Raw genomic sequence first — 144179 nt, 5'->3', positions numbered from 1 at the left:
AAATACACTGTTGTGCAAAATAGTTAAAAATAAATAAATAAATAAAGATTGTTTATAACACTTCTGATTAAAAACAAAAAAGGAAATACAAAGTAAAGGACCTGAACTTTTAACACACGCATCAGATTTCAATTTCTCATTATGATAATCAATAAAAATAACCAAATATAATTTCATTTGTACTTATGGTTGTTCAGTTTTGTTAAATAACATGTTGTGTTCCAAGCAAAGCAAATCATTTTATTTAATCTCACAAATCCTTACTAATTTAATTACCGTTTGACTGGTGCAGGAGTGTTGGTGGTAGCTGCTAGCTTGTTGTCTTCAGAGGGTTCATCAACAGTTTTCTGCTGTTTAGACAAATTAGAACGACCAAAACAAATAGCTAATTTTTAAATTATTTTTTCCTTTCCCCTACAGCTGTCAGGCCATACTTCACGTCCCTCGCTCAGTGTTCCGTCACATTGCGCGTCCGTTTGGAATGTAAAGTGTAAAAGTTCTGTGAACTGTCCAATCAGAAGAGTTCAAGGTTGAACCTCTCACGAATGACAGTAAATAGCCCAATCACAAACAGAAATTTGAAACGCGCGCTTTGGCAGACAGCAAGCATGTCACTGGTCAGTTGTGAGTGGCGGTTCATGTGTATACTAATTGAAAGTGTTATTGTTTGAAGCATATTGAGGCCACCAAAAAAACCACCTTCTTGAGCAGTTTTTTTTTTTCGTATAACGCAGTGGCTAAGCTACTGCCTGGCAGAAATCTGGGGGGGCACGTGACCAGGCGTGCCCCCCCCTCCCCCAACGCATCACCACAGCTGTAAGTTAAATATCAGTATTTTTTTTTCCTCAAAGTGATTCTGTGACATATTAAAACCTGAAATGAAGGATTACAGTTTAACATAAATAAGTCTGGAATGTATTGAGAATTCTATTTTTACTTAAATAGAAATATAGATATAAATTTAATTGGAAGTCAAAAGTGAATGTTTATTATAAATCACTACTTAAAGATTCCTTATGGGTATCAGAATTAGCAGAAAGTAATTGTAAGAACAAATTATAACGGGAGAGGTGGCTTCCCAAATGAATGGGGGATTAGCAAGCGGATATAGAAACATTTTCCCATGGGATCACTATTACAACAGCAAACTGATCTCCCATAATAACCAGGAAGGTGGGAGATACAGATCTATAGCAAGCTACAGATGTTTAATTTTCCACTGTATTACAGTACCAAATGGCATATACAAACTATAAAGCCCAAAGCACACAAACATGACATTTCAATGGTTCATTTATATGAACCACATGTCTGGGTGTTTGATTCATTCAAAATATTGAGTTATGCCATACAGATAAAACTGAAGTGGGAAGTCCAGAAGACAAACTTTGGTTAATGCTTTCATCAGGAAAAGGACAACATTGAAAGTTATACCACTATCAAAATATCTGTAAATGCAACACTACTACTGCACCCCACCAAACAGTGCTACCAGGACATTAATGAATCATCTTAGCTTTGGCAAGGTCTGACAAGCAAATCGTAGAGGGTTCAAAATTCCCCTTCCTTGATTATTTTCTAATAATGTATTATTAAAATAGGTTTCTCATGATCTCATCCTAGACTGGTTCCATTCTATTTCAACTTAGAAAGCATACTTTTCTCTTTGAAGATTAAATGGCAGGGTTCGTTCCAGTGTCGCTCTGTTTGGCATACCACAAATCCCAAGACTGTTGCTTTCCAAAATATACAGGAATTAAAACAAAAAAGCATGACTTAACAATAGAAATAAACAAATAAAACTATTATTCCCAGAATTTTGAAAATATTCCTGGGAATGCTGGGGGAAAGGAGTAATGAAATATTATAAGGACACTTTCTCATGAAAATGATTACAATTAAAAAAAAAAAAAAAAACAGAATATATTCTTAATATGTACATATAAATGGAAGCTAAGATGTATTTTTCACCTTACAATGAAAGCACATTAAAACTACTGTATTGAAACAGTCTAGTTTCTTCAACAATTGAAAGTGTAATTTCTCAGTTTGAAAAAAATAAATAAGGATAGATTTTTTTATGAAAAGACTTTATAAATACATGAATATAACAATGTTTTCCAGCATCAACATCAAGCATGATCTTTTGATACTGTTCCGCAAAAACTTTATTTGACTTAACTTTTGAGTCAGCAGCAGCAGCAGAAATAAATCTTACCTCCTAATATTTCATTGTCACTCTCTGCTGAGGAGGTGTCTTCCCTTAATGTCTGTGTCTCTGAAGACACCTCTTCACTGGTTTCTTTTGAGATTTTAACTGCATAAATAATAAAAAAAACAAAAAAAAAACAATATTAATATTATTAGAAATGTATAATACCGATTCAATATAGTACACATACAGTGGCAACAATGTGCTCTTTTAAGTTACTGAAGTAATTTGAAGTTTTGCAGGTACTATAGGATTACAATTCCTACATGAATTGAAACTGTTCTTAAATTAAAGACAAGTAAACATGCCATTATAACCAATGATTTGATCACATTGTTACACTTCTATTGGATGTTAGGTATTCAATTCACCATGTTTCACAAACAGGGGGAACTGAATACTAAACAAAGAGACAAATTCCTTTAGAGTCTAATTTTGTGTTAATCAAGAAGTCCACACACACGGCTTTTGTGCATTTCAAATTACTTTCTAAGACAAACAAGGTGCTGTTAGTGTTAGTTCCTAAACAAATTAAAAATAACTTTCATGCTTGCAGTGGGTTCATAATAGTGAGAGAAAAAAAAGCTCAGCCATTCATTTATGGCTTTTCCCATTAGTTGTATGACTTAGGGGGATTTAAACTTTTAGGCCTGAAGTACTTAAAAAATAAGTTGTTTTAGTAAGGGGAAAAGAAGTAAGAAAAAGGCACAAGAGTCCTTTTCTTCAGTCAGTTGCCAGGTTTATTGAAATATGCAGGGAGTCTGGTCCCAGGTACAGGACATACAGAACTCAAAATTACAATGCTTGCGTGACATTAAATACCCTTCTGTATAGATGGTCCACCTCCCCTTTCTCTGACATTAACCAATGGTCAAGGTAATTTAATTTATTGTGTGAGTGTTAATGTGTGTGTGTCTGTGTGTGTGGTCTAGTGTGACAACCTGAACTCAGTGAGGAGACAAAAATAATCTGCCTTTTGTTATCTCCTTGCGACCCCCATTGATGCCATGGGATCTCTTTTGATTCTATGAGCTGTTCCCTTCTAGTCCATTGTTATCTCGTTAGCTTGCAGTGTTGGGCACTTCTCTATCAGGGTTAGCAGACATTTTGAAAAACAGTCTGCTATCTTATTAGTCTCACAGAAAAGGACACCAGTATAGCTTGCTAGTCCACATGCGTAGCAAACTAAGGCTCATGAATGACCAGCTTTTGCCTGTCTTTAACATAGAGCAGTAAACAACTGCAAACAATCATTTATTTCATTAAAATTGTATAGGAAAAAAATAATTCTATTTCCGAGAACATATTTTTGCAGAGCAGCTGTATTAACATGGCCTCTGAGTTTAAAACAGACAATGTTGGGAAGCTAGGGAAGTGAATCCAGGACAACTGAAAAATAACCTTGCTTTCCACTGGCAAATGCTTTGATATTTTTACTCTTCATGGATTTTAAAAAATATTTCAAATCCCTCTCCAATAAACTAAATATACTTACTTGTGAATTTCCCTTGTGCAGGTTCACTTTCTTGGTTTCGGCTTATTGCAATAACATTTACTGAGTATTCCAGGTCTGCAATGAGACCCTGAATAATTGCAGTGTTATCACCTTTTTGGAGGTGTAATTCTTGTGTTGTTCCACCTGTAATTAAAGGAAAAGACAAAACTTAACAAAGAATCCTGCATTTTTGTCTTTAATAACTGGGGCCTCTTTATTTATTTTTACTGTGGTTTTCTTCCCAATTTGGAATGCCCAATTGTTACTTTTATCCTGGTTCACTGCTGCAACCCCCTAGCGACTTGGGGAACAGAGGCTGAAACATGCATCCTGTGAAATGTGCTCCTGCCAATCCAGAATTTTTCACACTGTGAATCCACAGTGAAGCCACTAGAACTATAGTGCTGGAGGACAACACAGATTTGAATGGCTCCACTGCAGACCTGCAGGTGCCCTATCAGCCACAGGGGTCGCTGATGTGCAGTGAGCCATGGATTGCTCTGCCGACCTAAGCCCTCCTTATCCGGGTGGTGCTTGGCCAGCTGTGCGTTGCAACCTAGGATTCGAACCTGTGATCTCCAGGCTATATGGTGCATCCTGCACTCCACATGGAGCGCCTTTACTGGATGTGCCACTCGGGAGCCCCTTTGGGCCTCTTTTATGGTGGATCTAAATTTAAAGATTTTTAACCCCCACATCTAATGGCGAACAATTTTCAAAGCCCTACAAGTTAAAAGGACAAGTTACATACATATCCACTGGCATATGGTACTGTAGATCACAATAAACTTGAGAATGAAGGTTTTTTGCAGAGTTGGGCTATACTACAGTGGCATACACAAACTGATGGCTACTGTTTTACTCACTTCATGTTTTTGGCATACTAGAACAACTTGCAGGATCAAGTTGCGTACATAATGTTGTATACTTATGTCTAAGGACTATGTATTTACATTTCTGCATTGATACTGGTGTACTTTAAACAAATTTCACAAGGCAGGTGCGAATGAACAGATTTAAGCAGGAGAATGGAAAAGGAAATGTAGTTAGAAAAGTTTTGGCCAGGGGTCCCCTCTGACCAGCGGGAACCTTCCTTTCGGAGGGACGAAACGACAACGCCTCTAAGGCTGGGAAGTGAGCTTCACTTGCCCCCAGAGGGGACCGCTGCAGAGGAGATGCAGCAAAGTGGAGGAGGAAGGGAGGATGGAGGAAACTGAAAAGCAAGACAAGAATTAGGGAGCTGGCTAAAGTTTAAATAGGATGTCTGACAGGTATTTTAGCGGGATGACACAAGGGAGGAGCCCCAGCTCCAGCCCCCCAAAATACACAAAGGTTTTACAAATAAGCTGCCTATTACAAATGGAGCCCCAAATGATAGCTTTTGATGGTCCTTTGTCTACGTCTGTATTGCAAACATAGGATTCCCAGGGATGATTGTTATAGCTTGAAAAGTGCCAGTAATAATGCCAAATATATACATTACACAGAACATTGTGTATTTTTGTGATTAAAAGTAGTTTTTTAATATTATAAATGACAAAATATCACATTACAAATATCATAAAAATGAATCACGTTTTTAATTAAAGGAGAGGTGTTTATTTCCAGACGAGTTTAGACTGTAAAGGATTATAATCAGTTTCAGGCTAATCGTAGTAATTAAGCAAATATAACTGCATAGAAAGGCAGAAGTGCAATATTCATCAGGAACAAAGATTCACTGCGTTCTCCAAAAGTTACTGGCAAGCATAATGGCAGCTAAGAAAAACCAAGTAAGAGCCAAATAGCTGAAAAAAGACTTAAAGATATCAGAAACATAATCACTGAAACTAATTATGAGAACAGATCTACCAGTACAGCTCCAATTCTTAAAGGGGTGATTTATATATTATATATTCAGAAACATCTAGACCACATCTAAATCTTTGTAAATCTCAAAAACCATAAGAAGTCTTAAATCAGACTGTGCCCAATTCACAAAACTTGAATTGTTTTATACTGCTGTTGAAGTATTTTAAAAACAAATGAACAAATCTAATGAATATCAACCATTACTTTAAGTGTGGTGCCATGTGGGTAATATATTGTTAACATGACGTGTAATGGTATGGTTTCTCTTTAACATATAACATGCAAATTGTTAACAAAAATGCAAACCTTTTTAAAATGTAATCAAGGTATTGGGCTAAATGTTCCACTGCCTTTTGTGGTCCAGATTTGTAATAAAATCTATTCGGGTGGTTGTGCTTCTGGCTACCTCTAATGACAATAGGAAATAATCCTTTCCGTGTGTGGCTCACCATGGGCACACATTTAAGTTTTCGACAGCCAGGTCCAGTCTACTTACTTAAAGGCACAGAAAGAATTAAAGGAATAAAGAATGTGAACATGTCAAAAGTAAAATTTAGCATATAGATTCTAACACAGTTGTGTACATGGGGTTGGACAGCAGAAACATCAGAAGGAAAAAAAATATATGTATATTGTGAAGGTACAGTACTGTACAAGCAATGGCATGAACCAAGATTCTTCAAGTGGTTAAGCCCTGACTGCAAGGCTAGATTATTTATGACATCAAAGCTTTTTTCAGAGTTGTGTCTTGAGTTTAGCCTTGTCTAAACAATTTAGCCCAAATAAACCAGACAGATTAGTCTTAAATCATGTGATGGATTTTTTCTCAAAAACCCAGGTGAGAAAAAATGTGAAGCCAACTGTATTTACTAATCACAAAGGCCTAGATTCCAGAACCATATAAATCCATTGAAATGGGGAATGAATTACAAATTTCCACTGACATAACCCTTATAGAACAACAGCTATATTTTTACAGAAGTTGAAATAAAATAGATCTAATTCCTGATCTTTTCTAGTTTTCATGTTATAAACATGAAAAACATGCCTGATTAAAAAAAAAAAACAAGACATGGTGGTGTTTTATTACTGCTTTAAAATGAAACACAGTGAGTAAAGCAATTTCCTTACTATTCTTGGGTGAAAATCTATTATTCTTTTTACTGCATAGTCATCACTATTCTAATACACACACAGTAGCCAAACCACTGGATACAGTTTCCTTATTTAAAACATATGGGTATGTATAGGCTGTAATCCAATAACGAGATAGTCAGGAACTTTAAATGTGGGTTTTCACCAAGTTTCGGATGTCATTATTATTGTGGGTTAACTGACACGCAGAATGTAAACATTCCTGTGTCTACTATAGTTACAGCCTCCTTTTCTCTTCCCCTCTTATCAATTACTATTATTTTGCTGGCAGCTAGTAAAGCAGGTTGAAATCGGGCATCTTATCATGACACACATTGCTAAATGGTTTAGTTGTGTTTTTTGAAAGTTAGAGAAAGCACTACTGACAGCCCTTTGTCTGCCTGCTTGTTATAAATCTTAGGAATGCACGCCTAGACCCTTTGGATAAGCAACTGAAAAGATGAGCATTATGTTCAAATTAAATAAATACAAAACCAATACTTGGCTGTAACACAAGGAGCATTATGTATAGTGTAAGGGTAGCAAGATGTATCTATGAGTATCACACTGACATAATACTGTACTAAAGTGGTACAGCTATAAAGACATTATGGAACATTAATTAATACACTGCCCAAGAGATAAACAGCAATATGTTAATAAAGTACATATGTGCATGACATTTGATCAGCCTGATACATTATTCCATGAAGGTTAATGTCGTTCTATTACAGTGTGCACTGTGACTTGTGCATAGGAATGTGGGGCTTAATATGGCAATGATAACTGTTTCATGAAGCCTTGACGAAGACTTCCTTTTGAATGCATATTAGTGCAGTACATTGACTTTCAAATACAAACTGTGTATAGCTGTATTTAGTAACTGTTACGGAATGAAGGTCCCTTTTCAAAGAAAGAGTTTTTTCAGAGGCCAGTTACTGCAAGCAACTGTTGCAAGAAATGTTATTGAGTGTAAGCCAAGTTAAAGCAATGCTAAATCACTCTGACAATAAGACAGGGGGACAAAGGAATGTCTCCCTTGTAAATAAGTTTAATGACAGCCTGACTAACCCAAAAATGCTTGAATAGAGAACATTTGTGTACATGGTTAAAGCAACTGAGGCAAAAGAGAGACAAACTATCTAGGTTTAGCCAGATTTTTGTAATTAGTTGGGCATAGTGTCTCAATGGAGATATTGTAACTTGCCACCGTGTCTCTGGTTCAGTGCAAAACATAATAGCTATTTAAGTAAACATGCTTATAGTATTAGTAAGGTTCACATCTAAAAACACTATTGTTTTGAAAATAACTGGCACCTTGATGGATAGCAAGGACTGGGTGAGCACTTAGATGACGATAACCGTGTGTACATTGGACCTTGACTTGGGGGGGGGGGGAAGGGACCTGGAAAATGTGGGACAGACACGTCTGTGCAGTATTTTGGGGTTTTAGTGCTGCCAATACAACAGCCATAAAAACTTTGAAATAATTTTAATATACTTTATGAACGACAGAACTTTCATCCACCAATCAGAAAGCTTCACTTGCAGGCACCACCGTGCAGCACTCTAGAATATCTAGCAATAAAAACAAAAAACTACTTCTGAGTTGCAGTACTCCAATATTGAGATAGTATAGAATGGTGTAGCAGGTGGGACTCATGCCTACAAATGCAAAAATGCCTATTGATAACTGATTTGCCAAAAAAACATCACTGTGAATGTATTGAAAATACCCTTACCTTTAACCGGGGTTACACTTAATTTATATCCTTGAACTTTCCCTCTTGGGGCTTTCCATCTAATCTGAACACTGTCTTCAGACAGTATATTAAATTGTAGTCTTGTTGGAGAAGCAACTGTGAAAAAAAGAGGCGAGGCATTAATAAGTTAATCAGTCACATAAAAAGGGGTCATAAACTGAAACAATAGAAATACAAAATGTTAGACAAACCATCAGACACCACTGGAATTAATAGATTACTAATCCCATTTATTTATTTTTTTGCAAGAAAAGATACCATCTAAACTATATAGGATAAAGACAAAGTCAAGAATGTTACATGACAGGCAAAGGCATGTTCTCTTTCTTTGGTGATTATTAGTTGTTAATTTAGTTGTTTCAACATTTGTATTAAGGATTCAAGATTTAATGTAATCTCATTTTAATATAGTCTTGTGTTAAATTATTAGAAGAATGGCTGACAGAAGAACATAGTTTTAAAAACATCAGTCATTTACTGAAACTAAAGCCCAGATATTTGTTTTGGACAGTAGCAAAACCCTGTTTGAAATTTTTTTTTTCATTCCATCCCTTTAAACTTAAAACATATATACGTCTACTCTGGGTACTAATAAAGCATTTACTGTGAATAAGGATTATGAGAAAAAGAGAATATGACTTTTATGGAAGACTACAAGAAGCTATTCCAATGAAAACTCTACAACTTGCATTCCACTTTCACCATTCCTCTCCTTTTGAACCATCACCTGTGTTCCCATGTACCATCAAGCAAACCCCTCACCTATCACCAATCCAACAAACGAAACCTGGAAAATGTGTGCCAAAGCAGTTTTTACATAACTACACATGTTTATTATCTACTATAAATAAAGATATATATATATGGTGTATAAAAAGAAAACAAGGCATCCTACAACTATAGAGTGATTGGAAAGTAAGTTTACCACATCAATGCTATTATGTGTTAATGTGGTAAACTTACTTTCTAAACACCCTGTATATACTGTAGATACAAATGACAGTCTAGTAATGTAAGTATCTACAATGTGGCACACATATACAAGTTGACAGTAGGACACATACAAGGGTATATTGTAATAACAAGTGTATGATTCTAAGCTCACTAACCTGAGGTAGGGGATCTTTATTCTGCAGCATGTTATTCTCTGTGGAGTAAAAAATCTCACTTCTTGCATAAATTATGAGTTCAGCCAGGTAACCCAAAAATGTGCGTTGTGCAATCTGCTGATCAGCTGCATGGTTTTAAATACCAGTACAGCTGAATGACTTGCTGCAGCTGCAGCAGCTAAAGGAGTGCTGAAGCAGCCATTCAATATAACATCCCAGGGGGAAAAAAGTGATGGCTTGCCTGGCACAGTATAATGACTTTACTGAGATATGCAGCCCTGAGGCAAGGTAATGAGCATCCATAACCCTTTTAACTACTTTAATACTTGAGTCTTTTATTTTATGAATACCTAAAAGTGCGTAATGCTCATTTGCAAAGTATACAGTGTTATATTATGTTGAATATATTAAAGGTAAGAGTAATGATATAACAGCTGCTGTAAAACTTGGTTCCCTAGGAAGGCATGAGTCTCGTGGTCCAAATAGCTTCTTCTCATTGAGTTTTTTAAAGTGATATTTTCCTGCAGGTGTTATGAATACTATATTGTAGCAACCTTGTTTTAAATTATACAAACATGTAATACTAATGTTTATTATGAAAACACATAGTCAGACCTTAGCAAATCAATCACGTGGTTATCTTTTCAAGGCACCTTCCATATTAGGTCTCTATACAGGTACTCCAGTTTTCATCGTTACTTGTTTGGCACTTTGTCAGTGGTTTGAGTTGAGATCTTTTAAACACTTTACTCATGCTAGTTTAATAGAGGTTGTTTGTGGGTTTTAAAATATGAAATGCACACAGAGACCTTTTAAACTGTGTGTTCATCACAACTACATAAAAAACATGTGCGAAATACAAAGTATAGTCCTGCACCATAGATTTAAAAAAAAAAAACATATTTCATAGAGCATTATACAAAAGGCATTCATACAGTATATATGTAAATACTTTTTAATGCATGTGTTTTTATAATAATAATAACAACAACAACAACAACACAATTCCAATGGATCCCTCTTCCTCCTTTTATCAGTGAATTAAAAAAAATGCAAACAGGTGTGGTCATATCTGCACATCAGAGGGACTTCTAACCTTTAATTTGTAATTTGTATTCCTATTAATTACCTTGACCCTGCGCCTGGCTGGCAAAGTGGGCTGTCACTGCTAAGAAAGTCAAAGGAAGCCAGGTCCTTATCCTGAGCCCAAAGACCTGCATTCTTATCACTGTGTGTGGGTGCGGTGCTCAGCAGACCTGAAAAGATACAGCATGTACTGTTTAAACCACATTTCAACCCATATCTACCTCCTATTAATACAACAGGGTCATTGAGGAAGACAACTGAACAGCTATTTAATTCTTGCAAAGTGTCTGCCGTTCTGTAAAATGTCTAGATAGAGTTAGTGGTGATTAGATAGTGAAATGTTCGAATACTGTGGTTAGCTGGTCTTGATACCGAGCTGGGCTGTCATTGATTGAAGACCCAGTTTTGGGACACTTCGGGACAGATGCATCTAGTAACCCAGAGATTGTTTGAAAAGTTCGGTGATGTTGCACAATTTATAATATTAGGTTTTTTTTTTTTTTTCTCTCACAAAAAATGTTGCAACTTGCATTGTGATAAACCTGGCTATAACTGTAAACAGGCTTGTTTAATGGAATACTTTCCTTAGACCACTGAACCACTGGGGTTTCGTTTTAAACAGTTTTAATCGATATCAACTTGCTCCTGTCCTTTTAATAATAATAATAATAATAATAATAATAATAATAATAATAATAAATAATAATATGGGTGGTTGTATCCAAGTTACAGAAAATAAATTAACTTTTATAATTTTGTTATTTCTGTTTTCTAAACATTTGATTTCTTTGCACTTGAACAAAATCATATAAAGTGTAGCATATGAACCATGATTTTGTTCTTTAGTGGATAATTTTTTTCACATTGTCTTCAATTTGACATCAAATTGTTAAAGCATAATTTTAAGAAAAAGAAATGGTGCAATCTTTGAGCTCAGTACTTTTACTACGAGTTACAATGAATGCATTAACACGTTTAACTTCAAAGACAACATAATACTTAAAATGTATTTCGATGATGATAAAGAAAGTTAATTCCTTACGATAAAACTCATTGTCGGGCTTTAATCTGACAATTTTTTAAAAAGGTTTACTTTCAAAGCATTTTCATTTGAAGACAAAACAAATATATCCCCACCTGTTGGTCGCTTAGTGTTGCCTTTTAAATATGTGCAGGGCCCTCCAGAGAGATATACTTATAATATATTACTGCAAAATGTCTTCTTGAAAGAACAGCTTCGTGTGTAAAACCCTGAAACATACAACTGCATAGCCACGTTCGGATACGGGTAGTCTTAATAGTAGACTATGGTACATGTACAACATAGGAACTCTTTTAAGACAGTGATTTGAATCCCTAAAACGGAACAATAAGGATCAACAGATCAAATAAAGCATTCATCTATATCCTTACATCAACAGAAAATGTTCACAGCATAAGTACAGGTAAAACAATAATTTAAATCAAGCTATCTGTCTTTATAGTAATAAATGTATGTATTTCTACATATTGTTAATTAAAATGCGCACGTGCGATAATTAATATATTGAATCATATTTACATTTTCGATACGTTGTTTATTCACTTTATAGGTTTCTTTTAATTATTAAGTGCTTAATAAATACTTTATACACATTCTGTTCTACATTCTTGTTATTGCGGCTTGACTTTGAATGAGAAACAATTCCTGTAGTTTAAAGCCAAATCTCCGTAATTACTAGCCTGAAACCTAAAATGTTTTAAAAGATTTCATTGGGCTACTGCCACAAGTGGGGGTTATTACTCAACCAAAACGATTATTCTGCACTCAAAGTTTTTAAGTTATTGAAACAATTGTTCTTTGAAGGTGGGAACCCTTATTATATATATTATATATATATATATCTATATATATATATATATATATATATATGCCAAAAAATATATATTTTTAGGATGTCCCACAATCTTACTCTGAAGTTGCACTCTTCAGCCAAATGGAAGAAAAACTGATCCGAACAATCGTTAGCTGTAACTCATCCATTGCCTTTCTTTTTCCTAACTAATAACCACAAATAACATAATCATACCTTCCGTAACAAGTGTATTGTTTTCTATTTTCTCCAGAGAATCCCGAGAGAGACTGCCAGTGCCTTTGTGATCCTTCTCACACTCTCCCTTGCCTCCCTCTCGCTCGATCCAAACTTCAGCTGAATGCTGAATGCTGAATGCTGAATGTGGGTGTTTCTCTACCCGTCCCTCCAGCTACTCATTCCCTTACCTCGTTTAATCTGAGGAGCAATGAGTAAAAAAAAACCAGGCAGCCAATAACCGATCAAGATTTTAACACGGAATACCCTGGAGACATCCAGCCAAAGGTTACATTTTCCACAACTACTGTAGAGTTCTTTATGGACACCCTCAGCAGTTGGTCATGAACATTTTTAGTGTTTTTTCTCTTCAAGAGATAACTTGGTTTTCTTCACATTTGTATGATCAATGTAAAATAGATAATTATTTGAGCTTTACAGTTGTATTGCATTCCTAATTCAGTAACCCTTTAACAATATTTAGCAATACAACCATAACAGTTTTGTTTTGGGATTTTTTATTTTTTTTGCAGTAAATGGCTAAATTAACATAACAAATCCTGTAAATTAGCAAATTCATTAATCATGCATTTTAAGGCGTGTCAAGCCTTAATTATATGTATGGGCAAATTGTAGGTGGGGCTCATTTGTAAATCAAGTCTGTGATATTAAAATGAGATTTATGAAGCGACCACAAATAAGTCTGATTTCAAATTTGTACCAGCTGATAGGAAAGAGCATTATGGCACCAGTCATAATGTATTTCTTAGAGTGCAGGCTCCTAACCTTCCTGAACAACCCAGGAACAGAAGGAGAACACTGGGAAGAAAGGAGAGTATTTAATGTCTGCATTACCCTTTCTGATCTCCCACAGGATTAAATTATAGCTCAATACCGGCTGTTTCATTATATCCAATTGTTTGTATTCGTTGTATAATAAACTAGGTTCATTAAGTTATCCTTTTCATTATGTATATTATAATAATAATATAATATATTCTCTCCCAATCGTCCTTGTGGCAGAGCAAAGCTCTGCCCTTTTTAAATATGACAGGGATGGGGTTAATTTCCCCTACCTGCCTGGGTTTTATGTTCAGGTGGCTGGGGTTGATTAGTTGATTAGATGGTTAGTTTAATTAACGATCAATCAGCGCCCAGCCACCTGAGGAACTGAGGAAGCAGGTAGGTGTTGGTAGGTGTTGGTAGGTGTTGGGAAGGTATTGCCCAGCCTGGAAATCTTTATTTTTGGGAGTTTTGTTTTTGCTTTATTTGTGTTTGAATATCTGTTATTTTGCCATTGTGCACTTTCATTTTTGTGTTTATTTATAATAAGTTATTTTTTGAACTGCAGTCTGTCTCTGGGCCTCTATCCACTTGCTAGCCTGCCACATTTGGTGGCAGAGGTGAGATATAGCGCCTCCAGGAGGCTTGGAGCAGTATTGCAGTGTTTTTTTTTTTTTTTTTTTTGGGATAATTTTTTTTTTTTTTTAAATGGGAAAGAGCAGACAGTGGCAAAGGCAGGAAAAGCAGCAGCAGCAGCTGAAGAAATGTAAGCTGCTGCAGCCACCGCTGGAGAGCCCAGCCAGCCTCTTTCCCTGGTGTTCCTGGTGCAGGAAGGAGGACCATCGTTGGTGGTCCTGCCCAGATGTGCCACCGGCAAACTGATGTGGCCAGTGTGAGGAGGATGGCCACAACTGGGCAGGATGCCCCTACAACCAGGCCCAGGAAGAGATGCAATATTCACCCTGGGCATCAGGGGCCACCCCACTACCACCAGCACCATCACCTTCACCACCGTCCCAGGAGATCTGGGACTGATTGATGCACCCTGAGGCAGACCTCGTCCACGATCTCCCCATAGTTATCAACACACTGTGGCATTGAGGTGGGGAGAGGTGGGAACAGTGGGAGGAATAACACCACCCGGCATCCTTCCCAGAGGTTGCCCTCATGGTGGTTAATTACCTGGCAGTAGACATGGGAGATGCCCCAGTCACTCCAATAAAGGTGGAGCTGCCGTCCCCAGAGCCAGAGAGGGAGGAGGAGCCGCCGTCCCCAGAACCCAGAGGGGAAGAGCTATGGCCCAAGGATGCCTGCCTTGCACAGCCCAGGGATGACGCATTTGCATCGCCTGGGGTTGCCTGCTGCTCTGCATCGCCTGGGGTTGCATGCTGTTTCGCATCGCCTGGGACTGCTGGTGTCTCCTTTTTGTTTTCTAGGGTTCCCGATGGTTCGCTGCCTCTCCCACCAGAGGGAGCCGGGCCGCCGTCGCTGCCTCTCCCACCAGAGGGAGCCAGGCCGCCGTCGCTGCCTCTCCCACCAGAGGGAGCCGGGCCGCCGTCGCTGCCTCTCCCACCAGAGGGCGCCGGGCTGTCGTCACCATACTTCCTTGGAGATCTGGGGCCCCCTCAACCAAAGAAGGCTTGGGGGCTCTGACATCAACCCCGCCCACCACCACCCACCATAACAGCCCACCCAAGGGACATAATTGGACTCTTGGGGGGAGGGAAGGGGGGAGTTGGCAGATTGCGTCCGGTGTACTTTGTACATGGGGGGAGGTGTGTGGCAGAGCAAAGCTCTGCCCTTTTTAAATTGGCAGAGATGGGGTTAATTTCCTTTACCTGCCTGGGTTTTATGTTCAGGTGGCTGGGGTTGATTAGATGGTTAGTTTAACGATCAATCAGCGCCCAGCCACCTGACATAAAAGAAGGCCTCTGCGTCTCATTGAGGAGGAGGGAACTGAGGAAGCAGGTTGGTGTTTGGAGTTGTTTGTATTTTTGAAATTTTGCTAAATCCAGTGAAGGCATTGCCCAGCCTGGAAACCTTTATTTTTGGGAGTTTTGTTTTTGCTTTATTTGTGTTTGAATATCTGTTATTTTGCCATTGTGCACTTTCATTTTTGTGTTTATTTATAAGTTATTTTTTGAACTGCAGTCTATCTCTGGGCCTCTGTCCGCTCCCCAGCCTACCACAGTCCTATACCTGCCTGTACTTATATCCAGCAGTGAACTTAAAACCTCTCTTAATGTAACAATTAAGTACTGATAACATTTTCACATGCAGGCAGTATTAATGCCTTTAGCAAATCATTTCAAATCCTGTGTTAATGAACCATTGCAAAAATATATCAAATGATCAAACTCAGTTTTCCTGGATCGTAAACCAAGGCATCATACTTTGTTAAAAAGCCAGCAGAGCATATGGACATGAATGTTAGATTCCTTTTCATTCCATCAACTACCAGAGAGAGGTCATTACAAATCATATTGAAACTTTTTTTTTTTTTTTTTTTTTTTTTCTGTTTGGCATTTTAGTTACTTATGCACAGGAATGACATTCTAAAGCCCACCAGAATATATAGCCTTCTTATTGGAAGGTGTGCATGGTTCGATCGGAATATTTAAATTAGGAGCACTTGCCTATAGGTAAAAAGAATGGGCTTTGCCATGCAGTTGTTTTGGTTTTACAGTTTTGTAACTAAATAACACTGATCAAAATTGACTTTTTATATAAAAAAAATTGGTTTTGGAATTAGTAAAGTATTTGCTCTGAATGTCCTCAATAACCACATAATGTGTCTAATCTGCTGCTATGGCAAATTGTGCTTGGCAATAATAATTTGCAGCAGAGACTCAATATTTGATGGGTGCATTCTTGTAGCTCTGATATCTTTATCTGCGTTTTATCTTTCGTAAAACTGTAATTCAAGTAGACAAATGTTTTGACACTTGCCCTAATCAGTTATAACACTGATGGAAGGTATTACCTGAAAAGTGTGTTGACCTGAGTTATAGTTTTACCTCAGTGGTTCAGTGTTTAGACTTATGGGGGGCTTTTTTATTACCTGTGCGCTTCTCTCCAGTCACAAGCTGTCGCACCAAAATCTGAATGAAACAGAAATGTGTTTGATGCCTCTTTCATACAACAATATTCACTCTGGTTTGCATTTGTTTACCTGTAAAACCTGTGTGGTTATTTAAACCATGCAGGGGTATGAACAGTTAACACACTTGTGGCTAAATTGGCTGCCAATTATAAGTAAATGATGCATGGCCCAGTTTCTGATTATAACTTGTCTTTTGCTTTTGTATTCAAGGCTTCACACGTTATCAGTGTATTGCCTGGAGCAGTCTCAAAAGTGATGACTCTGTGGACACTTCTGGAGAAAAATCTTTGCTGAAGACTTCCAACCCTAACTTCCCAGAAGGAATTAGAGGCAGTCATCATTTGAGGAATGATCACATATCCTTCCAGAACACAGTCTGCCCTTTGCAGACCTGCCAGGTCGATAAGGTGCTGTCCTTGCTGTCCATTCTGGCCATCCACATTATTGGACAGTATTTTGTACAACTGCCTGTGTGGTTGTTATCCGTTTCCTCCAGCACAAACGTCTAAATGGATTTGCCTCTTATCAAATTAAATACATTTCATAAACAAAATGAACATAAATCACACTAAATACACCAAGCATGTGACTTGTTTCATAGTCAGCATATGTTTTAATTAAACTCACAGCCTCTACCTACATTATCCTGTGATACTTCATCCATATCTTCAAAAGTTTCTTCTACCATTACTATAGCTTGTGATACCACATATCTTGCTGCTGCCATTGTACATTAATTCTGGTGGTTTGTCTACAGAAAATGATAACTCGCAGCAAGCAACCATGTGCCGTATCTATTTTCCCCAATCACTCAGATTACAAAATCTTAAAATGTTGTGAAGAACAGCTAAACATTCAAATAATTGAGCTCAACAACTGGCTAGCCTGGACAGGCAATGTTAAAATCTGGATGTCTTTAGTGCCAACCCCAGGGAACCTCAACGAAGTGCCATGTCAGAAATAATAATCTACGAAATGAATTATTTCTTTCATTATTTACAGCATGAGTTACGGTATATCTATGAAAGGCAATTGAATTAATTGAACTGACAAATGTCCACTGTGTATGACAAAATGAGTGAATACAATCTTGTTAAGATTTATAAAGCAATAACCTATTATGTACTTAACACAAATTTAAATAAGAATCACTTTCTGGCAGCATTTGTTAGAATGTGCCCATAATAAGGTTTTAAAGGTGTGCTTGTCTTGGCCTGCCTCAAAGAAAGTGTCAGCCCATTCCATGAAAAAATAACGGCGCTTAATAGATGCTTCTTAATAGATGTTAGACCATTAATTAAAATTGATCTGTGTTTTAGTTTAGTATCTGCGTTTAGTTTTCAATTATTACATGTCTTTGAGAGAAGGTTTATTTAATTTAATTAAATATGTTGTCCAAAATTATTTTGTTAATTCTGCGTCAGGTTATTAAAGGTGGCTGAATATTGTGCCACGATGGTTATGGCTTTTATGTCAAGAAAATTACATTACGAGTTTCTGTAACTAAAACAAGAATATGAACTCTTAGTAAAATAGACAATGCACAGTTGTTAAAAGTTTTTCACCCAGATGAACCATTTCATTTTTGAGTCTTTCCTTACTCAAACACAATACCACATAATCCTCTTCAAATATATACAACAACTTACCCTACTTTTGAGTTTGTCCACAATAGCAGTATTTTTGCAAGACCTTACTTCTAAATGTTATCAGATACAAATTTCAACTGGAACAAACCCTAAACGTTAAAGTTAATTAGACCCAAATTAGACTTGTAGTTGGAACATTTTAAACCCTCTACTCTGAAAATCAGTTTAAAGATGGTCATATCCACATTTTAACCTAAATCCAAACATTGTAATAATTAATAGTTTATTTATAGTCAACTATCGCTGTGTAGCTTTCACAGTATATTTTTTTTCTCTAATTTTTGAAGATTTATTATCCAAAACTAGGTGTGCAATTACACATTTTTAAAAGGGAACACACTCTTTTCTTTAGCATTGCCTGAATACGTGTGTTGAAGGCATAAGTCACACCATTTATTGGAGGCTTGATAGTCCACCAGTGGTTCAATCTCAGCTCAGCCACTGACTCACTGTGTGTGAGGAGGAGACATAAAACCAAGGTCCTATTGTAAGTGACCCTGCATAGTTCACCCCCCAAGTCTTTGTAAGCCACTTTAGATTATAGCACATTTCAATAATATTCCCCCTACTAACATGCAATAAATTTGTGATTTTGATTAAACTTGGGAGTGGAAAAAGGTTTCTAGTCCATAGTTCTCTAGTTCTTTCGAGCATTGTTGGATCTATAGTGGTTAAAGAGGTTGGTGGGGGAAAAAAAAGTCAAAAGTATTGAACTGTTAAAAAGTATCTACTGAGATGAGTGGCAATGGTAACCCCAGTAATCCTTCATACTTGTAGACAACTAGTCTAGAAGCTGAGATAAATCGATGTTCAAAATTTTAATATACTGAATACACTGAATGGGGGTCTAAAAATGACTCCAAATCATCATTAGCACATTTGTTTTAGAAAGGAAAAACAAATGTACTAAACAACATTTAATTTAAGGGATTGAAAACAGTCCCAGGTTAATTCTTATTCATTTGAGAATTGTATTTGGCATCTTGTTCCATACAGAAAATGGAGATTTAGCGTTAATGGCTTATGCAAATCGAATGCAATGTGTTTCAAGAGAAATAAGGAGCAGAGAGATTTGAGGAATCGGATCAGCCAAAACTGTGCTGGCTTCTTAGTCCTAACAGCGTTTGCCTGTTCTGAAACTGTACCATGGTCTTAAATCCTTATTGGATGTCTTGGTGAACCCCATGCATGGTCTGACCCTATAATACACCTTGTGACCCAGAGGTAAGTTTTCTTTTGATACATGTCACCAACCCAAAAATGAGAACTCCTAGTTATGAAAATGATGAAGTCTTTTGTTCCATAATTAGTGTCTGACATCCCATTTAAGATCTAACTTTAAAGATATCAGCGTAAAAAGTCTGTATTTGTAAAGTGCTTCCCTTCAGATCTTCCATTGTGATGGACAATCTACATATCATTGTAATATGTTACATGCGTAGGTCATCACTGAATAATAATGCGTCAGACACAGAGCAGTGGGTGGTAACACGTGGCACAGGCGCGCAGATTTAATAACACATGTGCTGCCACTTGGGTACCAGCAATGGTAGCCCTAGTGTCAGATTTAATAAAGAAAACAAATCAACAAAACTAAAAATAAAAGTTTGCCACACAAGGCGAGCACTAGTGTCACTAAAATAGATGTACCGCTCCAGGAACTTACTACACTACGAAAACCCTCTATACTGGTTGGGATCAACATCACCTAAACTAACTTACTGCTGTTGCTTCCGAAATCACGTCCTACCAACTACTTCCGGTCTTTATGACAGTCCTGGCTGGGGTGAGCTTTGCAGGCACTGTCTTGCAGTTGAAGGGTTTCGTAGTAGTTAAATAAAACGCCCGTCTGTGTAGTCCAGCGGTGCAGTCGCTTCGAGCTGCACGCAGGCTCCCAAGACACGCCGCCCAGCCAAACCAGCCGGGCGAGCAGACCTGCTCAATTGGTTGCCTAGCAACGCATCTCACGCATCCCAGCTGCACGCATCCACGCAAGAGCGACAGGGTCCTTCCTGTCACAATCATTAATGTCCATTATTCGTCATTATATGCAAACTAACCTGTATATACAACCAAAATAGGATAGTAGTCTGGGCTAAATCTATAGACCCTGACCACATTCCAGCTACTGAAAATCCAGATGGGTGACATTCTGGGTGACATAACATTCTCCCTGTAGTTATTCAACACCCCAGTCGCATATCATATCAACAATATTAAAAAAAAAAAAAAAAAAAAAAAAAAAGGTTATTTTGCTGAAAACAGAAAATGACAACTGAAAAGAAAGCAAAAAGACAAAACACGTAATACACTTTTGTCAATTACAGAACTATTGAGCTAATAATCTGTTTTCTTTTGGATTTTGGCATACAGATAAATAAAAGTGTCTTTAGTCAGTCTAAATATTTGTACAGTAAAAGAGCACACCCTAGTGGTCAACTAGTGGAACATTTCTGAAAGATCTTACTGATTTTTATGGTGCAGTGTGAGATAAGATGAAATAAGTTTATGGATATTGGTAATCTTTGCAAATAAAATACATATTAGATTGCCACTTCTCCGTTATAAATTGTTTATTTTCAAATAAAAATAAAATGTATTCCTATGGAAATCACTCTTTAAATATTTTGTGAAAAATTAAATAATTACATTTTGAATACCATTTTATCATGTTTGTGCTGTGAAAATTTGCATGTAGTAAATGGCATATAAAGAATAAAAGTTAGCATCTATGGAATGACATTTAACCACATCAACTCTTGGCAAATGGGGCCTTGACCTTATAATATGGCAAGATGGCCTCTAAAAATCATATTTTGAGAATACTGTATTTCCAAAACCATGTTCTATGCTCTCTACTCCAAATTGTCACGAGATTTTCAGAAATAAAAATGCACCAAACCAGCACTAAACAACCTAAACATTTCAGTTACGTATTTGTAAACAGTCTCAGGTTGATTTTTTAAAATGTGTTTTAAAATTGTAATTTGAACTTTTTTTCTTTCTGTGAAAATTGCGCTTGTGACGATCTGGAGTAGATAGCTTTTGTGTATTAAATAAAAAGCAAAATGTGTTTACTAGTATAACAATCTACCTAAAAAGCTAACAAAAATGACTTAGGCAGCCTAAAATAACATACAAACGCAAGTTTAGCAGACAAACAGGCTCTAGTTTTTAGATGCTTTACAGCAGATTTAGCTGGTATACTGGCTTGTGAACTGCCTTCTTTCCACTGCAGGAGTCTCATCCCTGGCACACTGCAGTTTAAGACTTCAAACATTTGGAAAAACTTTGGTTGATTATTGTATGTACTTAACTGCTGTGGATCATTTCCCCCATAGAGGTTGCTAAAGGACTGCATTAAAATACTATGCTGTACACACTATGTAATTGTATGTGTGTTCAGAATGACACTATGCTTATGATTTGTTTTGTGTGTGGCAGTATAGTAATCCAATTTGTACCATTTCAGCAGCTTAACATGATACAATGAAAAAGCTGATCCTTATCAGTTTATACATACTGCACTATACAATTCCCCCCCCAAAAACACACCCATTCTAGATGTGTTCAGTTTTCAGTGCAGTATTCACTATATAAGGTGGTGATTGTATTATTCTTCAGAATTGAATCACGCATTTGTCAAAGTATTTACTTTCAAGTTATGGGAGTTGGCAATAATTACTATAGTTTATTGTACTGTAGTATTTGTAAAAAATGCATCACTATGTTATATATATATATATATATATATATATATATATATATATATATATATATATATATATATATATATATATATATATATATATAGTTACCATAGTAAATTACGACTGTTTTGATGGATATGACATATACAAGTGTCATTTTTAACCGTTTAACACTGTAACAAACAGCTGTAGTTTATAATAATGAAGTATGACAAGGTGTAAAGAGATGTAAAACATTTATTCATTTTTATTGTACATGTTATTTCATCAAATTATTTGATTAGAAATGACTCATTAACTAATTATCAGTCTGGCTTTATACTAAAATTGACAAAGAACATATAATTGGCAGCAAAGCTTTTGCTTTAATTGATAACAATATTCTTTTTCTTAAGTTTTCAAAGCTTGGAATTAATGGTACTGCATCGTTGTGGTTTAAATCACATTTATCACAAAGCTCACAAGTCATTGTCTTCCAAAGAATAAAATCTATTTGTTTTTTGCCAATATCAATGGTCCATTCTTAGCCCTCTTTTGTTTTCTGTTTATATTAATGACATACCAGGTGCTTGCAAAAAACTCTGTACATATGTATGCAGACAACACTGTGCTTTATTATACCTGTGATAAATAACATTGATGATTTAGTTAAGAACTTCAAAACTGGTTTGACAAAAATGGTTTGATTTTGAATGAAGAAAAGACTAAAACCATGTTGTTTGGTTCAGAGAAAAGGGTGCAAAATATCAGTTCACATAACTTGCAATACAATTCCCTTTAAACACTGTGTGTATATTGATACATCTCTTAAATATGAAAAGCACATTCAAGCTGTACGTAGCAAAATCAGAGCAAAACTTGGATTACCGGTATTGTACGGTCAACGTTACTGTTCAAGTGTTAAAACAAGACTTTGACTATCTAAACAAATCCTGTTTCCAACTCTGGATTATGGTGATATACAGGGCAGCAAGTAAAGTGATGTTAACAGGATTTGTAGATTTTTTTTTTTCAGTGTGCTCCATTAGAACATTGTTGCACTTTGCACACTAAGGTATTACTTCTTGTCATCTGAGAATAGAAGGAGTTTTGACTGGAACCAAATCCTTTTTAAAGATGCGAATGATTTCCATTACATGAGAGTAGATGTTAAAGCTTCATGCTGATTTGAACCCGGCTCTCGCCAAGATAAGCACCAGCTAAGACTTAGCTTTACAGTAAAATAATGTGATCCATCTGCATCTCCATCCATTTGTGTTTCTTTCCATCTGATGATGTACTTTCTGCCTGGTGTTGATGGCTCTGGGGATCATCTTATTTTGCCTCCCCAGCGCATCAGCACACACAATGGCTGCGATGCTGGCTTGGGGGATCATCCACAGTGCGGTGTCCCCAGAGCACCAGCATGACAACTGTCTGGATTGAGCTAAGTAGAGTACGTCTCTGGGGTCTTCAAATAGGCCCCTTCCGTCCTCTGTGTTTTGTTGAGTAAACTGCCTGTTTATTTAAGTAGGCTTTTCCAGGAGTTTAATCATGTTTATTCCTTAACAAATGGTGACACTAAATATTTCGAAATACCAAGTGAGAACTATTATTGGAAGGAAAGCTTTTGCTTTCGGATTGGAATAAACTGCCCACAGAACTTAGATCCGCAGTGTCACTTTCCGATTTTAAAAGATTGCTGTTTGATCACTTGAACCAGCTTTGTGATTGCACGTGAAGTGAAGTGACTACAATAATACGTGGATTGTAAAGCTGTGTGCTTACTGTATGCTTGTATGTAACTGTAACTGTAACCTCCTGCTTTTAGCTCATACAGCTTTTCCACTGAATACAATTTTCAATATATGTTTCAATTATCAAGACAACCCTGTTGTTGCTGCCCATATTCACATATTACACAATCTATTATTTTTCAAGCATGCTGCTCTGTAACAGCGTATAGCATGTTTTTTTTGGTTTGTTTTTTTTTGTACCCGGCGTTTTTAGATAGCATTGGTGTTATCTGAATGTACTTCAAATGGCCTTGGAACTGGAAAAGGGTTAGTACAGTTTTATATTTTGTCAATACATTATTTTTAACAATTCTTCACACATCCTGCAAACGTGAAACAAAAAACATTACGATTTGTAGTTTTAGAATCATTTTTCTTGTAACTGTAAAATATGTTTCTTGTGTTAGCTGTTACATAATGTATTATTTTCCTGGTGCTTAAACTTTTAAAATAATAAAAAATGCAATGTACAATACACAAAACCTCATACACGGGTAGTGCCAAAGATTTCATTTTCTTCCCAGCATATCAGCACTGAAGGACATTTAAGGTGGACTCTATGGCATTCCTGCAAGACTGGTAACAAAAGAACCACAAATCTGGTTCTCCTATTAATTGCAAGCTGTTAAGGGATATGCTACTGTATGTGGGAACCGGAGATTGAATAAGAGAACACATTCTTATGTTATCATAGCATCCAGAGTTGAAGTCAAAACATCCATGCTCTCCATGTTCAACACAAAAGAGTCTGGTCAAACGAAACATTGTTTACATACCGGACACACTTCCTGGTGGCATTTCATGGTGTTCATGTGCTTGACAAAAGGCTGTTGCTAATTCCAGTGTTTGAAAATGGTCACATTTTTACAAGCACATTTCTCCATTGGCGGATTAAGAATACCACTGAAATTCTGAAATGACTAGAATAAGTTATCTACTGAAAACATGGGCAGCTAGACTTGGATGATGACCCCTGATTTGGGAGACTTCAGGTAGCTATCGTCTTCTTTGTCCCACCCCTCCTCAGCCACTTAGAAGCTAGAACCCTTAGGGCTAAAGAGTAAGTAGAGGGGTTCCGAAAAATATAATGGTATATGTTCCAACATGTAGCTGCAACTGTTTAAATAATGTACCAGAATTTTTTCTTTTCATTGTTAACATCCTGACAGCATTTTACACTTTAAAGTCTGTTTCAAAGTTATTGTCAAAATGGCCGCTCTAGTTCACTGGAGTTTGAGATCTGTCCTCTAAATCACTACAGAAAGAGCAATTAAAAAAAAAATAAATAAAAAAAAAAATTTAAAAAAACGTAAGTGCTCTGGCTTTTCTGTTTAGTAAAATCATGGATCTTTATTGCTGTGTTACCTATTTGACAATGTGGGCAGTAACCCTTACACTATTAGTGCACGGACATTTTGAAAAGAGCTTTGAAACAGACTTTAAAGTTATAAAGTTGTCAGGATGTTAAAATAAAAAGAAAAATTACAATTAAATAATAAAAAAAAATAATTAAACAGTTGTGGTAACACGTGGTGTAATGCTGTATTTTTTGGAGCCCCACTACTTACTCTATAAGATTAGGTTCATTTCAATTAAGAATCAGAAATCTTATTATCTTTTCACAACACACTGTGGTGAAGAATGCCAGAAGAGAGGTTAAGTCTTGTACTGCCCTAGACAGTTCAGAAAGTCACAAGACTTTCAGTTCACTGTTTGCCTTGGAGCAGTGTAATCATGCCACTGTCAGGGATCTTAGATTGTAACAACCTTTACACTAAATATTACTCACCTTACTTGACCTACAGTGACTAATGGATACTTCTGAGTATAAAGAATCTTCTGTAAGGAAAGAACAGGTTAATTAGATCAGCTTTAATATCTGCCATACCTCAGAACATTAAACCACATGAAAAGATCGACCAGTGAGAAGGCTGACCCCCCCTTTTGTACATTACATCTTTCCCATATGTGTATCCTGGGTTGATTCAATGCTATCGCTATTTTCTTGGCATGAAACAGGCATCTGTGGATTGTTGCACAACTGTTCACTTTACAGATAGGACTACTGAAGTAACTTGAACTACCCAGAGTAAATATTGTCCAGGTGCAAATATTAAATCTCAGTGAATTCATTTCAGATAACCTTCACATATTTCACCATATGGTAGATAGTGTCAGGCCAACACAAGAGCTGTTATGTTCTGTCAGATGAAAACCAGAATTATGAAATACGCAGTACTTAAATATGGCGCATCTTATTCGACACAAACTGTACTGTAATTGCACTGTATATGTTAGGATAAATAAATAAACATCATTAACACTAACAGTTAGTATAGTACTGGTCTCAGTGAAAACAGTATGCTTTATGAGAAACAGATGATAAATTGCATTAAGGGATTATGGCAAGTGATCTTGGCAGAGATTCAATCATCTAGCTGTGCAGAATATAGAGTGGATGGTATTTCAGTGGGTGAGCTATAATTGGGTTTGAACACTGTCTAGAGCAGGGGTGGCCAACCTTGGTCCTGGAGACACAATCCAGCAGGTTTTATAGGTAATCCTTAATCATCAATTTATTCAATTTCTGAAGAATGTAAGTTGTTGATCAATTTAAAAAGATGTTCAATTATATCAGGGTGTTCATGGTTTTGTTCCAAATTATCTCAAAATGACTTAATTGAGCATATCACTACTTAAATTGAAACAATTACTGCTTAACTAGTCAAAATTAAATAGTTCTAAGTCTTTAGAAATTGATGATTAAGGGTTATATAAAGCCTGCTGGATTGCGACTCCAGGTCACGGGGTTGGCTCCCCCCTGGTCCAGAGTGCCTTGCTCAGTGGGATGACATTAGATTCCCACTTCCATAGTCAGGTTTCATTTCTTAATTGAAGAAGCAGTAGCAGGAAGATTACTACGTTAATGCAACAGCCTTTTAGTAAAGAGGCAGAACCAAGCTTGTGCTCGTTAATGAATGCAGCTGGATAATCTTTATCCCAGAGGCCAGCCTATATGCTGTTTCACCTGGGTGTGCCTGAGACTTCCACACATTTAGTATCTCCCCCTCTTACTGTACTTTAATAAAAAAAAAGTATTTATTAAAAACTTTAAGCCAATATAGAATATAGTCATTTTGATAGTCTAAAATGTTTTAAATAAAAGGTCTTTTTTCAAGCAAGTGAAAATGAAAATGAAATCAAAGTACAGCTTCAGATAGACTTTTTATATCCCCTTCGTTCGTGATTTTACAAATACACAGATAGGAAACTTAACATGGTGCAATTATACACACAGTGACTGAAGGGGATATTAGGGTTATTTAGAAATGATTCAGATTTTGGAAGTGCAGAAAGTGTAGATCCTTTGAAGTACAGGTTGGTGTTAGTTTCATTCAGTGGAGGCTGGAGGCTCAGTTGTGCTGAGATATAAAAAAGCTGGCTTTATGATGCTGGGTTTATCGCAATTCTGCTTTAAGTCAGTATATCGTATAATAAACTTGGAATCCCTGTAGACGTAAGCAGTGAAGTGAATTCCACTGCTGTATAAAAGGTACCACACAATGACAGCGCTAGCGTTGTACATCAGAAAATTACAAGAAACACGTATACATTTGAACTATGAAGCACTGTATAGGAGGCTGTGTGGTCTGGTGGTTAAAGGAAGGGACTTAAAAACAGGAGGACCCTCGTTCAAATCCAGGCTCACTCACTGACTCACTCTGTGATCTTGGGCAAGTCACTTAACCTCCTTGTGCTCCCTCTTTCAGGTGAGATGTTGTTGTAAATGACTGCAGCTTGTGCACAGTTTACACACCCTATAGCATAAAGACATTTATTGTAATACGATTTTCAGTGAATACAATATATGATTATAGGAAAACAATTAGGACATAAATGAACAACGTGCATTACACAAATGTGATATACTGTACAATAATGTTAACATTTTCAATAAAGTAATGGCACATTTTTTTTAATTAACATGACCAACGGTTGCTTTTGTAAGTTTAAAAATCAGCTGCAGCTTATTAAGTACCTCCTTGAAGTTTTTTTTAATAAAAAAAATAAAAAAAATATATATATATATATATATATATATATATATATATATATATATATATATATATAATATATCTAACAATAATTACAAGTGATTGTCTATTTTGAGCTCTCAGTTCACAAACGACATTTCATTACAAACGTAATGTAACCATTATAATTATTATACCTCAACAATACCAGTTAAACCATTTTAATATTATCTTTAAACAAAAATACCTTGTTGATTAAATTATTGATAAGAACAAACTATATATATATATTATATAATATATATTATATATATATATATATATATATATATATATAATGTTAGTGAGAAAAAGCTAGTTTTGTTATTTTAACAGTGAACTTGCAAATTCCAGCAACCTTATTCTAAGCAGTTTAGACCTTTTATAACACAATCCTCTCTTATCTCTCCTATTTTATTTAAATACACGTAACATACATGTAGAAAGACCTCACCGATGCTTTATTTTACAAGGAAGAAAATAATGGTGCATCTATGTTACACGACTGAAAATAGTGAAACATCAGTATGAAATAGAAGAGGTGGTACCAATATTTCAACGTGGCCTAGCTCAATGCTCCCTTTATTGAGCTGAAGGGTATACTGCGTTCTGTTAGTATTTTTTGCAATTGTGTCAAGTCCCTTTTATGGATAGCTAGGAAGTGGAAAATCCTCTGAAAAGTGATACTCATCTTACAGTCTTAAATTCTCAGGTTCTCTCAGGCTTTACTTTTTTTCACTAATCTTAACTATAAGCGTACCCTAGACACAAGGTCAGAGAGGAGTATCTTTAGTATGATGTACCCTGCCATACTCAAAACAGTCAAGCTGTTTGCATGATAAATGTGTTTAAATACAATCTTTATGAGACCAACTTCTGCACATACACTAAACAACAAAGGCTTGATTCACAATGAATGAACTGTGGCTTATTGTAGAATGTTTAGCTTGTCTTCACAATAGGACAAAATATGCATGCTGCTCTTTCATCTACTTACTTAGTTTTGACCTGCGCAAACTTCATCTGAAGATTAGTTAAATGATAACTTTGTATATTAAAATAATGCACTATAATCCATTTTACAAGTGCTTTAAAAAAAAAAAAAAAACTGGTACAGGTATGTGCTTAAAACAAAGTTGTTACTCTGTCAGCTCATTATATAAGAACCTGATTAGCTCTAATCTTGTACCTAAAGTTATCTTAGGTAAGGCAGTCCAAGAATGGTGCTAACCAGGTCTGTGAAACCCATGCTGTAAGTAAAAATAATCAAGCATAACAAAACTACATGGCAGACTTTATACTTTCCTTTTCTAAAAAAAAAAAAATAGGATGCAGTAACAATTCAAAACAGTCCCTTAAGTTATTTCACACTTCTACAGTAAACTTGATATTGTATTCAATGATTTTATTACTCAGAGTGGCTCAAGAACTTTAGAATCTGGAACAGATCTGGTCATACCTTTAACAAGAGTTTGAACCAATGACTTGATGAACTACAACATAGCACTCACAGTACTGAATTTTCATCAGCCTAGTTGTACACATGTTCTGAGAAAAAATAAAATAACACTGAAATGCCTCTTATGTGAAATTAAAGTATAAACAATAAAAGAACAGTGTGTTCTTCTTTGTCCTACTTCAGCAAAGAGAAAATTGAGTGAATAAAGGAGGGAATCAGTTCACAGAATATGAAATACCCATCTGCCCATTAAAACAATTAGCAGTAATGTACTTCTTAAGTAGAACCAACTTAATCTGTTCCGTTGAACAAATAAGAAAGAACAGCCACAGTATTTTCACTCCTCTGTCATATAATTTGTATTTTTATTTACAATTTTAATAAGTGCTGTGTTACAAGGGGCAACAAAAAAAAGTACACAACAAAATATCTCCTATTTAAATTATTTTATCAGAAGGCAGCTGTGAGTAACTGTCTTTGCACACAGCTCTATAAAATGGTCAAAATGGCAGCTTGTTTAAGTTTTTCTAACCTGACAAAAAACAGAAAGGTTCAAAGATTCTGATAATTGGTTGAATCTTCATTCGAAACTTCCTATTCATGACCTGCCCTTCAGTGCATCACACAAAGCCTGGCTCCCTTATCTGTGGTATATAGAAGGCAAACTGTATGGTAGACTTTATATATAGGATACACACTATCATCTTGTTGAATGTTGTTCAAAGAAAAAAATAACTTGGAAGTGTGAGTTGCTTGAGATTTTCTGAGAGGAGATGGTCATTTTAGTTGTCTGTGTTTCTTTGGTTCTTCAGATATGTCCTGGTAGGTAGGGTGCAGCTCCATTGCTTCCTGTTTCAGCATTCAATTTCCTCCATGACTTCCATGACAATGGTGCGTGGGCCTGTCAGAATCAGGTTGCTGACTGTTCGATAGTCCAGGTGAAGAACATTTAGTCCGTTCACAGAAACAACAAACTGACAGACCTTAAAGGAAAAAAAACAATGTAAAAAAATTAATAAAATAATTAAAAACACAACATAAACATTATTTAGTTTTCTGTCTTGAATTGTTTTAAGCTAATCCATTATATTTCATGTCTTTAGAATGTCTGGACTACATTTTAGGAATGGTATTTAGAGGATTCTAGACTATTGGAGCTCCAGCACATGTAGTGTAGACCAACAGCAACATCTAATCTATTATGTATCTAAAAACAAATCTGCATCTGTAAATTAATACAGTTTTATGGATATTTTACATTGAAAAAATTAAGCTGACAAATGGTTTTTGATTCAAAAACACTTTATATACAAGAAAGGTACACCTCCAATACAATCATATAAGCACTAGATTTAAACTGCCTTTGGTCAAGGCCTCACTACAACTCAGTGCATACGTTTGTATCAGAAAGCATGGATATTCATGGAGTCAATTCGAAAGAGATGAAAAGACTTTACAAGATTTGATATTCATACTTTTGTAAACAATTGTTGACTCCACTACCATTTCTCTTACTTCTGTCTAATGATAGGGGTTTCCACTATATCATTGCACACTCCCTCTGCGGGGAAAAGGGGAGGGGGTGCTTACAACATTGTACCTAGCAGAGCACATCCATCTTGTCTTTCAGTTCCTTTCCCCCATCTCGCACTATCTCTGCTAATCTCCTGCCTTTTGGCGTTTAGCTCAGACAGCTATCTGTGACTTTGAGTCGTGTTAGGCTATGCAAAACTGCACGCAGCTGGTTTTGCCCTAGGGAAATGAAAGAACTCGAAACTTACACAATATTGTATAGAAACTTAACATGAAAGCATATTAAAGTAACTGAATTAGTAAGCACATTAAAATGACTACAAGCAACACACAATTTAAACAATGATTAAAAACAACTTAACTATAGAAGACACACACATACACATAATGTAAAACTTATAATTAATAACATAATTAATACGTCATGCAGAAAGCCATTACTACAATTTGGCATAGGAAGGGAGTGTTGCTCTTACAAGCAAGTGGTAAGAAAATGCATAGTAAGTAAATAATAGAGAGGTCTTTAGGGTAAGAAAAAAACCACAGCAAATTAAGATTGCAAGGCCGTTCTTTCTCAATTTCTCTTACAAATAGTTTTTAGCAAGTGAGTCGAATCACATCTTCCAGACTACAAAAAATCTGGCATATCAACATTGGCACTACATTTCAAAATAACGTCCGACTCTTGGCAGTTGTGAATGAGGAATAAAACATGGAAATATTTAAATAAATCGCACACGTTTCAAAGGCCCTATGTTTTGAGTTTTGAGATTAGCTACAAATTAACAAATTAGGAAGGAATTACTGTTTATAATTTCCTGTAGACACTACAAGAAAAAAAGAAACTGACAAAAGATTTATTTCCAAATATGAATTTCAGAATGACTTCGATTTCAACTGTGTTGCACTGTCTGGCTACACATGTCAACACACAAAGGACACTGTTCACTGTCAAGTGTTTTCTGCTGAAACTATAAAGGATATCACTGTGTAAATACCTAAAGATATGTTAAATATACATTTTTGCAAGTTAATACTATCAATAATTTGTAATAGTTACCATACCTGTATTGGGTACATTAAACCTTCTTGACTTTGCGATTGCCATAATAATCTCACTATGTAACACAATTTTTGTTCCTGGGTAGTAAGTGTTATTTCCTAAATGCTTATGCCTCAAAAGTATAGAAAATGGCTATTATTCCCCACAAACTTTGCTTTTGTGACCAGGACAGGTAAATTTCAAAATATCACTATTTCCAATGAGAAAACGGGCGCTTTTGTGTCTTTTCGTTCACATAAAGTCAGAAAAAAACATATGAATCCAAATTAACATGTATTTATACTAAAGTAATACAAAAATGACTACAAAAGATTTAGAAGTGAGTAGTTTTTCGAGATTTACGATTATACTGTAAATACTTTTTTTCTGACTTTATGTGAACGAAAAGACACACATTTGCCCGTTTTCTCATTGGAAATAGTGATATTTTGAAATATCACTGTCCTGGTCACAAAAGCAAAGTTTGTGGGGAATAATAGCCATTTTCTATACTTTTGAGGCATAAGCAATTAGGAAATAACACTTACTACCCAGGAACAAAAATTGTGTTACATAGTGTAATAATAATAATAGTAATAATAATAATAATAATACATTCCCTATTTAATAATTGCACAGTATTTGTTGTATTAGAGTGGCACATTCTAAAGAGGGTGTAGACTGTTATAAAGGGTACTTGAAATTGTATTTTTTATTACAAACTGCAATTGCCTAATAGAAGAGTTGATTCATGCACTCACTACATAAACATGGCCTTGTTTGAAACCATAACCATAATATCGCATTACAGATAAAAATTCACCTGGGGTTTTCTTTCCATGAAAAGGTATACTGTAGGTCATCCATTACAGCAAATCTTACTTACTATAAATTATTATAGGCACTGAAAAAAGTGTGCTGTAATTCAGTCTTAGAACAAGGGCCTCCTATGGCTATGAAGGTAAAATCCCACAGATTAATACATACAACACCATATTGTTTCTACCAGTAGGGAATTATAACAACACTATTCTATTATGGCAAAAGAAAAAAAAAATACTGCTACCTGTTTGGTCTACTAACCACTGACAGTGGCTACTGAGAGATAGGTGTCTAATGGGCAAGAATCCAGCATGTCTTCAATGTACGTTAATTACTTTTCAATAGAGCTTAGTCGGTCATTCAGTGTGCACATGTACACCACATGCTGTTACCTTGCAGTGTTCTTTAAATCGTGTTATTCATGCCTTGCTGATTCACAAAATAACACCAGATTGACAGGCAACTTATTCAGTGACAGTCAAATAACATTTCACACAATGCATGATTTCCAATGCAACCTGACAATTTCTTTCTAAACATACTGGCACCATGGTATTTCACTGGATGTTTGTTTTTAAATTTAAAAACAGTTTAACTATTATTTTTAATTGATGTGTCATTTGGTGTGAATCAATTCACAACGGATATACTGTATATGTCTACAATTTTTAAATCTGTACCTTGTAGTACACTAATCATGTATGAAATTACTTTAGGGCTTGAACACATAAAGAAAGAGGCATCATGTGGTTAATTTATAACTGCCACATCAGTAGCAGGAAGTTGTTAGGTCCACACCATCATTTTTCAATATTAGCATATTCATATGTTCTTATAATAATGTTTTCTATATATCATATCTACAGCTATGGCCAAATATTTTGCGCCACCCTATAGAATTAACAAATTTTGCTTCAAGTCGAATGAAATCTGCTGAATAATGTTACATTAACATATTGAATTACATACTGCTTTGTAGTTTTTCATATACTGTACTTGAAAAATGTGCCATTCCGAAATCTAACATGAAACACTCTACAGTCAGCCGTCGGATAGCCGTTACCCAGTTACACGTCAGTCGCGTTTTACTCCCCTTGTATTAAGAATAAAATCAATCCCCATTATATTTACAGTTGTAGTCAAAAGTTTACATACCCCAATGGAAATGTTTAATTTCTAGAAACTTCTCAAAAGCAAATAATTGAAATTGAAGATTTAAATTTGCAGTGGTGGGAAGGAAGTCAGCATCTCATTAGTGATTTGTTTGAGGCAGTCTGTGTATTTCAAATGAAATTAAAGCTGTTCACAAACCAGCTCAAGAAAGGGCAGCCGACACACTTTGAAACATGTCAAGAAACCTTTCCATGTGAAGAGACATGCAACTGGAAACACCATGCAAGTGTCCTGAAAGAACTACATGGTGTGTTTACCGGCAGATTTGAGCAATTCAGTAGCAAGCAAGCCTCTTTTAACCTCTTCGCAGATCCCTTCTCTGTTGATGCAGAAAGTGTACCTCCTCAACCCTTTTACACTCTCTTAAGAATGTTCACTTACAATCCAGCATTTTCTAGATTAGGTTCTGCATTATCACACTGAAATTTCTAGCACCTTGTAGACAATACTACCGTAGCATAAATACAGTATAATTGTAAATCTCGAAAAACTACTCACTTCTAAATCTTTTGTAGTCATCTTTGTATTACTTTAGTATAAATACATGTTAATTTGGATTCATATGTTGTTTTTTTCTGACTTTATGTGTATGAAAAGACACACATTTGCCCGTTTTCCCATTGGAAATAGTGATATTTTGAAATATCACTGTCCTGGTCACAAAAGCAAAGTTTGTGGGGAATAATAGAAATGTTCTATAGTTTTGAGGTATAAGCAATTAGGAAATAACACTTACTACCCAGGAACAAACAAAAAAAATTTGTTACACAGTGTTATGTCTCAATCCTAAAATTCTAGGTGATGCAAAACATTTGGCCATAGCTGTACATGTTTACAGTATGTTACAGAAAGAAACAATCTGCATAGAGATGCTACCTTGTTTGTATAACATTATCACAAATTTTCTTTTTCACCAGATGCATATATCTGTTAGTATTTATTTGCAGCAGGTATAGCTCCAGGTTGACGTTTAAAGAAAATGGATTCCACTCCTGCTTTAAAAACCCTCCATCAAGTCTTGCATATAGTGTTCTAATTCTATCTTGCTGCAAAATTTTGTTGATCACGGGGCTGAACATTCCAGCAGGACACAGCTGTTGTATTCTGTATTAAATAATGATCCAGCCATACAAAGTATTATACTTAGCTGTTTGTGGAACATCAGACAAATGTATGTTAAAAAAAAAAAAAAAAAAAAAAAAAAAAAAAAAAAAAAACCAGTCAACATGTCAACGCAGCAGTTAAAGTAGGAACTTTCTGGACTGTGTGCAAAATTAGTGAAGCAAAGAAAAGGGCTGGCCTAGTCTGTAGACATAGATAGTTTGAAGGCTACAGAAGGCTGTGCTTCTATTAACACAGTAAAGTTTATCTGGCTGAATGTGTGGGGGTGTGAAGTAACATTCTGCCAACAACTGCTGCTAGCTCTTTTGGTTAAACTTTAATCCAGTGGCCATAAATAACAATGATGTCTGAATTACACTGTTGTTTTTGTTCCAAGAAACAAGTATTAAGAGAAATTATATATATTATATTATATATATATATATATATATATATATATATTTATATATATATATATATATATATATTAACTTTTTTTTTTTTTTTTAAATAGCACGCAGCATGGGCCTGATTTTCTTGGCAACAGTTCTAGAAATAATAAGGGACATACAATTTAGGCTCAGATTTAAACCTTTGAAATTGATAAAAGTGAATTAGTTTTCTCAAATCCACTTTAAATCAGGGTCCATATTTAAAAGAAGCATTGGCTTACAGCCCTTGTATAATGTTCACCTCTTTTTCATGTGCACTTCTTGCATAATGCACACCTTAGTACCTGCACACTTTCTTCAGTAAAAACACCACAGCATACTATACAGAATGCTATACCCTATTTATATTGTGCGACTTGTATATAACACAAAGCCTCTTACCAAGATTCTCTCCTACTGAATTCTCTCAAAATTTACAAAAGTGTGTACACATTCAAATATATTATATAGAAAACAATATAAAATATATTATTAATGGGGACTATTTTCAAATTACCCCTACAAATAATGCCTGTTTATCACATTTTATATGGCAAAATAAACATCTCACTTGAAATGTAGATTTTCAACATTTGAGGAGACAAAATCATCTTTTATCAAGTTATTAACACAAAAGCAACCGTTTTACAACAACGTTACAAAGCAAGGACACACTTTGACGAAAACTGCACTTTGGAGAGAAGACTTTGATAAGCATGCACAAATTAATTTGATCAGTGCCTAGTTTACAGCTATTCCAGGTACATCAGGGTACTACTTTGCTGAACAAGTCTGTGAATATCATCCAGTACTTTGTTTCCATGGTGAGGATCATCTGATTACTGTTCCCATCATAATGCAACAAATGAGAGTGTTACCCTTATTCTTTATCTTGTCTGAAAACAGTTTACAACTAGTCAGTGATAAATGAATAATTTCACAGCAAGATAACTGCAACACAGCATCACATATATGCCTACACCCATTACTATCTTGTCCCGTACTAATACTGTATGAAATTAGAGTTGGGCTAGAGGTACCCTTTAGTGGACTTCTAAAATGTGCAAGTGACATCATTAGCATGGGGTTATATGAGGTTGTAGGGTGCAAATATGACCCCACTGTACATTTGTAAAAAAAAAAAAGTGAACTATAAATATTTTCTAATGCCAAAATGAGAGCAGAGAAACACTGAGAAATCCTGGATTTCAATATTTAGATCACATATATTTTTTCTCAACCTATTTGATGCCAGGGACCGGCCTGCTGTCTTCCTAAACTATTGTGGACCGCTTAAGGACCTGTTCAGATTTGTTCTTCATCTCGCTTCCATTGGAAAAATTCGACTGGCTTTTCTATTAAGTTCAGGTGTTTGGTTTCCAGGTGATGAATAATTTTTGAAGGTTTCATAGTTTTGTTGTTCAGAACCACAACACACACAACACACAGGTTTTGTGCATTTTTTAGACACACTTGGAATAAACCCATACTTTATATATCTGCCATCGTATTTTCTGTTGAAGGCCAAGCATTTCCTTGTCTTTTCCAACCCTTTCTACACTTCTGTTTCCCTAAACTTTTACTATTCCGAAAAAAAACGATCCAAAGGCACTTGCTTTGACATATCTGATCAAATAAAAAGAAATCTTTCACTTCCCGCTCTCTACTAAAGTACTGTACTCAACTGCTGTTGAAAGCTTGCGCGCCAACATTATGTTAAATAGAAGACCCGGAGCACAGCTAATGGAGCCTCTAGTACAATATCAAGGGTCCATTCGGGTAGGGCGTAATTGCCGAGCACTCTGGAGGAAATGTGTTGCCAAGAAATGCGCACCAACAGCTACAAAATCAACGAGGGCATGGCACGTAGAAATGGCCGCCAAAAACACCTTCAATGTAGAAGATGACCTATCGGCCTCAAGCAGTTCTTGCAGAAACTGCAAGATAACTGATAACAAGATAACTGACCCTTGTTCTGAAAATATTTCCATTTATAGGTGAATAATGATCTAGTGGAGCCTGCCCTTGCTTTCTGCAATGCACCCACAACCACGCCAGATAGCCCTAGGGCTGACCAGCGATCGCGTGCAGGGGCCAGACCCATAATGGGAATCTGCCTGGTTCTGGATACCAGAGATTACCTTTGCCTGACTGAGGACATCCAGGCGAAGCGGGATCTGCCAGGGCTGGCCTTGTAAGAGCTGGCACAGGGTCGAAAACCAGTATTCGTGACCCCTCGAAAGGGAGAAGGCCCCATGTGAAATTGAAGCGTGTAACTGGTGTACACAGTGGCGAGCGCCCAGGTGTCCGAGGTGCAAGTGGGCCAATATTGCAGCTGGTGTGACGTGAAGGGATGGGTCTGAGTCAGCAAGCCTTAAGGTCCACTGCTGGGGCTGCTGAGGTTGGGGCGGAGCACACTGAGGTGGCTGCCTAGGGCAACAGCCCTGGAACTGTCTCCTAGAACTCTTTTGCGTGGACACACCACACCCTGCGTTCCCCCTGCCTTGCGGGACGGCCCGGTTGCCTGCAGGAGGTGCCTCAGGTCACCCTGCAGAGCCGTGAGGACCAGGACCGTTCGGGTAATAATGCATGCCTGGGGAGGTTGCCAACGGCTCAACCTGCTCTGTGCTGAAGCATGGGAGGGAGTAGCGCGGCCACTTGCTGAGATACTTCATGTTCTCGGTGGGAGCACTGTAGAATCTCCTCCACTGCTGGCCCAAAGGTATGCCCCGTGGATATCGGCACATCTAACAGCGCGCAGCATACATCAGGGTCACACACAGGCAAAAGCCGCAGGGGGCAAGTTGAAAAACAAGAGGGCGGAGAACACACTTTTTTTTTTTTTTTTTGAAGGCCTGACACACCGCGGTTCACACCACAACACAGGTAAAGTGGGGTTGTGAGACAGGGTCAACACACAGCTGGACACACAACAACAACAGTACACAGTATGTGCGCACGGCAGCTGGCGGAATCACTCAAAGGCGGGGGTACAGCAAAACCTAGCCCTGGCGGAGGAACTGCGTTCTCAAGTGTGTAGGCTGAAAAGACAACACACACACACACTCCTTCAAATCAATAATGCACAGGCAGTCACACACATACAACAGACAGTGTAAACAGACGGCCTGCAACGCAAGTGAGGCAGGTTGTGAGGAAAGGAGCAGAAAGAAGCTAAAGTTAGAGCCGCTGATTCCACGAAAGCGGTAAGCCAGCTTTCAGAACGAATGCAGGAGAACTGCAGTCGACTCGGAAAGACTCTTTCAAAAACACACTCAGTTCAATAACACAGAAGTCTTACTTTACCGTAAGTGACAGGCAAACAAGAAAATGGCGTCCGTGGGTTGACTGTTTAATCCCTCGGTAGGCGGGACTGAGGATGTCATCCCAGGGAGGGGCCTTTCGGCAGCTCTGATATAAAATGCTCAGTGAATACCCACCTAGGCATATCCCATAAGTATGGAACTCCTTTCCCTTTCAGACTTATATAGAATCCATATCAAAATGGAATGGGACAATACCATGAAACCACCATTTCGAGATGAAGCTTATTTTTGTTTGCACAGTGTGTCCAAAAGGACAGAGCTGATAAGCTAATTGAACAGGGTGATAAATGCTCATCACTGCTGGTACAGTAAATAAGCAGTCCTCACTGCCCACACTATGTTACCTCTGTTGAAATGTCACCCTGCCCTTTAACGAATGCTAAACCATGGTATCAATTACTTAAACATATTGTTAAATAGTACATAAAAAACAAACACCAAATGAAAAATAATAAATAAAAACAACCAGTCCTTCCTTTATATGCAATATGAAATGGATTCAATCACAGTAACAGCAATTTACAAAATATTGTTCTCAAATGCAATAGTACATAAGGTTAGAGTTGAATTACACAGATAATTGTTCCCAGTTTAACTCAAGGCATTTTTAATAACCCAGCTTTTTCTGGACTGTTCTGTATTGCTGTGCTCATTTCCAACCATATGTTAAAATATCAATTAAACCAAATAACACAGTTAAGTCATCCCCCCCCCACAATGCAAATAAATAACTATTGCTAAAAACAGTAGCTGGCAAGCCTGTGAAAATGTTCAACAAGTTTGTCCTGAACATTTATCTTTCAGTACTCATGTTTGGCCCTTTGCACAGTTGTGCAATATACAATATCTAGCTCAGCAGTTCCTTTTAAAAAATTGAGACTTAACAACAGTTTACTGTTGTGTAACAGTTAAAAAAACATTTGAAGTGGTTTCTTTACATCCATATTAGAAGGATGTAGTAAGCCAATCAAAAAAGCACTAGAGCTAACACAGTAATTCCATTACCTCATACCTAATCTGAATTAACATCTTTTTGAACGCCTCATATTATATAAATGCTTTCAAGATATTTCAGTTCGGCCATTTCCACCGTGTCCCCACACGCCACTTCAAGAGGTCACATTAAATGAAAGCAGAGACACTGAAAACATGAGAGCTGTTGAGGGAAAGAAAGCATTTAGTTCCTGAGGAGCCTCTGAGGGTTCCTTCTGGGAGTTTGACAAGAATTCAAACTCCCAGCACTCCATTGTTTTCAGACTCTCTCTGTTCTTTCATACTGAATGATCCCTCGATGTAGTACACGGGCGAGGCAAGGTGTATTGAAATATCTGGAAGGAGCAAATTTAGTTCATTAGTGGCTTTGAAATTAAAACTATTAAATAACTTTAAACTTTTTTTCTGGTGGTATATATGCTTTGATTAGTTGAGCACCCACAATCATTCCACTTTTCAAACACTGATGCATATTTGGTTACATCCATTTTACAGTCAACTTACAGTACCAAACAGCTAACTATTCTTCACAGTAACGTGGTTCAGCTACTTTAACAACGCTTTCCATATTAAAGAAGTGAAGATGAATAGTTTCAAGTGTAGATGAAGATGAATAGTTTTTTACAGACTCCTATTAGCAGTCTAGAAACTAGAGAAAAACAATAATAACTCAAAACCCAAGCAGCAGAACCCAGATGCACTCACAATTATTCCAAACACCACCAAATAGGGAAAAGTAAAGAAGTCATTGGAAATTACATTTAAGCTATTTCTCTTTTAGGGCTAAACTGCTTTTTTTTTCCTGGAATCTAATCACTTGCTACTATATGCTGAAATGCAGTTACTGTAATGGTCCATGGTACATTGCCAAGGATATCGTTTCCTGTAATATTTACCTTGTTAGAGAGAAGGTGATATAGTGGTTATAACACGCCTGTTTTTCCTCTCACAAACAACTGAAGCTCCTTTGAGGTGTGCAAGCAGAAAATGTCCCCTGTATTCACCCTTATATGAGGTTTCTCAAAGGATCTGTTATATAGTATTTGTAAGCACATGTCTTGGAGATCCTGTGTGTGTGTGTGTGTGTGTGTGTGTGTGTGTGTGTGTATATATATATATATATATATATATATATATATATATATATATATATATATATATATATATACACACACACATCTATGTAAGCAATAACCCACGACAGGGTGCATAGTAAGACACGTGTTAGCCAATAAAAACCGGAAAACACTGTAAAAACTGTGGAAATGGTTAATCTATTCACGTTGACTTTACCCCTTTCACATAAAAACAATAAAACCTACTACAAAAATAATAATAAACAAATTTCCCTGTGCTGCTAGGCAATGTCCCGCCTTCCTGACTTGTATTAGTTCTGAATATTTTAAACCCACCCCAACTACTGAGTGACAGCACATTCCTACATTTCTATTGGAGACTCCGCTTGCGAGATTTAAAAAGAGATTACAATCAGGAATGGAGGCTTGTTAGCGGGATGTAAAGCTGTATTACAGTTAAGATACAGAGGACTTAAAATAGAATTGAGGCGAAATGTACAAAAATGCCTACACATAAAAACCTCAGAAGAATGTGCCAGTGACCATAGGGATTTCGTTGTGGAAAACAGCAAAGGAAAGAAGGTACAACTTAAGTGTGCAAGTACTGTCGAATTACTACTGTACATATTTTGACACACACAAAAAAAATGCTCAAGCATTTTGGAAAGTAACCAAAAACACTCATTTCATATATCAAAAACGAAAGCCCTGAAAAAATGATTTACATAAAACTCGAAAATAGCTAAAAATAAGCACCAAAAAATCTAATTAATAAAACCTGAAAAACAGGTTTTACTGCAATCCCTGGAGTGGGTTATTGAGCTTTAATGTATCCTTTAATGCTCCCACCGAGAACGAGAGGTAGGAGGAGAACCAGGCAAGAGTAGTGTTGGAGAGTCCCAGGTCAGCAGAGAGGAGAGGGAGGTGGCATGGGCAGAGAGTAGAGAATTAGTGACAGAGAGAACAGCAGTTTCAGTTGATTGTGCCAGGCGAAAACCTGATTGGAGCGGGGTCAAACAGAGAATGTGTTAACAGGAAGCAGAGAGCTGGCGGTGTACCGCTCGCTCAAGGGTTTTAGAGAGGAATGGGAGAAGGGACACCGGACGGTACTTCTGGAGGGATGAGGGATCCAGGGAGGGTTTTTTTTAAAATGAGGGTGATGCAGGCCTGTTTGAAGGCTGAGGGGGAACAGCCAGAGAGCAGAGAGGTGTAGAGAAGGGAGCCTGAAAGAGGCTATATGTATTCTTTACTCATTAGCTTGAAATATCATAACTAGTTTATCATTTTGCAATGAGTGAAACACAGACACTGTTATTTTTTCACAATGGCTAAATAATTCTGCCTGTATATAAAGTTGGGTTGAGCTGCAGCTCTCGGAGTGCCCAGCCAAGGGAGTGCTTTTTGTATAGGAAGGCAGGCCCTCGCGTTTCAGTTTGCACTGACATTGTAATGATAGGCTTGCTGGTGTTCTTTCCGTGACTGCAAAGGTTTAGCAAAGCAAAATTCTTTCCACACTGCTGTCAAGAACTGGGATGTATTTAAAAAAGTAATACGCAATAAGCTGATCCTAAAAAGGAAGCCACATTGCCACTTTGTCTGTCTTCCCAAACTGTGGGACTTAATATCTTTATAGCATTTACAATTTAGGGTTTAGACAGAAATTGGGCTGGATTGGAGCAGCTTCACTGGAAATGACACAGAAATGGTCAACTTGTCATTTGCTTTTACATCAAACTTACAGTCACACTATATTATTCTGGTCCCTGCATTAAGATAGCCATGTTCCCTAATAGTTAGACAGCTTTTCACACATACACATGCTAGCTGAGTGCTTCTCCATCCAAGGCAATGTTTTCACAGTATTCAGACACAACTGAATTAAAATTAAACTACTACTATAAAACCCACAATTAAAAATTCTATGCACCAAAATTGCCATTTGTATGTGCTGGTCTGTTTCTCGGATTTCAGCTTACTTCTAAGTAAGCAGATACAGCCTTAGCTTATTTTGAGTCTTGTTGTGGTTATTGTGTTTATATAAATTAAGAAGGCCTACGTGCTTAAAAAGAACCGCATTAAAAAAAAACAAAAAACAGCTCTACACATGAATGCAGCTTAAAACTGTAAGAAGCTATTCAGTCAGTTCGAAAGAAGATTTGGCTAATGCCTTCCTCAGCTGAAAGCACAGGCAGAAAGACAAGTGCATTTTTAAATCTAAATATCAAAGCAAGAGAACACATTTGGAATAAATGAAGACATAAACTGGAAGTGAGGGATAAAACAACTTTATAAATGGCAAATGTAGCTCTGTGTCCTTTAAGGTGTAAGTGGTGTCTGTAATGGGCAGGGGAAGAAGCATACCTTCATTCCAGCAGCAGCCGCAGGACCGCTGGGGTCGACTGCCTGGATGTGACATGGTTTACTGCCTCGCACCACAAACCCCCAGCCCACTGCGTCACCAACAATCTGAAAACAACAACCATGTTTTCATCATGACTGGGCAGAATGTAATCAATATCTATACACAGAACAGCGCATTCTCAACATGCGTTAACTAGTATTTACCAAAAAAGTTAAAACCAGCAGGATCCTAAAAAGGGCAAGCTATTTATTTCTCCTGTGGTACATAGGGGGTCAACAGACCTGTCAACTCTACCTTATTTGCCATGACTATCCCTTTTTTTAACTTCTCCCAGACAATTCCTGGGACAAAACTCTTAGCAAAACCTTTCATTTTTGTCCTTGCTAACATTTCAGTTACTAAAACGTGCTGATATCTAATGTGCGATCTGTGGTTACGGCAATCCCCTTCATATTGAGAGGGTTGAGGACCCAGCAAATGTGTAGTGGACATGTTCCCAGATTGTACAGAAAAAATCTGCAAGACTAAAGTCATGAAAATAGTCAAAGGTGAGTGTTCAGTTTCCATTCTTTAGAAATTCTAATTGATTGATAACTTGTGCTTATATAATGGTGTGTCCATGTAAAATAGAAGATAGTTTAGTGAATTAAATGTTATTGAGTGTTATTACATTGGTCCACCACATATGTGCAGTGTAAAAGAATAACGGTTCAATGAATGGTGCCCTATACCACGTTCCGTACTCACTGAGCAGTCTCCCTTATTTTAAAAGCTCAATGTCAACAGACACAGATCAATATGAAATCACATTTTACTTAAATAAAAAAGTTTATGTGTTGTAAACGATAGCCAAGCACAGTACAGAGTTGGCTATCCAGAAGTCGATTAACCGGATTGTCAGTGAACTGGATCACTACCTGAACCGAATGAAAAATACCTTATTTTTAAATACAATTTTTGCATTCATTCATTTAAGTGTTGCTGCCTACAAAAGGTCCATAACTTGCAGTGTTGTGCTTTTAAAGCACACAAGCTAGGCACTTGCAGTAGTTTTCGGTCTTGCTATGCATCCAGTTTTTGAAGTTGAACTGTATACCAAATTCATGTATCGAAAAAGTGCAGAAAAGGCTGAAAAAGCAGGGTGAGTTTCTCACAAATGTACATTACCTTCCTAACCAGCTTGGGTTAGATGAGAATGAACATCATTAAAAATAAGGCCTTTGTTACAAATACTGTGTGTGGTGTTTATTAAAAAATGACAACACCTCATTAAGGACTGTAACTCATGTGACCTGAAACCAATGACCCTTGCAAACCATGTAAATTATAACTAATGGTCATTCCACACACATCTACACTGCCATAAGATGAGCCCTACTTTGTTAGCTATGTTTAGAGGATGTACAGTGATTTGTGTCAGACAGTGTTCAAGCAGCCTTTGTCTCTGTGCTGGACTGAAACAGTGGACCTACTGTGAAAGTCCTCTTCATGTATGGGCCTCCAGGGCTCTGGAGCTGTTCTGAATTCACATGTCTCTTCAAAACTGCAGGCAGAAACAGAATAGTACACTGTTAGCATTCATAGAACTGTCAGAGAGTAAAGATTTTTTTTTTTTTTTAATGGATCGTTTATTGAGCTCATTCATAATACTTATTGAACCAGGGTGTCCCCATTGTATCCTGCAGCTACTGATAACCACATGGGAAATACAATAACAAAACAGAATGCTTGCATTTTAAAAACTGTTAAAGCTTTGTCTGCATTTTAACAATTTGATACTGGGCACAGGAGAAGAAAGAAAATGACAGGCTTTTCAGTGACATACTGAGCTTAAGATTTAAATCAGCCTAACCCTAACCTTAACCCTTACCCTAACCCTAGTCAAAATAATGCAGTACAGTTTTATATTGGCCTGTCTTTCTGCACTAGGTAAAGAGTGTGGTCCGTCTTTCTGCCTCTAGACCTGATACTGTGCACTGCAGGCTAAGAAACCTCTTTAAAAAGGAAGGGATACATTAGGCTGACGTCATGTTACACTGGATATTTGTTGAATACGTAGGAGATTGAACAGATTAGGTATTTACTGTAGAAAGTATTACCAGCTATACCCGTAACAATTATATGGCCCAACATGTAACACAACATATTAACTTGGTACATTTTATATTTGAAAATCTATACTGCATGGTATAATAATAAATAATAACAATTTGTCAAATATTGTGAGATATGAAACAACCAGTACAGCATGCATAGTAGAGTAAATGAGATGTCACACAGAATGATTTATAGTACAGGTAACAGTAACCATTATAGAGCCTACTGTTTTGGACTGGTCCCTCACACAATTTCAGAAAATTGTCTTGAAAGATGTGTGCTTAAATACTATAATTCATGTTACTTATGAGAGCTTTTGGCTCTTGAAGTGCAGAAAGTATATAGAGAGCAGCAGAATTTGTTGAACTTTTAATTGCATGTTTAATTTTTATAAAACTGCATGTGTGTGCATGTATTGCTTCATCTGCAGCTCAATGCTCCATGAACCCCAAACCTTACTTTAAAGTCACTATTGCAAAACTGCTATTTAGCCCCCTGAGGGACTATTGAAATATTATTACCTAGACAACAGATGAACAACATTCAAAGTGTTGGATGTTGTTAACTACAAATCATCAACCTACTCTGCCAGCCATATAGAGCCTCCTTGTTGTGGAAAAGCCTGGCTGATAATAGGCATACTGCAGTACCTAGTATGGGAGGTTAGTTCATACAGCTATTTATTCTAGGAAACCTGCCTCAATCAAAGCATGAAACTGTTATTGGCTAAAATTAAGCAAAACTCCTTTGAATTGCAGTAATAGACTCCCAATAAAAGGATATGTATCAAACAGACCACAACAAAAAGTTGCAAAGACTTCCGATTAAATTCTTCAGGGGGAAACGCATGCTGTTAGCTGTTTTTCAGGTATTTGTGTAGACTGTAAAGCACACATCTAAAATGACAGTTCCTAAGTGTGTCTGTCTTACAAGAAAAACCCAAGGGGGGTATGCCAAAAATTCTGCCAAGCAACCATTCTGTAAAGTGGCCATCAGCGCTCCTGGCATGCCTTTAAACTCAATAAAAAGGTGCAACAGGTGGGACAATCAGTACAGCTTTTTCATCTGTTATTCATGTGGTCCTTCATAAATTCAAATTTGACTACTGACAAGGCCTAATTTCCATGACATGAATCCCCAGGTTCATACTGAAAAGTTCCTCCAGTCAAGAAAGCGGGGCTATGCAATAATTTCTGCACAAGTGAAGGATATTTTCCTGTGTTTCTTCTGCATGACTTAACAGGTCCTACAAGCTCAACTGATTAAAAAAAGGACAGAGTGATTGTCCCTGTAGATGATAAAATACATCTCTGGTGCACCCAAAGGATCTTCACTATCAGCAAAACTACGGTATACTGTCAGTCAATACATTGTACTCTCCTTTGCTTCTCCTTTTCACTGAAAACTGCAGTACAGCACATGGTGCATTAGCCCTCAAGTTTTGCCATGCATTCCTGAGGACCACTGTCATAATTCTCTTTCAAATCGTTCATGTGAAAGACCAATTGCTCACTTGTTTATAGCTCTTTAGCAAGTCACTGGTTTATTATCACAAGGATCTTTATTTCTGGCATCACAAAAAAATTAGTCTTTAGAAAAGATCACAAAAGGGGAAGTCTGCCCTTTGGCAGGGTGTAACATTTTTTCCTGGCACAGATCCTTGCTTTGCTATTGGTTAAGTTAAGCAGCATATACACCCTCCTCTTTCCACTTGCCAGTTGAATGTTGAAATGTGATTCTAATATGTTACCAAAGCATGAGGCTGCTGATGTTGGGGGTCTTTATTAAAGAGTAATTAGTGGGGTTCTAAAAAATATATAGCGTTGTACATTCCCATGAGTTGCTAAACTGTTTAAATAACATACCAGTATTTTTGCACTTATAATTTTAAAAAGTCTTTCATAGCTCTTTTCAAAATGTCCGCTCTAGTGCAGAGGGTTTGAGATCTGTCCTCTAAATCACTGCAGGAAGAGCAAATAAATACAAAAACATAACAAGTGCTCTGGTTTTTCTATTCCGTACCACATCATGGATTGTTACTGCTGGGTTATCTGTTTGATAATGTAGATAATAATCCTGACCCTGTCAGTGCACTGGAGCGGACATTATAAAAAGACCTTTGACACAGACTTTTTCAGAATCTCACTACTTACTCTTTAAAATCTGAAATGTTTTTTTTATTTGGCTACCCCCCCCCCCCCCACACACACACACATACATTCCAAACGCTGGTAGAGAAAAACATTGTTTAAATCGCCTGTCTCCTATTTAGTTCTCAGTGTATTTGCAGCAGTATGAAGTACACAAAGCATAAACCCTTAATGCATTAACATTTTTTTTTTAGTTTCTACTTTTCTTGCAAATTATATAACTCACACACAGTTTAAAACAGGCAAGGGATGGCTAAAAACAATGCTGGCCCTGCTCTTAGTTGCAACTAAGTTGTTCCTTCCTAATTTTTGTCCTTGTAAAAAGGCCAATAATCTTAAACCAGACTTTTGGTACTGTTAAAAAAAAACTGGAATGTCATAAATAGACCCTTGTTTCCATATGTCAATGAAATCCTGTTAGTTTCTGTAGTCTACAGAGCAATATCAGTATGCACAGAACTGGAGGTAGGAGTACGAGAATACAGACTCCTGCCCAGTGACAATGATGGAGGAAGGGATAATGAGGTATGGTTAGACTTGTTGGGATCCAAAACAAAACATCCAGTAGCATATTGAATTATCCCCCTTCAATTGAAACAGGAGTTTGAAAAAGTGGAACAGTATACAAAACAGACACCAAGGAAACACATTTAGATTAAAACTGAGCACCACCAAGGGGCAATGCAGCTTTAAAACCTTCAATGAAAGTCAATAACCTCCAAGTTCATTCTCAAAATGGTAATCTTATTATCAGATGCTAAATCACAGTTGTTTAAGGTCATTGGCCTGTTGTAAAGAATTAGCTAGTTCTCAAATTCTAGGAAAGAACTGTTACTGGATGGCTTCCAACATTTCACAAAATCTGGCTTTTATTTTGCAGCACCAGTGAGTGTTTTTCAATAAGTTGACTGGACTTATTCCAGGTATTCTATTTGAATTAGACAGGCTGCATTCAGACAGTGCCGCATAACCGAATGAAAACACTCAGCCTCTGACTTCAAACTGCTGCTCTTTGCTACTGCTAGCAGCACCCTCCAATTCCTTTTATTTTTCACAATTTGTGTCTTCTAAGCAAATCCAGACCAGGTGCCAGCAGTAAGCAAATCTCCTCTGATCTAATTTGATAAACTGTTTTGCTTCCATGACAATTTGGATATCAAGTATTTCCCCACCATGCTCAGAGAGACTTTGTTTGTCTGGGGAACATACAGTCACATGGTGATCTCTATACAAATTCCGTGCCTGGAACTTATTGGTACCTGGAACTGCAGCTCACACTTTTGCTTATGGGCTGTACTTCTGACTGATTAATTTGTCATGCAAAGTGCATACCTGACATGTATTTTGTATGTATAGATGTATGTATACATTGAGGCTGTATCTCCCTGTTGCAAGTCAGTTTGTGTCAAGACATATAACCTAGACTTCCACATAGGGCTGATAGTAGGTGCTCGGTTGACATGTGTGTACATTTTCAATATATTTCATAAAGAAATAACTATTTATGTATTAATTTTGTTTTAAAATGTGCTGCTTCATCACAGTTCTTATCAATTTGCCACTAATATAAATGTAGCCTGTGTACAGTGCTTTGGGATGCTTGCCATGAACGGTGCTATATAATAAGTTATTTCATATTTTATATCTATTGAATCATTGTATATTTTTTTAGTATTTCAATTCTTAAACCTGCCTCCCATCTTTCACACCCTCCCTCAAATCTAACTCTCCCCATCCTTAGCCACTGAAAAGCCAGAGCTCCCAGGGTTAAGGAAATTGAACTGAACCCTGATTCAGAAGGTTATAGGTTTGCATCCATCATTTTCACAAATACAAATGACATGTTCAGAGATAGTACATTAGTGAAGAACCGTAAATCAGCAAATTGATTCGTACTGCAAAGTTGTGCAGTTTCCCTCGGCACTTCATAAATCTTTCCGAGAGGGCCCCTCAGTCGATTGTTTCTTCTGAGTCTCAGGAGTTGCAGTTGGCTATGAGATTTTACAAACAGAAAAACAATTCTTACCAGACTTGGGATTGCAGAGCACTGGAGGGCTGCTGCTGAGGATAGGGCTGCTACTGTAGTACCCACTGCTGCCACAGCTGCTGCTCATGCTACTTCTCCTCACAGCAGATATGATCTTGATCTCCTTAGTGGGGCTCACTATGAAAAGCGAAAAATGGTTACAATTGCATACTGCTAACCCAGCACCTAACTCCTCCTTGTGACCAGCTTCATATAAATACCTGCTCAGTGATCTGTCTGGTTTAAAACAAAGCACATTTGCCTTAAAAGCTTTTTTTAATCTACTTCAAGCCATGTAAGAGAAACAAAGCCCTAAGCATTTACTTTTAAATAAGTATGAATACATTCCAAAAGCAATGACATTCCTGGCTGGCATCAGAAGCATAATACCAGCCTACGCAGTGATACATTCCATCTAACGGCCTGAAAGTTGGCCAGGGTAAACCTGTGGTAAAAGCTGATCTATTGACGTGAAGCTTGAAAGCCAGAATTTCCATTCTAGTTCAAATAAAAGACAATGACCTTCTTTATGGGCTGGACAGCAGAATAATTATATTCCGGGAGAGAAGTTGCTAGTCTTACAAAAATACAATATTATAGCAGAGTAACACCATACTGCCATATGTTTGAACACATAATGTCCTAAGGCTAATTCAATAGCAACATCTGAAGTTGTTGAAAGAGTTGGGTCTGTGGCAGTTAAATGAATGGCAGAAACGGTAGTGCCTAGATTTAAAAAGCACATTCTACAAGTGAAACAAGTGAAAAACAACAAAGATAACTTAAACTTCCTTTTGATGACACTTTATTTTGACTAGTTTTACAACAGGCAACCAGTGAAAGGTGAAAGGATTCTAGAATTTTTTTTTAAATGTCTATTACTGGGGCTCCCGAGTGGTGTATCCAGTAAAGGCGCTCCGAGTGTAGTGCAGGATGCATCCTATAGCTGCAGTAATTATGTGGTGAAGCATGGGTATGGCAAAATACTGAGATAATCAATATAATGTGGCAGAACCTATCAAATGTTCCTTTCATTTCTATTGGTGCTCTGTTTTACTTTCAAATGCTACCCAATTAAAAATGTCTCATGCATAGTAGCACAATACACATGATTTTTAACTTAGAGCAAAGAATTACATATTTACATCTAAATGCCCAATCCAAACTTCCTTCTAAACCAAACTTCAATTTCTCTAACTTCACTACCTTCAATTAATTTGTGTAAATAATTGTGCAGTTTGAGCAGACACAAACTCTCACCAAAACCACACAGATACAAAATTCAAATTGCATGGATTGGCCTCCAGACATTCCAACTGCGGTCTGAAAAGAACCAGAGGCTAAGTAGTGCAGAGAACACAGCACTTTCACATGTGCAGGGATAGCGATCCCTAGATTGACGCTGGGGTCTAGCTCATCCCTCAGTTCAGAATTACGATAATGCTTTAGCACCGTATCCACTGAAATACCAAACAAAGTGGCCCTGTAATTGAATATGCAGGGTCTTCTTTGTCTTGCCCTTCCCCTCCGAACATGTTCCTGCCTCTTCTCAACAAGAGCCAAGTGTTGCTGCATCAGGAAGTGAACCAGAGCAGCCACCCTGAAATCTAAACTTTTGTCCATATCTTTTATATTGAAAAATAAATATTTGTGTCAAACGGGATTGTTAGTTCATTCAAGTTGTATTTAGTAACTACAAATAAATTGTAAGAAATATGTTTTCTAATCCAATTTCGCTATGAAACCGAGTAGGATTGTGTGACAGAGTATCTGCTGTATTTACTTCTTTGGTGTTGTCTCAGTGCTAAAATGATAGGTAATGCAAAACTTTTGTCCATATCTTTTATATTGAAAAATAAATATTTGTGTCAAACGGGATTGTTAGTTATTTCAAGAAGGAAGCAGGTTGTATTTAGTAACTACAAATAAATTGCCCAGCCTGGAAATATGTGAGTTTTGTTTCTAATCCAATTTCGCTATGAAACCGAGTAGTGCATTGTGTAACAGGCAGTTATTTTTTTTGAACTGCAGTTTTTCAATCTAGCTGTAGTTACGAGCCTGCAACCTGGCCAGCCTCAGGTGGCTGGGGTTGATTAGGTGCGGAAAGGATTAACGATCAATCAGCGCCCAGCCACCTGATATAAAAGGAGGCCTCTGCTTCTCATTTGGGAGGAGGGAGCTGAGGAAGCAGGTTGGTTTTTTGGTTGTTTTGAAAAATCCAGTGAAGGCATTGCCCAGCCTGGAAACTGTTATTTTTGTGAGTTTTGTTTTTGCTTTATTTGTGTTTGAAATGTTTGTTATTTTGCCCGTGTGCACTTTATTTTTGTTTATTTATAATAAAATAGTTAGCCTTTGAACTGGTTAGTTTAAAAGAAGCTTGTTCTGTGGTAAGGTGTACTGTATGAGAAACAGATTTGAGTTGTTATTGTATGTATTGTATTTGAATGAAATGTACAGCACAGGCCAGTTTCCTGCCGTTTAACAATTAATTGTATTTTAATGTAACTGTGCGGTGCTGTCTTTCTGTGCCATTTGTCATTCGAACAAAAGTTTTCAATGTAATATCATGAGAAAAATAGCCGGAGCTTGCTGAAGCTATAGTGCCTTCTATACTTTCTTATGCGCTGCAAAGAAAGTGTGCGCTAACATTAAACAATCCTTTTTTTTTTTTTTGTCAACCAAAATTCAACCATGAACTGTTTCAACCATGAACTGTGACAACACATTACATTTCTGGTGGTTACAGTTATTTTTCAGGAAGGCATGTGCATATAAGCTATATAAAAAGTAATTTCTTTGTATTAAAAAAGCATATACTGCACCTATCCTAACCTCTCACTCACATCCAACACCTGTGTTTGCAGTTACTATTATCTTTAAAACTGACATCTCGATATTTCGGACAACCTGCCTGTCTCCAGACATGTTCCGTAGCCACAACATGAAAGTGTAAACAGACAGTGTATGTCATTGATGTCTTAAGTAGGGGACACAGCTCATAGACTGACTCAATGACTGACTCACTGTGTGACTCTGAGCAAATAAGCTAACCTCCTTGTGCTCCATCCTGCGGATCAGATGTTAAATCAGTGTCCTATTGTAAATGACTCTGCATATTATGCACAGTTCACAGCCTGCCTCTGTAAAGCGCTTTGTGATGGTGGTCCACTATGAAAGGCGCTATATAAAAATAAAGATATTGTTATTATTGTATACATCTGATAATTGGTAATTATCAGATGTGAAGGTTAATCACATCTGTACTCATTACTGGCCAGTAAAATAACCAGGCAGTAGTTTTATAATGGCCGTAAATTACCTTCATCTTGGCCCTGTGTATACAAACTGGTAGCAGTGTCACTTTAAAAATAATCTGAGGAAACTCAATTCTCCCTATTTATTTTAATATCAAGACAGCACACTTCTCAAAAGCACAAGTTGTAACCAGAGAAAAGAAACAGGTTAGATCAGGGGGCTGTGGCAGTATAGATAATTATCTCCCATCACACGGTGTCATGCACATAAACACTACACTGTAATGGTAACACTGCAACAATCCACATTTAATACATGTTTTGTTTTTCTCGCTATATTTTGAAACAAAACTCATGATTCCACCCCCTTGTGCGATTATTAAAGAAACAACAAAAACTTTAATTGCACTGTTTAATTTTACTTTAGATTCGTTATCAAGGTGTGTTAATATTGCTCTTCATTAACTTTGTTTATTGTAGGGATTTATATTTTTTTATTTATTTATTAGCAGCTAAATGTTAATTGAATTGGGCCTTTAACTGAAAACAGATTTCCAGAAATAATTTAAATGCATTGGCTAAAATCCGGCGTTAATTTAGCAATTTTGCTCCTAAATGGGAGGACATTATTGTAGGGCAACCAGGCAAGCTTGTAAAAAGTTTACATTTTATTAAACCCTGCTGCTTTGGGCATTGTCTAATTATAGCTGTGAGCTAAGATGGAACAACAATATCCCTCTGCTTTAAATAATTAAGAACTCCATCCCTGATGTTAGGATTCCGGTGTTGTGTTAAGTACATGAATATCGAAAGATTCCTTCAGAAGCCAGAAAATTAATTAAACTCGGAGTAGGGTCTCATTTTTAAATCTGAAAAGACTTTGGCAACAAGTGTTAAGCCAAAATGGAAAGGACCTGAAAATGGACTCTGACTTTTAAGAAAAGGTTAATGATTTCACTGCTTTCCCATTCTATTTAATTATTATCCATCATAGCACAATCAGCACTCTCATGAACTCAGTTTAGAACCGCTCCAAGTAAAGCAACATTGTAACTTGCCCAGGCTCTGTGTGATGGATATAAATTGCAGCTACACCTGGCTGCAGGCTGCAAAAAAACAACAGTACCTGGCTGCTGTGATTTCAGACATTAGCTCTGGTGAGGATCTAATCAAAGTATAGCTGGGGCACAGTAATCTCTAATCTGTTATTTTGTTATATGATGTATTACAAAACAGGATTTACATCCTATCACAAGCTTCCACCAACAAGAAAGGAAAATGTATCCAGTGAAACAGTAAATAGGTGCTGGTGTCCTGATTTTCTAGGAGCTACATTTCTATATCTATTCTTGCACGTGTCACTCTGTGTCACAGTAAAAAAAAAAAACAGAAAGTTACCATGGTAGCACCACAGATGCGTCATACAGACACATTCAGATATACAGCTTTGTAAGGCTCATCTTGGGAGTTCAGATGGAAAGCCCTTGGCTGGTTTTCCATTAGTTCATAGATGTAAGTAGATGTTTACATAAATGACAAAACTATAATATGATCATAACGTCAGCTAGACGGTGTATATGATGCATTTTGATTCCTGCATTTCATCCAATTAATTATATGTAGTCTATAGATATGCAATAGAGTGTGTATGTGGATAAGCGAATGTTAATGTCCATGATTACTAAAATAACATATTTAAGCTATGAATACAATTCTACAATAATAAAAAGCATGTGTAGCATATTTTTAAAAATATGTTTTAGTTTAAATTAATTTGCTGTGTATGCAGTTATGGAGGATAATTTGTGCCAAATATAAAAAAGATAAGTACATAAATAATAGATGTCATTTATTTCAATTTTTATTTATTTATTTAGTTATTTATTTATATATGTATTTATTTATTTTGTTTGTTATAATGCAATTAGTACATTTTTATATCGTAGTCTTCCTTCGTAGCATGTTTGCGTCTTGTGACAAAAACATGCACTATGATTGGTTTGCATTACGTTGTTGCCTGTGTGGTGCCAGCTTGTCTCCTGTGTGACCACCTCAAACTGCAAGGCAACACACAGGCAACAAATGTGCTTCTCTTGTTGCCGTCGACAAAAGTCCCCGTGTGACCAGGCCTTTAAGTAAGTTGTTGCCACTGTGAGAAGCTCATTTAAAAAAAAAAAATGCTGCCAGTTGCTATTTTGATCAATGATGTGTTGGAACTGATTACAAGGGAATCGGAATTGGAATTTTAATTGACTCCATCTCTGGAGGTGCTTCAGTTTTCTGTGAAGAGGTGGTCTCTCTTATGAATTAATACATTTGTTCTGCAAATGGCATCTGTACTATACATATACTGAATATAATGAATTGCCTTGGGACAATCAACCCCAAACTAATAGGTGTCTTGAGCACCTTCTAGCCACATGCAAAAAGGCATTATGGTACACTCCATCAGCTCGGCACTGTGTGAAGACAATGTAACCTTTTGCTTAGCTGGCATTACCTGACAATCAGTACCAATGTTCACTCAACTGTTTAAAAAAGAAAAGTAAATATTTAAGCAAATAATTCCCAACACACTTCGAATGGAAAAAGAAGCCGACAAATGTTCACCATTCATTTCAAAGTATTTGGCTGACTTTGCAGACTTGATACACCAAGATTAAAACAAATTAAACACACGTCAACGGCTGACATTCAACAGCTACAAGGAATTACAGTCCCAAACAAACTAGGTGATAACAATGAATGGAAATGTTGTGAATATTAATATATAGCTGCTAAGGGGTTTCCTTAGCATTTTACTAGTCAGCCTTTTCTGTTGAACATCACTTGTTTTCATGATATTTCTATACAATAATTCAGTTTATTACAAATCCCTGGAGTCGAGGCATTTTATAAGCACAATAATACACCTCTAGCTATACGGTTATAAGACCATGTTGTGTATTACTGCTTTTTTTAAAAGCCACTACACATATATAGTTACCATTGTTTATTCCACAAGTTAGTCAGATTATAGGTTACAAAAATAGGAACATATCAAGTACTTGCACTGATCAATTCAATCGATAATATTAGGATAGTAAAATATGTCAAAAAACACCTGGAAAATGTAAGTCAAGGAAATAAAACACCTGAGGTTTCTTAACAACATCCTGTCTAACGGCACGTTTACACACTCTGTGGCCCTTTTAACAATAAAGCAGTCTAATTTCTTTAGCACATTAACAACCTAACACGATGTAGGGAGTAAACAAGCTGTGGGGTGTTACCTGAGAGAAAGCTGGTGTTTCCACTGTCCGTGTTCTGTTTGCGCAGGCAGAAAGGGCTGTCGTGGCTCTCAGGCATCGATCGGCATCTCTCACTCAGCAGCTCCAGCAGCCGTCTCCTTCGACGGAAATTCATCCTGAACTGGTACAGGAGGTTGCTGTCCACAAAGTGGTGCTTATTGGAGACTGGGGAAAAAGATCAAGGCTTGGTTCAAATGACAAAATTAAGGGAAGACGGTGGCGTACTTTACAGCAGTATTTATATGAATATTTATACACACACACATATTTATGCTTGTGGCAGAGCAAAGCTCTGCCCTTTAAATTGGCAGGGATGGGGTTAACTTCCCCTACCTGCCTGGGTTTATTATGTTCAGGTGGCTGGGGTTGATTAGATGATTAAGTTGATTAACGATCAATCAGCGCCCAGCCACCTGATATAAAAGGAGGCCTCTGCTTCTCATTTGGGGAGAGAGGGAGCTGAGGAAGCAGGTTGTTTTTTTTTTTGGGTTGTTTGGAAAGTTTGAATCCAGTGAAGGCATTGCCCAGCCTGGAAATTGTTATTTTTGTAAGTTTTGCTTTTTGTCTTTCTTTGTGTTTAAATTGCTTTGTTTTGGCCCTTGTGCCCTTTCATTTTTGTGTTTATTTATAATAAAATAGTTATTTTTTTGAACTGCAGTCTGTCTCTGGGCCTCTATCCACTCGCCAGCCTGCCACAATGCTGTTAATTGAAAGCTTCTTTATTTCCAGCTTTTTGTACCATACATAACTTTTTGTCTAAATAGGCTCATTACTTGTCTATTTTTTTTTGTATAGTACAGTAAATGTATAATATATGCATACTGAGAGTGTATTGGTCAGAAGAAGCTTTCACGATCTCTATTTGAAGATATGCTGTCTACTGAAGCGCTCAGAATGCTGTGATTAAGCCATGAAGATACATGATATTCTTGCATAGAGGTTTATAGTAATTGGATTTTTCACCTTTGAATGTAGTACACTCTTGACTACATCTCCTTCTGCAATAATTTTTCTCTGTGAGAAGTGTGCTCTGCAATTTTCCAGATTGACATGTATAATGCAGAATTAAACAAGTTTCTAATCACCTTAACTTGAACAAAATGCATCCGATAGGTCTTCAATCCATCCTATGAAAACATGATTAAACTAAAACGTCAGGAAAATATAAATGTCCTCACTACAAACTAGGTAATCCAGTTATTAATCTGCATTTAAGCAAACTCCTGTTTCAGCAAAAAAAAAAAAGAACAAAAAAGCTGAAAGCAATGACTCAGTCCACAAGATCTGATTTAACTGACTTCGGTGGGCATCTGTCATTCTTACTATTTATACTGTCAACTGACAGGGGTGATTACAATATGCTTCTGGCAATGACAACCATTTCCAGCTTGTACAGATGCATTAAGAGCAGATCTCAGTCCTTCAAGTTTATGACAATAAATAAATTCATCATTATAATGGGGACCAGCAAGACTGGGGATCAGAAATACTGCTGACAGGGATTCCAAGCCCTGTTCCTATCCCAACAAAAGGCAGGTTGGAACATGTTTCTGTTTTATGTGGAATATATTATACAGTAATATATATGTTTGTGATATTTTGGTGCTAAAATCTTCTAATTAAAAAAAATGATCAACTGGACTGGACTTATTCTGTAAGTAAAAAATCCAATTACTATAAACCTTGATGCAAGAATTTGTGATTAATAATTTGTGAAAATACGATCATTTAATTACACGATTAATTGTTGTAGCACTATAGAACACGATCCAGAATACAGACTCAGCAACAGAGAATATAAAAGGTTTCACCAGGTTTCATTGCTGTTCATTTTGGTAACGATGAACTACTACACATTTTATCCAATTTGTGCATTAAAAATAACCTAAACATAGTTTGTTTTTCTTTTTACTTTCATCTATATGATTTTATTTTCTGTTTCCATATATTGCTTTTCTGTATTGTCTGGTTCAGACTCTTGCAAGAAAAATAATCCCTGAATGTAAAGAAAGAAAGAGCTACATACAGACATCACAATTTCAAAGAGAAGAAAGTATGTACAGGAGTCCCCAGGAGGAAGTGACAAAAAACAATGAACAGAGTGAGAACAGAATTGTATAGAGCACACTGCTGCATTTATTGGCTTGTCTTGAATCAGCATAATCGGTTCTTAAAACTAGTTCTGGATTAATCTTTACTGTTTTCTATTTGCTGAAAGGCTCCCCGCAGGGATATGGTTAAAATCTGTAACTAGCCCTGAAATGGTCTTTCATTCATCCTTGAGCATGGATTGAAAAGAACTTGGACTTTTGCCCATTTACACTGTAAGATAAGAACAGATGCATTATGCTAAGAACATTTGTAGGCAATTTCAGGGTAAAGTAGTGAACCATGCAATGACAATTTGACTAAATTCCCCCCAAAAAAAGCAACAACACTACCTCAAAAGAACTGAACTAACTTGGCTTTGCATGCAACTTAGAATTTAAAAGAATATACACTGTGGTATTTTTAAATGTTTAAATGTAAAGCAAAGTAACTTTTATAGAGGCAAAATGCTTGATGTTGCCATTTATTGGGTGCCAAGGGAGATACATACACAGGACACATTCATAGAATAGGTATAAATTGTTTGACAGCGTGTGATAGAACTAAGAAATGAAGAATGTAAACTACCCTCCAACAGCACTGGGATACAACTAGTGGAAAAGGCAATATGGCAAGGTATCTGGAAAGACCTCTATAAAAAATGGGCACATAGACACATTGGCTCACCTTTTTGGCATGCGCTTTTGGTAGTACCGTTCAGACAATTGACATATTGTTTTCTCTGAGAGAGACAAATTCTACTACACAATTCAAATGAATGTAATTAATATTAAAATATGGGAGGGTATATTTAAATTTTCAGTCAGTGTTCCAACTTGGCCTTCTTAAACTGGGTTTACAATACATTTTTACCTTATTTGGCCATAAAAAAAACACAAAATAAAAAAAGAGGGAGACAAAACAAAAAGCTAGGCATAGCGTGACACAAATACCCCAAAAAATCCAACATTCCATAAGAGAGCACTTTGCATTTAAAATATGAGCTTTTTATTTCCTGGCATCTCACTGGCTAATACCCTCTGCAGGGGGGTACAATAACTTTCAATAGATGACCAGGAAGTAAAAAGTACCAGCACAAGTGCCTTTTCACCTGGACATATATCCTTGAGCCATCTAATGTTCAAGTTTTAAACCACAAAACTTGCTTCTTTCTTTTTTTCGTAACATTAAAAATAACATAAGTATAAAGTATAAAGGATAAAAAATATCTATTTATATGTTTTTCAAAAGGCTTTATTATTTATTTATTTGTTTATCTATTTATTTATTCTTCCAAAGGGTGCTGTTTTTTTTAAAATTTATTTTGTTGTAGTGTTTTTTTTATGTTCTTTTTTTTTTCAGTAGAGGCTAAATTGCCAAAGCTTTTTTTTTTTTTTTTTTTTTTGTTTAGTTTGACATTAAATAAATGCATAAATACAGCTGACTCATTGCTGTGAAGAATACACGTTTAAAATAGGTTTAATCATATGAAAACTTGATTTATTACTTCAAGTTAAAACTTGTTGAGTAATTGTTCCTATTGTGCTTATCTATGTCAGTATCAGGTCATGTCAAGACAAGTACTTTGTACTGAACAATAAAGCAAGCCTTCAATGTAATTGAAATGGTTCTGCTGAAAGGACATGTTAAAAAAATATTCTGACACATTCCCTATGATTTAATATCAATAAATGTATATATAACAGTTCAATCTTATAAACACTGTTCTACCTATTACTCCTTATTGCAATATACTTATTTTTATTGGACACTGCTAATTCTAACATAACTAAGAACTGTCTTATAAATAGCTAGAGTATATCTGATTGCCTCAAATTTGTTTAATTAGAGCAATGTGTCATTTAAAACAGATTATGGCAATGGTATATATCAGATCACGTCAATGGAATTACATTATTAAACACTTCCTGTCATTTGTTATTTTTAATATTATATTGTTTACCTTTAATTGGTTGATTCTGTGTATTTAAAAAAAAAAAACTTCCATACGTACTAGACGTGCATCAATGGCTGTGTTTACAATGACTTTTGGCACCCAGAATGGAACGTTCTTTTTCTAGTTTTTTGATGTCATCATAACATCACCGTATTATATTTTCCTACATTTTGGAAATGGAATGTCTGGAGGGGGTAGGCCAGTGCCAGTTTGGTACAATTAACATTGTTCCACTGGTCAAAGTGTGTCAAAAAGGGCAAATTAAAGAATTGTAAATTTTACTGAGACAGAAATGCACTTCCTTATCTTCTGTTATCTCCAGCAAATCTCAGGTGAAGAAATGCATATTGCACTTCATCAGAATAAATAACGCAAGGGCCAATGAAACTCAGAACAGGGCACAGAGCTACGTCAGTGCTTCTGATAAGTCAAAAGTACATTATTAGTAATTTCACAACAGACATCTCTGTATAATCTAAAACCAAGTTAATCTGTTTATCGTGAAAACACTCATCTAGGACAGCTGGAAGCTGCTAGAGACTGGAAAATGCTGGCAAATACGGCTTATTTTCCCATCGGAGACTGCAACCACTAACCTTCAACCTGATACTGTCTTGTGGTCTGGATCAGCATGCCTTGTTCACCTGTTAGAGTTAACAGTGCCATAGGAGGATGCTGTGGATCAGGCGTATGAAAGGAAGAAGCTACGGTCCGCTCAACTCTCCAACAGCGAGGATGGAGAGTCCGGGTTTACCCAGTGGAGGTGGGTTGTTGAGGATTTGTGGTACACTCCACAATCCAGTTTCTCAGAGACATCGGATTCAGTGGTCAAGAGTTGCGATGCATAGTGAAGAACTTATCTGAAACAGCAGAACGGAGCAGCAACTGGCTCTCTTTGAGACAAAAAGATTGGCTGGGGACCTCAAGCACAGTAGAAAGAAAGCAAAGCTGGGCTTAGTTGTGGGGGTGGAGGGGGGTGATGCTGGAACACCAGAATCACTGTCGAGCCCTCTTAAGGTGTCGTTTGCTAGTCGGCAAAACACCAAGGATGGAAGGTGCACACTTGAAGACCCCAGAGAAGTACCCTACTCAACTCAGTCCAGACAGTTGTCATGCTGATGCGCTAGGGAGGCCGCACTGTGGTTGATCCCTGGAGCCAGCATTGCAGCCATTGTGTGTGCTAACGCACCATGAAGACAAAATAAGCTGATCCCTGGAGCCAGCATTACACTTCAGCCATCAACAGCAGGCAGAAGGATAGCTACATTATCAGATGGAATGAAACGCAGATGGATCACATTAGTTTAGCAGTAAAATAAACTATGTCTTAGTTGGTGCTTATCTTGGCGAGAGTCAAGTCCAATATCAGCATGAAGTTTTAACACCTACTCTCATGTCATGGAAATCACGTATACATACACATTATAAATGCAATATAAAAGTTGATATAAATACCTCCAGAATGTGGCTGATAAATCACTGAAATCGGTAAATCATTATCTTATGGTCCCTAAGATCACACTATTGAATCCCACTGTTGAAAAATATATCACTATAAAAATACTCCTCACAATAATTATAGTACATTTAGTTACGAATTAGACATCTTTTACTAGAGATGTAGTTCATGAAGTTCATGTTAGAGTTCACGTAGAGATTCTGATAGTCGTAATGCTGAGTTACCAAAAAACAAAGCACAAAAAATAAACGTAATTTAAGCAGAAGTCATGGTAGCATGTTGGCACAACTTTAGCATAGCACATTACAGAATCCATTTTGTGCTATGAGGGACTCTTAATAGAAACATTGAACTAATAATTATATTTAACCATCCTTGAAGATATACAAAAAAAAGAAGAGTTTAATTACAGCTGTTGTAACCTGGATGGCCACGATGAAGAGTAAAATTGAAACGTTTCTGTAATATAATTCTAAAATCGTTGTAACCATCCCATTTTAATGTATTGCACATTTCATTACTGGCACGTTCTAATGATGCATGCCAGATTAAATATTAACACTGCCCCTCCTTAAATACAGTACCATACAATGACACCCACTGGCGCGGCACAGAAAGGGAACTGCTGTATTGTCAAGAGATTTTAAATGCAAGTCAAAGCAGGTTGAAAACGCTGAAGAGGAGCATGGCATTAATAGGTCTAGCAGATGGCCCACTTGTGAATATATTTATCAAACACAGCTAGGAGTCTCATAACTGTCATCCATTGCAAACCAAAATTAACTCATTGGTATGTTTAGTAACTTACAAGCACGCTCTAGCTGCAGTAGCTCTGCACATGCATAATCCTATTTCAGCTATGGCCAAAAGTTTAGCATCACCTAGAATTTTAGGATTTAGACATAATTTATATAAACTATAAAGCTACGTCTTAGCTGGTGCTTATCTTGGAGAGAGCCGAGTTCAAATCAGCATGAAGTTTTAACAACTACTTTCATGTAATGGAAATCATGCAATCAAAGAAACTACAAAATCATGTTGCAAGTCAACTAGAAGCCATAATAGTACAGTATTTCATGTTAGATTTTGAAATGTCACCTTTTTCAATTTTTGTCAGTTTTTCATTAAGTATAGGGAAAACTACAAAGCGGTGTGTGATTCAAATGTTAATGTAACATTATTCAGCAGGTTTCACTCGACTTTATGAAGCAAAATGTGTTCATTCTATAGGGTGATAAAAAAAGGCTATAGCTGTAGATTTAAATCCAAATGTTCATAAAGTATGTGTCCAGAAAGAAATGTTATCTTGTGTTATCTGGTCATGCATGGAAGTGTTTTACATAGTAGACATAGCACAAAAGAGTGAGGTGTCAAAAACTCAAGCTCTTCCAATATTTAGAGCAACCCATGTTACAATTACAGAACAGCCTCTTCAGAAATATGGGAGCTATCATATGCTTGAACTAATGGCTTCACAGAATGTGCTTAATGTTAATACATATGATTTCTGTTACAAAACCGGTCCTTAAAGAACAATCATTCAGGTTTAAGAAAACGCCGATTCAGCTTCGTTATTCCTGTTTATCCTTTAACTAATCAAAAATGTTCTAGAAAAGGTTCCACATACTGTATGTACATGTTTATATTGGCAAAATTGTTCTGGGCTGTACTGTATCTGGTAAATGGGGCAGCATTGTAAGTGAGTATTTTAAATCAAAACGTTGTTGCTGTTTGACATCCTATCTCACATGAACAAAGTTGATTTTCACAATTATCCAAATTAATTTGTCCTGAAACTATATGCACACTTAACCTCTGTGCCTCCCTCCAAGTTTACCCAATAAGTCATGTTGATTGTAATACACCCACCCCTCGTTACATCGCCCCTCGCTATACTGTGAATTCAGATATATCACGGTCCTGGAGTTGGCGCCCCATTTTTACAGTCTAACTGCGCATGCCTTAGCTGCACTATATATAGACAATTTCACTTAGAATTACTTTTTGTTTTATTTTGTACTGCACATCACAAACTGAAATATACAGAACAATTAAAAACAAAGCATTAATATCGTACTGTTATCATATACACATGCATTGCACAATAACACAAAGCAAATGTATTGTCCACTTGCTGAAGTGTTTTTTTAAGCAATGCACTAGCAAAAGTCACATGGCAATGACTTCAGCTCCCTAGCAACAAGCCTCCTCTGTTCGGAATGGATTCTTTCAATGCAGCGGTTTGGGCATTTGAAAAAGGAGAGGAAGACTCATGAAATTAATTGGAAACTTAAGTTGATGAGAAGCAATTACCCTTGGCAGTACGAATTAAAACGGTGTGCTGCTTTCTATACGAAAAATGAGAAAAAGTGGGTGGCGTAGAGGATTTATATTGGACCCTGACACCCCTGATAAAACGAGGGAGTGGTTGTACAGTATTTGTTATTAGCCTATTTGTTTTCTATGGGTCTCTCGCTGTATCACGGCCCTCAATATATAGAGGATTTGTATTGGACCCTGACACCCGCGATATATCGAGTGGGTGGTGTATATTAAAGGGCCAGTATCAAAAAAAATGCTGTCCATGCCGAGTTATTTTCTATTTTCTTTATTATTTTGCTTTTTCAATATTATGCATTTTTTTATTTACCCTGGGACCTACAACAAATACATACAGCGCCTTGCAAAAGTATTCAGACCCTCTCACAGTTTTCACATTTTGTTACTTTAAAGCTTGCAGACACATTGAAGTAGGAAATATTATGTGTGATATATACAATCTACTCCACACATTCAAAGCAAAAACAAAAAGAAGTACATAGATAATTAATATGAAATAAAAATGGAAAAGTCATGATTGCATAAGTATTCAAACCCTTTGCTGTGGCAAACAGAAATTAATTCAGGTGCACAAAATGACCTTAATGAGCCACACAGTTAGTTGAATGGCCTCTGTCTGTGTACAATATTTGTGGTTCTCATGATTTCAGAATAAAAACACCTGTCTCTGTGAGGTTCCTTGGTCAGGTAATGAATTTCAAGCAAATACTCAACTATGAAGACCAAGGAGCTTTCAAAGCAAGTCAGGGATAAAGTCATTGAGAAACACAGATCAGAAGGGTACAAAAAATATCGAAGTCTCTGAATATCCCTGTGAGCACAGTCTACTCAATCATCAAGAAATGGAAGGTGCATTGTACCACCCAGACACTGCCTAGATCAGGCCGTCACTCCAAACTGAGCAGCCGGGCAAGGAGGAAACTGGGAAGGGATGCCACTGTGAGGCAAATGAAAACTTTGAAAGATGTAAGAGTTCAGTGGCTGAGATTGGAGAAAATATGCATCAGTCAACAATGTCCAGACCACGTCACAAAAGTAGCCTGTATGGCAGGGTGGCAAGAAGAAAGCCATTACTAAAGATAATCCATCTCAAAGCCTGCATGGAGTTTGCAACAAAGCACCTGAGTGATCTTGCAAAAATGTGGCAAAAGGTGTTGTGGTCAGACAAGACCAAAATGGAACTTTTTGGTCTAAATGCCAAGCGTTACGTTTGGCGCAGACCCAACACAGTACATCTCCCAGTCAACACCATCCCTACAGTCAAGCTTGTTGGTGGCAGCATCATGCAATGGGGATGCTTCTCATCAGCAGGGACTGGAAAGCTTGTTAGGATTGAAGGAAAAATGGATGGAGCAAAGTACAGGCCAATACTAGAGGAAAACCTGTTTCAGTCTGCTAAAGACTTAAAACTGGGGCGAAAAGTCAACTTTCAGCAGGACAATGATCCAAAGCTCAAGACCAAAGCTACACTGGAGTGGATTAAGAATAAGAAAGTGAATGTCCTGGACTGGCCCAGTCAAAGTCCTGACTTGAATCCTATTGAGAATATGTGGAAAGACTTGAAAGCTGCTGTCCATAAGCAATCCCCAAGCAACTTGAGAGAGCTTGAGCAAATCTGCCAAGAAGAATGGGCACAAATTGCACCAAGCCAATGTGCAAAGTTGGTAGAGACTTACCCAAAAAGACTTGCAGCTGTAACTAATGCCAAAGGTGCTTCCACCAAATATTGAGTTGACGGGTCTGAATACTTATGCAATCAACATATTTCAGTTTTTTCTCTAGTTTTTGCTGACATTTACTGTAACTTATCTTACCATTTAGAAGTCTTCAGTTTGAGCATTAAAGTTTTGAATAAAATATTAATAATCATTTTGTAATTTGACAAAATGGGACACCATAGGAAGGGTCTGAATACTTTTGCAAGGCACTGTATCTAGCCCTGTTCTTTTATGATTTACGAAGCAGAATGCTGCATTAGTTTACCATGAATTGTACTGTGTTTCCCACATGTTTATGTTAATAACCATGCTAGCCTACGTTATACCAGGCTTTTATTATCACTTATAACACTTCTTGTTAATGTTGCAGGGCAACCAAGTCTGTTATTGTATGATTTACTAACACATTTTATTTTTTTTTATCACTTTGTTTGATTTGATGAATTATTTGGGCACATTTATTTTTTATATTGTTACTTGCACATTGTGTATATACGTTTGACTGGTTTCATTGTGTGTTTTTATGATTTGCACTAATTAATTTGTGTTGAGCACTTGTTTTTTTTTTTTTTTTTTTTTTTTTATTAAACTGAGCACAAGGACTTGGGCTGTTGATAATTGCCCACAGCTGCGGGACGGACAGTTTATTGGTGTGCAGCTGCTTAAAAGACCACACAGAGGAGGAGAGAGCACAAGACTGGGGGAGGAAGAGAGACGAGAGAGACCGGGGAAGAGAAGAGAGAGTGTACTAGGAAGCAGAAAATACAAGAAGCAGTGGGCTAAGGCAATAGTAACGGAACAAAGACGGCGTATTTAAATACATTGCTTGTCTGAGACGTGTACTGTGTATTTTATTCTACTCTATTCTTATCTTGATTATACCCAGTTTTGGTTGTTTGTAATTTAGAATTTGATTTGCATTACATGAGAGTAGATGTTGAACTTCATGCTGAGTTGAACTTGGCTCTTGCCAAGATAAGCACCAACTAAGATGTAGCTTTGCAGTAAACTAATGTGATCCATCTGCATCTCCATTCATTTGCGTTGTTTTCCATCTGATGATATAGATATCCTTCTGTCTGGTGTTGATTGCTGAAGTGTAATGCTGGCTCCAGGGATCAGCTCATTTTGCCTCCCTCCTCAGCATACACAATGGCTGCGATGCTGGCTCCGGGAATCAACCCAGTGCGGTCTCCCCAGCGCATTAGCATGACAACCATCTGGATTGAGTTAAGTAGGGTACTTCTCTGGGGTCTTCAAGTGGGCACCTTCCATCCTCTGTGTTTCGTTGACTAGCCCATGACACATCAAGAGGGCTCAACAGTGATTCTGGCATCCCAGCATCACCCCCCTCCATCCCCCACTCAGCTCAGCTTACTTACCTGTACATCAGAGATGCTTTCTTTCTATTGTGCTTGAGATCCCCATCCAGAATCTTTCCGTCTCAACCACAGCCAGTTGCTGCTCCTTTCTGCTGCTTCAGATAAGTTCTAACAGGGTTTTAGTGACCATTGTGGGAGATGCTTATTTGTGCAGAGGGATTTTAATTGTGTGGCACTTTTTATTTTATTGCTGTTACTACTAGGTTTTAACTTATCATTTTACAGGTCAACATACTGTCTGACGGGTCCAGCTGCGAGTGTCTGTCTGTCCTACACAAACAAATCAAGACCTCTCTGGACTGAACTTGGGAAGAACTGAATTTGATTATTATTCAAATAGTTTTATTTCTGACCTGTTATTGCTTTTACTTATTTAAATCTGGGTAAGAGCTGTGCTGGGTGTGACCACTTGCGGGCGCCTTCAAGGGGGCTATTGACCATGCTAAATTGGGGGAAGGTGCCAAACACTTGCTACGCCTGGCAACGCCTGTCTTTTAAAACATTGTCTATTGTCTAAAGTACTGTATCTTTGGGCAATCGGTGCAACATTAATATACTTATATTGTATTTGAATTGTGGTGTTGTCCCAGTGCATGTTGGTCCTATTGTTGCTGCTCCCTGTCCAAGTTCCCTTTGCAATTGAGTCCCTATACTCATTAAAATGAGGGTGGCGTAGCATGACTACAGCAGGGTTTTTAAGCATTTCTATCCCTGTTCTTCTACTTCTCAGTGAAAGATTCCCCTGCCTGTTACATTAACACTGTACACAATTTGATAACGCACATATTCAGCTCATTCATGTACCATACTTTCATGCAGAAGAATCCTTGATTTATTCCTATGACCACCACCATCGTAAATTACAAATGACAAATCAACCATTCACCACAAAAGACTCGTCAGATTGTTAGTATATTTCATCTTGTGTATTGACATCGTCCCACGCGTACAACATATGACAGAAACATAATGTTACAGAAATAATTTTGCAGTTTCAGCAGCCAGATCCCAGAATGTACAAGATGACATCTCTAAACACAACAGATTAACTCAAATTATTATTAGTAACCATTTTTAACTGGAACTAATCTCACTGCTATATTATGAATAGTATTACTACTGTATTAATCATTTATTTGGCTGGCACTTATCCAAAGCGACTTCCATTTGTACCCATTTATAAGGCTTGGTGTTTTACTGGAGCAATCTGAGTGCAAGTACCTTGCTCAAGGGTACAACTACAGTACACCACCTGGGATTCGACCCACAACCTTCTAGTAATGAGTCCAGAGCCCTAACCACTACTCCACACTGCTGCCTGACAAAGCTGCAATCAGGCCCTTGGAAACTATTGCTAGTATTACCAGAACTTTCCCTTCCTGTCACAGAAGATGGAAGGTTTAAGCCTGGTGTCAGTTTTCTGGAAGGCTTCACAAAATTGTTCACTAAGTGGTGTGGTGTGGTGTGGTAACACTTGCAGTTTGTGTACCAAAAATCTTACCAAGTGACATGATGGCATTTGAAACATTCTGTTCAAACTATAGCAAATAGCTTACATTTCCAAGAACCCTGGTTGGAGAGTATCTCAAATACTATTGGGGTGTATGCCAACATTATGTGTTGCTTCCTTTGTTTTAGGGCCCCCTCATCCCTTGTGGATAAAACTTTTGGATTCTTAACAAAAATGCTAACAAATCTTTTGTAATCAAAAAGCAGTTCTGCTTAGGGATTAAGTGTTCTGCTTTAATGTTTCTCATGGTTTCTTTATTTTACTTTTATCTGTACTTCACTTATCACTTGCATATGCATAATGCATGTAGAATAGCATATCATAACATATTCAGATATGTACAGTAGTTTAATTCCCATACACATTTTATCAAAATAAGAAGTGGTAGTTACAAGGCATTTTATTTGTACTTATGCAGGAAAACGCATCTATTTTGTCCTCAGAAAATAAAAAAACAAACAGTTCAAGACCCACTGCACTGAAATTAAACAGTTTTTGTTGCAAGGGGAAGTCTAACTCCCCCAGTGCGTCTTGGTTCAAGCCAAGTTCAAACATCATTCACATTTTACAATGGCAGGTCAGGAGTTCTTTAAATGCACAGAAACGAACACTGAAGGTTTCCAGGAAGTCTGCATTGTGAGTGGAACAGGCTTCTGATCCATAAAAAGATATTCATGCGGATCCCAAAAGTTCTTTTACAGTCCCATAGGAAATGTTTAGATTCAGTTTCATCAGTAACACAGGATCTAACACTGAGGAACGCATGAAGTGGTAAAGTTAATTAAATTATTCCATACATTTCATTGGCATTCACCATATATGTTTTTGGGGTTTGTGATTGCTTTCATGGCAAGTGTTCATCTAGTTTTAAAAAGGTCTTAAGTCTCTAGTACCCCCCTCCATCCCCCCAGCAAAGACTCCTTCCTGTATTTAATGATTCTCCACCTTGAGTCAACTAATTTGGAAATAGAAGTTAATTGTTAGGTCATGTGACTTTCTCTGCACTTCCTCTTCATTGGTTACAATGGGTATCTATAGAGAAATGGGCTTGCAATTTAATGTTTTAAGAGCAAAATATTTTTTAAATGTTTATTTAAAGGGTAAGTCTCATGTAGTTTCAATCTATTTTACCTCAATCCTGATCCCGATTAACTGCATTTCTTTCCTATCTTTGTACGCCTGTCGTATTTTCAGCTTAAACATACTTACAGCCCCTAATGAGTCCTTGCCCTTTGCCATGAGTAATAACATCGATTCTCATTCCCAGAATTCCACTAGAAAACGTTGTAGTGATAACAAGAGTTGATCTCTAAATATGTGCACACAATATAGTACACCCTAAAACTTGATCGAGCCACAGACAGATTTCAGAGGCTGTTAAACTCGTCGAAACAAATATGTTTGATTTTAGATCCCTAAAATGTGAAAAAAGCTCAAAGTTCAAGCATCCACGCAGCAACATTTTGTTAAAAGTGCTTTTTAACTTAACATTTATTGAACATGATTAATAGTACGCTTCAGAGCAAAGCCTGGTCCATGCAGTAAGTTTCACTGACTGGTTCCGGTGTCCTGGGGAAAAGGTGGATCGCAATCTAGAATTTAAAGGGGAGGTTCCATTGTTTCTAAGGTTTACACATGGTTCGCTGTACTAGTGCTACATCTGGGGAATTAGTAGCTCGAGCCCAGGGAATAAGTAGATCGGATGTATTAACAAAAACGAAATACTTTTAAATGGATTTTGTAAGTATAACTTTACATAAATAAGTAGATTGGAGATATTTGACAGTATAACGATAGATAAGAGAATGCTGTAATATACATTAATAATAAATACTCTAGTTCTTCTAGTCTTTTATTTTTCTTTAAAACTAGGATGCTAACATTTAGTCTTTGTAAACTGTGATAGTTACCACTAGGCCTACTGACAAAATAATATAAGCAATACTAATAATACTGTATGATTGTATGTCATTACAATATATTACTAAAACATTTTAATTCGATTGAAGATTGACAACATTTTAACGTGTAAAGACTTAATAATATACAGTAAATAAATCTTTGCAATCACACATCAACTACAGCCTACATCTGACTAACAACGACATTTAAAAAATACACACCGGCAGAAAGAATTGACAAACGTTTAACACTTTAGTCCGAGTATAAAGACACAATAGAAAACTAAATAAATAAATAAATAAAACCAAGAAAGAGGTGTGTGAACACATTACCATACGATCTGGCAAATAAAATGATCAGAAATTAAATGCTGAGTGCAGTTAACTTCCCCTTTAATTAAATAGCTGCCACGCCTTCCTTTTACCTTACTGCGCTTGCGTGATCTACTTTTTCACCAGTCTACTTTTTACCTAGGACACTGGTACAGCTTTGCTAAAATGGCAGTTGAACCACAGTGCGGGCCTGGGGATGCTTGTGCCAGTGGAAAAGGTGTATTAGACTTAGTACATAGAGGTTTATGGGGGTTAGTTCATTCCTCACCATGCTGAATAATGCCATGCTCCAGCAGCCGCCGGCAGAGTTGCTCTGCATCCTCTCGGGTGGAAGCCTCCCCCTCCTGGATCAGCCAACCCACAAACTCACAGCCCACCAGTGTCCGCTCGAACAGGACAGACTCCTCCTCTCTTGCCTGCACCAGGGAGTTTTCTGTGTTCATCAGCCTGTTGGTTTTGGAAAGAGTAAACACAAAGCTCCAATAAGTATTCCTGATCCATTATCGTCAGCTGTCATCATAACTGCCTTTTTTTTTTGTTCAAAGTGACAGATTATTATGAATAAACACAACCTCTGTCTCTCTGGCATCATATCTGCAGATTCTGAGAGCCTTTACACACTGCTAAAGGGAAAAGGTAAACAAGCACAAAATTCACAGTCCTATTCCTGAAAATTTGAATTTGTTTTAGTATACCATTCTATTTTTAGTACAATTCTCAGTTTGTATAACTGAACATGACTTGCAAAAAGATTTTTTAAACTTACTGTATTTATGGCTTATGAAGTTACTTAAATACGTGTCCCCTAATAGTTTAAATGTGTCTGATTGGTAAAATACAGAAACACTTTTAAATGGTGTCTACATTGTGTCAATCAGTATGTTCAGGAAAACTGGGCCTAACAAAGTAAGTGGATTACATTGTGTTAACAGACCATGGAAAAACATAGGGCCCGATTTTCGGAAGGGGTTTCATTTTTGGTGGAAACGGCAAAATTCGCGGAATTTTTCCGCAGGTTAATTTTTCCACAGGATCACAGTTCATGCATCATTTTCTGCAGATCTAAATAAATAATGAGTATTTATGCAACAAAATAATACTTCCGGTTCAATTGTGTTAGCAAATACTATATAAACACAATACAAAATTGTGCCGAACCAGTGGAAAAATGAGTCAAAACACGGAGTCACATTCAGTTTTACCAATTGCTTGTTTAATTAGGACAACATAACACAAACAAAGACGACCAGAACAAATTATGGGAGTTACAGGTTTGTCAGGCGGTATAACAGCCGAATACAAAAATGAAAATGAATGAAAATGTACACAAAAGGTTTAAATTAATCATTTATCATTTATTTCAGCAGCCCAAGGTGATCTATCCCCTGAAATACCCCAGTTACTTATTCAATGTTGGTTACATTTGTGCATATTAGCAAATAAGAAGCTGGAATGTGAATAAGAAGTTGGTCAAATAAGAAGCCAACTTCAGTATCGTGACATTAAGTTTTTTTTTTTTTTTTTTAAGCTTGTTCGTTTGTTTTGTTTTTTAATTTTGTAATTTTCCAAAGTAGCCTATAGTTTGACACATTTTGGGCTACCCTGGAGAATAATTCCAATTAGTCTCACTTTGATACAAAGGGATGGCCGGATTTTCTTCAGATAGGCTTCAGTTAAAGTTAATTGTGTACACTGCAATGGGATCAGCTGGGGATCGTAATGCACACAAACACACACTCGGTCCGACTTGCTGTGTCTCTGTTTTTAACTGGCAGATAGTTCTATTGACCATGCTGAAGCAGGTGGAAAGCTAACTGGTGAAAGTTTCCATTATCCACCACTTTGGACTTTTTAAAATAGACAGACTCTTACATCATTACATATTCCACCAAAAGACACCATCAGAACAACTAATAAACCAAACCAGAGGACAGATTCCCGTCATGAAAAAACAGAGGTGCAGGAAAAAAACAGTCGAAATAATGCGATCTGCCAATGGATCTTTGAAAATAACCCAGATACTGTCTATGTTTTAAATAGTTTCAGAAAAAAAGGATTATGAAATGGTTCTGTTTGGGAGTAAGAACTGGCATGTGATCTCATCTGCAAGTTTTTCGTTATTTCATTCCTGGAAACAATTGGCTTCACAGTACAGAGAGTAATAACAGTAGAAAGAATGTGTTAGCATGTTATGTAAAAACGCACAATGATTTGGAACAAACAGGCACACAATTACACAACTCCTTGGCTTTAGTCAGGCCACACAAGTTAAAAGCAAGCAATTCTGAAAGGGTTTCTGCCGCTGTAGCAACAGTTGCATTTTTTTCCCAGAACATTCTAGCTTTCATTTTATTCATGTAGTGCCAGAGCAATGGGGCCACAGAAAAGGCTCTTATCATTACTATATTATAAATGGGAGAGAATGCTGCCATACAGAAAGGGATCAGACTGCTAAAACTTCACAGCAAATACTTTTAATTTAGAATGCAATTAAATATATATATATATATATATATATATATATATATATATATATATAATATATTATAATATATTATCTATATATCATATCATATATCTGACCCCACAAAACAGTGGGTTTTGTCACTGTCCTTTCTGGGTCTTGAACACAGTCTGATGGGAACCAAGCACTCTGGACCACAGTATTTTGTTTTAAACAGGGCACGGCCTGTATGTTTATTTCAGGATGGTGCTCTCTTTATCCAGAGTCACACAAATCAAATTCCAACAATGTAAACAAAACAAAACCTAGCTCTTTATTACCGAGCGCTACCTAAACCTTACAGCTATCTTTTAACTCTCCTTTCTACAAGTCAGACAGCCAAGTTGTTTACTGACTAACCAAAAACATGCCTTAAACTAGGCAATAATTGTTTCCCCCTTAGGTAGAACACCAACCTTTTAATCTATTTCGGCCTTTCCGTCTGTCACCTCCTTTACACACCTCGCATTTGAAAAAAACATGCTCTTTTATGGCTGCCTAATTGGAGACAGGTGAAAACCCTTGTCTCAAAATGGTCGCCCCTGTGGAACTCTGGGAATTGTAGTCTTTTCTGACTTGGCAGTCAAAGACTGCAATTTACTTGTGGAACCCAAATTCAGTGGAGAGGATACAGGCTCATTGTCACTCTTGGACCAATATACACACCCTCCACCACTTTTCCATATATTTTATAGTTCACTTTGTCACTATATATATAAAATATAATTATTTACCCCAAAACATTTCTCAAGTCCTTCTTTGACAAGTGTGCAAAAATGTTAATGAGTACAAATGTTATGTAATGGATTTACAGGACCACAGTCAGTTGATTAGTAGGATAATAGGTACAGTTGATATGCAATACAGCAATATCAGATTTTAAATTGTTAAAATAAGAAAAAAAAAAAAAAAAAAAAAAACATGTGAACATTAGACCACAAACAGATTTATGAATCACACATCACAAAAAACAGAGATCTATCAGCACCCTGGGCTACACAAAATCGCAGTAAAGTAGCAGACTGTTAAAAGCCATGTGTCTATTGTATAAGACACTCAATGGCTGGGTTTACATGCACGTGATAATCGACTCTACAGTTATATGACTGTGTGATGTTGTCACGCAAATACATCGTGAAACAGCAAAAGGAAGTCCTTTTGGCAGCATGACTTTAACGGCATGGTCAATCACTTTCTCACAGTAAAAACAGCTGTAAAAACCCATGTAAATTGGAGCAGGAATCCTGCTTGTGACTCACGAGATTTCAGCAGTCAAGATCTCATTCTTCTGACTGAATCTCATGTAAGCTCCAGCTAAAAGGCTGTACAAAACACACACACACAAAATGTAAATTTATGGACTACTTTAACGCTAGAACTGCCGCGATATACTCACACCTACAACCGCTGATGGTACCACGGTATCACACTGCATTTTAAACATCATCTATATTAAAACGAAAGTCAAACTATCGGATACAACTCAAGTTTTATTCAAGCACATCATATCAAACATCTACGCAGCTGAAAAGCTGTAATTAAGTGAACAATTAAACATAAAAGGGTTTATTTTCTAACTTACCACATATAAAGCACTACTTCAAAAAATGAAAAACTCTAACAAAAAGTAAACATTTAAAAAAAACTAGTGTGTAAACAGGTGTAAACAGGTTTATATACAGTACATACAAAACTGTAAAAACAAAAGTATTTTTTAATCTAAAATGAAACTAACATGATTTCTCTTGTGTGTGTGTGTGTGTGTGTCAAGGTTGAGCTGCTCCAGCCTGCAGCTTTGGAGTTTTCTGATCGAAATGTTTCTGCCGAAGCGCTGTGGCTAGCTTCAAGATGAAATCACTCCTACTGATATTTTCCCTGGTGCATTCCTTGTACAAAACGAAGGAATTGATGAGTGCCAGGTCCATTAGATATAAGAACAGGCTTGTATATTAAAAAATAGAATATTGTAGGTTATTTTCAAAATAAAAACATGTATTGTAAAAGGTGGTTCTAGTGTTAATGTCATTTAACTTGTAGATGTTTAATAGTCGTTCTATTCATACTTAGTAAGAAGACATGGACATTAAATATCCCCTCCCCTAAATGACTATAAATTGCATAGCAATGCAATTCCTGAAAAATACGGTAAACACGTCATGAAAAAAACTGTAATGACTTTTGCATGTAAACGCCGCCTATGGCACGTAAAACTAAGTTTGTATAACCAAAAGGTTAATCCACAGAAGTGTAAAACTGGTGTATCAGCCTAGTACTAGTAGAAGGGGACTCGTTAATGCAGTCATGAACTACATCCAGAGTAGCAACTTCTCTATACTATTGGAATTTTTTTCAGGTGGAAAATAAGTAAAGCCATATGTACAGTACTTACTTATAAAAGTACTTATGACTTCAAGGTGATGTTGCATTTTACTCACATCATGTCTAAATTAGAGAGTAATGACCCAAACCCTTATCTGGAGCTTTTACTGTTGTAATTATTTCATTTTCACATAAAGTATTCAGTTACCATGGTTTACAATGAATACTATAAATAATGAAAGTGTTTGAAAAAAAATGAATGCAATATATTTATAAAATTATTACTGAATTACAATGTACTCTAAATTATTTAATACATTTCTGAAAGTTATGGGAAGAACCATAACGTTAATAATTACAAATTGGTCACAAGGTAGATTTGCTAATTCATTAAAATTAATTGTTCAACCAACCAGACTCAAAATGTCATGATGTCCAGATTCTGGTGATGGTTCCCATTTCATTAAATTACATCCAACTGGTTCATGATAACTGTGTGTGCTATTAATAAAGTCCTAATATGTGCACTGAAATGTTAAAAAAAAGACTAATTTGGGGAAAAAAAGTTTGCTTAGATTTAAAAAATTCTGTTGTGTAATATACATTTTGGCATTTTGTGTCTGCTTGTTCTCTGATCTGTTTAATTATTGCATTTTTTTATTTTTAGTGTTTTGAATAATAATAACTCTGCATTACCAGCAGTTCATAAAAATACACTGTCCCCTATTCATCAAAGCTCTTGTAAAACTTACAATTTAAAAAATCTGCAAGAAGCAAAACAGAAAAGTAATTTAAAGGAGAGATCCCCAAGGTTTGGAAATTCATCCTCCTACAGCACAAGACTACGAATGCCCAGTTTTCTAAAAGGCAGTTGAGCTGTGTAATGCCACTGAGTGCTTATTACGGACCTGTCATCTCATGTGATTGCACTCCAAAAGCACATGTTCCCATCTGCATCCAGGCAGCACAGAGTGCAAGCTGCAGCATATTAATAATGTGAGAAACCAAATGCCTTTGAGCAGTTTTGATTAAAAAAAGCAACCACTTGGTAATCCAAAAGGGCCTGCCAAGATTTAAATCCACCAGTTCTGTCAACATCACTCTAGCAATTCCAGTCAAATGGAATGCCATCCAAGGACCACGTGTGCAAGGCTGACCTTAGCCACTGGTGACAAGACTGTTAACAGCAAGCTTGATAAAATGTTTTGTAATAAATGTGGTGGCAGCAACAGCTGAAAGGAGCTTACAATAACAACTGAACAATTTTGATGGTATGTAAATAACACACATATCTCCCCACCACAGGATATAAATAACACATTGCAAGCGTCAGTACCATGAAATGTCACACTGACCCATGAAATGTCATACTTGGACCGCATTAAGCCTCTTTCACACTGGCACTTCTACCCGGGTCACAATTCCACGTAATGTGAAACCACGTAACTGGTTCGTACCCGGGTTTAGCCAGTTTGCAGTGACCCACCTCTGGATGCGATCCAGGTTGAGCGAGATAAAATGCATGACGGTCGTTTGTAAGTCGACGAAATAACAAACAGCCACGCCTGCATGAGAACATTTCTGTTTATTCAGTTTAGCCATATTTTTGTTGATTGAGACACATCATGAGCCAGATTGCAGCAGAGATAAAGAAACATTTGCTCCAGTGAACATTTGGGCGGACGGTTCAATCCAGAGAAGCTTGGGTGGAAGGGTCTGGGGCATTGACACGTGCATTGTTTACTTGCGTCTGTCACCCAGGTCAACCATGCTTTATCAAAAGCAGTGTGAAATCATGTAGCCAACCCGCATGACACCGGGTCCTGACCTGGGTTGGTTCCGACCCGGGTACAGCATCCCAGTGTGAAAGGGGCTTTAGATTCTGATACTTTCAAGCACAAGCCCATGTTAAACTGGTAATGTTTTGGATTTAATCTCCTTTGGAGAACAGCAACTGGTACATTCAATAATATAAAGCATTTCACTGATATACTGTTGGCATGGTTACTAAACAACTGCTTAAAATAGTGCAAGAAACCAAGGGTTTACAGACTTGCCCAGTAAATCAAAAGAAATAATTTGCTTAGCATTTCTATTTTTTTAATTATTTTTCGGAAAAAAGGGGTGTAACAGGGCAAGATCTGTGTTGGCTATCTGACGCATGCATGATCCTGTATGGCAGGGGTCGGGAGCCCTGTAAGATCCGCCTGTCGATCATGGCGATGTCACAGAGAGTTTGGGTTAGGGTCTGTTCTCTTGCTCTCATGGAGTGGTCGGTAGGCAGGCGTTGGGGGGTGCTTGACCTATAAAAACTGCTTTGTTACTCAACTACACTTTCTGTCTTGTATCTTTACCAATTACTCACCATGCAGCTATATATATATATATATATATATATATATATATATATATATATATATATATATATATATATATATATAGTTATACAAAAAATTAGTGGACAAAACAATAAAAACACCTGGGTAAATGAGGGACACCAAGTATATTGAAAGCAAGGGCTTCCACACAGGTGTAGCTCATGCGTTAATTAAGCAAATAACATCCCAGCATGCTTAGGGTCATGTTGCCTGGTTGCCTATAATTATGGCTAGCATGGCTGCAAGAGGAGACCTCAGTGACTTTGAAAGAGAGATGATTGTTGGGGCATGTTTGGCAGGAGCTTCAGTGACCAAGACAGCTCAACTTGCTGATGTTTCACGAGCAACGGTGTCTAAGGTGATGTTGGCATGGAACTCAAAGGGTAACAGTGGGCAGAAGCGCATACTCCAGGATCATGATATCCGTGCATTAATTCAAAGTGCAAGGCAAAACAGACGAGCAACTGCAGATCAATTGACTGCAAATTTCAACCTGGGGTGCGAACAGCCAGATTCATCAAAAACGGTCCGCCGAGAACTCCACAGAGCGGGATACCATAGGCGGGTTGCAGTGCACAAACCGCTCATCACACCTGGCAATGCACGTTTGCGAGTCCAGTAGTCAAAGAGCACAGGCAATGGACTACCGAGCAGTGGCGGAATGCAATATGGTCAGATGAATCATCCTTCACCATGTTCTCGACAAATGGACGCGTGCACGTGTGGCGCCAACCTAAAGTACTCTACAGCCGAGTGCGTGGTTGCAACAGTGAAGGGTTCTGGTGGTTCCGTAATGTTGTGTGGCACATTTTCCTGGCATGTTTTGGATGCACTCATTCCCTTAGAAGGCAAAGTTAATGCTAATCACTACTTAATGGTACTGAGTGATCATCTTCATCCCATGTTGCAGCATTTGTTTCCTGCTGGGGGGGGGGGGGGGGGGGGGGGGGGGGTGTATTCCAGGATGACAATGCCCCCATCCACAGATGGTTTGATGAGCATGACACTGATGTTATCCATATGTCATGGCCTTCTCAGTCACCAGATCGGAACCCAATCGAATATTTACAGGATATTTTGGAACGACGCCTGAGTTGATTGACTTTCTGGTGGAAGAATGGTGCCGCATCCCTCCTGCAGAATTCCAGAGGCTGGTAGACTCTATGCAACTGTGCATACTGGCCAGACATGGTGGCACAATGCAAAATTAAGCGACTTTACATTGGTGTTTCCATTTTTTGGAACACCTAATGGAGGACACCTAAGTCTTGGGAGATGGCACGACAGGGATCTAAAGGACACAGTTCATGTGGGAGAAGTTAGACAACAAGCAGTGGAAGGGCTGAAGAGCCTAGACAGCAGCACTTTACCGGGCACACTGAAACTCTAGTGCTTTCAGTTTGGCCTACTGCCAAGGCTGCTATGGCCACTGACTGTGTACAAGGTTTCCCTGACAACAGTTGAGAATCTGGAAGCTTTAATCAGTTCATACGTCAGGAAATGGTTGGGAGTTCCACGCTGCTTCAGCAGAGTGGGACTTTATGGTAAAGGAATACTGCAGCTACCAGTCTCCGCTCTAACCGAGGAATTTAAGTGCGCCAAGGTCCGACTGGAAATTACATTAGTAGATTCATGCAACAAATGTGTAAGGGAGACAGCACCTGTGTTGAAAACTGGATGAAAGTGGGCGGCAATGAAAGCCGTTGAAGATGCTAAGGCTGCCCTTCAAATCTGTGATATTATGGGTCAAGTTCAGCATGGAAGACCAAGTCTTGGTCTCAGTTCAGCTCCTCCTACATGGCACAAGGCAACCCCAGCTCAACTGAGAAAGCTGGCAGTCAATGAGGTGCAAAAGCAGGAGGAGAGGTGTGTAAAGGCCATTTCCCAGGCCAAGCAGGGAGAATGGATGAGATGGGAGAGTGTGGAACAACGTAAGATCGGCTGGCAAAACCTATGGACAATGGAACAGAGCAGGATCAGTTTCCTCATCAGATCCCATCACCACAGAACCTAAACCTCTGGGTGGGTGAGAATCCCTCATGTCCTTTGTGTTCATCACCTTCAACATTAAGGCACATTTTGACAGGATGTAAGGTGGGTCTTAGCCAAGGACGGTTTACTTGGCACCAGGTGCTACGATGTTTGGCCTTAGCATTGGAAGACAAGCCTACATTATTCCTCCATCCTGGAGAGCAACCACCAAGAAAAGGTGTCAAAACCAATTTCCACCTGAAATTGCTACCACTAACCTTCGACCAGACATTGTCTTGTGGTCTGGATCAGCAAGCCTTGTTCATCTGGTAGAGTTAACAGTGCCATGGGAGGATATTGTGGATGAAGTGAATGAGAGGAAGAAACTTCAGTATGCTCAACTAGCTGCTGAAGCGGAACAGCGAGGACGGAGAGTCTGGGTTTACCCAGAGGAGGTGGGTTGTCCAGGATTTGTGGCATACTCTACAACCCGGTTTCTCAGAAATGTCAGGTTCAGTGGCCAAGAGTTGCATTGTACAGTGAATAACTTATCTGAAGCAGCAGAAAGGAGCAGCAACTAGCTGTGGTTGAGATGAAAAGATTCTGGTTGGGGATCTCAAGCATAATAGAAAGAAAGCAAAGCTGATGTACAGGTAAGCTGGGCTTAGTTGAATGGGGAACGGAGGGGAGTGATGCTGGGATGCCAGAATCACTGTTGAGCCCTCTTGAGGTGTCGTGGGATAGTTGATGAAACACAGAGGGCAGAAGGTTCCCACTTGAAGACCCCAGAAATGTACCCTACTTAGCTCAATCCAGACAGCTGTCATGCTGATGCGCTGGGAAGACTGCACTGTGATTGATCCCCAGAGCCAGCATCGCAGCCGTTGTGTGTGCTGATGCGCTGGGGAGGCAAAATAAGCAGATCCCTGGAGCCAGCATTACACTTCAGCCATCAACACCACGCAGAAGTTTATTGACATCATCAGATGGAAAGAAATGCAAATGGATGGAGATGCAGATGGATCACATTAGTTTAATGTAAAGCTACGTCTTATTGCTTGGCTACAGCCGAGTTCAAATCAGCATGAAGTTTTAACATCTATTCTCATGTAATCGAAATGATTTATACATTTTACGAAGTCCATGTATACTTCTATTTTTATTTGTATTCTGATTATGACATTTGCAATACAGCAGCCCTTTCACATTGTTAGTCAAAAATCTTTCTTATTATATGAAGATAAGGAACTGTGCGGTTTCAAGGCAAGCTAGAAACAAAAGATGACATACTTTTCAAATAACCTTTGACCTCTCATGAAAACCTTTGCCTCATTATCCAATGGGAAGGTCCCGTCATCTTTCCTGAAGCGGTAGAAAAGTTTGACATCTTTGAATTCCTTGTGCTCATCGCAAACTGAAAGAAAGCAAATAATACATTTCAGAGTGTACACAAAAACACAGTCTTCCCCTTGTCATGAAGTGCTTGAGAATTATGGAGTAAAGATATGTACCAAATATGAAGCCAACATTTCAAAAGTGTTTGGGCTTTGTTATCCAGAAACAAGCCACATGACCCCCATGGGCGTCCACAGAATTAATTGTAAGTGGTGGTGGGGGGGGCAAGGTGTTTAAAAGTAGTCGGGTAACATGGTTTTATATTGCATAATAATTTTTCTAAGCCTCATTTATATTAACAACTCAGACTGAAGCTAAAATCCAAAGAAAACCAATACTGTGAATGTGCCTCCATTAGGACTTAGCAAAGACATACCTTGTTGGTTTTTGCATAAAAATCTATATAAATATAAATATATAAATCTATATTCATAAATATAAATTTGTCTGATTTCTTTAGCCTTCTATGGCATGATATGACCCCAACATGGAAGACATATTGGGCAGGATTTTCAAAAGGTCGTAAATGCTAATTCCATTGTTAATCAACAAATCGGTATGCAGAACTGATTTTTGGCATTTTCAAGTAGCCCTTATGCCTATTTCATTATTAAATAATCATGCTACTGTGATTTCAAAAATTATGTTGATTTAGGAAATAATGTTACTTTCTTAACAAGCAGTGCTTCTTGCGACTATTTATTTTGTTTGCATGGAATTTAAAAGGAAATTCGTGTTAATTGTCATAATTTATCAAGAGTTAATTTGCACTTGTAAAACGGTGGGTTTTAATTAACGAAAGACTATACAACTCACCTTGAAACAGAAATTTAACAGACTGCGGCTGTAATGCCGATGAAACGGAGAGAGTGTAAAACTTGGGCCAGAGTTACTTTCTTACAGTTTACCTAGATAATTAAATATCTGGAGTTATGAAAATATTTTAGCCTTTTCTATACTTGTGGTTATGAATGAGATTTCTTCACTTGTTTTAACAATTTGTAACCTTGCGACTGTCACATCTCAATGAAGGCGGTCATACCGCAGAAACATCTTTGCAAGCAGACTGCTCAGGAATATCAGTAATGTAAACAGTGAAGGGTTTATTGTTTAAAAATACAAGGACATTGAAAAGAAATTGGTTTTCCTCACATTTCAGATTTTAGACTCCTACCTCCCTGCTGGGACAAGTTAAAAAATAGGTTCCCTGGGGAGCTCAGGTATTCAAACTACCTTTGACTTGATGTCAGACTCCCCTGCAATGCACACATTGTCTCTGTTTAATTAGAAATAAGATTTTATATTAAATATGTGGCAAGCAAAAAAAAAAAGCAAGATGTTAACCAAAAATGTACAAACATATTTATAATTTTAGAGATATCAAAAAAATAGAACTAAATAATAATAATAATAATAATAATAATAATACAATGCTGTTATCGAACAACAACAAGACAACAATACTACAAATAACAATAACATTAATTCTAGTAATAGAAATATATTTATAATCCAGGGGGGGCAATGGAACGTGAAATAAGCAATGTGATTGGTTGAGCCAGGTTTCAGCTGTCCATATATAGATGATGGATACAGATAGTTGGAGCCTTGTCACATATTCTAAATCACTGCGCTGCCTCACAGAATTTAAAGTATCGGATGGTAGCCATCTTGCTTTTACAGTTACAGATGTACAGCTGTAACTATGAAACTGAGTGACCAAATACCTGCAAAAAATCCTGATTTGGATGAAAAATAATTAAACGAACTGGAAGACAGCAAAAAAAACAAAAAAACAACAACAAAAAAATCCTTGTCGTTATACACCCCAGATTTGTCACTTAAAATAGTGTATTTTTAGTGGTTTGTAAACGCTATAGAAAAACTGTAACAGTGACAGGGAAAAAAAATAACTCTGTGCCGTCTCAGCTCCACCCGCTGGTGTATCTTTTCAATGGCAATGTCCACAATATTAAAAACACAGATGTACTTTCTTTTTCATATTCCAATCAAATTTATTTACTCAGGCTAACTTAGTATGTAGTTCAAACTTACAAATGGGACTACCTTACTGGCGTAAAGATATTTAATAAAAAAATACTTTTTTGCCCTAAACATGATTTATGTTTTTTTTTTTCTTCAAATCAACTATTTGCCCTGGATTATAAATGCAATAAGGCCCGTCAGGGCGTCCATATATGTTGAAGATATGGACTTCTCAGAGGTCTGTACATCCGACCTATATGGACACCCTGTCAGGCCTTATTGCATACATATACTAATATCAGGATTATAACACACTATTATTTTTTTGTTTTGTTTTGAGGGATGGAATATGCAGTTGGATTTATTTTATTTCTGACACATAATGACACTTTAAAAATAAATAAATAAATGCTAGCTAAAGACAAATGGATGATTTTAAAATGGTTAAAATATCGCTACTGTTTTGAAATAATAATAATAATAATAATAATAATAATAATAATAATAATAATAATAATAATAATAATAATAATATATTCTGGCTAGATAACAGTATTAACTGCTTTAAAATAAATTTTAAAAAGCAGCCTGTGAAAAAATCCTCCGAACTTGACTCTCATTTTGTTGTTGTTGTTGTTATTGTGTTGTTGTTGTGGTGTTGTGGTTGTGTTGTTGTTGTGGTGTTGTTGGTGTTGTTGTTGTTGCTTTTTTTGACAAATTTTTTAAAAAATGTGTTGAAGGGGCTAATAGTATTACTAAGGAGTTAATAATAAATTAGAAATAATAAATTATTATTATTTATTTATTATAAAACTAAAGTAAGGTTTCACCTCAACCACCAAGTCATTTCCTTGTGTTAAAGGGGTGAAGGGGTAACAGATTTGCGATAATAACTAAATCATTTAATAGATAAATTAAATTAAGTTTTTTTTTTTTTTTTAATCAGGGTGTGACTATAGTTTTTTTCATGTACTTTTGACTTTTCTGTATATACAACTCCAAAATTATTCCACACAATAGAACTCTCACAAAACAGCTAGTTGCTTTTTCAAATCCCTCCTCTCACACAGCACACAGACAGCGCCGCAAAAGACAGACCAACAGCGCAACACCAACTGAAACGCCCACAAACCCACCTGATTTCTCGTTATCCAATGGCCAAGTAAGATACAAAAACGTATCATATAAGCGTTAGCGCTGGGCTTCGGGGTAGTGTAGTTTTGAAAGCAATCCATTATGTTAAATAGCAGAATAACAGCAGTAAAGGCAGTGTGTAAAGACAAAGCAACATTTTGGCCGATCAGATCATGCCAGTTATGGAGTTAAGCATATGATGGCAACAGTATTCATGCGCGTGTGTGGAGGTGTATATATTTTTTTCTCCCAATACAATAACACTGTTTTTTGAAAATCCTGCTCATTAGGTAAAGGTAAAAGGTACTGTTTGATTTTCCAAGAGGGGTATCATAAGCAGTACAAACTATAACTGCTGATTTACTTATTTTTATTTTTTTTTAAATACCCTGCTGAAAAAAAACATTTGGTGATTGACTACAGAACAACCCCTAAGCTGAAAATGATCATCACACATCATAGATTCAGATACAAATGACAAACCTTTTCTGTCAATTGTGCAACAAACTTGAAAACTAAGGCTCTTTTTTAAACTAGCTCCTAGACTATAGGTTTTCCTCCTGCTAGCTACAGAAATAATGCTTTAAAAACATGACCTCTACACACTTAAGAAATACAGCAGTCACCTGAAGAAGATCTTTGCACTCTAAGAACACTTTCACTAACCAGTTATGCAGTAAAGTTTAAAGGTACAGGTTTTAGAACGGGTCATGTCTTGTATCAAGGGTCCAAAAACTATTCACTGTGAAAAGAATTTCTGTTGCACTAAAAAATACTTGTAATGTACTTAGAATTAGTAAGCATAGTTATTACAATATACAGTGCTACCCCATACTGTGGAATTGGTTATAACACAGTAAAGTTGTGGCTCCCATTTCCCCCATAATGCAGTTTGACTCGGAAATGTTGGATGAACATTCCAAATATACAATACGAAGCTAAAAACTAAAATCTTTCTCTGTTAAAATGAAACTTGATGAGGTGGATATAGTAAGAAAAGGTGAAACTCAAGCAAGAGTTTCAAAAGATATAAATGTTACAGAATCTACATTGCATGGATGGCTAAAAGATGAAGAAAACAAAGAGGTTTTCTTGACAAGACTGACTCCAAAGAGGGCTGCTCTAGGAAAAAAAAAAACGCACAGTGCTAAAGACAAGAACATTAACAGGGAGGCAGGGACCTGAAATCATATAGGGGGTTGTGACCACATCAGCACGGGCAGAACTGAGTGAAACAAGCTACTGTGTGAATGTGCTGCTGTGAGAGTTCAAGACAGTTTGTTGTTTTTCATGTGGCCTAGTCTAATGGCCCGGGAATAAATGCCCAAAAAAACGTGGATTCGAGTACCTGCAAATTATGCGTGTCTCCTTCCTTCATTTTCCACCATAAATCATTTTAGGCACAAAAACGCCAATATTCGTTGTAAGGCGAAACACAAATAATGTGGTCTCCTAATTATGGACCCCGACAACCGCATTATAATGGGGTATCACTGTAGTTGCATTTTTGTATATATTTATTTATTTGAAATAGTAAAATAAAAATATGTTTTTTAATCCACATATCTCATATTTGCTGTGTCGATATCATATTGCTGAATACTTCTGTGTATATTATTAGTATAGTGTATATCTTTGCTAGGGCAGTGTACAAGAGCTGTGTATTACACAGAACATGTAATCCAAGGCTATTTTATTAGAATACTGTATATTGAATGATAGTCTGTATGTACCTGTAGTGTATGTCACACATCTCAGTTACCACACTCACCTCAGCAGGACCTGTCTTGTAAATAAACAAGCTTAATTATGTGTATATTACAGTAATCCCCAGCTTTGCCTGTTTTGAATTAAACTTCCATCATTTCCTTTTTCAAATAGGTAATAAAACCAATCCTCCCCCAATATAATGATTCATCACCAAGATCACCCCAATAAAAACCTACCATGATGAATGATGCTCTGGTCCAATAGCTTTTGCATAAGCTTGATTGCAGTTTCTCTATCTGAAGCTTCCTTGTGATCGATCAGCCAGTCGATCAGTTCCTTAGCTACGAAGCAGTTGGGGTAGGTCCTGAGATGGTGTCGACGATCCTTGATCACTTTTTCTTCATGAAGTCGGAGTCTATTGAAAACAGGATGACAAAGAACAGCTTAAAAAGATCCAATTAGAGAATAAGTCACTTTCAAAAGAATCATCCTGTTTAATGCATGCTGGTGTGACAGAATATGCATCTGTCCTTTGGTTAATGTGTGAATTAACCAAATGTGAATTTGAAAAGAGCTTTGAAACAGACTTTAAAGTTATAAGTGTAAAAAGTTTCAGGGTGTTAACAATGAAAAGAAAAATACAGTTACATTATTTAAAAAGCTATAGCAACAAACAGGGATGTATAACGCTATATTTTTTTGGAATCCCGTTACTTTCTCTTTAATAATGCTTTCCTTAAAATTTGCCTTACTTTCCATTAAATGTGGCCATAGTGTTTCTTAACTAGCCTGTCCTGCAGTTAGTGTGTATGCTTTGATATTTTTTAAGAACATGAGAGAATCTGAGTTAAAGTTAGTGCTGGAACGAACACAGGATTTTTTTCAAAAAGTAATAAAATCCATTATATTGCTCAGAACGCAGACAGAGACCGCATAGCAGCAGGATGTGTAGGCCTTACTTTACCCCAGTGAATTAACTACAAAAGCAAAGGATGCCAAACAGCAGTTCAAGTTAAATGTTGTTTTGTTTATTCCCGAAATATGTGGCTTTTTGTTGCTGAACAAACAAACGAAAACTGAAATTGAACTTTTAACACTAAAATAAAAACAAACATTGAAATGGCGTTGTAAAATAAAAACAAACATTGAAATGGCGTTGCAAAATGAACGGAAAAAGACGTACTGTTTTAGTTCTTGTTTATTGCATTCCACATAACAGAAAGTCGCAACATAAAATATATAATATTTCTACTAAAAAGCACTACACAACATTTCCAAAAAGTTGTGCACTGTTTAAGCGAGGCATTTCAGAATGACATGCTTGACTTTTTTTTCTGTTCCATGAGTCTCTGACTCGCTGTAAAGCAGCACAATGCTTTTTTGACCTAGATCATGGCTTTGCATAGAGATCACTATGCGTACGCGCGCGCATAATCTGGTTTGTTAACTTTTTACTGCCTAAAACTTTTTAATAGAGGCTTGAGATGCTGTGCTGATCCTGTGTTTTTTTTTTTTCTATATATTCCATATATATATATATATATATATATATATATATATATATATATATATATATATATATATATATATATATATATCAGACAGACTTTTTTTGGTCATTAATAGCGAATACGAAAATCAGATTTTTGTATCTGTAAACAAAAATATTCTTTTGAATATTCAGATATTTGTCCCAACACTAGTTAAAGTAAATATTTACTGACTTGTTTTAGTAATAGGAAGTAAAGAAGAGATTGAATTGACAAGGCTGGACTTATTTATTACTGGATAAGAAGTAGGGTTAAACCTAACTTATCTGGTTGGTTTTGGTTTGAGAAAGTCTTAACTGCATCTGTATTCCAGAAACTATTGTTTTTTTTTTTTTAAATAATAACAATGCCAATGTCAGACAGAATGAAAACAAGCAGATGTAAGGAAGCTGGACACACTGAAAAATACTTCACTACTGACATATGTTTAAAAGTTTGCTTATGTTCTGAAGCCTTTAAGGTCTGTGTATAGTCAGCAGGGAGGAAAGTAACACGCTAATACAGAGATGTGTTTCAGCGTAGAGACTTAACTTTAATTTTTAAACACAAAACAAAAGTCACTTTCAGTCAGGCTTTTAAATTGGAGACTGGTACAGGCAGGCTCAAAGCAGCAGACCTTCTCTGTTTTGCTTAGCGCAATTCAGCGCTTAGCACTTGCAGAACATGTACCAATGCTCCTCTCCAGCCATTATTGCCTGAAGCTGTTTTAACACACGGCTGCTCCTGCAGACCTCCTACCACAACCCCATCAAGAGGCAGTTCTAAGAATTATCGAACTGGAAATGTTTCTGATCCCATATTGAATGTATGATACTGTCTTTTAGAGTGTTGTTGTTTTTAGTGATATGAATGCTGTCTGTTTTTGGTCATCTTGCCAGGCCACTTGTAAATGAAGCCTCAACCTCAATATTTTTTTTTCCTATTTAAAGAATAAACAAATACATATTGAATCCTGTCTGGCTAGTATTAAGAGTACAACAAATCAAATTGTAGGCTACTTATTTGGCTAATTGTAGTGAAAATTCATGGCTCCTGCACACATCTGGTGGCTCATTTATACAGAGGAAACATCACTGGTTCTGAGATTCACCTTTAAATGAACACATCATTTACAGGCCTGAAATTTCTGTTTAAATTGCTTTCATTAACACTTTTCAAAAAATATATAACAATAAAAAAACACCATTGAACTTAATTTAACAAAAATTAATTAAACATTTTATTAATACTAAAGCAAGTAGTTCTTAAATATTGGGAAAAGTAAAAGGGACCACATTGCTCAGAATGGATAAATCTTACGCTTCACACTTTACATTTATAAAGGTTGCTGCAGGGTGACTGCGATAGACTGAACTGCCTTTTAACAATATAGGGTCCACTGCTAGATGCCCTTAAAAAAAAACGAAATGCAATATTTCCTGTTTCGTAATCTGTTTTTAAACAGGTCTGAATTCTAATCCCGTATAGAGGCCTATTGACCAAATAAATAATGACACCAGTGAACATTTGGCAAGCCCCAAGGTTAGCAGGCTTTGTAGTCCATTTATGATTTACAAAATCAAAGGCCTTGTTGGGGTTCATAAAGAAGAACCCTGACAATAAAAATCACTGAAAAAATGACAGGGGTCGTTCTAAACTCTTTATTCTGGTTTTGGATCACAGATCTCATTTTAACTCGTGGATAGTTTAACCGTTTTTATAATATTCTTATTCATTCTACTGTAACATGAGACTTCAAAAAATATCATATTCAGGTTGTCATATAACACTGTTCAGCACAAACTGTGAACAAATAGTAACTTTAAAAAATATATATTACAAAGTACAGCATATGTCGCAGTATCTGTAACCTATGATACATTATGAATTTAAATTCTCCTCCTGTCGCTCTCTCCTGTCAGACGTCTCGTGGTGTCTCTAGAGACAGGCTGCAATTCAATGCATGTCTCTGTTCTGAGATTTACAGCTGACTCTGCTCTATACTAACGGCAACCAATAAACTGATTAACATAAAGGTCACTGACTTTTGGTCACACAGGTTTGCAGAGTCAGCATATAAAGTACTTAACTGGAATACAAAAAACAATAATTGTGAGTCATTAGCCTTTTGTAAGACAATACTTTTTAATGTTTCTGATTACTTAAAGCTACTTAGCAACTAAATCTGCACACCACCACTTAGAAGCGAACACTGCACTGGCTGAATATAGACTGGGGGCCTTCTCAAAGGCTCGTGTGGCTTGCCTGCATTGTGGCTCTCGCTAACATTATTCCAAAATTAGATGAACTTACTGTGTAAGTTTTATGTCAGTGCAAATAGTATTTCAGATGTATTAAACAGGGGAATTTTTATAGTTGGGTGCTGGGCATATGTTATACTGGGACGTGTTAAGCCAAATCAATGTTATAAGTGAGTGTCAAATACATTAATCACCAATGTATGTGTATTTATCATTTCAAGATAATGAGGGGTAGGTGTACTAAGATGGGCCAGCATAGCATTATACATGGCAAGAGTCGTGCAATATAGTTCAAATAATTAGCTGAGTTGTGGTTTGCTGCAGCAGAGGATACCAGAAGGATAACATCTATGAATGCATGGGTGCAACAATCACAACATTGTTTCATCATCCAGATCTATAAAAATAAATAAAAAATTACACACACATACATTTATAGTGCTCAATGTATAAAGCATTGCACTGAATTAACACTAATGTGTTTTAGGTAGGCTACACATTACATTATGAAAAAATATATACCATCTGTACAGTACACCTGCATAAACCATGCTGCATTTTAGCTTTTTATTATTATTATTATTATTAACTTGGCAGCCTAGACAATGAACACAGAACAGACCATGGTGCCGCACTGACAAGTTATGATACTTACAGGAGGACAGTCAATTCTCGTTAATACGAATTTCAAGGGACTAGCAACAGATTTTGCATTATACCACTAATTCATATTATCATGAGTAGCCTATAAGCCAAATGTATACTGTCAATTTTTATATGAGTTAGTCAGCAGTGCAGTGCTAAATTGTGCATAATTACAAACCATCTGCACATTAATAGAATAGTTGGGTTTCCTATTCCTATACAGATGCTCAGAATGAGCTGGAGGGGTTAGCGGCACATGTGTGCAGTCTATTGCTCCCTGGTTTTCTTTTCTTTTAGGGAAAAATAGGTATTTCGCTGTTCGCCTCAAAAGTGTATTGAGCACAACTGGCAATGCACAAGAAATGCCAGACTGGGAAATGCCAGCAACAATTGCGACTGTTTAAAACATTCTTTAAAAAGTCCTTAAAAAATTGATGCAATTTTTGTGAATTTACGCAGGAATGCCCATAACTACATAATTATAGTTATCTGAGGCTGAATCACAAAGAAAAACTGCTGCAGCAAAGCATTCCCTAAAAAGTCGCAAATAGCTCCTATTTTGTACATTTCACCCAAGACATCTGACTTGTTTGCAGTTGATTTGAGACTATTGAAACAGACGCAAACCTTTAGTAAACCTACCCCTGGATGCCTTAAAGCTTGCATAAGTCTTCAATGGGTATGTGGCAGTGAGAGGGTTACATATATCCCTGCTAACAATCACTGTGTGGCCATTCGCTAATTAGATAATTGAGTGTTAATTGGGGAATGGCCACATGGATAAAACGGGAGAGAAAAACACTTGTTTGGTGGTGGTGTTTGGAGTAGAGAAGTCAGTGAAGGTGATGCCCAGCCTGACTGCTGTGTTTCTAATGTATCCTTGTTGGTTTTTTTTTTTTTTTTTTTTAACTCTTTATTTTGGCCCTGGTGCCCTATTTGTTTGTTCATTGTTGTTTTGTCACCCTGTGGAATTAATTAACATGTGCTCTAGCACTTAAACTGCAGCTTTGCAGCCTCTCAGTCTCCTTCCTGATGGTAACAGCTTGGGCTGTGATGCTATCCTGTCACAGGGTACAATTTCAAAAGTGCTTAAAAAAATAAAAAATACATATTTCCATAGAAACTTTCTACAAATGTAGGTTACATTCTAATTAGCTAGTGTGTACTCAGAAAAATTTACAATTAATGGAGTAATATCCCATGTGGCTCTGTAAACAACTCCACTCTAAATGATACATAATGCTCATTATTAAAATGTCTTGCATGGTCATGATCCGTAAGTAGTTCCTTCATAAAATGAAATCAGAATGCTGTATTTCAATGCCCGAATCATTCTCTCTTATCTGGTCTCGGCTGGGTGATGTGAGTTCTTATTGATTTGTGTTTGCTGGTGCTGCATCTCAAGGAGAGAAGAAAGCCACCACCTTCTAGAAGAAAGAGACAGACAATTATAATCCAGGTGCAATGTTGTTTAATGTTTTTAAAATCCAATGGCTTGACGGCAAAACAACAGTAAATAATAACAATGGCAATGAAGCAATACAGCGGCGTGTATTGCTTATTTGTAATCCGTGGGTTTGCCCCGAAATAATAACAGTCCTGTTTCAGTTCACCCACACGTAACACATACACAAACACAAACACCAGTCCACAGTGCGTGCTCGAGTGCTTGAGGTGAATACAATTATTTAGTGCAAACAAAAGTGCAGTGTTGTTGATCCGGGTTTAGTGCTGGCCTCTGGCAACAGCTCAGGATCATGTTAACCGTCCAAATAATTACAAACAGTATTATTAACGACAAACAAAAAACAAACAAAACACTCACATTTCACAACACAGGTTCGCCTTCTGGCCATTTAGTATAACCATTCACAAAGGAACAGATCACATCACTACGTCCCCTTTTTATAATGTCACCCATGACCCCTTGGTCAACAAGCACATCCGCTCTTCCAATCCGCTGATGCCATGCTGGTTCCCTTCCAGGTCACTGAGTTTGTGTACTGTAGCTCTGTCCCCTTTCTAGATGGCCGACACCTAACCCCGGGAATAAACTGTCATGCCATTTAGTCCAGGGTACTCTATTCCCTTTACAGAGCACCCTCGCAGGTCTAACACCAAGAATCATTCGATCTCTGTCATAGCCATGTACAAAGCCCCTGCGTAAACTAGTATGCGTCAATGAAAGATCAATTTATGGAGTTGTGGATACAAAAGCATGTGCAACTGCCTTACAACAGAGAAGTGGCAGTTATACTGATAAATCAAACGTTAAATAAGCGTGTTATTGTTAACAAATGGGTAGTACTGAGGACCGATCTTTAAGTCTTACAGTTTATCTCATCTTAAATTGTAACTTCGGTCTTGATATTGTAATTTATTTTTATTTTTTTAATTTAGAGAATGCAGCTCTGGGCAGCTTACAGGCAAGACAACAGGGATCGTTGGTGTGCGGTGAGCCGAGGTCTAAGGCCTAAGACCTACAAAAGCTTTTATTTTTATTTTTAAACATAATACATTTAAAATATAATAATAATTTTTTTCAAATCACCCAACCTCCAAAAAAAGAAAAGGACACACAGCTTGTGCCTCCTTTGACACCTTGCCTCACCTCCCTTGGGATGCGTGCCCCATAGTTTGAAAACTGATGTCCTAGACCATTTAAATACACTGGTTTGCAATATAGAAAGAAAGTTAAAAATGTGGAAGACATGGCTTTGCAATGCACAGATTTAGTTTAAATTGGATTACATTTATAACATAAAAAAATGCTTCAAATTAGTTATTTATATAGATATTCACATTACCTGATTTTTCTGTGGCAAATGCATTGCTATGTAAAATGCTGTTATTATGTCTTTTTGACCCCTAAAAGATACTACAAAAAACACTGTGTAACAATATTTCTTAACAGACAAATAAATGCTATTTGAAATGTGCTATAACACCTTAGGTTTCTGTATATTATAAATATAACCCATGCACTTAAAAATGATGCCTCTGCATTCTTTGCAGTACAGACTGCATTGACACGCCCTCCTGACAGTCATGGTAGTGACAGATGTGTTTTTAGGGCAGGGTGTAGCGTTCAATTTAATTCAATTTAAAATCACAATCTAGCTTGGAGTGAATTTTCCCTTTGAAAAGTTGCACTTCAGCTATGCGCTCCAGTGACAGTGACACATCTTTTATTTTTTTTAATTCTGAAAGATAAAGTCAGTAGAGTGCAAAAAACCCAAGATGGTTACAGGGCAGAAAATGTAGTCGAATTTGGTGCGTTAAAAAGCATCTTTATACATTTAAAAGCTTTTTTGTTGTTGTTGTTGTTGTTGTTGTTGTTGTTTTTTAATTTCAGATATGTTTAAGTTAAGTAAAAACTATTGATAATAACCTATTTGGGGTTTTGGTTGTTGAAGTCTAAAAATACTGTAGTGTTTAACACTGGGAAAGGCGCGTGTGTGCGGTAAGAAAGGAGATGAGGCAATGTCTGTTTTTGTTTTATGGCACCAGGGGGTACCGTTTTTTTTTTTTTCTCTGCTCAGTTGCTTTGGTGTTGGTAAGCGCCGTTTGATATTCTGGCGCTTACAAGCACCGTTTGGCCAATGGATAGCTCTGTAGTCTCTAGGGGCAACTTGCACGCCGCACTGCTTGGTTCGACGCCGCCCTCGCGCTGCATGCTGTCGGTCTGGCTGTACGCTCTCCATCTGGATACGTGTCCGTCCTGCACTGCCCGCTGTCAATCTAGATACGTGCCTGCCCTGAACTGCCGTCTGTCCATCTGGATACTCTCCCGCCCTAGGCTGCCCGCTGTCCATCTGGATACGTGCCCACCCTAAACTGCCCGCTGTCGGCTTGGCTGCTCACTTGGTCCCAGTCTGCTTACACACACCTCGGCTTGCATGCTACTCTGGCTCTCGCTCTCAGGCTTCACAAGGCTTCATCTGCTCGCTCGGCCTTAGCATCTTCTCTGCTGTCTTCTATGCTCTCTCCCAGCTTCACGCTGCTTCTCTCCAGAGTCTGCTTCGCAGTCTTCTGCTCTCTCTCCTGGCTTCACGCTGCTTCTCTCCAGCATCTGCTTAACCATCTTCTGCTCTCACTCCCGGCTTCATGCTGCTTCTCTCCAGCGTCTACTTCGCTGTTTTCTGCTCTCTCTCCCAGTTCCACGCTGCTTCTTTCCAGCGTCTGCTTCGCCATCTTCTGAGCTCTTTTCCAGCTTCACGCTGCTTCTCTCCAGCGTCTCCTTTGCCATCTTCTGCGCTCTCTCCCGGCTTCAAGCTGCTTCTCTCCAGCGTCTGCTTTGTCATCTTCTGCGCTCTCTCCCGGCTTTGCGCTGCTTCTTTCCAGCATCTGCTTCGCCGTCTTCTGTGCTCTCTCCCGGCTTCAAGCTGCTTTCTTTAACTTACCAAATTGCCTGACGGTACAATATGTCTGACCATGCTATTTAAAGTTGTCAGAGGTTTTGCTTTGCTTTTCTATTTTCATCCCTGTTCACCAAAACTGGACACGCTCAAGGTATAATACTAGCCCTCACTATTGAGGGTTTGTTCCCATTATGAACATGAAATATATTTTATAATGTATTAACTTCAATATATTATCATATATTTCATAAGGTATTGTAATATTTTTAATATATTTAAGTGTGTTGTAATATATTTAATATATTTCGCCATATACAAATTATTGCCATTTTCATATATTTTAGTTTTGAAAAATATATTGTGAAATATAAGGTCATATATATAACACAATATATTTTTACATATAATTATATATGTACTTTATATACAGAAAAATATACTAATACATATGTTGTAATATATTGTTAAATATATGCAGATGTCTATATGCATATGTATAACTATAGCTATACTTACAATATCCTGAAAAATATATTGTGAAATATATATACACGTATACCCAGGAATGAGAGACTTAAAGTCTACAATGCTGTTTATTCACAAACAGAGCGCAACCAACACACAACAACTTATCATGTAGAAACATCCACTCTGGCTCTACTAACTACAGGAGAGAGCCCCTCCCCCACGCCTGCAGACTCCACTGCTGCCCGGTACATCACATAAATCCAGGAGTAACACTCAATAACACACAACACTTCCCAATAAAAAGCATCCTTTGCGCCTCTATATGCAAATGATCTACTGGTTGCTGTTACTGATAACTGTTTTTGTTTTCATCATATATTTTAATCTATCAGCCAAGAACAACATGTACAGGGAATTAAGGCACACAAATTGGGATAAGGCATAAAACCGAGGTCCTACTGTAAGTGACTCTGCAGCAGCAGTTGTTGAGGCATAGTTCACCCCCTAGTCTCTGTAAGTCGCTTTGGATAAAAGCATCTGCTGAAATTATTATATTATTAATATAATAATAATAATAATAATAATAATAATAATAATAATAATAATAATAATAAATTGAAGGTAAGAAATTAAATTACTTGTCAACGATGTCTACCCTCATTCCGTTTCAAGGCTGCTCTCTAAGTCTGGCAGAACAATGTGTAAAATATATTCATAAAATACAAAACTATGAATTGTCTTAATATATACGGTTTTAATGATAAAGTATAATCTAGATTTGTTAAAATTATGTCACTGCAGAAATAACATTTTGTATATCTTTATATTGCGTACATTTAAAATATATTTCAACATTTTCTACAGTTATTTTATAGATTTTGGAATAAGTAATAAATATAAATATATTAAGTATACCCCACTTTCATAAGGGTATTTAACGCCTATTTTTTCAATGTCAAATGTTGGACACTAGGCAGCAAAGGGTAAATTATCTGTGTGAATATGAAGCTAATTAACTGAACAACAACAGATCCCTCTAGGAATCCTATTTCTTACAAAAAAATAATACCCTGGGGAAGAACGTGTGCAATGTAATAAGACGTGTACCGCACTAATCTAGCACAGTGCCCCTCCTACCGTAACTGCTCCCCAGTGATCAGAACCTCAGCCATGCGCTCCAGCTCAGCAGCCTTCTTCTGCATGGTGTTACCGATGCCTTCCATGTCTAGAGTAGTGCAGTCCCCAAAATGAATCTGAACAGAACAAGTAAAAATACCAACTGTTAATATGTGATCCCCTAGTTCTAACCTCGGCAGATGCGTGCAGTCGTCTTGTACTACAACAAATGCGTGCACGCGTCGAAACTCGTTGGTTTTAAAAAGGCTGAATGATTCCTATTAATAGACCAATGCAGTTTCCTCTTTTGCATCTAAACCTCAACTCATCTACTATATAACAGTTTTGCTGTTAAAAAAGAAAAAAAACCTGGGTAATGCGTTTAGCTATCTCATTTGACGGATTACATGTGTATAAACTATTAAGAAATTAGTTCAAATTACAATGCAATACCAAAACCAATATTTTTAAAACAGAATGTTCTGAAATCACTGAAAATTACATTCGTTTTGTATAGTAAATGCATTATTCACAACGTTTTATTTTAACTAGAAAGTTTAAAACTCACCTTATTATTATTATTATTATTATTATTATTATTATTATTATTATTATTATTATTATTATTTATTTATTTATTTATTTATTTATTTTATTTTTTTCAGCGACGTGCTTGCCCTGGTATGGAAGTACTACATACATACTTACATACAGTCCACAATAAATATGCTAGCACAAATGTGTTAAATCCCAGGTCACAGGATGTAGTCAATCTATTGTCATCAGTAATGAACTTCGTATGTGTAAGACGCAAGTCTCCACAATGAAATACTGATAGGATTTTGCACGATTACATTTTTTCTCTGCAATTCAACCAGTTTGCTGTGCAGCCTGTCTCGTGCAGCGATGATCAGACTGTACTGTTTTCCCGAGTTCACGCACGTAATTCTTCTTGTAATTTACAACGATGTTACAAATGTTACTTTTTTATATCTCTCTTGTCTTATGCCATTTAAAATACTTTGTTTACAACCAAAAGTGTTTTAGTTTTTATAATCATCCCGTTGCATTTTACAACACTGACAGATCGCCTCTGTGTGTGTGTGTATTCAATTACATTACACAGAAGTCACTTTGCTTTACTAGTAACTACTGTACCTTCTTTTTCTTCAGTTCTGTAAAAAGAAACAGCTGGACTTGTCAATCCGTTTTGCCATAGCTATGCTTCTGTCTGGGTTTGTTTACCAAGTCACACCGCTTCAATCAGCAGCAACGTGAACCTAGTGTACCGAGCCACCCCCTCTTATGGGAGCTAGCGTCATTGGGGGAGTTGGACGAAGGCGGGGCTCGAATATTGATTCCAGAAAAAAGCAGTGTAAAGCAATACTGTACAATTTACCCCGCCTAGCAAATTCAGTAGCATATCAGATTAATGCACAGTACTATACACAATGTATATACTGTATATACTTTTTTTTCAGCACCTCATATTATTTAAATGTATTTTAAAGAACGTTTTGAAACTAAATGCTACTATCTTCCCCAGTGATATATAATATTATTTGTGGATTCTTTTTTTTCTGTACAGAAATTTTAACCAACAGCTGTGTTGTCGCTGAGGCTTTTAAATGCCATTTATATACAATTAGTGTTAAGGACTTCACAATGGTGTCCTCACATATCATGCACTGTGTAATTAAAAAGTAGCCCAACTGTAGGATAAATCATGTTATTGACTATTGTGTTGAAAATACTGCATTCAGCTGTTTGTAATATTACCGCAACAAAGGGCCACATTAATCAATAAGGGCTCATCTATGACCTGTGAATTGCTCTAAATTGAATGATATGTTTCCACAACATCAAGTGTCCAGCCATCTTGTAACCATCCTGTGACATTCAAAATGGCAATACTAAATAAAAGACATAAAAATCAACAAAATGAAAGCATTGACACCATAGAATGTACATCTGTCTCTGGCACGTGTGACTGCAATGGTAAAATAATAAAAATGCTTAGTCACTGTGGGTGGAAGTTAAAGTTTATCTTCCCCCACAGCATGGAGATGAGAACAACAACACTGACAACTAAAGAATCAAGAATGGATATAATTGTTTGTGCTTAGATACATTTTTAATTAAATGATAACAAAAAAGGTAGCAAATGACAGACAAATATACCATTCAGTTTGTAAAAGTACATTTAGTTGGATTCATTTTATCATTGTAGTAAATGAATGTTTAATACAAAATAAATACAGTACTATAAAGAGAGGATATGCCATTAACATTCATGAAATTAATGTATTCATAGGGATTAACCGAAGAGGCCCTAAAGGGGGCAAGTGTGTTGTTTACATTTATCCTCATGAGTGAAATAACAAAATGTACGTAGACACTTGTACACGCTGGTGTTGGGGAAATAAATCATTCACTGTAAAGCAATAGGACTTTTCTAGGACTTCCACCACTGATCAGAAATGAGCTGTAGCTGATGTTGTCTGAAAGCGTTACTGATACGGCCTCTATTCATCTTGAAACTATGCAACCCAACTTAAACATATGGAATCAGAAAATTATTTTCCTTGGATCAAGCCCTACATCTGCTTTTTTAATGAATGCAAGATTTTGTTTAAAAAAAAAAAAAAAAAAAAAAAAAGAAATATTCACCCTGTTGCATTGAGCAATACTCTTCATATCCCAGAGTTCATCTGGGATGCAGAATTCATGCTTGTAGGGTTATGTGAACACTTGACCTAAAATTATGGCTACATGTTTGTCAGATACATGTTTGATGTTTGGTTCTTGTTGGATTAAAAGACAAATACCAATATATATATATATATATATATATATATATATATATATATATATATATATATATATATATATATATATATATATACTTCAAATTTGGTAGACAGCTATAGTCTATGATTCTCTGAGTCAAGTTTCAGTACCATACAATAAAAATTCACTGTTTGTCAGTGCTCATACTGTGTCTATGTGCTTACGGACAATCTGTGTACTTTAACACAATGTTACACTCAGAGTAGCTGCTATACTCTTATGTCAGCCAACCTGAAAAGTAATCCCTACACCGGAACCTGAAACAACAAAGCTGCCCATGCTATTTAGATGAAGAATCACAAGTTTCAGATCTCTAGTTAGAAGGATTTAACCCATCTAACCCAATACACACATTATGCAAGTGTAAGGAGTCAAGTTTAATCCCTTTATTTGTCTTTATTTGAGATGTAGTTTGATGATGCAGTTGTTTTGTTATTTTTAGAAGTTAATGTAAAGTATTGTGGAGATACAAATAATTTCATGCAAATTGAGTCCTGCTCCCTTTCGGGAGCCTTTTTGTTTATTAACCCTGTTGGGGTCCTTTTATGATACACCCTGGTCTGGCTGTGCAATTTAATCTATGCCTCAGTTAATACTTTTTATAAAACTATTTCTAATTACTAAAATAGCATAAATAATTTACAGTGTAAGAATATGCATTAGTTATATATATATATATATATATATATATATATATATATATATATATATATATATATATATATATATATATATATATATATATAGTGAACAGATGGTTTAAAGTGTGATATTTGAAATGTTCTGTTGTTAAAAAAGTTACAGTGCACTGCTGTAATTCAGGATATTTTGCAAACTGAAAATCATTAACAAACTCTTGTATAAAACAGAATGCATAATATTTCAACTGTGTTATTGGATTGTATTTTGAAAGGACCAAAAGCTATTTTAAAAGTAAGGAATGACAGACTTCAGTGTACAGCTATAAAAGTGATTGCATGGTAAATTTATGCAGGAGTTTAGTTTTAGAAGCTGTCTGATAATGAATAATGTTTGAAGTGAATTGTGCACTTTTCCAATGAAACTAATTGGGTTCTTTTTCTGTTTTAGTTCTATTTTATTGACTGCAGAATGTAAACTATTAGTCTCAGATGTAAAAATAAATAAATAAAAAGACTGTGTCATATAGTGTGCAAATCAAAACACAAGCAAGCCTGGAGTGATTTATTTTTCACATTAATGTAAAAGTAAAGCTGGCCACCAGTGACATAGGAAATTCTCTCTTACACAAGACATGTTAAATAAAAAATGAAAACATTCTGTGGTATGTTGTTCTCAGTGACATTAGGAGAGCGAGGTGGACTATGGGGTGGGGACAGCAGAGTAAGGGGAGGGATGCATTCTGGTACTGCATACTGTTGTAGGCATTTTCTTACATTTTTCTTCATTCTGTATTTGTGTGTAATTCTAGAAATACATGTCATGTGAAAATTAATAGGCCAACAATAGGCTATGTTTTCAGCACTGAAGAGAGTGACATATAGCTGTCAATTTAGAAGGTGTCAGTATTTGAAGTTGAATAGTTATCAGAAATTAGAGAAACAGTTATTATCATCTAATTATCGCCCAAACATGTCTAATGGATTTTTTTTTGTACTAGTCAATGAAATTCGTCAGAAAGCTTTTTGAAGTGTAAAATGTAACCTTTTAATCATGTAACTTTTTTTGTATCAACAGTTATAAAGATGGAATGAAAATTATATTTGATTTACACATTGAGAATTATGTTTAACTCAATGCTTATTAGCTGACCAAAATAACCACTTTGTTTAATACCTTGGAAATACAGATCAATGGTTCTATCCATATGAGTAACAAGTTAGTACAGTTCTTAGTCTAAAGACTCACTGGACTAACTTAACACCTTGGTTTACAATCCTTTACGGGGCTGACAAATGATACAGTGTCTTTGTTGCAATTGAAAACATTTTAAAACCTACATGCAGTCTACCTGCAGGTGCTCGATTCTTTGCATTAGCACTGTTCTCGGTACTAACTACAAGATCATCCACAGTTAGTACTCTGAGAGATGGAAAGTATAATTACAGTATACTACCTGCTACATTTGCATGGCTGCTGATGAAACAAAAATACAATCAGGTTTATAGGCTGAATTAAGGTATGCTGGTGTTTAGATCAAATAACAAATACCTGGAAGCATTCCATTTGGCTTATATATCAGAATATTGCAGACAAATGCAAAATTCCCCCACTTTGTAAAAGTAGCAGCTCCAATAACTCAAGTTAGCCAGTGGTATCTCCCACTGATATACTACAAGTTAAAAGGCAAATTGGTATGGGTGCGGAATATCAGTTATCTTAACTTGCCATGCAGTTAAAACCATACATGTGGCTCTTGTAGGGCTCTGAGGCCACGGGGGTTGTACAAAGTTGATTTTTTAAAAAAAAAGTCTCCATGGTATACTGAAACAGCAAAAGACACACCGGAAATGTACAAGAAAACTAAAATAGCTAATATGTCCTAACTATACCAGGTTCAATGTATTGGCTGTCAGAACCTTTACAACATCAAGAGAACGCATAATTGAAGTATCCTTTCTTTTTATTAATCTTTTGTTTTTTTTACTATTGTATACACTTGTGGTAAACTAGACAAATGTATCTCTCCTGCAACTATTCAATGTTGTGAAACTTTCTGAGTGTTGAGAAACAAAAGCTTTTTACTAGATCAAGCTGATACAATTATTAAGAATTGTAACACACACACAAAAAAAACACCCCACAAATTGACTCATGCTATCATGTTGATTGGATGTAAGAATATACTAATAAAATAGTTTAAAAATTTGAGCATGTCTCCTAAATTATTTTGTCAATGTATCAAAATAAATCATTTGTATTTATTTAAATGTTAAGGAGCATTATGTTGTGATCCAAACTGCCTGCTGCAAGTATTTTAATGTGAAGTGTACTGTGTATTTTAATTTTAGATGTTTAAGTTAAGTAAAAACTATTGACACTAGAGTTGCTAGCAACTATAAAGGCTTCTAAGAAAACATGGTTCAATCATCAAATAATTGCTAATACAGCTCACTACGTTTCCTATAATTAGTTAATGGGCTACTTAAGTTGTATCATGTACAGAGCATAATCTTACGCTGAAGTATTCAAGAAAGGGTTACTCGTCCCACAGCATTGTTATAAAACATCTGGGTGCTAATCCGGCAGCCTCACTGTTCCTGTGCAAGGCATCACTTCCCTTCTCAAAGAAGAGGAACTGGCCTTTGTACACACTCAGAGAGCAAAACAATATTACTTTTACCAGACCTATAGAAGGATTGTTACTTGAGGTCTTAAGCAGACTAGGGGCTAAGCAGGGCTGCAGAATAGTTACCCACAGTCACACAATATGTGCCAAAGGATTTCTTCTTGCTATAATATTAAGTCTAACTTATACATTTAGTTAATTATAAATGTATAATTGTTTGGGTGGATTAAATAACCATGATATTCTTGTCAGCTCAAGTTATAGTATGTATGTTTTTTCTTCTTAATAATCACTGAGCTATCCCTGGAACCCCGCACCCCCCACCCATCTTTCAAAGTACCAGAAGCTTTGTAGTCTGTGCCCCGAAGATTGTGCTACCCTGGGCTTCCATATTGTGTCTGTTTTGGTGTGTGGAATCAGATTCCACAAACTGCCATTCATTCACTGAGATAGAAACTTTCCCCTTTTCCTCCAGTAGCCAGTTAGTCATCCAACTAATTTAATTTAACCCAGGCCAAGATATCTGTTCATCCAAATAGTTTTATAAATTAGAAACACACTCTATATTTCTAATATGTTTTAAAGGGAGAGAAGCTAGTGTGCGGTGCAGACATTTTATGACTCCTAGAATAAGCATTTGAACCAGACTAGAAATGGGCTTGTTAGCCTGTGGTGTTAAAGAAAGTAGTATTCTACTTACTGTATTTAAATACCTGTAGGACTACAGTATTCGATCACCACTGAATCAGAGTGCTTCCTTCCAAGGCACAATGAGGTTTATTTTCTTCTTTAATTGTAACACAGTGGCATTGTATATTATAAACATGGAATCGCTGTTCAAAACTATTTTGGTATGTGTAATTGTAGATAACGGATGTGTTACAACTTTAAAATTACAGCAGCAAGAAGCCTGCATTACAATATGTGTCGTGTTTTCACCACCACACCTGTGGAATTATTATTATTATTTTTTTTTGTTTCAGTTTTATAACTTAAAAAACTTTGATTCTCAATTTCGGTTTTGGTTATGAGTGCATGCTGTACCTCTTCAGACATTTCTGCATGTATTTGTAGGATTGCTCATCCTTTTGAAAATTCGCAATAACATTATTTAACAAAAGTTGCTGAGAATGTGCGATTCTGAGGATATGTCCATACATCCTCCATGTATAATGTTCGGAGAACCACTTATCCAACTGTAATGAAACTTGGTTTTAACCTTGGTTAGTATAAGTATTAGATAGCATCAGGTTCTTTGGATATAATCATATTATTCTGTATACTGTTGATAGATGGTCATCAACTTTTTCATTCTACTGATAGCTCTCATTTTGAATTTACAGCTGTGACGGGGAATTATGTTACTAACATAGCTGTTTGTACGGCAGTACTCATTTTCTTAGATGGTGTTCTGTTTAGTTTTTTGTGCCATTACAAAATTATTTTATTGAATGAGTTGAACTGTGATGATTATTTTATATTTATCACCATATGTTTTTGTTTGACCTTTCTAGTACTCTACAGGTGACTTGTTGGAAAGAATTCAAGCAAGCGAGCAAGAACTGTTAAACCAACTTCAGGTTATCCATGCCTGCAAGATTGAAGGCGTGCGCACTTCTGATTTTAATAAAATAATTCAATTAAGGCCATGTTTTAAAGAAGTGTTTATTTTGGGTCCTTAGTGACTCGTAGACACTACTGCGAGGTGTGGGTGGTGTGCCATGCAATCAGGAGTTTGGCTGGGGGTACATGAATGCTGATGCATTTTAAATGAGCTGATATTGTGTATATTTATTATTTCTTTTTTAGGATACTGGACGATTCTGGAGTTTGACTACTAGATGAAAATTTTGAGTCATATTACGCAACTAGTGGATTCAGAATCCTGGTCATTCAGTGAAGTTCGTTTGCATGTTTGTCTAGAGGAGCTTGGACCCCTTGAACCAAAGTAAGTATCTAAATGTTCAATAATAAAAGTTTAGCTACAATTGCGACTTCTTACTGTTGCATTTAATGGTGTAATAGCCGAAAGAAATCTCCTCTTTGGTTACTTTATTTGTCTTTTTGTTTATTATCTGCTGTGTAAAGAATAAAATTGCGAAAAAGTGTTTCAAACTGCAGCCTCCAGTCTATGTGTGTGTGTGTGTCTTCCTGCCATTGTCCAGCCTTACCATCAGCCACTCTACCATACATATGTAGGTATTTAGGAGTAATATTTGCTGCTCTTTTTCCATTTTTTTAGGGAGCTGATTGAACATTGCTTGAACTGCTATGGCAAGCGATACACAGCAGAAGGTAATGTTATTTGCTGGTAAATTAGAGTGACTGCAGCTCTATATATATAGTTTTAGCCCTGTTTATTTGGTTCAAGTGCTTCGTCTTTTGCTTTATTTGCTATAATTTTAAAATGTCCTTTTCTTTTGCTGTTAGAATTGTTTATATTGTTCTTATTGTACTGAATGCACTTCTGAATGTTCTTTTCTTTTTGTTAAAAGTGCCTTGGGATGGCTCGCCATGAAAGGCAGAAGTTTGATTTCGATTTGATTTTCTTTGTTGAGGTTTACTCACAGGGAATATGTTGATTAACAATCTTGTAGTTTGGTTGGAAATGGTGTATTTTGTATTTCAAACTCACACACGGACTGCATGTTATTGTATGTTTCCCCTAAAAAGGGATTTCCTTGTTCTCACTGTTCCTTCCCTTTTGTCAAGGCACCGACTAGAGGGGAGGCATGCCTTGATTTAGTCTTTTCAAATAACGAAGATAGAATAACTAAAACAGAGGTCAGAGAACCACTGGCAAACTCAGACCACAACATGGTCTCATTTGAAGTGTTTTTTAAATCCCCAAAAGTAATGACTAAAGCTAAGGTTTACAATTTTAGAAAAGCAAACTATGAAGGTATGAAACAGAGACTTACAGAAGTAGATTGGAGTAAAATAGAGAAAACAAAATCTTCAAAAATGTAGTACTAGAGGCGCAAAACAATTATATCCCTAAAGTAGACAAAAGTAAATGTAAAACTAAATTGCCAAAACGGTTTAATAGATCAATTAAAAAAAATATTCAGTGAAAAAAGGCACTTTACAGAGCATTAAAAAAGGACCAAAAAGAAAGTACACAGAAAGAGTACACAGAACTGCAAATGCAAGTCAAAAAGGAAGTTAGAAAGGTCAAGAGAGAAATAGAAATGAACATTGCTAAGGGAGCTAAAACCAATTCCAAAATGTTTTTCCAATATTACAACAGCAAGCGAACATTCAAAGAGGAGACTAAATGTTTAAGAGATACAAATGGCAAAATCGTAGATGAAGAAAAAAAATAGCAAATATATTAAATGATTACTTTTCACAAGTTTTTACGAAGGAAGATACTGACAACATGCCCCACATGTCATCCAGTTCCTATCCAGTTTTAAATAACTTTAGCATAACTGAGGCAGAAGTGTTAAAGGGACTAGGAGCTCTTAAAATAAACAAATCCCCTGGGCCGGATGAGATCCTCCCAGTAGTACTCAAAGAAATGAAAGAAGTAATTTACAAACCGCTAACCAAGATCATGCAGCAGTCTCTTGACACAGGGGTGGTACCGACAGACTGGAAAATTGCAAACGTAATACCGATCCACAAAAAGGGAAACAAAACTGAACCAGGTAACTACAGACCAGTAAGCCTGACTTCTATTATATGCAAACTTATGGAAACTATAATAAGATCCAAAATGGAAAATTACCTATATGGTAACAGGGTCCTGGGAGACAGTCAACATGGTTTTAGGAAAGGGAGATCGTGTCTAACTAACTTGCTTGATTTTTTTGAGGATGCAACATCGATAATGGATAATTGCAAAGCATATGACATGGTTTATTTAGATTTCCAGAAAGCTTTTGACAAAGTCCCGCACAAAAGATTAATTCTCAAACTGAACGCAGTTGGGATTCAAGGAAACACATGTACATGGATTAGGGAGTGGTTAACATGTAGAAAACAGAAAGTACTGATTAGAGGAAAAACCTCAGAATGGAGTGTGGTAACCAGCGGTGTACCACAGGGATCAGTATTAGGTCCTCTGCTATTCCTAATCTACATTAATGATTTAGATTCTGGTATAGTAAGCAAACTTGTTAAATTTGCAGACAACACAAAAGTAGGAGGAGTGGCAAACACTGTTGCAGCAGCAAAGGTCATTCAAAATGATCTAGACAAGATTCAGAACTGGGCAGACACATGGCAAATGACATTTAATAGAGAAAAGTGTAAGGTACTGCACGCAGGAAATAAAAATGTACATTATAAATATCATATGGGAGATACTGAAATTGAAGACCTAGGAGTTTTTGTTGACTCAGAAATGTCTTCATCTAGACAATGTGGGGAAGCTATAAAAAAGGCTAACAAGATGCTCGGATACATTGTGAAAAGTGTTGAATTTAAATCAAGGGAAGTAATGTTAAAACTGTACAATGCACTAGTAAGACCTCATCTTGAATATTGTGTGCAGTTCTGGTCACCTCGCTATAAAAAAGATATTGCTGCTCTAGAAAGAGTGCAAAGAAGAGCGACCAGAATTATTCCGGGCTTAAAAGGCATGTCATATGCAGACAGGCTAAAAGAATTGAATCTGTTCAGTCTTGAACAAAGAAGACTACGTGGCGACCTAATTCAAGCATTCAAAATTCTAAAAGGTATTGACAGAGTCGACCCAAGGGACTTTTTCAGCCTGAAAAAAGAAACAAGGACCAGGGGTCACAAATGGAGTTTAGACAAAGGGGCATTCAGAACAGAAAATAGGAGGCACTTTTTTACACAGAGAATTGTGAGGGTCTGGAATCAACTCCCCAGTAATGTTGTTGAAGCTGACACCCTGGGATCCTTCAAGAAGCTGCTTGATGAGATTTTGGGATCAATAAGCTACTAACAACCAAACGAGCAAGATGGGCCAAATGGCCTCCTCTCGTTTGTAAACTTTCTTATGTTCTTATGTTCTTATGTTCTTTTAGTTTTGTGTTATAGTTGTTAACATGTTCAAATAGCAGAAGAACCTACTGTTGTTATGTGAGCTGACCTAATTTTAAGCTATAGATTAACTTTCAAATTAATAAAAATTACTGCAAATAAGTCATTTTAAAGTTCTACTTTGCAGAGTGAAAATTACCTTTAGAGAATGAAGACAAAGCAGACAATGAGGTCTACCTTTAACAAAGTTTATTGTAAAGAAGGCTATGGAACAGTGGTGTGCAAACAGGGGGGCGTGGCCCCCTGGTGGGGGTGTAGAATCACTAAGAAGGGTGAGACTATAACTAAAGGGGCAGTTCTGTAAAAAAAAAAAAAAAAAAAACTTTTTTTTTTTTTTTTTTAAAGGATAGAACATTTTGTGAAAACCCAAGATTTAATTGCTGAACGATAATATTTTTCAGATTTATCTGTCAGGTAAATGTTTATCTGTCAGGTAAAACTTTAATTTTGTTACATGTATTTTTTTATACTAATTTATTTGTTTGAAATGTTAGCTAAATGGTGACTTGCCAAGTGTAAACAAAATACTTAAATTCACTGATTCATTTGTTAGAAACCCAGGTTCAACATGTCAGCTAATTGTTCACTTGCTAAGTGGGGGAAAAAAAAACAAAAAAGATTTATAGACTGATTTTTAAATGTTGAATTTGTGATACGCGTATGTATTTAGCTAAATCTGTACTTTTTGTGATTTAAGGAAAAAATATGCGATTTACTTAAATTGGGGGAAAAAAAAAACACCTGTTAAAAGTCAAGGTCAAACTTTTTAATATGGGGGGGGGGGGGGGGGGGCGCGACAATATGTATGCTAAAAAAGGGGGGCGGCATTTAAAAAGTTTGCACAACACTGCAATGGAAGAATGTAGTAAACTGACACCAAAGAGTTATGTTAAGTACATGTTTGAATAGGAATCATTTCTGTTTTTCTTTTTTTCTAGAAACTAGGTTAAAAAAGCACCTCTATTTCTTCCTGGAGAACTTTTTAAAATTAATTTGATTAACAAAACTTACAAGATAAGAGAGAACTAAGTGAGGCACTAAGGAACAATATGCTTTTGTTGTTTTAAGTAGCAGGTGACATTTACTTTGCTCTGAATGAAGATAAAGTGTGCTGAGCTACAGCACAGATGCTGTTACAGAACGCGATCAAGTTTAACTTGTCTGAGTTCCAGGAGGTGTGGCAGCAGAGGGAATGACAACCAGACTGGATCAGTTCAAGGTAAATAAGAAACACAGCAGGCATTCTAATATCACACTACCTGAAAAAGGAATTCTTATCCTATAAGAATATGCAAAGCTGTATTAGCTCTTTAAGGATTGAAATGCCCAATTTTGAATGTAGCCTATGTGCTTTAACTTACATAACAAATCAGGTGGATTGAAGATAAACGTCCAACCTCCCTTCCCGACCTCATCGCCCTTCAAACCTAAGCAGCGGGTGTTACTAATCTATTGAACCTGGAAAGCAAGGGTACAGCCAGGGATATTTAAACAATGTGGCAAACTAGCCCTGCACAACTTTTCACTCGAGCCCTGTAGAAGGGCAAAGGCCAATGCAGGGCTCCCTTGGAGTCCCCAGCCAAGATCTCCAATTTGGCGCAAGTGGGATGTTAATTGTTATTACAAAGGCACAATTAAGACTTTTTAACGTATGTTGCATATTCCAAAACTAAACTGGAAAACCTGATAAGTCAGGGATACAAAAAGATGATTAGAATTTGTATTGACGCACATCTTCGTATCAATACTTTAAAAATTGTTTTTTGATATTGTCCATGCGGTGTGGCAAAATACCTAAATAAGTAAGGTTGGCAGGGATGGGGTTAAATCTGCCAGCAATTAGAGGTGTGGCCATTCTTGATAGGTGATTGTGTGCTAATTGAGGAGTGGCCACTTGTATAGAAGGAAGGCACAATCCTTTGTATGGGAGAGGGGAAGTTAGGTGAGTGTACCTGTGTTTTTGGAGTGTAAACCTTTATAATGAAGGTGAATGCTCAGCCTGTATTGTGCTCTGTGTGAACTTTTTATTTTGTCTCTCGCACAGTGTTTATTTTGTGCCTTTTTCTTTGTGTTTTTTTTTTTTTTTTTTTTTTTGTATGTAATAAACACGCACATAGTGCTTCTACTGCAGCTTTTTGTCTCTGATTCCTTCTGGTAACATCTTGGGCTGCAGCATTATCCTGCCACAATCTTGTACAGTTTACTGGATGAAATGCAACAGATTTGGAAGTTCTGGTGTTTTCCATAAAGCTGACTATGCTGCCCTCTAGTGGTTATGTTAAGGCTGCAGATTTGAAAGCACTGTATATCACAATAGGAATAACAAATAGATCATGCTCAGTGTTACTTAACTGGCAATCGTGTATATAGTAACATTTTCTTTGATAGTTGTGCCCTTTTAAAGCAATTTAATTTATAAAAAATGTAAATTACGGTAAATAAAAAAAAAAAAACATCAAACAAACTGTTCAACATCTCAATGACAAAATTATCGGTTTGTCAATTCTACAGAATAATATTCCTAGCTACGTTATTTTCAGGGACATGAACCAATGCAAGGGTATATGTGCTGAGAAAGGCAGTTTTATATGGTACTTACTTATGAATGGTCTTAAGCAGAGGGGCGATAGACAATTGAACAGTGACATGGGTAATGTGGAGAAGTTCCCAAGGAGGTTGAATTATGAAGTGTGCATCATCTGATTTGTCAATAACATCCAAAAAACATTCAAATTTTCAGCTAAAGCATCAGGCAGGAATGTAAATATCTATGTTTTGGTTTAAATAATTGGTGATGGCATGTCTCCTTTTATTTCTAAACATGGTTTGGCTCTTGTAGATTGATCTTCAAGGCCAGAAACAATCTTCTTGCAAAAAGTAGAAGACTTACCAGTGGATACACAGGAAAGATTTAACTGTCTATTTGGCATGAGGGAAAAATGGACCGAAGAGGCTGTTTCCCTCTATATACAGTAAGTAATTTAGGTTTATAAAACTGTTAATAATATAGCTAACAAGAAAAGTAAGGCATGAGAGGCCATTCTTCTAAACAGTGCTAGTCCAGTTCTTAATAACTGATTGAACCCAAACTTTCTAGTTGGCTCCTACAGGATCCCATAACTGGAGTGGTAATATGGCTTGGTAACCCCTTACATGCATGTAAACTCATCACTCTTTGTGTAAAGTATTTTTTCTTCTTTCCAAACAGTAAATATTTGTTGACACCAACATGTCTTTTGTTCAAGTTAAAGTAATATTAAAATTATCTTTTCTTTCCAACAGAGATTTGTGTGGTGAAAAGCAAACAATTGGAGCTCTTCTTACTAGGTATTCTTGTACTTCCATGCAAAATAGTGTGAAAGTGTACAATTCTAGACAACCAGTAGCAACTTAACTAACAAAAGAACTGAGATCCCATGGTACATATTTCTGGTTCCCTTTTAAGGCTCCCTTTTTTGATGGTTAAGGTTATTGGTTTTGTATGCAAGTATGCACATTTTCTTACTTCTTACTTATTGAACTTCTTTATGTATTGTATCATATATTGTTTCTGAAATATTATTGAGTGAAGCTAGTAAAACTTTTTATGTTCACTTCAATAATGACCCCAAGGATTCATGTTCAATGTCCTGTTCTAGCGCACACACACACATTATATATATATATATATATATATATATATATATATATATATATATATATATATATATATATATATATATATATATATATATATATATATATATATATATATATATATATATATATGAGAGAGAAAGATAAAGTAGTAGGGAAAGGGACAGATTCCTCCCTGGTGGAAATGTACGTTTTGTTTAAAGTTAGTTGTGTTGATTTGGTAATTGGTAATTGTTTAATTGTTAATTATCCCCTGCACCTGGCTATCATTGTAAATTAGAGCCAGGTGCGGGGTATTTAAAGAAAGCAGCCAGGCTATTCAGGGCTGCTGGTGTATGAGGAGTCTGGTTGAGGGTGATTTAATCCGAAACAAAAAGGTGGTGTGAAAAAGCCTTTTTGGGGGTGTATTGTTTTGTCTGTGTATGTTACAGGTAAACAGCTTAGCTGTCCTGTGTTAGTGAGGTTCCTTTGTGTAGTAGTTAGAGCTCAAGAGCTAGGTGTTTGTTTTGTTTCTGTTTATTAACAGTGTGCGTAAGTGCTAGAAAAATCAACTTCTATGTTTTTGTTACAAAAAGATAATCAATAAAAAATAATACAAAAAAGTTTCTCATTTATTGTCAAATCTGATTAGTCTTACACAAGTTTACATTGTGTTTTGTGTGGTGCAGGATTTGGTATTGTCAATTGGACATAATTAGAGCATCTACATTGTTCAGTTTGTACAAGAACACTTTATGTTTATAGCCAAAACTTACAAAAAATACATTTTGATTATACACAGATTATAAATAGCTAAGTTTACACTTTGTAAAGTCAAAAATGCAATAACTAGAAATATGTATTGTGTACATGCAACCTAATTTGTTTCAAAGTTTAATAAGAACATGGTTCAGTGTTATTCTGATAATGGAGTATGAACACATTTATGGAACACTTATCACTTCAGTCATGTGGTATAACGGGTCAGTATATAAGTACTGTATATGAGCTGTAAAATAACAGGCAGTTACACCTTGGGTGGAGGTCAAAACGTGTGTTCGTAAGGGCCATGAGAGTCTGTTCCTGAATGACTGGTGCATCAGTATCTGGGAAATCAAACAAATTGTTGAGCAGTGCATGCACAGACAGACACAGCTTAAAGCAAAACGGAATATTGGCTTATGCAGAAAACTGCCTGGTGGGTCTCAGATGTTACAAATAAGAACTCATTTAATCAATGAGCAACCCATATAGTACTCAGAGAATTGAGGAAGGTGAACATTCATAGTAGTATACAACACAGGAAATGCAGTAAATTAATTTATGATGACTGCAAAAAACATGGTTAGATTCTATTTTGACAGATTTATATATATATATAACATGAGCATTTTTAATCTTCTGACACAATCTTGCACCCTTGATGGGAACTTTACACTAAAATGACACATTTAAATGCATTTCCAATATTAATACTGTGTATTATTATTATTATAATGATACCTACTCTGTGTACCATACCTCCTCATACATTGTGCTTTAATGCTTTCACATATTACATTTTTTTTTTGTTTGTTTGTTTGAATGTTTTTATTTGTATCCTTATTTCCCTTGCTGAGCTGTGATGGAGTTTATTTTAAAGAATGCTTTGGCTTTGTACCTTTATAATACAGTCCAATCTGTAACAGTAAATTGCCTTGAGCCTATTATGACTGGAACAAATAATCAAGCTTTGATTTCTTGATATATTATATTCACGATATTCCTAATGCAAATTATATTATTAGTTGTAGTTGGATAGGATTTTATGCCTATTAAAATATCACACGTCCAAATATTTAAATTACAAATACCAAATAGACTTTATAGGCATATATAAATCATACATTTACGTAGAGCACAATGTAGGGGACTCTATTTGCCCTGTAAATGTACACTAGTTACACCATACGCATGCTCTAGATCGGTGGACTCAATTTACTGTACGTTTTTATGATAGATAATACGTCCTGACGATAAAAGTTAATACAGAAAAAAATCAATAATGTAAATAATCTATGAGTGGGCTACGCACGATCACTGATCACTGTAATATGTGGTGTGAACGAACTGAAAAAAAAACAAAAAAAAAACACCGTCAACCACGACAGAACACACGTAACGGCCACAGTGACCAAACGTTTTTTTTTTTTTATTCAAATCGGTAGGGTGAGAAAATGTTGTGTTGTCGTTTCTGATTTACATGCGACAGGAAAGACATAATCCAAAAAAAAAAAAAAAAAAAAAAAGATCAAATTTAAGTCTGTCTTTCTGCATAGTCAATTGCACATGCGTAGTGGTTGTATAATAATAATAATAATAATAATAGTAATAATAATAATAATAGTAATAATAATAACATTCTGCTTTATTGTTTTAAAGTGTCTATTTTAAGTCAACCGCTAACATAACCCCCGTCACTTTTATAAAGAAAATATATAACAAATTAAAAAACAAACCAACTTGTACATGAGTGACGCGGTAGGTTAAAGGTTACAGACAAAATGGCTGATTACAAGGCTGGCGGGATCATTCTGTTGTGAGATGTCTAGGTAGAAGGATAGCAGCAAAACTTTATTAGCTAGTATTGTGTAAACAATTTTCATTAGATTTAATTTAAAAGATGCATGGATAAACTGGTTGTTTTGGTGCCGCGCAAAAACAAAAAGTGTAATTAAGACGCATTTGTTAGCAATGTCGGAACACGGAACCGACGAGCTGCAACAGTTCCCAGTAGCCTACCTAACAAGAAATACTGTATATTATTAACAGAGATATAGTATGTTAATTTTAACAATTCCATCGCGTATTTTGTCTTAAAAACAACGAGTCAACTTTAGTTTATATCGCAATGCGAAGGAGATCAGGGGTAGTTGAAAGTATTTAAAGAGTGAATTGTGAAGGTAATAGCTCATTCATTGACATCCCAAGGCTACTAGTAAGTAACTGAACCACACTAACGTGAAACAGTTTTACACGTGGTTCTGAAAAAAATACATCCTTAAAGCTTAATAAACAAAATACATTTTTCCACAGTATTCGTACACTCCAAAACGTCATTGAGACACTGAGCAGAATGAACAGGAAGAAAGGAGACAAGGGGTTTGAAAGCCCGCGACCATACAAATTATAAGTATCCAGTTTATTGTTGTTATTATTATTGTTGTTGTTGTTGTTTTATAACGAAATAAGAGAGGTAACATTTCATGTGATTTTGAAACTTAGTGGGATTGACGTTTCAATGCTGTGTCAGTTAATATTTTCTACTGCTGGTGCTTATTTTATTTTTTTTTGTCCTGTACAACTCACCAGGTGGTCTGCATCAACAACATAAACTTTCAACGAAAATCAGTCATTGTGAGTAGATCTCAATTTACATCATGTATATGTACATACTTTATTTTTTTTACCAGCTGCAGTGTCCCTAAACCATGCTAAATTCTACACCTAAAACTCTGCAATTTAGCCTTCTGTGCACTTAGGCTACTCTGTCAGAAAACAGACCTTTTGCTGTTGGTTTAAATTCCCCAATGGTAGATTAAGCTGTAGGGACAACATTTTTCTTCTTCTTGAAACCTGCTGTATTGTGATCTAAATAGGTGCACCCCCCATACATTCTTCCTCTCAGCTATTTAAAAAAAAAATGTTATATAGGGGCAGCACTGGGTGCACCCTGTTTGGAGCCTGCAATAGTCTCGAAAGTAAGTAAGTATGGGGCACTACACATGTAGCTCTAAAACTGGTAGTGCTGATAATAGAAATCCTTTCAGAAACCATGTCAGCAGCTGAATATTAGTGTTTAGTGATTCCAAGTTTTTTTGGAACATTCCATAGATGTAATGTTTGTTATATCAGTTAATCAACATAGGTTTTTTTTTTATTATTATTATTTTTTAGGGACATGTGGAACTGACAATATTCCCAACTGTAACCAACTTAAACAGAATCAAACTCAACAGCAAGCAATGCAGAATTTACAGGGTCCGAGTTAATGACCTTGAAGCACCTTTCATTTATAATGACCCAACCTTAGAGGTCTGTCACCATGAATCAAAGCAGTAAGTACTTTTTACAGTTTTTTTTTTTTTTTTTTTTAATATATATAACGTGATATAGATTGCCCTCACATATGCAATCAGCAGACTTAAATGGAAATGAAAAACCTAAACATTAAATAAAAATAAAAAAAACACACACAATTAAAATCATTTTATTGTATGAAGTGGCCAGATCCTGCTTGGGAATAAGTCTCAAATATATATATTTTAAAAAAAATTATTTTATTTTTGCATTAAATAGTTGTTTTTTTTTTTTTACTTGAATTTGTGTAATTTTGTATTAAGTCAAATAGATGGGGTTTGAGTGGTGGTATAGTTCTAGCTGGGACAGGGTGTCACGGACCTTCCTAATGGATTCCATTCTGCAAATGTTCATTATAAATGCTAGCATGATTCTCCTTATGTTGTACCCCTTATGATGGAATAAACCATTTGTTGTGCTCTGCATACCATTTAATTCGCTGTATTTCGGATTTCAGGAGAAATCTGAATTACTTTTCTAATGCCTATGCGGCTGCAGTCAGCGCTGTGGACCCAGACAGTGGAAATGGAGAGCTCTGCATCAAGGTGCCATCCGAACTGTGGAAGCAGGGAGATGGTAAGAAAAGAATAGGAGGCTTGATGGTTCAGTGGTTAAACAAAGGGGCTTGTTACCAGGAGGTTCCTGGTTCAATCCCGTCTCGGCCACTGACTCACTGTGTGTGACCCTGAGCAAGTCACTTGACCTCCTTGTGCTCCATCCTTCGGATGAGATGTAACACCAAGGTCCTATTGTAAGTGACTCTGCAGCAGCAGTTGTGGTTAAGGCCCTGTGTAAATCGTGATTTCAAGGACTGTGCTGAAATCGAGAAATTAGCCCAATACCGCACATTTTTTCAATATTTTTGAGAAATAAAAAATAATAATTATTTGTATTTTATACAAATAAAATCACAATTAACAAAACTGTACATCTTTTGTGTGCCTGCATGTACTATTCACCATGCACATAGTTCTGTGCAGTGATTGTTATGTGACTATATGCAATCTAGGCGGGAAATTAAAATACTGCACACTAAACAAGAAAATGGATGTATCTAAAAAGGCTATAAATGTGTCTGCAGCAGATCACATAAAGCAGTATCCAGCAGGAGTTTCCACAGCAGTGGAGGTAAGCTTTTTTGTACGTCCTGCAACATTACTGTAGATCACTACCAGAAATTGTTGACGGGTATTTAGATTCACGTATTCACCAAAAGAGTGACAGAAATTTAGAGCAGTACCATGACTGCTTTACTTGCAGACAAACAAAAAAAAACAGTTCCTTTCATGTTCCAAAAGTCAAAACTACATTTTGACGGGCAGGTGTTTTTTTTTTTTTTTTGCGCACAAATACACCTCTTGAAAATTGGACAACCAAAACTTAAGTAAATTCTTCAGACTGAGTGTAGCAAGTGGAGTGATTCCTTCAAAAGCCCAGCTGAGACATGAATACTTACCTAAAGTTGCAGAGTATCGTAAGCAGGAGATTATGGAATTGGTAAAACAGTCTGGTTGCTTGTCAGTGGTCGCTGACGAGTCGGCAGATGCCCAGGATCATGTATTGCACATTGTATTTGTTCTGCAAGGCCTAAATGGTGAACATGCATCTGACGTACTAAAACTGAAAGCTGTCCTTGCAGGTACACTTAGCTTACAGGCTGTTTATTACAACATTTCACAAGCGATTGTGAAATGCTTGAATAACTTTGACATTGATTTTGATTATGTAAAAAATAAACTACACATAATTTACAAAATAGTTCCATCCACATTCCGTGAAATACAACGCAGGGCCTTAGTTCACCCCAAAGTCTCTGCAAGTCACTTTGGATAAAAGCTTCTGCTAAATGACAAAATAAATACAAAAAAATCTGTGATCATTCAGTTAATTGAATTCAATGCCTCTAGAATTGAAGGTGCTGAAGGTATACATTGAGTTTTCCCTGGACCAGCCAAAAGGAGGACTTCACTTTGTTGTGCCTGATGTGGAAGGCAGCATGGCAGAGAGAGGAGCCCATGTTTTCTCATGTGGATACCAAAATGCAACAAGGTAATTGTTGCAGATATTTATACTTACTAAAGCAAAATGTGTTCTCTTCTAAAAGCACGGTGTTACAGGTACTATTGATACATGTTAACTTTTCCAGTGACTTTTTAATCACCGTCTACAAATAGGTAACTTTGCTTTCTGTTTTCAGGTTCTGGTTTCCCTGTGTGGACTCTTATTCAGAGCTTTGCACATGGAAGTTGGAGTTCACAGTTGATGCAGCAATGGTAGCAGTTTCCTGTGGAGATCTGGTTGAGACAGTCTACACCCATGACATGAGGAAGAAAACTTACCACTACATGCTGCCTATTCCAACTGCAGCTCCCAACATATCGCTTGCTGTTGGGCCATTTGAGATTCTTGTGGACCCATACATGCATGAGGTAACTGTTTGAAAATAGTATGAAACATATATTTAGACACGTAACCTGGCATTACATGTTGACTTTTTTCATATAATTTCATTTATGTCTCAAGTGAAATAGAAAAATATATTGATAAAAAAGTGTACTGTATTTAAGTGTCATGTGTAGAAATGTCACAACAAGATATATACAGTAGAACATCAACATCACAAATACGAATGTCCCATGGTTTGGTATATATTATGGTGGGCATGTGAATGACTACAGTACTGTAAATGAAACAGAAAGGTTTTGCATCTTATAATGGACTCTTAAGCATCCTGTATACCTTTACAGTGGTTCTTTGCATCTTATAATGGACTCTTAAGCATCCTGTGTACCTTTACAGTGGTTCCTTAGAATCTGGGTTTGTTTGCAAACAAAACAGGTGAAGAGAAAGCGTGTTGTTTCAGGCTCCCACTGATGCAGAATTTCCTCATACCTTCAGACTTGGTGTTATAGTACCCCAGTGTTCACAAGGAACACATTATTTAATCTTTGCTGTATCCCATCCATATTGCAGCATTTTTTAAAACATTTCCTGATAGTTTTGATATTTCTTTAATCACATATTTAAATAAATTAGTGAGTTACTTTTACTCAAGAACGTTCTAGTGTATTCAGTTCATGCTCCCACCTGTAACAGTGCTGATGCACTGACTGAAATGAGTGATGTATTGTCAAAACAGGAAACCACCACTGTTACAGAAGGGAGCGTCATATGTTTACACTGATTCATTTTTTTTTCTCCTGGAAATGGAATTACATATTGCTTTATATTTTTCCATATACATAACGAAAAACTGACAAATTGAAAAATGTGACATTTTCAAACGTAACGTGAAATACTGTACTACTGTTATAGCTTATGGTAGACTTTTGCGATTTCGTTTTGTAGTTTCTTTTGTTACCTGGTGTTAAATAAAAGATCTCAATTATGCTAATATAATTTGTTTTTAATGATCTCTCAATCCTAAAATTCTAATGATGCTCAACTTTTTGCTATATCTGTACTGTATAGCCAATAATTGGTCTGCCAAGAGTTTTATATTTTGGACTGTGATGACTAATTGCCTTTCCTAAACACTTCGGCAGGTCAAACAGCTATATATTAAGAAGATAAGATTGTATGTTATATGAACTACTGACCTAAGTAGAACTTACTTCTTAGTAGTCTGTACTAATCTACACTAAGGTTAGTAGCTAATACATAAATACCTCATCATAAATTAAGATTTAAAAAATATTTTTCACTGTGAGAATGTTAAGAAAAAATGTTTTTCTGTGCATGCTCTATATTTTTCTTTAAGTTTATGGAGCAACATAGCAGTGGAGTTATTTCACTACAGGCCAGCAGGTGGAGTGATACCTCTAAAGGTGTTGTCTTTTGTGTCAGTAAGCAAGCAGTATTATTTTATGCCTTGTTTTGTTTTATTTTCTCCAGGTTACACACTTCTGTTTGCCTCAGCTCCTTCCATTACTCAAACACTCAATGTCCTACCTTCATGAGATCTTTGAATTCTTTGAGGAGATCCTTACCTGTCGATACCCATATTCCTGCTTTAAGACGGTGTTTGTGGATGAAACCTATGTACAAGTATCATCGTATGCATCCATGAGTATTTTCAGGTTAGTGTCAGCCACGAAAAACCATCAATTATTATTGGGTCATTCCACACCCAGTGGATTACATTTTGGGATCTTCCCCACCTCCCCATCTTAAATTCTTTTGGTATCACATATGGAAGTGTTTTAGGGAGAATTGCACAATAATAGCTCTCACTATATTACCTATTGGTATTGCCATAGGTGTTAAAGCACAATGCTCCAGTATACTGTACTTGCAAGAACTTCTGAGCCATTGTAGTTATTGCATTCTCTGTAGAAGTTCCAGGTTATCTGTCAGCAACAAAAACTATCAATGCAATGTCAGTGTGACAGGGTAAATGGTTACTGAGTTATGAGCCCCCAAAGTGGACATCAGGCCAGCGATGACACCCCTTCAGCACCCCAGAACTCAAAAAGCATAAAGCTGTCTTGGGGTAAGTGATGGAACGGCAAATTGTGGTTTATATGTAAAATGTTATAACCTGACCTATGTATTGTGTTGTACACAGTTTGGCAAAATTGTATTTGTGGCCAGCCACTTGAAGACACTGGTCCCTACTGCAATGAAGAAAGGTCTTTCTAGGACAGTTTGAGTCAGTTATTTAAAAAAAAATCAGCCTATGGCAGCGATATGATCCGTCAGACGCCTGCTAAATCTGCTCTGAACTAATAGGACATAATAGATTCCAACCAAAAATCAATCTCGTCTGTCTGTCTTTAATTTATTTACCAGTTGAAAGAGATCCAGGCAACCATAAAGGGAAAGCATTTTACCTTAACCAGTTCACAGCATATTTAACACAGGCGTGATGCTCACATTGCTGGCACAATTGTTTTATTATATTATTTCAAAACACTAATATGGTTGACCTATAAATACATTTCTGTATTGCCACAGGAACTAGTCTCCTCAAGAGATGGACACAAAACAAAATTTTGCCCACTGTATATGTACTATACTATAGATATTGTACATAGTTTAGCTGGTGATTTTTATTGTTTCTCTGTTCAATCAGTAATTTGCTATCCTAGCGGCATGTAAACCTACAATATACCATTAGTGAGTGTATAAAAAGTGTGCCAATTTTAAGGATAACATGTTCCATATTTAAATAGGACTTTTTTTTTTTCCAGACTGATAAAAAAAACCCCATAGCTTTATTCTATTAAAAGCAAAGTGTGTATCTGCTATTCCTTTCGAATACTGGGGTGCTAGAGATGCCATTTCTGGCCTGGTTTCCACTAGAGGGCACATAGCTCAGTAACCAGTTATAAAGAATGCAACATCAAAGGAATGTGAGACGGTGGTGACCATTTGATGTGGAATGACCCTATTTTATTTGACCTATTTACCAAGAGTTGAATGGCCCTGCAGGACTTGAATTTGACTACCCTTAGTGAAAATACCTGTAAAAAATGTATGGAGACATTGCAGAACTCACCTTGTGCTATGCCCACTAGAGGGAGTCATTATGCTTCCATCAGGTGAGAGTTAAAGACATTAAATGTAAATTGTTTCAAAATAATTCTAAAACTACACTGACTATGTGTGTGTGTGTGTGTGTGTGTGTATATATACACGCACACACACAGGCGGTTCTCGCACTTGGGACACAATTGGTTCCTGAAGGTCGTGTTGTAAGTCAAAGCACATTTTCCCATAGGAACAATGTTATAAATTGAGGTTACATTCCTGTCTCTTCAGCCAGAAAATAGTTTTATAAAAATGACCCGTTATGTTGTACTAATGCAAATATTTATTTAAATCTGTACACTCAGACTATTCATATTACTCAGACACCTACCTGGCTTGTTTAAAAGTACAGACTCAGGCTTTCTAATGACATATTCAGTGTGTGTGTATGTGGTACTGCTAGCAGGAAGTACGATCGCCTGAAGTTAAGACCCTCATCATGTGACAGAGTTCACAATTCCGCTGGTTTCCTTTTGATTCCGCTGCTTTTACCAGTCATTGTTAAGGACAAATAAATTAAAAAAAAAAAACCCTAGACTAAGTCAGGGCGACCACGGCAGGTACTGCTGTTCGGACACCGAGCATGCACACATGACGCATGTCTCGTGTCATAAATGCCGCATCGATGTCGTTAGGTCGAAGCAGGGTAATAATGCAAAAGAATCGTAAGTGCCGTGTGTCATAAATCGAAGCGTCGTAAGTCGAAGATTGTGTGTATGTGTCTCTCTCTCTCTCTCTCTCTCTCTCTCTATATATATATATATATATATATATATATATATATATATATATATATATATATACATACATATACAGTACTGTGCAAAAGTTTTAGGCAGGTGTGAAAAAATGCTGTAAAGTAAGAATGCTTTCAAAAATAGACATGTTAATAGGTTATATTTATCAATTAACTAAATGCAAAGTGAGTGAACAGAAGAAAAATCTAAATCAATCCATATTTGGTGTGACCACCCTTTGCCTTCAAAACAGCATCAATTCTTCTAGGTACACTTGCACAAAGTCAGGGATTTTGTAGGCATATAGTCAGGTGAATGATTAAACAATTATACCAAACAGGTGCTAATGATCATCAATTCAATATGTAGGTTGAAATACAATCATTAACTCAGAAACAGCTGTGTAGGAGGAATAAAACTGGGTGAGGAACAGCCAAACTCAGCTAACATGGTGAGGTTGCTGAAGACAGTTTACTGTCAAAAGTCATATACCATGGCAAGACTGAGCACAGCAACAAGACACAAGGTAGTTATACTGCATCAGCAAGGTCTCTCCCAGGCAGAAATTTCAAGGCAGACAGGGGTTTCCAGATGTGCTGTCCAAGCTCTTTTGAAGAAGCACAAAGAAACGGGCAACGTTGAGGACTGTAGACGCAGTGGTCAGCTAAGGAAACTTACTGCAGCAGATGAAAAACACATCATGCTTACTTCCCTTCACAATCAAAAGATGTCCAGCAGTGCCATCAGCTCAGAATTGGCAGAAAACAGTGGGACCCTGGTACATCCATCTGCTGTCCAGAGAAGTCTGGTCAGAAGTGGCCTTAATGGAAGACTTGCGGCCAAAAAGCCATATCTCCGACGTGGAAACAAGGCCAAGGGACTCAACTATGCATGAAAACACAGGAACTGGGGTGCAGAAAAATGGCAGCAGGTGCTCTGGACTGAGTCAAAATTTTAAATATTTGGCTGTAGCAGAAGGCAGTTTGTTTGCTGAAGGGATGGAGAGTGGTACACGAATGAGTCTGCAGGCAACAGTGAAGCATGATGGAGGTTCCTTGCAAGTTTGGGGCTGCATTTCTGCAAATGGAGTTGGGGATTTGGTCAGAATTAATGGTCTCCTCAATGCTGAAAAGTACAGGCAGATACTTATCCATCATGCAGTACCATCAGGGAGGCATCTGATTGGCCCCAAATTTATTCTGCAGCATGACAACGACCCCAAACATACAGCGAAAGTCATTAAGAACTATCTTCAGCGTAAAGAAGAACAAGGAGTCCTGGAAGTGATGGTATGGCCTCCACAGAGCCCTGATCTCAACATCATCGAGTCTGTCTGGGATTAGATGAAGCAACTGAGGCTGCCTAAATCCACAGAAGAACTGTGGTTAGTTCTCCAAGATGTTTGGACCAACCTACCTGCCGAGTTCCTTCAAAAACTGTGCAAGTGTAGCTAGAAGAATTGCTGTTTTGAAGGCAAATATGGATTTGATGTAGATTTTTCTTCTGTTCACTCACTTTGCATTTTGTTAATTGATAAATATAATCTATTAACATGTCTATTTTTGAAAGCATTCTTTACAGCATTTTTTCACACTTGCCTAAAACTTTTGCATAGTACTATATATATATATATATTAAGTAGGCCTTAATAGTAATTGGTCTATCTATCAGTTAGAAATGACAATAATAATAATAATAATCTTCCACGCAATGTCCTTTTTTAGAACTTGGTAGTTGGTTATACTGTATTACTTTTGAATTTAATGCTGCAGCTCTTATTTTAAATTGCTAAAAACAACTGCGGCGGTAATTAGAAGTACTATGATTTTCCAAAGGCTCAATTTTTATTGCATTTTTTTACGGTATTTGAGGGAGGTGTGTATGTAAGTCTATTTCTGCGGCTACAAATTGATCAAGATGACGAAGAAGTCCTACAACTTTAAACAGAAAGCTGTTGAGCTTGCAGATCAGATCAGTGTTTGACTAGGTGAGGTCACATACCAGTGTAGCATGGAGGGGGAAATAATTCGAAGAGAGAAATTTCAATTCAACACCATCGGTTTATTTTCCCTTTCTTTTCTAAGAGTTGCAAGGCTGAACTCTTTAATATAACATAGCAAACATCCAAAACAGAAATGCATTTAAGAAACTTAAACAATAATAATACAGCTTCTGCATTACAACTAAAATTACACATGCATAATGTTAGTTACATTTTAAATAGTGAGCAGATAGGTTTGTTGATTGTTTGAGTAGTATTGTTCCTTGGGATAACAAAATACTGAGCTCAAGTTATGTGATTTTGTAAAAATGCCAGGTGCACAGTGTTTGGTATTTGCGTTAATTAAGAATCAGTATAAACAGTCAGTCGAAAAGACATCATTTTAACTAATACAAGAACAGCGAAAGATATGACCATGTCCCGCTTGAGTAATGAAGATCACGTGGTTGCGATCGGCATGATTGAAGGCAGCCTGTCTCGGAGAAGTTGCCTGGAGAATGAGATTTTCAACTTCAGCAGTCACCAGATTAGTCCAGAGAAACCAGGATACCGGTTCTGTGAGGGACTGGCCACGTCCTGGAAGGAAGAGGGTCACCACACCGGCTCAGGACCGTCACATCCGACTGATCCATCTGCGTAATCGTTTTCAGACTGCAGTGGTTACAGCATGAGAAATTCCAGGAAGAAATAGCCCGCATATCAGCAGAATGACTGTAGCTCGCCATTTGCATGAAAATGATTTGCATGCTCGGAGACCATTCAGGGGTAACGTGTTGACAAATGAGAGACGAAATTGTCGTCTTCTGTGGGCCAGAGAACACCTGAGGTGGCGGCAGAGAGAGTGGTGCAGTGTTTTATTCACCCATGAATGCCGACTTCAAGAAAACAATGTCGAGGTCTTGTCGTAGCCAGCTTTTTCTCCTGACCTTAGACCAATAGAACATCTGTGGGACCAAGCTGATCAGGTCTATGCACAGGAGACAATTGTGTTAATACTCAGGGAGGTGATACTGACTTTGTAATGTTTTCATTTTGACAGTGTATCACGTTTCATACAGAAATCTAATCATGAGTCTTTGATCTGTATTTTTGTTCACATTTTCTGTGATTTTGTTTGATACCTATGTTTAAAATATTTGTTTAAATGCATTTGACCTGAGTGTTGCATTTATTTTGTGCATCTGTGTGTGTGTGTGTGTAGCTACACACACACACACACACCCCTCTGGAAAAAAATTAAGAGACCACTGCAAAATTATCAGTTTCTCTGGTTTTGACAGTTTATAGTATGTGTTTGGGTAAAATGAACATTTTTGTTTCTATAAACTACTGACAACATTTCTCCCAAATTCCAAATAAAAATATTGTCATTAGAGCATTTTTTTGTTCAAATTGGTCAAAATAACAAAAAAGATGCAGTGTTGTCAGACCTCGAATAATGCAAAGAAAATAAGTTCATATTCATTTTTAAACAACACAATACTAATGTTTTAACTTAGGAAGAGTTCAGAAATCACTATTTGGTGGAATAACCCTGATTTTTCAAGCACAGCTTTCATGCGTCTTGGCGTGCTCTCAACCAGTCTTTCACATTGATGTTGGATGAAAATTCAAGCAGCTTGGAAAAAAAATTAAGAGACCACTGCAAAATTATCAGTTTCTCTGGTTTTACTATTTATAGGTATGTGTTTGGGTAAAATGAACATTTTTGTTTTATTCTATAAACTACTGACAACATTTCTCCCAAATTCCAAATAAAAATATTGTCATTTAGAGCATTTATTTGCAGAAAATGACAACTGGTCAAAATAACAAAAAAATTCTAGCCTTGATGCAGTGTTGTCAGACCTCCACCACATTTCATAATGCAAAGAAAATAAGTTCAGGTCTCCGTCATTTTTTAAACAACACAATACTAATGTTTTAAATTAGGAAGAGTTCAGCAAGGCTGGAATCAAGATTTGTCTTTGTGAAGGAATGAATCAAGCCAAGTACAAGGTTGTCCTGGAAGAAAACTTGCTTCCTTCTGCTCTGACAATGTTCCCCAACTCTGAGGATTGGTTTTTCCAGCAGGACAATGCTCCATGCCACACAGCAAGGTCAATCAAGGTGTGGATGGAGGACCACCAGATCAAGACCCTGTCATGGCCAGCCCAATCTCCAGACCTGAACCCCACTGAAAACCTCTGGAATGTGATCAAGAGGAAGATGGATGGTCACTAGCCATCAAACAAAGCCAAGCTGCTTGAATTTTCACCCAACATCAATGTGAAAGACTGGTGGAGAGCATGCCAAGACGCATGAAAGCTGTGCTTGAAAAATCAGGGTTATTCCACCAAATAGTGATTTCTGAACTCTTCCTAAGTTAAAACATTAGTATTGTGTTGTTTAAAAATGAACCTGAACTTATTCTCTTTGCATTATTCGAGGTCTGACAACACTGCATCTTTTTTGTTATTTTGACCAGTTGTCATTTTCTGCAAATAAATGCTCTAAATGACAATATTTTTATTTGGAATTTGGGAGAAATGTTGTCAGTAGTTTATAGAATAAAAGAAATGTTCATTTTACCCAAACACATACCTATAAATAGTAAAACCAGAGAAACTGATAATTTTGCAGTGGTCTCTTAATTTTTTCCAGAGGGGTGTGTGTGTGTGTGTGTGTGTGTGTAATTTTAGTGCTGCTATATTTACTCCTACACTAATACCATTACATAGTGCTGTGTATCTACAGTATTCATTTTTTTTGTTTGGGTTCCATAAACTTTAAATGCCTTTATGCTCCAGTGTTATTTTTAAATATGTTTTATTCAAGTTTATTCATTTTGTTTCTATTTGTAATGTTTTGCCATGATGTATTTTTGTATGTGTTTCTTTATGAAGTGCTGCATTTATTTGAGCTGGGCTAGACAAAAAATGTACATATTTTATTATTGAGAGCGGCGTTTATTACAGATTTGATATCTGAGTGTGGTGCTTATTCAAGGGCGGTGATAATTCAAAGTAATATAGTACTTGATTGGTTGCTTGTTGATTGCAATTTTCAAGTAGCAGTAGAGCGATGATGTTCATTCCCACAGTTTGTATCTAATTAAGCTGTTCACACAGTAAAATTTGAGCTGATTCAAAATATTTAAAACAGTAGTAGGCGAGTACCACTTTAAATAAAATAAATAGGTACTCTAAAGTAAAAGTAGGCCAACAATGCATAGTTTGATTTTTATTTTCAACATATTGAAAATTATAAACAATTTTAAATAAAAGAAAATCAAAATAGCTCAGGCTGAAAATCCTGCAGTGCAAAAAAAATGTTATTGCATTCTTACAAATTGCATAAATTGTGTAGCACCTCAGGGGCATACATACGTACTGACCTGATTAACAAAAACAGTAGATATCAACAGTAAAAAACCATCAAACACTGGTCTTGTTAATGGCTTTGCAAAGCCATCTGGACTTTGAGTATAGGGTTTCTCCTGGCAATATTGGTCCGTGTTTTTGGAAAGTCATATATTTTTACTTAATGACAAGTGTTCTTTGAGAATTTGAAAGGTTTCATTTAGTTTATTTGTGTTTCTGCTCGCTATCACAGAAAACTGAATGTGACAAAGAACTCCAGTTTGAGGACACAAGGTTGTGTGTTTTCACCCCTTTTAAATTTTGTTTTTGCCATTTCAGTTTTAATGATGCTGACCTTGTTTTTAAACTTTTGAAACTTAATGCTTGTTTTCATATTTCCCTGCTTGCAGTACAAATCTTCTGCACAGTGCCATGATTATAGATCAGACCCCCCTGACCAGACGGTGTTTAGCTGAAGCCCTGGCACAGCAGTTCTTTGGCTGCTTTATATCCCGAATGTCCTGGTGAGTAATTTGAGATGCAGGCTAAATCAGCTTAAACAAGAAAATAAGACTTCAGATGAGAGGGGGGGAAAAAAGGACTTTGATTTTAGAACTAAGCTTATCCTTAAGGGATGTGAAGTAATACCTTTTGAGAAAGCTTGCAAAAGCATAAAATGAAACATGGGAATTTGACATGAATTTGTAATTTAATAATACAGTTATCGAAACAAATGTGTATGTGCAAGCTAGTAAGATGAGAGAAATCTGCTTCGGAGTCCTATTAAAACATAATTGAAGTGATTTGCAGTAGTTTGACGTTATAATATGAAGTTTAACCAAGATTTTGTATTATCGGTTAAACATCAGCATATGACATTGATATTTTCAGTAAAGTGTAAGGCCTTGTGGGGAAATTATTTTCAAGGATTGCTGTAATTGTGAAAGAAACATATCCAGATGTTTGCTAATTCAAAACAATAGACATATTGTGTACTCTTGCTTCAAAACTGAAATCAGATGTAGAAGTTTGAAGTCCAATTTTACTGATTACCATAAAGTTCTAGTTGGATGGAAAATATAGTTTCCTTTGTAATATGGAATGAAGTAGGCTCTTAGATTTAATTACACAGTTCAAAGACCCCCCTACGTACAATTCTGTTGTAAGGGCCAGAGCTTAAGATCACAGTGTAAAAAACACCTGTGACAAATTAAATTAAGATCTTGGTTCTAAAATGCGTACAGTATTATATCCATGAAAGTGAATTAAGCAGTGGAGTGCGCTTTATCACAATTAAGAATTGTAACGAGACAAAGTCCAAAATCTCTGGTAATTCCCAATATGAAGGGTGTTATTGCAATTATATAGCAATGAAGATAAGGAATTTGCATTTTATTTCTACTGTATTTTCATTGCTGGTGATGAAGTCTCTCCTAATGCTTTTATGGTCTTTAATATTCCCTGTTTGTCGTAGGGCTGATGAATGGGTTCTGAAAGGGATATCTGGATACATTTATGGACTGTATTTGAAAAAGACATTTGGAGTAAATGAGTATAGACACTGGATCAAAGAGGTAAGTCTAATATATAATTTTGTGGTGTTATCTGGTTTTATTGGACTTGAAAAAACTAACAACTTTTCTTTGACCAATTTTAAAGGAATTGGACAAAATAGTGGACTATGAGTTGAAGACGGGAGGGGTTTTACTCCACCCAATATTTGCTGGAGGCAAGGAAAAGGACAAGTAAGTCTTATACTGTCAGAATATTTCACCTCTCTTCAACGTTCATCATCCATAGATAATCATGAGTCAAACAGTTGGATAGTGTATGGTATCTAACCAAAAAAATCTACTTAAATATCCAATTTAAACTAAAATCCAAGTTATGTTAATTGTTGAGTTGGCACCAGAGACAGTCACATTTTGAATCTGGTAAAAATGTAACTAGTAAAATTCACAGCTAAACTTCCTTTTATTTGTGTTTTAAGACTATTGTGCTATGTCAGTTAGCTAACTTACATGGTTGTGAAATACACAGTCTGTGCTACACATTACAAGAGCTTTGTTTGTCCTCTCTCAAAATGTAATACGAGAGTTTTGATTTATACTAGGTTACTTGCAAATCATTTGTTTCTGTTTTGGTTCAGTTGAAAGAATATACAACAATGACCTAAGTTGGCAGTGTCAGACTTCTCAATAATTTTCAAGACAACATGAATAAAATGTTATACTGTATACAAAAATGTATTATGTAAAAACATATAAAATGATGCATTACACTTAATGAAAAAGTGAAATAATGTATGCAGGGAACTGTCATTCAATTAAAATGTTTTAAAATGTTGACAATGTTCAAATATTAGAAAGTAGTACATTTTAGTATTTGTTTTTAAATGTGCTGTAAAATATTTAATACAATTTCATCACTGAAAAACAAATAGCATGTGTTTTTGGCGAATTCTGTATATAATATGTTAAAATCCTTTTCAGATAGTGATTCCAGTTTTACAGTATGTGATTTGTGGGATGCAGAACATTGTTTTTCATTTTTCAGCCCCATGCCAAACCTTCATTTTTCAATAAAACACCCCCACACACTGTGCTGGGAATACTACAAGATGTTCCAGTGTAAAGCCCACCTTGTGATGAGACTGATAGAAAACAGAATCAGCATGGAGTTCATGCTACAGGTGAGCCAATCATTTCCCTGGATTTATGCCTATTTCATAGTTACATTATTATGACAAACCTATTTTACTTAACATGATTTCACTTAAACAGCTGTGTTGTCTCAAGTGAAGTCCCAAAGACAACTTAAATTGGTGACAACAATCATCCCTTAAACATTTTTAGTGTATCAAGGTCTTAAAAGTAGTTAACAATAAACATGCTTTTGTCTTTTTAAAGGTGTTTAACAAACTTTTGAGTCTGGCGAGCACAGCATCGTCTCAGAAGTACCAGTCTCACATGTGGAGTCAGATGCTTGTGTCAACATCTGGGTTCCTGAAATCGATCTCCAATGTCTCTGGGAAGGACATCGGTCCCTTAATTAAACAATGGGTGTATCCTTTCAAACCTAGTGCAAGTAGGAAGCATATGCACTGAGTAATCAATCAATGTAATACTTTGATCAAGCTGCTAGACTGAATAACCTAAACAATGTTAGACGTTTATTGTTAACATGTACTTGTCCCATGTAAACCTGGTAATCACTTGCATTTATATCTAAATATTTCTAATAAATAAATAATAGTAATAATAAATAAAAGCATAGAATAATTTGCATATCTCATACATATTTATGTAAGATAATAGCTTTAAAGTCTTCTTGTGTCACAGTAACCTTAATTGAGTATTGCAGAGACCAGAACTCAGTGGTAAAGTTCTTTGGCAGCTTTGCCTTCAACAGGAAAAGAAATGTCCTGGAATTAGAAATAAAACAGGATTACACCTCGCCAGGCACCCAGAAATATGTGGTAAGGGTCCAGTACTGAAAGTTATTGTTTTGGCTATACTAATTCAAGATAATCTTTATAAATGTATTCTTTGTCTCTTTTAGGGTCCCATCAAAGTGACAGTGCAGGAGCTGGACGGATCATTCAACCATACATTACAGATTGAAGAAAACAGCCTCAAACATGATATCCCATGCCACTCAAAGAGCAGACGGTAAAAAAATAAATAAAATACAAAATACATAATTCTTGCATTTATAAATGCATGCTTTTATAAATTGCAGTTCTAGGAGATTATGCCAGTGTATAACAACAGTTGTAGCTCCATTGGTTGGTGATATCAATTGACATGCAGGGTAAAATTTAAGGCTCCCTTTTCATAGCAATTGTAGCTTGAACCTGTTACAAATGTCCAGTTTTTTTTATTTGTTTGTTTTATTTATATTAAAACGAGGAAAAAACGTGGTTTAACAAGAACAGATACAGAATTCAAACCCCAGTCTTGATTGATGCCCTGGTTACCTTCTTTCTTGAGCCTTGATATCGTTTAAGTACTGTAATTATTTGACCTGTAAGATGGCTGCCACAGTATAACATTAAACTTCATGTGACTTTGATTTCCGGATGGTAAAGACTTAATAATTTGAGATACTCGGTACACATGTATATTTTGTGAAACCCTGTCAAGTTTGATTGTGATGGTCATAACTTACCTCGGGCCAAATTAATAGTATAGACCATATGCTAACAAACTACTGGCAAATAAGATTATGAAGTATGCTTATTTTACATAATATACTGTGACTCTGATTCCTTTTTTTTTTTTTTTTAGAAATAAGAAAAAGAAAATCCCACTGATGAATGGAGAAGAAGTGGACATGGATCTGTCCGCAATGGAGTAAGAGTTTCCTTTTAATTAAAGTCTGAAACTGACAATTTCCTATCCCTCTTCCTCTTGGTAGGCAGTTGAGTTATTTGCCTAGATCGCGATCAGTTTAAGTTTCTCAGGGCAGGTCTAGTTCGTTCCTCCTGGACTGTGTAAACTATGTAGAGCTTGTCAAGTGATTAACAATAGTAAGCTTAATACTTAAGACTTATGTTTTTCCACAGAACAAATTGCAGCACAGGCAAGTACAGGGTCAGACCCTCTGTCTCAGTATTTTTTTTGCCTCAACTCTGACCTAGAGGGAGCAGCTTTCTTATGGTCAGAATGCAGTTCAATCCCAGTGCTTCAATCACAGGCCTGTTTTAAGCAAAACATACTAATACTGCTGATAGTGCCGTCAACAAGATAATTAGCTGAGATTGGCAAGCTCTTTTCAATTTAGAGTGCCAGTTTTCACTGTTTCTTACTTTGACTTTGGAGATGAGGTAAGGTTAAATCAACTAGGGAAAGCAATCTTTCTTATTTTGGAAAGGATGAAGTGTCTGGTTTGAAAGAAAATAACTTTTAGTTCCTTCCATAGTTGTTTATGGTTTAGTTTTACTGCAAAATAGGTACTAATGAATGTGTGGTTAAATGTGTGTGGAGGAAGTAATTAACTGTTTGCAATGTGTTGTGCTTTTTATAGGACGTCTGTAGTGCGCTTACGATTTAGCCTGTAGTTAGAAGAAACTTCAAGTTCTCTAAATTGCATGTTCAGCTGACACAAAGTTAATGCTCTTTGGTGTTTGCTTGAATTCACAATAATTGAGCTTTTCCTGCATTAACAGACCAGCCAACTGAACTGTCAAACTGGAGTTGGGATTTCTTTTTTTCTCAACTGTGCTTTTCTTAAATTTCAGTGCTGATTCCCCTTTGTTGTGGATAAGGATTGACCCAGACATGTCAATATTAAGGAAAGTAGAGTTTGAACAGGCAGACTTCATGTGGCAGTACCAGTTACGCTACGAGAGAGATGTAGTGGCACAGGAAGAATCCATAGCTGCTCTGGAGAAATTCCCTACACCAGCATCTCGTTTGGCGCTCACAGACATTCTTGAACAGGAGCAGTGCTTCTACAAGGTCAGAATGGAGGCATGCTTCTGCCTTGCCAAGGTGAGATACTGAGTAAAAGTGAACCTTAAATTCATGTTAAAGTACTTGTTTACAAGATACTTATGTAGTTTTGATCTTTTAAAGTATATTATTAAAGTCCATGCCTGAACATATGTAATCATGTTATTACTCTTGTTGAAACTTGAGGTGCTACGTAAATGTAATTGGTGCCTATAATTAAGCAACCTGAAAGGGGGGGAGCTTGTATGAGTTTGTCAAACCGCCACTGCCACACCTCCTCCTGCTACCAATGAATCGTTTAAGCTGGAAACTTTACATTTTCAGTGTTGTGGAAACTACTGACAAAATATAACAGCGCCCTTCACTTTTACCTGTGACCTAAGATGGCTGCTATATTGGGGTCATGTAATTTTAGTTTTTCAGATGATAAAGACCTAATGCTTAGAGCTATTGACTTCATACTCGGTACAAAGGTGTATTCTGTGATTCTCCAGATCAAGTTAAATGTTCTGACTTGTTTTAAAAAGCTGCTGCCACCACAGTGTCAGAGCCTTCTCAGAAACCATTTGAGATAGTGACATCATGCTTGCAAGGATATCTAAACCCTTTCTTCTAAATGTGTTGCTGACCATGAAATTGACCTCTGACCTAATATGGCTGCCATATTGAGGTTGTAACTGACTAGAGACAGTACATGTTGGGTTACTTTCTTAGTTTGTACACAGCTGAATTTTTTTTTTTATTGTAATACTTAAGTTACATTACCAGCGTCCAGTACAAATTAACTCTTTTGTAGCCGCATTGCTTTAAACTAGTAGTCCTCAAAGTGGTGCCCCTCTGTTCTTAAATTATGGGTAGTGAACACATTTCTGGCGGGTCGTAGCGTGGGAAAATAAAGAAAGCTTTAAACACGTTTTCCAACAAAACCTTCACAGCAGTCTGTTGACAGCGCTGCTCGCTTATGCTGTGCTTGTACGTACTCGACATTTATTTTTTTTTCCTGAAGGGCCTCTGCGATATGATCAGCCAATTGAATATCTGCATTTTCTCTGCGGTAGCCCAATCATAACTTAGCTGGGTGGGACATAAGCTGTGTCTGTTTTAGCTGCAGGTACTGACAGTAAGTGTAACCAATAGGACAATCAAATATCTGCCACGTTTTACCCAGCTGTCCAATCATAAGCAAGCAGAGGGTGTACACTGTATTCTGCATTAAAAGTAAAAGATCTGACAGCTGTCCAACCATTCGTGAGCAGAGACGGGGTGTTAATATGCCGGGTAAGCACTGAATTTCATCGACTGTTATTGAGAAAAATAATACATTTCAGTATTTAGAAAGTAATTCTCTCTCTATTTTTAATTTCACCAGACAAGTGAAACACCGTAGTAGATTTAGTTACGAATCCACTTTCTCTGAATAATTGTACTGGAGATGAGTGATCTTTAAAGTAGTGTTGACAAATTTGCCAAATTGAAACAAAGCAAGATGCTATCTATACTCCTTTATTTTAGATTATTAATGGTTATCTGTGTAAACATGCTATTCAGATATTTGCAGTGCACATTTTATATAAATTATTTAAAAGAATAAGCGCAGCATGCACAATTACTTCATGAGACTTGTCCTTATTAGAGTGAGCCAAGAATAACTCCCATTAAAAGTCGGGTTGTATTCAGTTGTATTATGTCATTCTCTCAAAGTTCCTTTCCAGGTGGTGTCCAGGGAGCATTAATCACTTCAGTGCCACATTATTTGTAACTTTTGGATATATCAATGATGCAATCTTTTTTTCACGTTTCAATGTTACTTCATGTTTACAAACCATTTGATCAGATATGATATACTCCTTAGATTATGCTACAGGGGTGCTTTCCTTTTTTTTTTTTTTTTTTGTTCACAAAAACCCAAATTTTTAATTTATTTTTGGTTGTTCAGTATTATTGCTTGAACATGAATATTTTGGAAGAACCTTTCTTAGATCAATTTAAGTTATCCCATGTTGTTAAAACTACATTTGGTCCATGTATTTATTATTGGTTAGGCAGATTATATAAGTACGGATTGGAGTTGAGGCAAGGGTGATTTAATGTCTGATGTTGCCTGAAACCAAAGACGTGAGCTATATTGTCCCCTGGGCACACTATATCAACACAAAGGGAATATCGTTCCACAAACACATATATGCCCTTGAAAGACAGCTTTATCTGTGGGTCATTTCATATGAAATCTATCACCAAACACCTCTACCTCCTTTTATTTGGATAAAAATGTCCATGTTTGCCTGTGGGAGAAGTGGTTACAGTGTAAATTTTAGGCCTGAGTGACCTCCCATTCATGTAATACAGGTCACCAAAGCTTGACCTGATTTGGACACCCACCCTACCTCTACATGGTCATAACATCCTCCATAACTGACATAGAAAGCTGGTGTTGGTGTCATTTTAAAGCTCTCAAATAGGGCTATTTATTCATTATATTAAAATGTATATGAAATACAAGATAAAGTTGTGTGAATCTGTGACCTTTGACCACACCCAGGTCAAATCGCATGACCTTGGACTTTTGTCAGTTTTTGTAGCCTAGACTTTATCTACATTTCCTGCAAGTTTCATTTTGTGCCTGCCGTTCAGGCACAGCACAGAGTTGAATGCAGAGTGTCAGGTGAATCTTATAACTTTAGCGATGACACACCTAATACAATTAAACATAAATATTTAGTTGTAGTCGAGTATACTCGCATGTTAAATTGAAGCTGCAGTGCACTGGTGCAAATGTAACAGATTCATGTTAATTAACTAATTTGGCCTATTAACACACGTGATTAAAGTGTAGCACAGTTGAATTAAATATAGATCAATACTGAAATGTGCCCTTTATAAAGTGAAAAACAAGAAAACCCAACTGCTCAACTAAGGTGTATCTTTAAACCTGGTAGTCTTTCAAAAAACATTTATATATTATATTTATCAGTTTAACATTCTTGACATTAAATGTTTGTAGCTAAAATTCTTGCATTTTTGCAGTCTATTTGATATTGAAGATAATTTTTTGTATAAATGGCAAGTACTTCCAAGGACTTTCTTGGCATTAAAGACATGAAAGCAGGCTGTGACCCATTTGCAAAGCAGCATGGAGTGTGCTGAACTAAAGGTCACACCTTAACAAAGAAGCAGATCAAGGAACACCAGAAGCTGAACTTTTATGACGCTGCTAGCTCATCATCCTCCTGACCAAGACCAAACATCATTTTCAACACAAAGTTCCAGAGAATCCAGCCCTTGTGCTGTTCAAGACAAACAACCTGAAAGCAACAACATTTTCAAAGCTGAAAAGGAACATGAAATGTCACAAATAAACAAGGCCTTGGAGGCAATAAAAGAATCTACATTGAAGAGGAAGATAAGGGGTGCCTATCTGATCCAAATCCAAAAATTGGGGGGAGAATGCTAACAGAGGAGATTTCTCAATTTCTAAAATAGTTCTACAAGAAGGAAGATGTTAGTTGACAGATGGCCGGAAAGAAAGATTTTGTTTCTGTTTACAATAAAGTGTCAGGAAGGAGAGAGCGCCAATAAAAACTGTTTGTTCTCTGCAATCTTTCAGAGGCCTATCGTTTCTTCAAATTAGAGCATCCTGACATTAAGATTTGAAGAGCTGAAACCAAAGGAGTGTGTATTGGCAGGCAGTAGCGGTACACATACTGTGTGTGTCTGCACAGCACACCAGAATGTAAAGCTGGTGTTCAGTTGTTCTAAGCTTCCACAACTGAGGGCCAGTACAGAAGTGCCTTTGAATCACTATCGGCATTGTTTATCTTATCTCATCCCCACCTAACATCGACTGCCACTTTGGAAAGTGTGAAAATTGTCCAGCACTTGAAGATTTCAAGAGTCATCTTTAAATGCTTTTTCAAGATGGCCTGGTGGACGCAGTAGTAGTGGATCGGAGTAGTGGAACAACTGACAGAGCCACTCTTCAGTCAATCAATTAACCTGTTGATCAATTCATAGAGACTTTCACAAGCCATCTCCACCATCTTCGTCAACATGACTTCATTGCAAAGATGCAGACTGCATATTGTCAACAGCTGAGGGGTGAACTCCTTCAAGAAGATGAATTCCTATTTTTTTTTTTTTTAGAAAACTTCACTTTCGTCATGCAAGATGAAGCACAATCACACCATTGGAACAACTGTCAGGCAACCATACATTCTTTTGGTTGCTATTGGCGAGACAAAGTTGAGAATTCTCAGCACATCTCATATGTTGCAATATCAGAATTCATGACTCCTGACACAGTCGTTGTTCATCTTTTTTTAAAAAGAGTTAATTTTTTTCGTCAATTGATTTTACCCTGTTTTTCTCCCCATTTTAAATGGCCAATTTTATTTAGGCTCAGCTCACTGCTACTGCCATTAGTTCTCTGATGGGTGTGCAGGGCAACGTAACTGTAAAAATGTCCTCAACATTTGCCAGCACTTGGACGATTTTGGCGTGGAATCAGAGTGCAACTTCTTTGCAACATCTCATGGCAAAGGACCCTGTGATGGTGGAGGAACGATTAAACAAATGGCAACATGGTTTGCAACGTCCATACCATGACCTGATCCAAACTCCACACCAGTTGATTAGGTTTGCAAAAGACAACATTCCTGCTCTTGAAGTAGAATACGTCACGATAGCACAATGGAAAGCTAAGCAAGATTTTCTGGAGCAAAAGGTAAGAACAGTGCCTGGCACACGGCATCTCCACTTCTTTCAACCAGTTTCCAAGGCAAAAGTCCTTGTACGACAGTTCTCCTAGTCAACAAAACAAAGAGTAGAATCAATCACAGTTGAAGAGGATGTCCTACCATTTGACCAAGTGAAAGGATATGTTGCTTTTCAGTATGACAGTCACTGGTGGCTCGGGCTGGTGGTGTCTGCTGATCAGAAGAAATTGGAGGCTGAAATTAACTTCCTCTATCTGAATGGACCAGCACGATCATTCTGTTTCCCACGCCATCCAGATCAATTTATTATAGACGTGGGGGATGTGCTGACATCAGGGTAGCCAACAACTGCAATAGGAAGGACATACACCCTGAGAGACGAGGAGGTGACCAAAGCATCAAAAGCCTTGACAGATTGGTTATGAAGGAAAAGAGCAACTTCAGCATAGGTGAGTGGTAAATTGTGTTGCATGTAGAAATGTAATGAGAGAGACCTGATAATTTAAAGATCTACATTTCCACCACTTCTAACAATAAGTTTTCTTTACCAGGCTCAGTGATTCATTGGCTTTGAACAGTGGTAATGACAGCTCATGGAGAAGCATCACGTAAAATACCAAACATGTGCTGACAGAAGTACCACTGGTGGGCACAAAATAAACGTGCACAATTCAGTATTTATATTTAACTCATCTGTATTTATTTGTTTTAGCCAATTGTGTAACTAGGGCACCTTGGTTAATTCATTAATATATTAATAGCTGTCACAACTGCACCAGTTCACTCTCACTTCAGTTTAACAGGAGATGATCGTATATTCAATTGCAAATAAATATTTTTGTTTAATTGTATTCTCTGTGTAATCGCATCACTTAGAAGATTCACCTGACACACTGCATTTAACTCCTGTGCCCCAACCAATGGCAGGCACAAAATGAAACTTGCAGGAAATGTAGATAAGGGTCTAGGCTACAATCTGTCAAAAACTGACAAAAATTCAAGGTTATGTGACCTGGATGAGGTCACAGAATCACACTTTTATCTTGTATTTCACATCAGTTTTGATATAATGAATATATAGTCCTATTTGAGAGCTTTAAAATGACACCAACACCAGCTCTCGATGTTATGACCATGTAAAGAAAGGCAGGGTGGGCTTCCAAATCAGGTCACGCTTTACTGACCTGTATGTCACTCAGGCTTACAATTCACAGTGTGACCATTTCTTCTAAAGACAATAATATGTGTAAAAGTTGATCAAATTCAGAGGAGGTCAAGTGAAAGATGACTGTTTTTGATTGATTTCATATGGAATGAGCTCTGCATTTGGTTTCCAGACAACAGCGCAGAACTCTCACAGAAGGTGACTATAAGTCTGTGTTTTTGGAGTGGAGATATTGCTGAAAGATGGCAGAACTTTTGTATTTTGTTTGTCCTGTTGAAGCTTATCTACAGAAAGCTGAGGAAAAATAGATTTTGCCATGTTTTTTCATTGGGATTTAAAAGGTGTGCATGTCAGTCCATATCAGAGCGGTTACTATGAATAACAAGACTGATTTTAAAACAGAGGTTATATATAAATCTTATAATAGGTGGTTGGATGACAGCATTAATTAACGATTTGAAACTGCAGTATTCTTGGCAGCACAGCCAGAATCCAATTACCTTGTTTTAAGTATTTTTGTACAAACTAAAACCTCTATAATCAATAAGCACAATAAGCGTTTGACTTTTTTGTTATTACTATATGGTTGGCATCAGTGTATTTAGCAGCTTGCATCAAACTACATCCTGTTTCCATCAGAGCTCAAGTAGAAAGGTTGACTCCTGGGATGACCGAAAGTCAATAGGTTGTTTATACCTTAATTACTTTAACCCTAGCAGAACCCCAAGCTGGTTTAAATGGTCCATTTCCTGCCCTTGACCTGCCAATGGCAATTAGCCAGTTAGAAGGAGGTTTACTAACGACTGTGAATGGCATACTGGGTTAGCTTTGGAACATGTTATGGGCTGCTACAGTAAATTACTACAAAGAAAACAAAAGCAAAGGTGGATTAGATAAAATTGCTTAATTTACTAATTATCCCCATGAAGGGAGCTTGAATGAGTTTGGAAATATTCCTCTGCTGCAACCACACCTACCACTGCCAGTATCTTATAAAACATTAAATTGGCTTCATGATCGTGACATAACTGTATTCTGTGATTTCCTTGGTCAGGTTCGATTGTGGTTAATATATATATATATATATATTTTTAATATTATTACATTTAGAGAAAGGTAAGAGGATAACAGTGTTCTGAACAGGCTCGAGGAGGGTTGCTTTGTCCTGCTACTATGTGAGAAACTGTCTGTTTCATGCATACCCAAAGATTGAACATTCAAATAATTACTGTAGTAACGCAATTAAATGACTTCAGTATTTTCAGGATATTTATGTGCAGACAGAAAATAAGCCAGTGGAAACAATTATTTAAAATAATAAACGTCTAGCCTTTGCTCTGTGTAAATCATGTTGTTGGGTATGTTTCTGTAGGTTTTAAATACTCAGATTAAGAATTCAATTGATTTTGTGTAATGGTTTTATATAATTAGCAGTATTTTATTATACATTTCTTAGGGATGGCAATTTTAAACGATTAAATGTATAAACTCTAAAGAAGTGGTTGAATGTTGAATAATATGCTAGATGTGTAACTGGTCACATGACCAATTTCACCAAAACGCACTTTTTTTTTTTTTTTTTTTTTTTTTTTTTAATGTGTTAAAGTAAGGGTGGATATTATAAAAAGGAAAGGGTTTGGCATTTGCCTCCAAGTAGTTTTTCTCATTGGTGCAACAGAAAGATTTTCAAAGAGGCAGGTTTTAATCTCGATTAATCTAGCACTTCATTGGTACACTGTGTTTTCATTGGTATATTGTGTGTTGATGGTGTTTTTTTTCTGATGTTTGTTATATATTTAATTAAATTGCATCTCTTAAACAAAGGAACAAAGCAAAGTCACATTTGGAATTATTTGAGGAACCGGACGAGAGAACCGTGATATGTAAATAATTATGCCAAACAAAATTGCTGTACCATAGAAACACAAGGTCAATGCTTCATCATTTGAAATGAAAACATTCAGAATTGCTGTGGATGGAAACATTCATAATAAACAGAACGCTGTAGATGGTGACCACGAATACGTATAACACGATTTTAAAAGGAAGGTTTTTTTTTTTTTTTTTTTTTTTTCCAATATTGAGAGAACCCATAAGTGTAAAATTAATTATGTCTAGGCTTTAATTTACCAGTACACTTTTATGCAAATCCATTTGTTTAAAATAAATAAATAGATAAATGCCCTTCATATCTATGTAATCTGTCAACAGAAGTGGATATTAAAAATAAATAAAATAAAAAAAGAGAAAGCATTCTGCAGTTGTCTCATTTTTATGCTTTTCTATAAGAATTAGTACTAATCTTAAATCAGGAAATATAATATGAGTATGCAAGCAGTATTGAGCAAATATGAGTAGGTAAAAAAAAACTGTGACATTGTGAAATCTAACATACTGTACTACTATTATGGCTTCCAGTAGACACTTGCGATGTTGTAGTTTCTTTGATTTACATGATAAATAAAAGGTCTAGATTAACATAATTAAAATTTCTTTTTTTTTTTACTGTTATTTCTCAATCTTAAAATTCTAGATGCAAAACTTTTGGCCGTATTAACAATTTTCCAAAAGAAGGATTTTAAAGGCTAAAAGTAATTTTTATGCATGTTTTGTGAATGGCAAAGCATACCAGTATTATAGCTTGCTACCCAAGTAACATTCATTATTGTTTGTTTTTTCAGATTGCAAACTCAATGGTGAGCACATGGACAGGCCCACCAGCTATGAAGTCACTCTTCACTCGGATGTTTTGTTGCAAGAGTTGCCCGAACATTGTTAAGACCAACAACTTTATGACCTTTCAAAGCTACTTTCTGCAAAAGGTTTACATTTTTATATGTGTATTGTATTAGAACAACATGACTTGTGTTTAATACATGTATTGAACTGTTATACATTCTTAACCAAAAGTGTTTACAAGGTCTGTGGGCATTTAATAGAGCTTGCAGATGTCAGAGATTTGCTGCTGAAATAAATGACAGAAGGCATTATCCAAGCCTTTACTCCAGTTTAAAATTTTGTTTAGGCTCATAAGTTGTAGAATATTTCTTTCAAAAAGTAGGATTTAAATAGTGGAGCTGTCATTTTTCCGACTAATGTGCATAACCTAGCCGTCTTTATGTTGCATTCCTTGTATAAAGCTTGCACCTTGTATACTACTTGTGAAAAAGCACCATAATTTATACCAGGTGTGCAAAGTGGGGGGCACAGAGAGTCAATAAGGGGGGCATGACTATGACTAAAGGGGCAGTTATGTAAAAATGTTTTTTGTTGTTGTTTTTGTCTGTTTTTTAAAGGATAGAACATTTTTAAATAACTACATTAACTACAGATAATTAGTCCAAGTTCTAGTCCAGTCACTCTAGGACTTGTAGAACCAGAGAAATTATGTTTGAAGTGGTGAGTGTCAGTGAAACTGTAGTGAACAGAGCTGAAAAGTTTTGCACACCACTGGTCTACAGTATAGTATACAAGGTGTACCGCGTACCTCGGATTTAACACCCAAAACTTTTATAAAACGATTGTAAAACGATGGTAACACTAACATATTGCACAAAATATATTTGGAAACGTTCAATAATCGTTTGTTTGGAAGGGTTAAACTTAATGTTTACTTGCAAAATAAACAGATATTTTCCAATATGGGTTGTTTCAAACCACAAACAAACTTGAGTTCTTTGAAGGCAAATGTTTTATTTTATTTTTCTTGACAATTTGGAGTTACTCGGATCCCCTCAAAGTGCAGACCACCATTTCAGATTATCCTAGTTCAGTTCTTTAGATGCTAATTCTATTTCCAGGTATTAGGGGAGTGTTAACAAAACCACACTTCAGCATGTCTAAAACAAATCTTTAATTATAACTTTATATTTTTACTATTAAGGGTAGTGCATGGTGTGCTTGTTTGTTTTCCCCTCAACAAAATGCGTATACCACTTTAATCAAATATTGTATATTGTGCAGCAACTAATTTTAGATTTGTTTCCTTCTCAGACTATGCCAGTGGCTATGGCCTTGCTTCGAGATGTGCACAACCTCTGCCCAAAGGATGTGTTGAACTTTATTTTAGATCTAATCAAATATAATGACAACAGGAAGAACAAGGTAGGGGCATCTTCATGGTATATTTGCACAGCATGGCCCTGAAGGCAACACAGTCCACATTATTGCATTAGTTTTAGAAATTGGGTCTTGAACTTAGCTTGCCTAAATAATGAATTTATTTAGCTATAAGGTTTCAACATTCACCAAAACATACAGGTCAAACAGTCTCATTTTTATTTTTTTATTTTTTTTATTATTTTGTTTCAATTTCAAGCATTACACCCAGGCAAATACTGTATTTTAAAATAAGACTTTTTTGGAATTTCAGTATGGGACACTGAAGTGCAAGAATAACGTCTGCTTCTCTGAAGTCTTAACAATCAACACTAATAGTAAATAAATGCCCTACAGTGTTACCCATTGTAAAATAAATTCTACAGTGGAATTCAGAATTGCATACCATAAGCATGTATTAAAAAAACAAAATAGTAATTACCATATAAAGTAATTGCATTAATCTCCCTCTACCCTCAGTTTTCTGATAATTACTATCGTGCTGAACTGATTGATGCCCTTGCCAATTCCGTGACACCTGCAGTCAGTATAAACAACGAAGTGCGCACTTTGGACAATTTAAATGCTGACATCCGGCTTATTCTAGAGGAGATTACCAGGTTTTTAAACATGGAGAAGCTGCTGCCAAGCTACAGGAACACCATCACTGTTAGGTAATGTCCTTTTCCTGATGTTGGTCTGACTTGAACAAAGCAGGCATGTTCATGTTCCACAAAGCATAACTTATAACTTGTGGGTCTGGTTAGTGCCTGGATAGTTGCTGTAGGGTGTGGTGTTGGTAGCTCAGCAGGTGGCACAGACTCAACCAAGTGGGTAGGAAATGTCCTGACTAAATTTAATCCAAATGACAGATTTGGATGTGACTAAGCTAGTCTTGCCCTCACAGTGGCTTTCCCCCAAACCAGCATACATGGAACATGATTATTCTTGAAATTTTGTTGCTGTAGCTTTATCCTGTATTCATCCAGTTTGCGCTCACATTGCAAAATTAGTTATATATCAGTTTACTGTTTATGGGCAGATTGCATATTATGGTCAAAGATCATATAGTCTTCATGTTTAACTAGGTTAAAACCGGAGATGAGGCAATAAAACCTGAAATAACAATGAATACAAATGTTAGACACATTGTACACTACTCAGTATTTGCTATTTCAGTGGTGCAGCTTATAAGAACCTAAACATAACCTTAAGATCCTGTGCATTATGTAAAAACAGTTTTGCTGTTGTAGCATAGTAGCTAAAAAAGAATTCAGATTCAGTCTGGAATGTAAGTAGAAACTCAACAGGACCAGACATCTTTATCACTTTTTGAATGTGTTTCAGTGAAAAACATTTATTATTATTATTATTATTATTATTATTATTATTATTATTATTATTATTATCATTATTATTATTAGTGGTGGTAGTAGTAGTATTTATTTTATTTTTTTTATAGACTAATATTAAGCGTGTTTCTGTTTAATTATCCAGAATTTCAGTTCAAGTGTAAAATATATTTAAATGTTAAAACTTCAACACATTGGTAAGCCAAGAAGGTCTCCATCACTTTTTATAAATTACTGGAACTTTTAACCTCTTGACTGCCACCCGTTTTAATATTTTTTTTTTCCCTTTAAGGTCTAAAAGGTTGATTTCTTTTACACCAATATGTATTTTTGATTAACAACTAAAGTGTCTATAATTGTCAAAATGGTACACCTGTGCACCACGTTTCATGCAGTTAATCACCGTCATGCTCTCCTGTCAGTCCAAGCTGTATGGATGTGGGGGCTTGCAATGTAAGCAAAGCAAGGCAGTATGTACTAGTATGAACGGATATGGATAAATATC

General features: G+C 36.6%; 3 protein-coding genes and 1 pseudogene across 8 annotated transcripts in view; 2 read left to right on the top strand and 2 right to left on the bottom strand.

Annotated features, from left to right (window-relative positions):
• The window catches only part of LOC121313290 (collagen alpha-1(XIV) chain-like), a 78509-nt gene extending 65629 nt beyond the window's left edge, over positions 1-12880 (bottom strand). The window contains exons 1-5 of one of the 3 annotated variants that reach the window (XM_041245672.1): positions 12720-12880; positions 10694-10820; positions 8435-8551; positions 3708-3851; positions 2219-2317 (exon numbers count right to left, since the gene is read on the bottom strand). In XM_041245672.1, coding sequence (XP_041101606.1) covers positions 2219-2317; positions 3708-3851; positions 8435-8551; positions 10694-10784 — 451 coding nt within the window. In that variant the 5' untranslated portion in view covers positions 10785-10820; positions 12720-12880. The remainder of the gene's footprint in view (positions 1-2218; positions 2318-3707; positions 3852-8434; positions 8552-10693; positions 10821-12719) is intronic. The other 2 variants (XM_041245670.1, XM_041245673.1) reach the window with 2 other exon arrangements.
• A 16739-nt stretch (positions 12881-29619) lies between these two features.
• On the bottom strand, positions 29620-97700 carry LOC121313289 (DEP domain-containing mTOR-interacting protein-like). 2 transcript variants are annotated; one of them, XM_041245668.1, is made up of 10 exons: positions 97570-97700; positions 96433-96548; positions 86268-86446; positions 81097-81220; positions 70904-71082; positions 55930-56112; positions 49404-49541; positions 44603-44673; positions 43130-43234; positions 29620-30254 (listed from the first exon to the last, which is right to left on the bottom strand). In XM_041245668.1, exons 2-10 carry the CDS (start codon positions 96516-96518, stop codon positions 30126-30128), a joined length of 1194 nt encoding a protein of 397 aa, XP_041101602.1. In that variant the 5' UTR covers positions 96519-96548; positions 97570-97700; the 3' UTR covers positions 29620-30125. The 2 variants fall into 2 exon arrangements, with proteins under 2 accessions (XP_041101602.1, XP_041101603.1); XM_041245669.1 differs by having other exon boundaries at positions 71006-71082.
• Positions 97701-103353: 5653 nt separating this feature from the next.
• On the top strand, positions 103354-111177 carry LOC121309190 (annotated as a pseudogene).
• A 2489-nt stretch (positions 111178-113666) lies between these two features.
• The window catches only part of LOC121313287 (transcription initiation factor TFIID subunit 2), a 47504-nt gene continuing 16991 nt past the window's right edge, over positions 113667-144179 (top strand). Inside the window, exons 1-20 of one of the 3 annotated variants that reach the window (XM_041245665.1) lie at positions 113667-113751; positions 114236-114328; positions 114502-114556; positions 115097-115257; positions 115737-115855; positions 117187-117328; positions 117477-117708; positions 119174-119358; positions 127302-127415; positions 128366-128465; positions 128551-128636; positions 129448-129583; positions 129801-129955; positions 130255-130369; positions 130453-130562; positions 131181-131246; positions 132134-132386; positions 140906-141046; positions 142218-142328; positions 142803-142996. In XM_041245665.1, coding sequence (XP_041101599.1) covers positions 113744-113751; positions 114236-114328; positions 114502-114556; positions 115097-115257; positions 115737-115855; positions 117187-117328; positions 117477-117708; positions 119174-119358; positions 127302-127415; positions 128366-128465; positions 128551-128636; positions 129448-129583; positions 129801-129955; positions 130255-130369; positions 130453-130562; positions 131181-131246; positions 132134-132386; positions 140906-141046; positions 142218-142328; positions 142803-142996 — 2576 coding nt within the window. In that variant the 5' untranslated portion in view covers positions 113667-113743. Of the gene's footprint in view, positions 114138-114235; positions 114329-114501; positions 114557-115096; positions 115258-115736; positions 115856-117186; positions 117329-117476; positions 117709-119173; positions 119359-127301; positions 127416-128365; positions 128466-128550; positions 128637-129447; positions 129584-129800; positions 129956-130254; positions 130370-130452; positions 130563-131180; positions 131247-132133; positions 132387-140905; positions 141047-142217; positions 142329-142802; positions 142997-144179 lie in introns of all 3 variants that reach the window. The other 2 variants (XM_041245667.1, XM_041245666.1) reach the window with 2 other exon arrangements.

Source organism: Polyodon spathula, chromosome 3 (assembly GCF_017654505.1).
Source record: "Polyodon spathula isolate WHYD16114869_AA chromosome 3, ASM1765450v1, whole genome shotgun sequence".
Classification (NCBI taxonomy): domain Eukaryota; kingdom Metazoa; phylum Chordata; class Actinopteri; order Acipenseriformes; family Polyodontidae; genus Polyodon; species Polyodon spathula.
Note: the sequence above shows the minus strand (reverse complement) of the source record. Positions and strands in the feature narration are given on the sequence as shown.

What these genes read in the sequence shown, in the direction of transcription:
- LOC121313289 (XM_041245668.1), bottom strand. Translation starts at nt 96,518, where the DNA reads ATGGAAGGCATCGGTAACACCATGCAGAAGAAGGCTGCTGAGCTGGAG. An exon ending in AAACACCAGCTTTCTCTCAG is followed by an intron (nt 49,542 to 55,929) that starts GTAACACCCCAC and finishes CGCTTTTCATAG; the next exon opens with TGAGCCCCACTAAGGAGATC. An exon ending in GCTCTGCAATCCCAAGTCTG is followed by an intron (nt 44,674 to 49,403) that starts GTAAGAATTGTT and finishes TTCTGCCTGCAG; the next exon opens with TTTTGAAGAGACATGTGAAT.